This window comes from Dama dama, chromosome 4, assembly GCF_033118175.1.
Source record: "Dama dama isolate Ldn47 chromosome 4, ASM3311817v1, whole genome shotgun sequence".
NCBI classification, from domain to species: Eukaryota; Metazoa; Chordata; class Mammalia; order Artiodactyla; family Cervidae; genus Dama; species Dama dama.
In genome coordinates, this window is record NC_083684.1 from 59,156,875 (window position 1) to 59,268,248 (window position 111,374).

General features: G+C 50.6%; 3 protein-coding genes across 9 annotated transcripts; all 3 read left to right on the plus strand.

The window, feature by feature from the left end:
* Positions 1 to 16,128: 16,128 nt before the first annotated feature.
* Positions 16,129 to 46,552, plus strand: HIF3A (hypoxia inducible factor 3 subunit alpha). Of its 7 annotated transcripts, XM_061139650.1 has the most exons (15): positions 16,129 to 16,189; positions 22,343 to 22,533; positions 23,956 to 24,101; positions 25,999 to 26,083; positions 26,521 to 26,633; positions 27,141 to 27,349; positions 28,930 to 29,036; positions 29,202 to 29,349; positions 35,130 to 35,248; positions 36,268 to 36,458; positions 37,538 to 37,642; positions 39,820 to 40,091; positions 41,454 to 41,571; positions 43,125 to 43,206; positions 44,642 to 46,552. In XM_061139650.1, the coding sequence occupies exons 1-15, from the start codon at positions 16,164 to 16,166 to the stop codon at positions 44,737 to 44,739; spliced, it is 2,010 nt and encodes a 669-aa protein (XP_060995633.1). In that variant the 5' UTR covers positions 16,129 to 16,163; the 3' UTR covers positions 44,740 to 46,552. The 7 variants fall into 7 exon arrangements, with proteins under 7 accessions (XP_060995633.1, XP_060995636.1, XP_060995637.1 ...); XM_061139653.1 differs by lacking the exon at positions 23,956 to 24,101; XM_061139654.1 differs by lacking the exons at positions 16,129 to 16,189; positions 23,956 to 24,101 and adding an exon at positions 21,166 to 21,267.
* Positions 46,553 to 49,411: 2,859 nt separating this feature from the next.
* On the plus strand, positions 49,412 to 71,078 carry PPP5C (protein phosphatase 5 catalytic subunit). The gene is made up of 13 exons (XM_061139658.1): positions 49,412 to 49,679; positions 55,612 to 55,853; positions 61,573 to 61,720; positions 62,336 to 62,457; positions 64,440 to 64,505; positions 64,811 to 64,909; positions 65,754 to 65,859; positions 68,314 to 68,456; positions 68,559 to 68,646; positions 69,133 to 69,173; positions 69,269 to 69,447; positions 70,304 to 70,385; positions 70,558 to 71,078. Exons 1-13 carry the CDS (start codon positions 49,559 to 49,561, stop codon positions 70,618 to 70,620), a joined length of 1,500 nt encoding a protein of 499 aa, XP_060995641.1. The 5' UTR covers positions 49,412 to 49,558; the 3' UTR covers positions 70,621 to 71,078.
* A 33,660-nt stretch (positions 71,079 to 104,738) lies between these two features.
* On the plus strand, positions 104,739 to 108,653 carry PNMA8A (PNMA family member 8A). Its single transcript, XM_061139659.1, has 2 exons — positions 104,739 to 104,990; positions 105,136 to 108,653. Exon 2 carries the CDS (start codon positions 105,224 to 105,226, stop codon positions 106,691 to 106,693), a length of 1,470 nt encoding a protein of 489 aa, XP_060995642.1. The 5' UTR covers positions 104,739 to 104,990; positions 105,136 to 105,223; the 3' UTR covers positions 106,694 to 108,653.
* The last annotated feature ends 2,721 nt before the right edge of the window (positions 108,654 to 111,374 follow it).

Consider the following 111,374-nt stretch of genomic DNA (forward strand, 5'->3'; position numbering starts at 1 on the left):
TTCTCATTGCAGTGTCTTCTCTTGTTTCGGAGCCCAGACTCTAACCTGGGAGGGCTTCTGTAGTTGTGGTTCCCGGGCTCCAGAGCACTGGCTTAATAATTGCGGCACCTGGGCTTAATTGCTCTGTGGCCTATGGGATCTTCGTGACCCAGGGATCGAACTTGCGTCTCCTGCATTGGCAGGCAGATTCTTTCCGACTGAGTCACCAGGGAAGTCCAAGCAGCTTTTTATTTTTATTTTATTTTGTTGAAGTATAGTTGATTTACAATGTTGTGTTCATTTCTGCTGTAGAGCCAAGTGATTCATTGTACATATACATACATTCTTTTTCATATTTTTTCATTATGATTTATCACAGGATATTGGATATAGTTCCCTGTGCCATACGGCAGGACCTTGTTGCTTATCCATCCCGTATATGCGACTTTGCATCTGGTAACCCCAAACCCCCAAGTCTGTTCTCTATGTTTGTGTGACTCTGACAGCTTTTGAGCTTCACCTCACTCACCTCCAAGGCATTTCTGGGGAGACCGTGCTCTCCTTCTCTTGGGGTCAGAAGGAAAGTCACACCCTCAACCCCAGTCCACATTCAAGAACCTCACTCTGGAGCTTCCCTGGTGGTTCAGTGGTAAAGAATCCACCTGCTAATGCAGTGGACACAGGTTCCATCTCTGATCCGGGAAGGTTCCACATGCCTGGGAGCAACTAAGTCCGTGGGCCACAACTATTGAGCCTCTGCTCTGGGGCCAGCGAGTTGCAACTCCTGAACCCACGTGCCCTGGAGCTCATGCTCTGCAACAAGAGAAACGCTGGTGCAGGAACAGAGACCCAGCACAACCAGAAATAAATAAAAATTAAAAAAACAAACCTCACTCTGACCCCAGGCCCTGGAGCCAAGAACGAGATCAAAGTCACCGTTCATATTTGCTTCACATGGCGCTGAACCCCCTTGGGGGAGGCCTGTTGCTGTTGTCTAGGGGAAACATAAGCAATATTTTACATACAGCGGTGACTGAGTGTTGTTCTGCCATCCAGGACCATTCCTGGACAGTCATCGGCCCAGTGGGCAGCAGAAGCAACTGAAAGCCCACATCAGCAGTCCCCAAACACAGAGACTTCCCTGGTGGTCCAGTGGCTAAGAATTCACCTGCCAATGCAGGGGACACAGGTTTGATCTCTGGTCTGGAATCTGAGATCCCACATGCCCCAAGGCAGCTGAGCCCGGGCGCCACATCCGCTGAGCCTGCAAGCCCTAGAGCTCGTGCTCCACAAGAGAAGCCCCTGCAATGAGAAGTGCATGCACTGAAACTGCAGAGTAGCCCCCACGCATTGCAACTAGAGGAAAGTCCAGGCAGCAACGAAGACCCAGTGCAATCAAAACTAAAATGAATTAAATTAAAAAAAAATAGCAACAGTCCCCAAACAAGTTGCCTGTCATCTGGGGATGAGTCTGGGATCTCCACTGGACCTGGAGCTCCGTGAAGACAGGGACCACGGCTGCCTCATCACCACCATGGTCTTAGATGCTCCCACTGGCAAAGGATGCTCAGAAAACCATGGGAGACAAGAGATGCTGGAAGCCTCATTGGTTGTAATCTCTCACCTCAGTTCCCTGGAAGTAAGGAAGACCCTGGCGTGAGGCCCCACTGCAGGTCAGAGACACAGTCCTGACTGGTCCCAGACACCCTAAATCCCAACCAGGGAAACTCCATCAGGCTCAAGCCCAGCCCCTGGGAAAGTGCAAGGAGGCCCTGCACTTTTTTTCAGGGACTCCTGAACAAACCCCAGCAATGCTTCTGGAATGTACTGCTCATCTGCGGAGTCAGGGACTTCCCCTCAGCACCAGGGTGTAAAAAGACTGAACTTCCTCCTGGGCTGTAGGAAGTTTTATCGCCATCTGGCCTCAGGGATCCCCTACTAGGGAGCAGGCAGGAACTTGGTGGAACTTCATATTTTCTGAAGCGATGTCAGGTATGCAGCTTGCCCATTAGGAGGCAAGACCAGGACTCGCCAGGGCCAGAGGGCCCCAGCCTCTGATGTCTGATCACGCTATTTATTCTCCCTGCAGACGTCAATGTCACAGGCTGGTCCCTGCTCCATGTAGCACAGGCGAGCATTTGCCACACCTGATGGTCAGGCCACATCCCTTCCTGCTTCAGATATTGTGAATCAGCAGAAGCAGCAGTCACAACAGCAGAAAAAAGAAGCTACTCAAATGACAAATGACGACAAATAGAAGGACTTTTACAGTGAATGGGATCTGATCCATCTCTGGCACGGCTGCAAGTGTTGAATCCATATCAGAAGCCCTAGAGATGACCTGTAACAATACCTTTGAACTAGAAACTTTAAATTTTTTTAAATTTAATTTTAAAATTTTAATTAAAAAATGTTAATTGAAGTGTCATTGATTTACGATGTGGTGTTAGTTTCAGGTGTAATTAGTTCATTTCAAAGTCAACAGGGAACTCTATTTCCCAAGGAAGAGATTGGGGCAGGGACTTCCCTGGTGGGGCAGAGGTAAAGAATCCACCTGCCAATGTAGGATGGAGAAGGAAATGGCAACTCACTCCAGTGTTCCTGCCTGGAGAATCCCAGGGATGGAGGAGCCTGGTGGGCTGCTGTCTATGGGGTCGCACAGAGTTGGACATGACCCAGCACAGCCAAAAATAAATAAATAAAATTATTTTTTTAAAAAAGAATCCACTTTGCAAGGTAGGGAATCAGGTTTGATCCCTGGTTGGGGGAATTAAGATCCCACATACTTGGGAGCAGCTAAGCCTGAGCGCCACAACTCCTGAGCCCACACGTCACAACTAGAGAGTCTGTGTGTGCTGCAATGGAAGATCTCATGGGGCACAACGAAGATCCTATGTACTGCAACCGAGACCTGACGGACCCAAGTGAGTAGATTTAAAAAAAAAATTGGGACATTTTTGGGTAGGATGTAAAACCAATTCACTTGGGCATAAACAGTATTATGTTTTACGTGAATAAGAATAGACTAGAATACCAGAGAAAGTGCTCTGAGCAGAATCCTCGGCTATGGTGTTTCATGTACTTTTCTCTGTGAGCCGCATAATGATGTAATATCTATTTCCCTCGGTGAGTCACTAAACCCAGTGGTTAGTACACTTGGGACTAGAGAAGGTTTGGGGGAATCACCTTCTCTTTTCCGGAGAAACCCTAACTTAACCTGCCCCATCACGTCGTGTTCCCATGAAGGGGTTCCTCTCTTTGGTCCTCAGTGTTACCAGGAGTGTCCTGGAGGAATACAAACCTGGTTAGCGCCATCAGGAAGGGACGTGAGGCCAGACCCGGATCCCGGCCGGGGTGAGGGAGAGGAGCATGGTGCGGAGGCCAGCACGGGGAGTAGCATCACTGAGGAGGGAGGAGCACAGTCCCCCACTCCCCCACCTGGAGTCTAGTGTCTCAGGGCCTCTGAGTCAGGCCCTGCGGTGGGACAGAGGAGGGGGAACCCCGACACCGCAGGGGAGACTCAGAGGCTGTGCTGTTGGGAGGACAGCGGGGGGCCGGGCCAGGGCTCGATGGACTCTGAGAGCCCTGACTCAACAGCGATGAGGCTTTGGGCTGCCATCCTGCTTCTGTTCCTTCTCAAGTGTCACAAAAACCATTACACGTGGCGCTATCCAATGCCACTGCCAGCTCCTTCAGAGACCTCCCCACTCCCCTTCTGCCTGATCTCAGCTGGCCTCAGCCTGCAGCAGCTTGAGGCAGGATTTCAGTTCCCTGCTGGAGACTGGAGTCAGTTCAGTTCAGTTTAGTCCCTCAGTCGTGTCCGACTCTTTGCGACCCCATGGACTGCAGCACGCCAGGCCTCCCTGTCCACCACCAACTCCCGGAGTTTACTCAGGCCGCTGCAACAAGAGCACCAAATCCTAACCACTAGCCCACGAGGGACCAGGGGTCAGTGACAAGGCCCAGGCCCATCAGCTGTGTAGAAATAAATGTCCACATTGAGAGAGAGAGAGAGAGAGATGTGATGCAAGGCAAGTGTTTACTGAGAGGAGTGAGTGTGTGTGGATAGACACGTGGGAGGGCTCACCGAAAGTTACACCCTCAGGGTGCTTTGAATCAGTTTTCTGGTGCGTTTCTCCCGGGTCTCCTTTGGCCAGTCATCTTGCTCCTGTGTGTTCACGCGCGTCTCTTAGCCAACATGGAATCTAGTGAAAATGGCTGTGGGTGGGAGGACATCATTTACTAATCGGTGACACCTATTGGCATTTCTGTGCATGTGTCATTGACTTTGAGGATGAGGAGCACGTGGTCTTGTGTCTCCTATCTGGGCAGGGCCCTGCTCCTCCCTTGCTCCTGCTGCCCTGGGGTTTCTCTTCACTGGGAAGCATTCCAGATGTTCACCCTGGGGCCCCTCTGTCTCCTGCCTCTTGCCCTCCTGGGTCCTCTCTCTGTGCGGATGGCTCTGACTTCCGCTCCTGAGCCCAGCTTTGTGAGGATGCTGAACGGAAGCTATCTCAGCTGTGGGGACTCTGCCTCTACTGTGTGTAAAAGATGCTGGGTTTCTGGATGGTAAGTATGAAATCAGTTGGCCATTTATTGAATTCTCTCAACCTGATCCCTGGATTCAAGCGAGACACTAGGCTGAGGTCTCATGCTCGTCGGTGATACAGGCTGGAACAACCCCCAGGCCCCCTGAATCCCTCCAAGAGCCTCCAACCCCGCTGGCCCAGCCCATGTGGGAAAGGCAGGCCGGCCCTGGTCACAGACACCCCTGAATAAGACCCACCATGTCCTTCCCCCAGCTCCAAGTCCGGGATGGCAGGGCCGGGCTCCTGGATGTGAAAGCCAGGATGATGCTGTAAGTTCCCGTTTTCACCTGCTTCATTGCTGGATTTCCCTTTGTCCCAAGAATAAATGGACTAAATCTTCCTCCTGGCAGCATCTAGTGTTGTTTTTATCCGGCCAGAGAGAACCTCTCCCAGGAAACTTACAGGAGGTGGGCTTACAGGAGGGCAGAGAGAGTGTTAGGTATGCAGAAGGAGGTGGGGGTAGGAGCACGACCCAGAGAAAGGCACCTGGTTTTTAGGACTTACAGAGGCCTCCAACACTTTTGTTTGCATGTCAATGCACGACCCAGGAATTTCTTTTTTTTTTTTTGTTCTGCTGTATAATTTCTATTTTTAACCATTTTTATTGGAGTAGAGTTGATTTACAATGTTGTGTTAATTTCTACTGTACAGCAAAGTGATTCACACACATATATACTTTTCCACGATGGTTTATTACAGGATTTTGAATTTATTTCCCTGTGATTTACAGTAGGACTCTGTTGTTTGTCCAGGCTATATATACCAGTTCATCACAAACTCCATTCCATCCCTCCCCAGCCCCCTCTCCCTCTTAGCAACCACAAGTCAGAGTCTGTTTCTGTTTTGAAGATAGGTTCATTTGTGTTGTATTTTAGATTCCATGTGTAAGTGATATCACATGGTATTTGTGTTTCTCTTTCTGATTTATTTCACTTTGTATGATAATCTCTAGGTGCATCCATGTTACTGCAAGTGGCATTATTTCATTCTATTTTATGGCTGAGTAGTATCCCGTTGTATATATATACCACATCTTTATCCATTCACCCACTGATGGACATTTAGATAGTTTCCATTTCTTGGCTATCACGAATAGTGCTGCTATGAACATAGGGTTGCATGTATCTTTTTGAATTGTAGTCTTCTCTGAATATATACGACCAGAAGTGGGATTGCTGGATCACACGGTAGTTCTATTTTTAATTTTCTGAGGAAGCTCCATGCTGTTTTCCATAGTAGCTGCACCAACTTACATTCCTACCAACAGTGTAGAAGGCTTCCCCTTTTTTCCACACCCTCTCCAGGATTTATTATTTTTAGACTTTAAATCATGGCCATTCTATAATGAACTGATACCTCATTATAGTTGCGTTTCCTGAGTGATTCGTGATGTCAACCAGTTCATATTTTTACAAGCAGAATGAGTGATTCTGAGGGAGGGATTCCTGTCCTTGAGCGCATGCCCCTCAGGTGCTGTGTGTGCGACTCCCAAACTTCTGTGCCATCTATGATTTGGTTTTGAGTCCCTCAGGCTGTGAAGACCGATCGTTTAATGAGAACAGACAGAACCTCTTGTGTCTCTACAGACCTACTGTCCGCCTCTCACATCACCACACACCCCTGTCGAAACCTTAACCCTGATGCCCCGCTTCCTTTACCCCCTGATCGGACATCCCAAAATGGTGTCCCCAGTATCAGATTATTATCTTGTCCTAGATTAGATTTATCAGAAATCCCTCTTCTCCAAGTTGCTGCTGCTGCTAAGTCACTTCAATCACGTCCGACTCTGTGCGACCCCATAGACGGCAGCCCCCAAGGCTCCCCCATCCCTGGGATTCTCCAGGCAAGAACACTGGAGTGGGCTGCCATTTCCTTCTCCAGGGGATCTTCCCAATGCAGGGATCAAACAAGTGTCTCCTGCACTAGCCAGTGGATCCTTCACTACTGTGCCACCGGGGAAACCCCATAGTAGTCCTGCTAAGTGAGTTCAGAAAGGTGAATGAATGGCTTTCATTCAAATTGGCGTAAGGGCGGAGGAATGAAGGTTAACATCTGTACTGACAGCCCTTATGCCTTTGGGCTGTAAAGGGCTTGTGTCTGTTATGGGAACAGACAGGAGTAGTGACAGCACCTGGTACCCCTCTCCATCTGCTAAACTGGATACTACCCAACTCATGAGTATTTGAATAAAACCAATAAGATCTTTAAAATGAATTCAGCTGAATTTTGTTTTCTAACACTTTTCCCCTCCACAGACTGGAAAGAAAAAGACAAGCCCTCTTCCTGTTATAGGATCAGGGAACCAGGTCAGTATTATGAGAATTGGTCCAAAAAAAAAAAAATCAAGTATTTATTTTGCCTTTCACGTAAGACCTGGACCTCAGGACATACAGTTAGTGGAGAAATAATTTTTTTCTTCATAGAAGTAATCCAAGCGAAAAAAGGTTGGGATAAAGGGCAGGATTACATGATTACTATTTTTGTGACTTGTGAATGAATGGGTCTAAGCAGTAACCAGAGATGAATGGCTGTGGACATTGTAACTTGAAGGAATGCTATGCGCCACCTGGTGGAAGCACAGAACACGGGCAACACAGTACCAACGTTAAACTCAAGTATTCTTCCCTGGTGGGTTTCCCTGGTGGCTCAGCGGTAAAGAATCTGCCTGTCAACGCAGAAGACACAGCTTCCATCCCCTGGTCAGGAAGATGCCCTGGAGAAGGAAGTGGCAACCCACTCAAGTATTCTTGCCTGGGAAATCCCATGGACAGAAGAGCCTGGTGAGCTACAGCCCATGGGGTCACAAAAGAGTCGGACACAACTTAGCGACTAAACAATATGAGAACAAGAGATATTGACAGGCTCAAATCATTAAAAGTAATCAAAGTTAATTTCATGGGTAATGATATAAATCAGAATCATGTGTCCCAGGAAAGGATGCAATAAGAAAACTGAATCCCTTCTGATGTGTTCCTACCAGAGATACATATCCTGGAGTGAATGATGAGCAAACATCAGACAACCCCAAATCGAGGGATGTTCTACAAAATAATTGGCCTGTAAGCTTCAAAAGACTGAAGACTGAATTTCCCTGGTGGTCCAGTGATTAAGAATCTGTCTGCCAACACAGGGACCATGAGTTGGATCCCTGGTCCCGGAAGATCCCACATACCACTGGGCAACTAAGCCGATGGGCCGCAACTACTGAGCCTGGAAGCTGAAACTACTAAGCTCACGAGCTGCAACTACTGAAGCCCTGGTACCTCACAGCGCGTGCTCTGCAACAAGAAGCACCACAAGGAGGACCCAGAGCACCCAAAAAATAAATAAAGTTAGAGTGTTAAAATACGTAATCAGTGTGATCTTTACCTGTACATTGCTATTTCACAACAAAGCGGACACACACACACTCACTTTTTAGGTGTGTATGTTTGAGTGTATATATCATCACATCCACCAGGGGGCGCGTCAGGCTTAGATTAGGGTTTGATTGCTTTTTCGTTTAGGTAGAGGACTGGTTCTCATATGATTTGGTCTTAGAACGCCTTTATATTCTTAAAAATTATTGAGGAAAGAAGAATCATTTTTATAACATCTCTTTATTTGTTTATTTTAGCCACACTGGGCAGCATGCAGGATTTTAGTTCCCTGGCCAGGGATCGAACGGGTGCCCCCTGCATTGTGAGCATGGGAATTGTAACCACTGGATTGCCTGGGAAATCTCCAGGATCCTGAGTCTTTGTGTGGGTAACATACAATATGGTGTGATGTTCATCCAGCTCTCTGAAAAAGAAAAAACTATGATATAATGTCTCTGTGGTGTATATCCTCCAAACCAGGCCCATTTCATGCTACCAAAGATTTAACAATTGGCACATATGATCAGAAATTAAACAATTCACTCTCCCGAGCCAGTAAGAGCTGGCACCAGCACACCACAGGACAGCTCTTCCTATTTACCTTATATGAATCTAAACTGATCATTCTTAAAAATTCTTATTTATTTATTTGGCTGCACTGGGTCTCAGTTGTGGCAAGTGGGATCTAGTTCCCCAACCAGGGTTTGAACCTGGGCCCCCTGTACTGCACTGGGAGCACGGAGTCCCAGTCACTGGATGACCACGGAAGCCCCTAGACTGATAATTTTTTAAAGATTTATTTTTTGATTGGAAAGTAACAGTGATAAATACACTGCATGCTAATATCAGAGCAATGACATACTCAAATATCACATGGCCTCTGGAAAACTTTACCTTATAGTGGGAAGTAGCATGAGGCCAGGGGACTTCCCTGGTGATTCAGTGGCTAAGACTCCACACTCCCAATACAGGGGACCGGGGTTTGAACTCTGGTCAGGCAACTAGACTCCCACATGCTGCTAAGACCTGGCACAGCCAAATAAATTTTTAAAAGAGTAGCACCAATAACGTCTTAGTATTCTGATCCTACAGAGCTCATGAAAGGAACTCAGAGACTCCCAAGGGTCTGCAGACCATACTTTGGGAATCACTGGCTTAGTGATATAATAATATCAATTGACCGTAATAACAGATATAAAATCTATTCAATCCAGTACCCCCTTTAAAAATAGTAGATCTCTAAAAAAAATTACTTTTATTACCAGGAAATGAAATTCATGCACAGACTAACTCATCTGTACCTATAATCTTTAATTAAAAATTATGGTAGGACTTCCCTGGTGGTGCACTGGGTAAGAATCTGCCTGCCACTGTCAGGGACCTGGGTTCAGTCCCTGGTCCAGGAAGATCCCACGTGTCGTGGAGCAATTAAGCCCATGCACCACAACTACAAAGCCATCCTCTAGAGCCTGAAAGCTGAAACTGCTGAGCTCACATGCTGCAACTACTGAAACCCGTCCACCTGTGCTCCGCAACTAGAGACTAGCCCTTGCTCTCTGCAACTAGAGAAAGCCCACCCACAAACAAAGACCCCAGCGCAACCAAACATAAAATTAATTTAAAAATTATGACAAGGTATTATCTGTGGTATAGAAAAGAACCAAAAGAAAAATAAGCTCAACAGTCCTTTACTAAACATGTGTGTTTAAGAATGAAGGAGGTGTTTGATTTTTAGAAAGGTGGTTTGTGTACATGATATGTATGAGGTCAGCCCAGCTGGGTTCAGGGTGACTCATGGAAGCAAACAGATCAATATTCCCACAGTGAAATGTGGGCTGTTTACACCACAGTAGGATAAATATAGATCACCAAAGTAGCCCATGTGGGGTCAGCCTTTGCCATCAAGTACACTCGATGACACTGTCTCCTTTTAGGAGCTCTTTGGATCTCCAAATTGTGGATGACTGATGGTGAGTCTGTAATTTATGATAAATAGGAAGTGCTCCATTAGGTCAACATTCTTAGACATTACAGGGCCGGATGTCCCTGCTTTTGATGACTAATAAGTTTAGATTTAAAGTGAATAAGACAAGATCCAGTCAAATGTCTATCTTTCTTGATAGATGACATTTTGATATAAGGACTAAATGAAAAAATTAAGAGAGAAGAGAAAACAGAGTGACTGGCTAATTTGTCTGGCACTCAAATACCCTAAAGACGGAGAATGTCAGTGCTATGATTCTCTAATATGAGAATCAGTTCAGTCCCTCAGTCGTGTCTGACTCTTTGTGACCCCATGGACTGCAGCACTCCAGGCCTCCCTGTCCATCACCAACTCCTGGAGTTTACTCAAACTCATGTCCAGTGGGTCGGTGATGCCATCCAACCATCTCATCCTCTGTCGTCCCCTTCTCCTCCTGCCTTCAATCTTTCCCAGCATCAGGGTCTTTTCAAATGAGTCAGTTCTTCACATCAGGTGGCCAAAGTATTGGAGTTTTAGCTTCAGCATCAGTCCTTCCAATGAACACCCAGGACTGATTTCCTTTAGGATGGACTGGTTGGATCTCCTTGCAGTCCAAGGGACTCTCAAGAGTCTCCTCCAACTCCACAGTTCAAAAGCATCAATTCTTCAGCACTCAACTTTCTTTATAGTCCAGCTCTCACATCCATATATGATTACTGGAAAAATCATAGCTTTGACTAGACAGACCTTTGTTGACAAAGTAATGTCTCTGCTTTTTAATATGCTGTCCAGGTTGGTCATAACTTTTCTTCCAAGGAGCAAGTGTCTTTTAATTTCATGGCTGCAGTCACCATCTGCAGTGATTTTGGAGCCCCCAAAATAAAACTCCAAATCTCACATATGTACATGACTACTGGGAAAACCATACCTTTGACTATACAAACCATTGTCCACAAAGTGCTGTCTCTGCTTTTTAATATACTGTCTAGGTTTGTCACAGCTTTCCTTCCAAGGAGCAATCGTCTTTTAATTTCATGACTGCAGTCACCGTCCACGGTGTTTTTGGAGCCCAAGAAAAGAGAACTTGTCTCCACTTTCCCCCTTCTATTTACCATGAAGGGATGGGACCGGATGCCATGATCTTTGTTTTCAGAATGTTGAGTTTTAAGCCAGCTTTTTCACTCTCTTCTTTCACCCTCATCAAGAGGCTCTTCAGTTCCTCTTTGCTTTCTTCCATTAGAGTGGCATCATCTACATATCTGAGGTTGATATATTAAAATAACGCAAAATTCTTGCTGGCTATAGGTAAACATGGGAGCCTCTGTAGCCTAAGATGGTCGTTAAGAGATTCTTCTTGCACCCCATTTGAGCAGGAACCCAGGAAGCCGCTTCTGGTCCAGGCTGCACAGTGCATCGCAACAATCTGGATTCCCGGGCCACCAAATGTCAGAGGACTTACAGATTTACACACATCTCCTAGGATGGCTCCAAGGGCTGAGACTTGCTCACTGAACTTCAAAGGAGGGATGTACCAGGGAGCAGGGGGATTTCGAGAACTGGGGAGGAGCGTCCAGGCCTCCAGAGTCTAAGGAGAGGTTTCACTGCAGGGGGTGCCAAAGCCCTGAGCACTCGTGCAGGGGGACTTGGGTCACTGTATCTATCATTCAGGGGTGGTTTCCTGCATTTACACCAACATACACATCAGAGTCTTCACGGAGAACCATGTGATGCAAGAGATTTTTAGATCCATGTGCTTATAGTCGTGCGTGTGAGTTTCGCGTGTCTTATGGATGACAGGTGCCGTTGTTACAGAACCCAGATACCTACATGCATCACTTATCTGTGTATGCATCAGCATGCATCCACGTGCCAACAGTAACAAGCAGGCTAACATCAAGGTATGCCTAAGGCCAAGACGGGCTTCCCTGGTGGCTCAGCTGTAAAGAATCCGCCTGCCAACGCAAGAGACTCGGTTTCCATCCCAGGGTTGGGGAGATCCCCTGGGGAAGGAAATGGCAACCCACTCCAACATTCTTGCCTGGGAAATCTCATGGACTGAGGAGTGTGGCTGACTGCAGTCCATGGGGTGCCAAAAGAGTCGTAGGACACAACTTAGCGGCTGAACAACAAGGCCAAGACACAGATCTCGATCATGGTACGTGCCAGCTCGTGCATTTGCCAGAATCCACGTGTTGCTCCTGACTTGTGTGTTAATGGCAGCCTGTTACGTGACACCTATGTGTGTGACATCAAAATGCACATGGACATGTATGCACGTGAACTTGTGGGTAGTGACCGTGTCCGTCTGAGCTATGCCTGTTCACCCTCCAGAATGGACCCCCTTGACTTGCAGGGGAGTGAAGATTTGGAAACAATAGTCTGATCTGCTTCAGGGTTTTTTTTTTTTTTTTTTTTTAAACTCAAAGCGTTTTACAGAAATGACTCAGTCACGGAGAAATTAAGCAACATGCCCAAGCTCCCAAAGCTGGAAAGTGATGGAGTCAAAATTTGAACGCACGCAGGCTGGCTCTAGAACCATGGATCATAACCACTGATCAGCAGGAAAATAATGGTGCCCATGTAATGGAGCTGCGCTGATATTCCAGTAAGAGCAGGGCTTGCTCTTGGCATAGAGCCCGTGCATAACACTTAGGACTCAACCTATTTAATCCATCGTCTGGTTCCAGGTTGGCTTGGCTCGAGTTTGGAGGGATTTTCTGCTCCTGGCAGTGTTCCAGGAATGCCAGCTGACCTTTATAAGCCCATATTATTAGGAGTCAGAGCCAGGGAAGGGGAGAGCTGAGATAAAATCAAATCACAAGATGGGACGTCCCTGGAGGTCCGGCAGTTAAGACTCCGAGCTCCTAATGCAGGGGGCCTGAGTTTGATCCCTGGTCAGGGAACTAGATCACACCTGCCACAACTAAGACCAGGGGCAGCCAAATAAATAAGTATGTTTAAAAATTAAAATAAGAATTAGATCACAAGAGGTGGAGGTTGTAGAGTGGTTAGGAGCTATTCCCCCCAGTCTTCGACAGCAGGGAGAGTGAGTCATATAGAAGTGAACATCAACAAGTAAAACGTCCATGCAGATGTACAGAAAACAGCAGCCAGGAATGCTGACTTGTCAGACTGGGTATGTTCACGGTTCTGGGGCTTTGTTGCTGAACCCTATTTCCCTGTTGATAAAATAAGCATTTTTTTCTCTAATATCCCAAAGCCTAAGACTCCACCTCCATGGCACTGCTTGTAGGCAGAACTCCAAGGTAATGTTCTGTAAAAAGTGTGGCAGATATTTTCCCAAAATAGCTGCAGTAATGTTTCCAGTTCCACATGTTTTTCCCTGTGGAAGCTTGATCTTTCCCATCAAGATGTGGAGTCTCTTTCCCTCCACTGGGCAGGATTTTGTGATTGCCTTGATGAAAGGAATGAGAAGGAAGTGATGCTGCATGACTCCCAAGGCTAGGTCATAAAAGGAGATACAGCTTCTGCATGTGTCCTCATTCACTCTTCCTCTCCATTGGGACTTGGAAGCCATGATGGGAGGAAGCCCAAGCAGCCACATGGAAGGACCACATGTAGATGCTCCAGCCACAGTCCCCAGGTGAGGTTCTAGGTGACAGGCAGCATCAACCACCAAGCAGGTGAGTGAGGAAGCATCAGATCATTCCAGCTTCCCTTGCCAGGGGCCTGGGTTTGATCCCTGATCGGCAAACTAGGTAGGATCGATCCCATAAGCCATGCAGCTCAGGAAAAAAAAATTTAACTCCTTTATAAAAAAATTAATCAATTTATTTGACTACATCATGTCTTAGTTGCAGCATTTGGGATCTTTGATCTAAAATGTGGCATGCAAGATCTTTTTATTGCAGCATGTGAACTCTTATTTGCAGCATGTGGGATTTGGTTCCCTGACCAGGGATTGAACTCAGGACCCCTGCTTTGGGAGCACGGAGTCTTAGCCACCAGACCACCAGGGAAGTCCCCCAAACATATCCTTTTAGCAAAAATTAGAAACTATTTCAACAAACATATTTCCTGTATTGCTTTTGCTGCCAGGAACAGCCAAGTGAAGTTTAATGTTAACCTAGATCATAGATACCTGGCACATCTGTGTATATAAGTTTTAGTCCTGTTTTCATTTTTGTTTAACATATGCTAGTTTTCCTTGGACACCATAAATCCTCAGATTGGCTATCTGCTGTGAGTTGGATAACCTCTGCTTCCTTGAATAGGACACTGCTTCTCCTGCAGCCCTTTCTAAATTTGGCCTCTCATTCACACATCTCTCTCCTGAGGTTCAGGACATAGTCTCTCAGTTTATCAAGATTCTTTTGAGGGTAAGCAGCTGACATCAACTCAACTAATCTAAGCACAGAGTAAATAAATAAAATAATATTTAATAACAACAGCAACCACCAAAAGCTCCATAATGGTTCCATGATTAAAATGGTGTTCAGGTATGGCCGAATCCAGGCACCTAAATGCTAGTGTCAAGACTAGACTAGCTTTCACAAACTTTCATTTCTGCTTTCCTCTGTATTGACATTCATCTCATAAAGCCTTTCTCAGCAACAGAGCCCCATAAGCTCCAGGCTCACATCCCACCAGCTTGGCAACTCCAGTAGAAAGAACATCTTTCATGATAGTTGCAGGAAATGTCTCTGGGCTGGTTGTCACTAGACTAGGTTAGGTCACACACCTTCCCTGAACTAATCACTGTGATCTGAGAAACAGAATAAACTGGCTAGGTCTAGTCCCTGGTGGCTAAGTGGTAGAGAATCCAACTGCCAATGCAGGAGACCTGGGTTCCATTCCTGGGTGGAGATGATCCCTTAGAGGAGGAAACGGCAACCCTCTTCAGTATTCTTGCCTGGGAAATCCCATGGACAGAGGAGTCTGGTGGGCTACAGTCCATGGGGTTGCAAGAGTCTGACATGACTTAGTTATTAAACCAACCCATCACCAGTCCCTGGAGCTGGTGTTGGTAGGGCTATGGCCAGTCCCGCTCAAATTAAATAGACTGAGGGACTTCCCTGGTCCAATGGCCGAACCTCTGCGCTCCCAATGCATGAGGGCTTGGGTTCCATCTCTGGTCACGGAACTATATTCTACATGCCGCAACTAAGAGTTCATATGTTGAAACTAAAGATCCCATGTGCTGCAACTATGACCCGGTGCAGCCAAATAAATAAGTAAAAGTATTTAAAAAAAAAAAAAAAGATTAAGAGGAAAGAAGTATTTCCCCAAGAGAAAACTGAGTGGGATACTAGGGTGGGCAAAACCCACAGACTTCTGCTATAGTGTCCTTTTCTCTGCCCAAAGCTGCATCCAGAATATTGACCTGCGGTGGATTAACACCCACCTTAGACAATTGTAACACTCCTCGGTGACCTCGCCTCTCTACCTTCTCACTTCACTGGTAGAAAGCTACCACTTCTACGCTCTTCTGAAAAGTGGGTGTGATTGAGTTTTACATATTTACCTGATATAAACTTAATCACTCACCAGTGAGAACCTGAAAAGGGAGTTCGAGAGGCAAGGAGGCGGGGTTGGGGACCTGAGGGGTGCCAGACCAGAGGAGCGGGGACCAGGGGGCGTGGGCGTGAGAGGGAGGGATGGGAGGGTGGAGGGAAGGGGCAGGGGACTGAGGGGGGCGGTGGGGTACAGAAGGGGAGGGAACGCAGAACTGGGGCGGGTGGGGTCGGGAGTTGGGGGCGAAGAGGCAAAGCGGGGGACTCGGGAAGACGAGACAGAGCAGGCGGAGCTGGGCGACTCCGGAGGCGGGGCTGGGCCACTGGAGGGGGTGGGATTGGAAGTCGGAGGGGCCCGTCGGGGGGTAGAAAGTGGAGGGGTGAGCCGCGGGTGGGAGTTAGAGGGTGGGGGCTGGGGTGTAAGGGACAGAGAGAACTAGGTGGATTCAGAAGACTGTCGGTGTCGGAACTTGGCGGGATAGACTGGGCCAGAAGGCGAGGCTCGTCGACTGTGCATGGGGCGGGTGACACTGCCTAGAAGTCCGCGGCAAGGGGTGTGGCGGGGTGTGTGTGTGTATTACCCGCCCCCTGCACACACACACACTCGCCTGGCGTTCTAAGGCTCGGTCTCTGGTCCCGCCTCTTTCTTGGAAGTGACAGACCGATCAACCAATCAGAGCCGCGGGCAGGGCGCGGGGCAGCCAACCGCACGGCGGGAGGAGGAGCTGAGGAGGGGGCTCGCGGGGCAGGGGAGGGGGCTAGGGGCCTCGAAGGGCTCCGGAGCTGCGACTGGCGAGTCATGGCGCTGGGACTACAGCGCGCAAGGTACTGGGCTTCGCGGGCAGGAGTGATGAGAACTGGGGGCTCTTCTTCCAGCGACCCCTGAGCCGGGTGGGGAAGGAGCGGGTGCAAGCCTAGGGCGCCCTCGGACGCGCGGTTGCAGGCACATCCCCGCCGCACCCTCCACCCTAGGGGATCGCAGGGGTGGGGGCATTTCCCCAAGCCCAGGCTGCCACGCCCCTCTAGCCAGGAGCGACTTTGGGGTCTTGGTCCCCGATTTCCTGCTGCTCCGGGTTCGCTTCCCCTTCTGATTAGGGGTGAAACTCGGGGTCCCCACGGAATTGGGGTGGTTGCACTTGAGCAGTTCCCGGGCTTCCGCGGGAGGCATTTTCCTTCTTCAGAGTAACTCTTCTGGCCTCCGAGCCCCCAGAATTGAGGTTGTTCTTTGACACAAGACCCCTGAGGTCCTAGGAGATATGGGACAGCCCCGAATTGAGCCTTCCCAGATAAAGGGAGTCCCTTAGAATTGGGAGTCAGCTATTGACTCAAGAGAGAACCTCTATAACTGGACCCTCCCTGACACTGTTTCCCAAACCTTGGGTTGCCTAGAAATAGGCAGAGGCGGTCACCTTTCAGAAGCCACCTGGGGGACCCTTCCCAAGGGCTTTTTTGTATTCCTGTGAAAGGTAGGGTCATCCCTTCAATAATAGGAAAACAGCCTGACCCACTTCCCAGATTCTAGCCTCTTATCTGACCCTAACCCCACCCAGTCCCTGTGACAGTGGGAAGCGGCACCCAAGCCTTATTTGGGAAGACCCCAGACAGGGTGCTGTGCCTGCTTCAGTGCGAGCTGGGCGCGCCCCCTGCCGCAGCGGCCAGCTAGGTAGTCCTGGGCAGGGAGTGGGTTTCTGTGTTCCCTTCCCAACAGGTGCAGATCTGCTGGGCAGCACAGGGAACTGGTGTTCTGGGTCCACAGCCAGGGGGTCCTGTCTGACCATGTTTTCATGGGACCCCAGAAAGTATCTCAAACCCTTGATTTCTTCCGTCCAATCTGAGGCGTCCAGGAAGCCTCACCCCCTTCCCTCCTCCCTGGCTTCACAGGTCTGATTGGATCCATCTACACCCCCATGTTTTCACATCCCTCCCCCCTTCACCTATACTCTCCCCCCCCCCCCCAATTCTATTCCAGTCTCTGGCTCTGAGCCTGCCAGGGAAACTCTATCCCACCCTTTCTGGGCCAGCCCTGGCCCAGCCCCTCCTGGCTGGGTGGGGGCCCCTCTTGGCTGAGCTGGGGGTGCTCCCCCCTCCCCATCTAAGGACAGCCCTTTCCTTTGGTGTCATCTGAGCCTGCGCACCACCCACTCATAACTTGCACCCGGATCCCGGCCACGCTCCATCCCCTCCTGCACCCCTAGGGTGGCATTTGGGCCAAAGAGGGTCTGGGTGATGGTGAGTGGGCCCCCATACTTCCTTACTGCTTCCCCCTCTTCCAGCTCTGGCTAACTGCCATCCCACTCCAGGCAAGGGTGATTCTCGGGAAGCCCCTGATGGGCACTTGGCCCTGGGTGTCCCTCAGATCAGAGGGTTCCCAGAGAACATAAGACTTGGGGTACAGGCACCCCACTGGATTACCAGGTCTTTGAGAATGAGCAGAGTCAGGAGTAGAGAGACACCCCCGACCCCCTTCCCCAAGTCCCTTCTTCAACCCAAACCCTGCCTCTGGCCTTTTCAGGCCACCTTGGGGCAATGCCAAGAGGATCCTTGCATGATTCAGCCTAAGGCCCCCCAGATCCTCTATACTTTTTGCAAGACCCCAAATACCCAGTCGACTGTCAGGAGAGAGAGGCCCAGGAGCAGCCCCAAATGTGGGGCCGGTGTCCCCACTTTCTCCGTGCCTTTGCTCTCAGGGGCGAGTTCTTCAGAGCAGAGAAGAAGCGGGCTTCTCCCTCTCCTGGTGGGGGGGGGGGGGCACCAGGCCCTACTCCCCATCCCAGGCCTTACCCGGGGGCCTCCCGGCCTGGCTCCACCCCCTGTTCTCTGCTGGAACACAGAGGAAGGGTGGCAGGGCTCCAGCTGCACGTCTCAACCTGGGCAGAATGCCAAGGGGCTGGACCAGGGCTGGGCATGGGGCCAGCTGGGGAGACTGGCCAGCTGGGGAAATCCGGAGGCAGCAGGGGTGGGAGCAGGGGAAAGGACGGGGGTCCCTTGGGTGGCATGCCCACCAAAGCATGGCACTTAAAAGCCCAGGCCCCAAAGTCAGGGTTCAAATCGCAGCTCACCAGCTTCCTGGCTGTGTGGCTTTATGCCAGCAGGCTGCTCTCTGAGCCTCAGTTTCATAGCCTGGAAAATGAGGGTTCTACTTCCCATCTCCTGCACTAGATCTAGATGAGGAGTGGTGAGGGGACAGAACTTTGAGGCAGAATACTTCATAGGAGGGCAATAAACTGTGTTCAAGTCAGACAAGATTCTGGGCAAAAGCAAATGCGTGGTTGGATTAACAGAAGCGTTGAGCACAACTGCACATTGGTCGAGGGTCCTGGGATTACCAGCTTGGTGACTTGGGCTGGTAATGCAATTGCTTGGAGACTCGGTTTCTGACTCTATAAAAGGGAGATCACTTTTCCAGGTGCATAGGGTTGTTGAAGGGAGTTAATGGGGTCTCTAAGCTCATGAGTTTTCAATATACCAGAGCTATCATTATTATTAGTATCACTATGATTTAGTCTTTTTCTCAAGGTATTATGTAAAAGTCACATGTGTGATTGCACACGCATACCACACCACAGGTTTACCACCGAAGCCCGAGGGTTTCTCCAGAGCCTATGAGTCTCCTAAGCCTTCCATCCCTGATGTGGACAAAGAGGGAATAATAAAAGTTGCCTGCAATGCCGGAGACCCAGGTTCGATGCCTGGGTTGGGAAGATCCCCTGGGGAAGGGATAGGCCACCCACTCCAGTATTCTTGGGCTTCCCTCGTGGCTCTGACAGTAAAGAATCTGTGTGCAATGCAGGAGACCTGGGTTTGATCCCTGGGTTGGGAAGATCCCCTGGAGAAGGGCGTGGCAACCCACTCCAGTATTCTTGCCTGAAGAATTCTGCTGCAGTCCATGGGGTCGCAAAGAGTCCACCTATATATAGCATTGACCAATTGCCAGCCTCGATTCTAAGCCCTTGACGTACAGTAACTCCTTTAGTCTTCACAACAGCCCCATGAGTTTGTGCTGTTCTTGGGCACAGGGAGGCCGTGCAACTTGTCCAAAGTCACACAGCTAATAAATCATGGAGTCGAGACTGGAAGGCTGAACCAGAGGAATTAACCCCGAGTCTGTTTAAAGAGAAAGGCCAGGGACTTCCTTGGTGGTTGAGTGGTTAAGGCTTCGCCTTCCAATGCAGCCGGTAGGGGTTCCATCCCTGGTCAGATCAGGGAGCTATGATCCCACATGCCTGGGGGCCAAAGAAAAACCCCAAAACAAGAAAACAGAAGCAACAATGTAACAAATTCAATAAAAACTTTAATAATAATAATAAAATAAAAATATGTAAATAAATACAGGGAAAGGCCAGAGACCAGACAGCTTGTGGAGCAAGTGAGAGACCCACCCACCTTGCTGTCAGGATATCTGGAGAACAGGCTGGGAGCTGGAGGGAGGGTCCCGCCGCAGCCACCAGTTAGCTCCTTCTATGAAGGGAGAAGGAGTCGGCCACAGAGAGGATTATAGAGCCCAGCTGCCCGGGAGGTGGGGGGGCCAGCCCCACCCCTACCCCCGTCCCTGTTCCCATTCCCTGTTCCCTCTGTCTGGGCCCCCAGCTCAGGCCCGCCCACCCCCACCCTCTGGGCAGGAAGACAAACAAGGCTGGAACAGAACGGGACAGGAGGACGGAATGTCCTCTGGGCAGAGTAGGACTGGAGGCCCCTGCCCCCCACCAGCCAGGAGGGAGGGGATGAGGGCAGTTGCTGGCTCCCTCCACCCCTCCACCCAGCCTGTCCCCTTCTGTGCCTCCCTCTCACTTGCATGAGGAGATTTTTCCCATCTGTACAGACAGGAGGTACCACGCGCCTCCCTCCATTGTGCCTGGGGGTGGCGCTGCACAGCTCCTGTTTGGAGGAGCAGTTGATGCCCCAGAAATGGCCTCTAGCTTTTAGGAAGGTCAGCTTCCCCTTCTTGGGTTTTGCTTCCATGGAGGTTGTAGAAGGGGCTGGGGGGAGTGGTTAATAAGACAGGAATTAGAAGAATGAAGGCTTTGAAATCTCATTGCCCGAGTTCAGATCCCAACTCTTCCAGTTAATGGCTTTATGACTCTGGGGGCTAAGGACTTACCTTTTCAGAGTCTCAGTTTCCCCTTTGTGAAATGGAGGTTTCAGAGCCTAGGCTTTCTTTAAAAAAAAAAAAAAATTATTTATTTGGCTGCCTCTGGTCTTATTTGCAGCGCCTGGGCTTAGTTGCCCCATAGCATGTGGGATTTTAGTTCCCCTCCCAGGGATCAAACCCTTGTCTCCTGCATTGGAAGGTGAATTGTTAACCATTGGACCACCAGGGAAGTCCCGGCCTAGGGCTTTCTTAGGATTGAATGAGTACACATAGGCTGAGTCCTTACTTAGTGCAATGCCAGACTCATAAATACTTTGCAAATTATAGCTGCTTATTAGTGGTTTTTCATACTGTCCATGGGGTTCTCCAGGCAAGGATACTGGAGTGGGTTGCCATTTATAGCCAACTCACTGGAGAAGACCTTGATCCTGGGAAAAATTGAAGGTCAAAGGAGAAGGGGTGGAAGAGGATGAGATGGTTAGATAGCATCACCGACTCAGTGAACATGAATTTGAGCAAACTCCGGGAGATAGTGGAGGACAGAGGAGGCTGGTGTGCTATACTCCATGGAGTTGCAAAGAGTTGGACACAACTTAGCAAGGGAACAACAAATTTATGGTTTTTTATCAATAGTAGTGTCTCAATACAGATAAGATTACATATACTATACTATATGTAACATACTCTTATCATTTTTTCCCCCCAAAACTATAGAGTTTGGATTCAGAGAGACCTGGAGTTTGACTTTTAAGACAGTGCAGAAAGAGGAAGAAGTACTAAAACCTGGAGATAATCCAGGGCGATACCACAGGAGGTGAGGGTTCGATCCCTGGGTCAGGAAGATCCCCTGGAGAAGGAAATGGCAAACTACTCCAGTATTCTTGCCTGGAGAGTCCCATGGACAGAGGAGCCTGGTGGGCTATGGTCCATAGGATCGCAAAGAGTTGGACACGACTGAAGCGACTCAGCATGTGCATACAACAGAGGAAACTGAAGAATTCAGGCAGAACAGTGTTCACTCCTTGTGGGCAAGCACTGCACCTCTCTGTGCCTGGGTTTCATCTGTTCAATGGGATGTTATTACCTTCCTCCTAGGGATGTCTGAGCTACATGGGTTAATTTAAGTCACACACATAGCACAGGGTCTGACATGATAGTAAAAGCTGGATAAGTGGCAGATATTTCTGAAAACAATCAAACAAACAAAAAAACACGATAGCTTTCTACTTCCAACCCCACACGCAGAATTCAAGCATTTGAAATGGATTAAAAGGCAGGGGTGAGTGGTTAGCCATTGGCTGAACAGAACCCCCCAAGACCCTAGGGATGGTTTGCTGTATCTCCCTGGCAGGGCCCCCGGAGGTGGGTCGTTGGACTTTGAGATCTGTACTCCAAGATTCTGAGAACTCAGCTCAGCTGAGGAGGGAAAAGGGCAGGAGATGGGGTTCAGGGAGGTTGTAGGGCAGAGGGCCTGGAGGGGGCTGCACCCTCCCCTCTTCTTGCACCCTCCCCTCCCTGGTTCCTGACCATCTCTGCCAGCCTCCTCCCAGCAGGAGGCCTCCCTGTTACCCAGTCGCCCCAAGCCCGGGGAATAATCAGCAGATAAGTCAGGGAGGGGACAGGGCGGCCCTGGGCACGCCTTGGAGAGGAGTGAGGCACCTGGAGGGCAGCATGGGCTGGCGCACCGACAATAAAACCCGAGGCTAGGAGCGACTCCGTAGTATAACCCCCCCAGAGAGCTCCAGGAACTCGCCCGGGCCACACAGCGAGGCCTGCACAGTCGCGGCTCTGACTTCTCTGGGACCCATGTGGCAGCACACCACGTGCTCGCCGCATCCAACTCTTTCCCTTCCCGGAGCGCCCCCAGTGAACGCAGGCCATGCCCGCAGGTCGAGCACGGAGCTGCGCAAGGAGAAGTCCCGGGATGCGGCCCGCAGCCGGCGCAGCCAGGAGACCGAGGTGCTGTACCAGCTGGCGCACACGCTGCCCTTCGCGCGCGGGGTCAGCGCCCACCTGGACAAGGCCTCCATCATGCGCCTCACCATCAGCTACCTGCGCATGCACCGCCTCTGCTCCGCAGGTGAGCCCGGCCCCCGGGAATTCCCACCTGGGCAAGGCTCCGCCCTTGGAAAGATACATCCCGAGGAGACCCCTCCTCCGGGAAGCCGCGTCCCAAGGCCCGGCTCCCAGAAGGCGTCCCTACGGAGCCCCGCCCCTCTGGAATCCAAGTCCCTGGAGAGGCCCCGCCTCTTCGAGTTCTGGCCAATCGGAATCCAGTCCTAGGAATCCCCGTCCTCTTAGAAGTCTGTTATTTGTTAGGCCCCGCCCGTTGGAATGCTCCCTTGCATAGCTCCACCTCCTTAGAATTAGAACTCTAGGGAACAGAAGGCTCAGCCCCTAAAGAATCCGCCTGCAAAGCAAGTGACCCGGATTCCATCCCTGGGTCGGAAGATTCCCCTGGAGAAGGGAATGGCTATCCACTCCAGTATTCTTGCCTGGAGAGTTCCATGGACAGAGGAGCCTGGCAGGCTATAGTCCATGCGGTCACAAAGAGTCAGACAGGACTGCACGGCTACCACTTTCACTTCACTGCTTCCACTAAACTCCCTAAGGCACCTGGACCCTTAGGATTTGGTCCCCTGGGAGATCTTCTCAGCTAGGCTCACTAGTTATATTGTTTGTCCCCTTGAATTCCCACCCTGTTAAGCTAAAATTCAGCAGGAAGCCTTCTCTCTCTCTTTCTCACACACACACCCCTTGGAATCCCAGGACCCTGAAAAGATTTTATTATGGGGAAAGTGGAGTCATCCTCTGGAGACTCTGCCCCTTAGACTTTCCTGTCATGTATTCTGCCCTCCTTAGAATTCTGTCACTTGGGAGTCCCTGCTTCTTTGGAATTCTGCCCATCTGGAAGGTCCTGCCCCAAGAATTCTGAACCCCTGGCAAGTTTGGCCCCCTTGGAATTCTGACTCCCCTTATACCTTGGCCCCTTAGAACTTTGACCCCTGGGAATTTCATCCCGTTAGGATTCTGCCCTCCTCAGGGTTCTATTAGGGGCTTCGCAGATGGCTCAGTGGTAAAGAATCTGCCTGCAATGCCAGAGACTCAGGTTCGATACCTGGGTTTGGAAGATCCCCTGGAGAAGGAAATGGCAACCCGCTCCAGTATTCTTGCCTGGGAAATCCCATGGGCAGAGTCTGGCGGGCTACAGTCCCAAAAGAGTCATAGGACACTACTTATTGACTAAACAACAAGAGTTCTATTCCTGGGAGACCCCTGGCTTTCTAGAATTCTGTACCCCTGGGAGGCCTTGTTCTCTTAGAATTCCAGTCCTTCTTGGTCCTCCCCTCTTCCTTGGGACTCCAAGTCACTGGGAAGGATGTGCCCCACTCACCTGGAGGTTCCTGTAAGTTCCTCTAAGTGAAGGAAAGCAGAGGGAGGCTAGCCAGGGTGGGCTCATGGCTGACTGGACACACCGTATCCATCCTGGCCCTGACACCAGGGGAGTGGAACCAGGTGGGAGCAGGGGGCGAACCACTGGATGCCTGCTACCTGAAGGCCCTGGAGGGCTTTGTTATGGTGCTCACCGCCGAGGGAGACATGGCTTACCTGTCAGAGAATGTCAGCAAACACCTGGGCCTCAGCCAGGTAAGAGGAGCTCCTACTTTGTGCAGGTGATGCTGGGATACAGATGGCACCAGAACCACCTTAGCCCTGCTTTTACAAGGCCCACAGTGCAAAGGGGAGGCAAATATGTCACCAGAAAGGAAAATTTGGAATGGGTAGGGCTGAGGTGGGGCAGCTTAAGGGGCTGTATAAGCCCGGGGTGGAGGCTGGTACCTGACCCAGACTTGGAGGGAATCAAGGGCTTCCTGGAAAAGACATCTGAGCTAAAACCTGAAGGACTTACCTAGTCAAAGGGTATGGCGAATGGTTGGGGCCACCAAAGACTAGGAATGTACATGGCCGAGGAAACAGAATATGCCAAGACACAGATGTGAGATAAAAGCAGAGCCTTTGGGGACATTTCTCCGAGTTAGGTGTAGAGTGCAGTGGGAGAAAGTGAAAGAAAGGCTAGAGGTCAAAATTTAGGACTGAGATAGAAGATTTGCCTCCAGGGCACTGGGGAGTCATGGAAGGATTTTAAGCAGAGGAGAGATTGTGTCAGAAAGGTGCAATCAGATTTTCATTTTAGAAAGATCCCTCTAGCTACTGCACAGAGATAGAACTGGAGAGAGTGAATCTAGAGGCTGGAAACTCTGTAAAACAGTGGATGCAGGGTCCCAAATGGGAGAAAAGGAGTAGGATGAGGGGCCTGGGATGGGAAGACAAGAGACTTAGGGAGCAGAACTAATTTCAGCTCATCTTACGCCTAGTCCCGTGAGAGGGCTAATGTTTTTTTCTTATATCACATCGATGAGCTCCACAGTTGGCATCTATTCCTTTCTCTTGCCTTGTTATCCCACTCTTTAAAAAAGAAAATTCATTTATCTGCGTCAGGCCTTAGTTGCATCACGAGGGATCTTTTGTTGTGGCACATGGACTCTCTAGTCGTGGCTTTCCTGGCTCAGTAGGTGCGGCTCTCAGTCTTAGTTACTCCTTGGCATGTGGGATCTTAGTTCCCCAACGATTCTTAACCACTGGACCACAAGGGAAGTCCCCATCCCACTCTTGATGCCAACTTCTCTGTTAGTTTGAGCTCTTGAGCTCAGAGAGGTGAATGTTCCAAGGTCCCAGAGCTGGGAAATGGCTAGGACTCCAAGATCTCATCACTCCCCTGTTCAGCTTTAGCTCTGACCACTGCTTCTAAGATAGTATTCCATCATTTCACCAGAAGGGCTTCCCTAGTAGCTCAGCTGGTAAAGAATCTGCCTGCAATGCAGGAGACCTGGGTTCAATCCCTGGGTCGGGAAGATCCCCTGGAGGAGGGCATGGCAACCCACTCCAGGATTCTTGTCTGGAGAATCTCCATGGACAGAGGAGCCTGGTGGGCTACAGTCCATAGGGTTGCAAAGAGCTGGACACAACTGAGCAATTAAGCACAATACAGCACAGCTCTGCTTTAGTTTTCTTTGTATGGTTAGTATATTGTTTTATATGGCTCAGACGCTGAAGAATCTACCTGCAATCTGGGAGACTCGGGTTTGATCCCTGGTTTGGGAAGATCCCCAAGAGAAGGAAATGGCAACCCACTCCTGTATTCTTGCCCGGAAAATCCCATGGACAGGGGAGCCTGGTGGGCTAGTCCATGGGGTCGCAAAGTCAGACATGACTAAAGTGACTGAGCTTGCACCCCACTACCCAGTAAGCTCTGAGAGTTAGGGGATTTGTCTTTGTAGTTACTTCTGTGCCCACACCATCTAGAAGAAGGCCTGGCAAATAATATGCTGAAGAAAGCAATGAATGAATGAATAAGGAGACTGGGAAAATAATCCGGGTTCATGAATTGGGGCAGGGTGATGAGGATGGGAAGGGTGAGATGCGTCAGAGGCCCTTGTAAAAATGCTTTTCCTCCAAGGCACCCCTCTGCTTCCCTCCCTCCCAGCTGGAGCTGATCGGACACAATATCTTTGATTTTATCCATCCCTGTGACCAAGAGGAGCTTCAAGATGCCCTGACCCCCTGGCAGAGTAAGTTCCCTGGAGGTCTCTGCCCCTAAATTACAGAAACTGAGGCTCCATCCTGCCCTTAGCATATCCTCTCCCCTCTGGAATCAGTTCAGTCGCTCAGTCGTACCTGACTCTTCGTGACGCCATGGACTGCAGCACGCCAAGCTTCCCTGTCCACTGAGAAAAAAAAAATGGGAAGAGAAGGACACTGTGGCCTTGCCCTGGGGGAATGCAGGGACTCACCCCACTCTGCGGGGGATCATCTTAAAGAGCGTAGCATACCCCTGGGAGATCCTCTCTGGTTTCAGGTCTAGATTTCGAGGATGAGGCTGGGAAGAGTTTAGTAACTGGGGTGCTGGAGGGAACTGGGCCCTGTACCCGATGACCAGCTCCTCCCTTCCCCGCCCCCTCCCTTTCCCTCCTTCCCCCGCCCACCCCCACCCCACGGCCCTCCTCAGGCCTGTCCAAAAAGAAGCCGGAGGCCCCCACCGAGCGGTGCTTCTCCTTGCGCATGAAGAGCACCCTCAGCAGCCGCGGGCGCACCCTCAACCTCAAGGCGGCCACCTGGAAGGTGGGCAGGACCTGGCCTGGAGGGGAGGGGCCCGCCGGGGCTGGACCTGAGCCCTAAAGTTCCCACAACGGGTTGCAGTCCGTGGGTCTCCTGGGCCCGGGATCCCGTGGGGCTTTCTCAGGCTGGGTCTTGGACATCCTCTGGGTACTTAGGAGGTTGGGGATCGGGGGTCCTTGTATCCTTTCTTAATCTGGATCTCTGTGGGCCTAGCGCTGGGAGTCCTCAGTGTCCTGAGTCTGGAGTCTCCATGGGGGTAGGAAAATCTGGGGTCCTCAAAGCTCCCTGTGTCTTAGAATCTGGAGATTGTCAGAACCTTCTTAGGTTGGGGTCTCTATGGGGTCGGGGTCTGGGGGTCCTCAGAGCTCCCTGAGCTGGGGCTCTGGAATCCTCAGGGCTTTCTTCTTCACAGCTCCCTAGGGGAGGGGCCCACAGGAACATACCTCCCAGCCCCTTGGGTAGCCCTAGGTCCAGGTGCATGACCCTTTTGCCCCCAACTACCCCCACCAGGTACTACACTGTTCTGGACACATGAGGGTCTACAAGCCCCCAGCACAGACTTCCCCGGCTGGGAGTCCCAACTTGGAGCCCCCCCTGCAATGCCTGGTGCTAATCTGTGAAGCCATCCCCCACCCTGGCAGCCTGGAGCCCCCGTTGGGCCGAGGGGCCTTCCTCAGCCGCCACAGCCTGGACATGAAGTTCACCTACTGTGATGAGAGGTGGGCAGGAGACAGGAGTCCACCCACCACCTGCCAACCCCAGTTCCTCGTCTTCCTTTCTGCCCAAGTTCACTCACCGTCTCCTCTCCTACCCCCCACCGCCAGCTTCTCCCTCTGGTCTGTTTCCAGCTTTCTGACTCCATCTTTCTCTGTCTTGATGTGTCTGCCTGTCTCTAAATTGTCTGTGGGTCTTTTTTTTTTTTTTTTGGCCATGCCTCTGGTCGTGGGGGATCTTAGTTCTTTGACCTGGGTTCGAACCTGAGCCCCCTGCATTGGAAACATGGACTCTTAACTTCTGGACTGCCAGGGAAGTTCCCCATATGTGGGTCTTCTTATCTGGGTTCAGACTGCTCGAGTTCAAATGCTGGCTGTGCATCCTTGGCCAAAGCACCTCACCTCTCTGTACCCCACTTTCCTCATCTGTCCTGTGAAGTGAGAACAGAGCCTACTTAGAACACGTGTTCTGAGCACTCGGTGAGTTGCCTGATGCCGAGTAGTCTAGACGTGCCTATTTTTTTTAAATCATTATCATCACAATTACTTTTTATTTCTATTCATTCTCTCTTATTTTTCTTTTTGTGATGTTCTTTCTTCCTTTCTCTACCCCTCTCCTATTTCTTTCACGTTCTCTTTTGTCTTCTTTTCATCGCTCTCCCCATTTTTACCTTCTCTTCTCCCCTATTCGGGCTTCCCAGGTGGCTCAGTGGGCAGAGAACCCACCTGCAATGCAGGGCTGCGTGTTCGATCCCTGGGGTCAGGAAGATCCCCTGGAGGAGGGCATGGCAACTCACTCCAGTATTCTTGCCTGAAAAATCCCATGAACAGAGGAGCCTGGCGGGTTACAGTCGACAGGGTTGCAAAGAGTCGGACAGGGCTGAAGCGCCTGAGCACACACGCATGCAAGCTCCTCACGCACGCACGCTGCTCACGCGTGCATGCTCCTCCACTATTAATTTCCTATGGCTGTTGTATCATGTTACCACATACATAGTGGCTCAGAACAACATATATTGTCTATCTCAGAGTTCTGGAGGTGACAAGTCTGAGATGAGTCTTATGAAATGAAAATCAAGGGCTGTGTTCTTTCCAGAGGCTCCAGGGAAGAATCCGTTTCCTTGCCATAGAAGCTTCTGGGGACCCCCTACATCCCTTGGCTTGTGGCCCCTCGCTCCACCTGAAAGCAGGTCACTTCCACCTCCGCCTCCATCATCACATCTTCTGTTCTCTGACCGTGTGCTCCCCCTTCTTGTAAGGACTCCCGTAATTACACTGGGCCCACCCAGGGGATCCAGGATCATCTCTCCATCTCAAGATAATTAACTTCATCACATCTACAAAATCCCTTTTGCCATAGAAGGTAATATGTTCACACGTTCAGGGAATTAGGACGGAGACATCTTCAAGGGCCTTTATTCAGCCTGCCACACTCCTTTCCCTATTCCTTGCTCTCCCTTTCTCTCTGTTACAAGCCTGTCCCTCTCTCTTGCTGGCTTCATCCCCGTGGCCCGCCTCTCCTTCCTTTCACCCACCCTCCACCTTAGCCAGTTGAACTGATGTAGGCTCCACTGCACCCACCTCAGGATCGCGGAGGTTGCCGGCTACAGCCCCGACGACCTGATTGGCTGTTCTGCCTACGAGTACATCCACGCGCTCGACTCGGATGCAGTCGGCCAGAGCATCCATACATGTACGTGTTCAGGTTCCACTTCCGGTGGACAACACCAGCCAACACCAGCTCCGCGCTCCCCAAGCCCCAGGGAACAGTCTCTTCCCTGACCCTTCATACCCCATGCCCTGCCCCCACTGCCTTCTCTCCTCAGATTCCCTAACCCCTCCCCATGCCCCTCCCCAGTGCTGAGCAAGGGCCAGGCAGTAACGGGGCAGTATCGCTTCCTGGCCCGGAGTGGTGGCTACCTGTGGACCCAGACCCAGGCCACAGTGGTGTCAGGGGGCCGGGGTCCCCAATCTGAGAGTATCGTCTGCGTCCACTTCCTGATCAGGTAAGCGGGAAGGAGGTGGGATGTCTGTGTGCATGGGTCTGGTCTGCATATGTATGAACAGGTATGTGTGTATATGTGCAAGTGTGCGTGTGTACGGTGCACACATGTGTGAGAGGAAGTGTGCACATGTATGTAGAACATGTGTGACTGATCACACACAGGCATCTGCATGTAGACACAAATATATGAGCGTGTGCTGGTAATTTAAATGAAAAAGACTATTTTCAAGTTATAATAAGACAGCTGAAGCTTAGGACCTTTTAAAAAACTGACATGTAATTTACATGAGAAGATTCACTCTTTTTTTGTATGTGGTTCTGTGAGTTTCGACAAACGCACGAATTGTGTAACCCCAACCACAGTCAGGATATAGAGTAGGGAATTTCCTGGCAGCCCAGTGGTTAGGACTTGACTTATTTCTTGACTTTTACTGCTGGGGCCAGGGTTCAGTCCCTGGTTGGGGAATTAAAATCCCACAAACTTCACTGTAAGGTAAAAAAAAAAAAAAGCTCTAGAGTAGTTTCATCACCCCCCAAAATGCTTATATAGTGAACCTCAGCCCACCCCTCAGTGATCTAATCTCTGACCCTAGAATTTTGCCTTTCTAGAATGTCATGTACATGAAATTCTATAGTATGTAGTCTTGGAGCCTGGCTTCTTTCACTTAGTCTAATAGATTTTTAATTTATGTCGTGGTGTGTATCTATCAGTTCCTTTTTGATGCTAGGTAATCTATGCTATGACTATGTATGGACCGCTGTTTAACCATTCATTAGTTGGAGGACATTTGAACTGTGGACTATTTGGGGTGATTACGAGAAAAGTAAACATTCTCATCCATGATTTTGTGAGGTCATATGTTTTCATTCTTCTTGGATCAACACCTTGAAATGGAATGGATGGGTCCTATGGTCGGTGTATGCTTAACTTCAGAAAAAATTGCCAAACTGCTCTCTAAGGTAGCTGTACCCTTTTGAATTCCCATCAGCATTGTGTGAGGGTTCTAGTTCCTCCGCATCCTTGCCAGCATTTTATTTTATATTGTCTGTTTTTGTCTTCATTGTTGTTCAGTCGCTGTGTCCGACTCTGCAACCATGTGGACTGCAGCAAGCCAGGCTCCTCTGTCCTTCACTATTTTCCAGAGTTTGCTCGGATTCATGTCCATTGAGTTGGTGATGCTGTCTAACCATCTCACCCTCTGCCACCCCCTTCTCTTGCCTTCAATCTTTTCCTTTTCCAGTGAGTCGGCTCTTCGCATCAGGTGGCCAGAGTATTGGAGCTTCGGCGTCAGTCCTTCCAGTGAATATTCAGGGTTGACTTCCTCTGTCTTCATCCGAACTATTCTAATGAGCGTGTAGTGGTAAAGCATAGGCTCCTCCCCGCTTTCATCACGCATCTTAGAAGTTTTTCACCATGACAACGTGTGACAAGGGCAGCTAATTATCACCCAAGACAGAGAATTACAGCTTTTCTTTGAAGTCTGTCTCCCAGGACATGGCATTCATTTCTAAAGCCAGAGGAGTTTCCTTGGGTCTTTTTTTTTTTTTTTTATTTACTTGGCTGAGCCACTTAGTTGTGGCATATGAACTCTTAGTTGCAGCATGCAGGATCTAGTTCCCTGACCAGGATCAAACCAGGGCCCCCTGCTTGGGGAGCATGGAGTCTTAGCCCCTGGACCACCAAGGAAGTCCCTCCCAGGGTCTTTTTGATCAAGAAGAGATTGTATTAGAAAACAGAGGTTGGTAACAGGAATATTTATGCAAGTCTTCATATACAGGAAAACAAGCCTGGTCTTTGAAATGCTCTCCCATCAACCTCCTTTCAAATCAGAATCTTTGAATAACTTGCAGCCTTGAGAAGAATCAGAGCAAAGGAGAGGGGACCTGCCCTCCTGTCTCTTCTGGAAGCTCCTTTTATTCATTATGAAGACTTGCCTTTGGGTGGCCAGGCCCTGGAATTTCAATCTTTCGCCCTCTAAGCAAAGAGCAGGCCTGGGGAGTTCAGTTTTACTGGCAGAAAATGGATGAAGCATGAATAGGAGGTTACTCAGTAACAGGTTCCCTCTCCTTTGCTCTGATTCTTCTCAAGGCTGCAAGTTATTCAAAGATTCTGATTTGAAAGGGGGTTAACTGTGAGATGAGAAGCACTGAGTATGAATATTGTGTGGCATGCAGCTGTGTGGCTCTCTGTGCCTGCTTGAGTGCTGACACTTTGTAGACCCCATCCCTCCTCTTCCACACCTGAGCCTCCTTCCGTTGCCGGTAGCACCTGCGCCATAAAAATAAAACTCACTTGCTCGGGACACTTACACCATTCTACACCATGGGCTTTGTGCTCACAAGAAGCCCATGGGGCACAGCCGTTATTTCGATCCCCATTTTAACAGATCATTTATTTATTTGTTTTTGGCTGCATCAGATCTTAGTTCATATGCAGGGTCTTCATTTCGGCGTGTGAGTTTCTCTCTAGTTGTGGCAGATGGGCTCCAGAGCACGTGGGCTCAGTCATTTGCTGCAAGCAGGCTCTCTAGTTGTGGCAGTGTGGGCTTAGTTGCCCTGAGGCATGGGGGATCTTAGTTCCCTGACTACGGATTGAACCCATATCCTCTACATTGGAAAGCAGATTCTTAACCACTGGACTACCAAGGAGGTTCCTTGATCCCTATTTTTGAGGAGGGAAAACTGAAGACCAGAGAGGGGAAGTCCTTTGCCCGATGTCACACAGTTAGCTAAGTTTTGACCCAAGGCAGGTCTGGAGGACCCTTCTCCTTTTGTCTTCAGTCTTTCCCAACATCAGGGTCTTTTCCAGTGAGTCAGCTCTTCACATCAGGTGTCCAAAGTATTGGAGCTTCAGCTTCAGCATCAGTCCTTCCAAGGAAGATTCAGGGTTGATTTCCTTTAGGACTGACTGGTTTGATTTTGCTGTCCAAGGGACTCTCAACAGTCTTCTACAACACCACAGTTCAAAAGCATCAGTTCTTTGGCACTCAGCCTTCTTTATGGTCCAACTGTCACATCCATACACGAATACTGGAAAAACCATAGCTTTGACTATATGGATTAATGTAATTAATAATAGACTATTAAATTATTGTACATTATGTTATAGGTACATGTGTACATATTCTAATGCATACAATATCATTTCAACATATAATTGATATTAAAAATTATTATTTAAAAAGTTTTAAAGATTTTTTTGGCCATGCTGAGTGGGATGTGGGATCTTAGTTCCTGCATTAGGGATCAAACCCGAGGTCCCTACAGCGAAAGGTCTGGAAGTTTGGAGTCTTAACCACTGGACTGTCAGGGAAGTCCCCTAAAAATTATTGGGACTTTTAGATTCTTTTTTCATACTCAAAGTTTCAATCTACTGTGTATTCTGTTTTATTATTTTTAGTATTTTATTTATTTATTTGGCTGCTCCCAGGTGGCATGAGAGTTCTTCCATCTTCACTGGGGCATGTGGGATCTTTAGTTGCAGTATGTGGGATCTAGTCCCCTTACCAGGGATCGAACTCAGGCTCCCTGCGTTGGGAATATGGACTCTTAGCTGCTGGACCACCAGGAAAGTCTCTGGGGTGTGTTTCACACTGACATGCTCTGCGTGCTCAGGCACGTCAGTCATGTCTGACTCTTTGCCATCCCATGGACTGTAGCCTGCCAGGTTCTTCTGTCCATGGGATTCTCCAGGCAAGAAGACTGGAGTGGGTTGCCATTTCCTTATCCAGGGAATCTTCCCAACCCAGGGATTGCATTGCATGCAGATTCTTTGCCGCTGAGCCACTGGGAAAGCCGTTTACATGACAGTACATCTCAGGTCCAACCAGCCATGTTTCAAGTGCTTTGTTTACTGAAAAGATGTATAATACATTTTGTAATTACATAGAAAGGGCTTCCCTGGTGACTCAGTGGTCAAGAATCCGCTTGCCAATGCAGGAGATGCAGGTTTGATCCCTGGGTCGGGAAAATCCCCTGGAGAAGGAAATAGCAGACCTCTCCAGTATACTTGCCTGGGAAATCCTATCGACAGAGGAGGCTGGCAAGCTACAGTCAGTCCATGGGGTCACAAAGAGTCAGACATGACTTAGCAACTAAACAACAACGACGACGTAAATACATTTACTAACAAATAATGTCTTTTACTTAAGGTCTGTCTTCTCCCACTAGCATTTCCCACTACGAGAGCTGAAGTCTTGTCTGTCTTGTTTACTGTTGAATCTCCAGTGTCTAGAACAGTGCCTGGCACATAGTAATTGCTCAGTAAACAATAATGGCAAATATATAGAGCTCATCCTGTGCCACAGTTCTATGCATTTGACATATACTAACTTATTTAGGCCTCATGACAACCTGGGGAGGAGGTACTCTTCTTATCCCCACTTTACAGAAGAGGAAAATGAGGCCCAGAGAGGTTCAGCCATAGACTAAAGGTCACACAGCTTGTACGTGGCAGAGTTGGAATCTGAATCCCAGGCTGCTGGCTGCAGAGCCCTTGCTCTTCACCACTAAGTATTTCTGGTTGTCTAGGAAAGGGCTTCTGAGGTGGCACAGTGGTAGAGAATCCACCTGCCAATGCCAGGAAGGAGTATAAGAGACGTGGGTCCAATCCCTGGATTGGAAAGAGCCCCTGGAGGAGGAAATGGCAACCCACTCCAGTATTCTTGTCTGGGAAGTCCCATGGACAGAGGAACCTTGTGGGCTCCGGCCCACGGGATCACAAAGGGTTGGACATGACTGAGCGACAGCACGGACAAGGGAAGATCTGGAAGGAATGAATATGTGCATCCCATGCGGCATGTAGGTACGTGTGCTAGCCCCAGTGTAGACAGTATGTGTGCCTACCGGACCAGGAATACACCTGGGGGTATATGAGGGTGCCTGTCTGTGCCTGTGAGTACAGAGTGCATGTACGCACGACTGTATGAGCCTTTGTTTTTCAAGAGGGGTGGGGTAGCTTTGGATCCAGTCTCAACTGGGATGTTTCCAGCCCAGAAGGGGTGGGTAAGGATGGGGCAGGGTCCCAGCTTCTGGAAGAGCTGGTGGAAGGACCACCCACATTCCCGTCCTGGAGAGTGTTATGCAAAGGAGATGCAAATGAGGGTCTGGTCCTCCACTCCGGGCCCCATTCTCCAGTTTGCAGAGGGAACATTTGGACTGCTTCTGCAGCTGGAGACTGGGGAGGGAGGGGGCGGCAGAAGACACGAGGGACAGAAGCATATATTTATAAATTCGTTCCTTTGAATGTGGCAAATGTCTATGAATAGAAGCTTCCTAAATAAAATCTTATTCATAAAAATACAGCCCTATAAATTTTTCATATTTGGTAACATAAGAATATGGTACATATATAGTCTTCATCAATACATTTAAAAGAATGTGTTTATAAGTAAATGTCTATAAAGAGAATATTTAGTTCTCATGCCTTTCAATCTCCCTGTTCTCTGCCCCTCATGGCCCCTTAGTCTCTCTTCTCTTTCTCTCTTCCCAGGCTGTGCTAAATGCCAACTCTTTTTTTCCTGCCTTTCCTTCCACAGAGGGAATTTGGGAAGACACCCTTGACTTTCTTTTCAATGCTATTCTTAATAAAAAAAAAAAAAGCAGTCAACAAAATTTAAATCTTTAAAACAAGTCAGCATGGCAAATTATTTTCCGCACAATGCCCTCCCACCCCTGGATGAGATGGCCTCCTGTAACAGGACATCACTAGGGGGGGACTGCCTAGGGGTGGGGCCAGACACCCTCTCTGACTCCCATTCCCCTTTCTGCCCTGTACCCCAGCCGGGTGGAAGAGACCGAAGTGGTGCTGTCCCTGGAGCAAACGGAGCGACACTCTCGCAGACACATCCAGCAGGGCAGCCCCTCTCAGAAGGATGCCCCTAATCCTGGAGACAGACTTGGTATGGGGCCGGGCTGGGGCTGGGTGGGGTTGTGTCCCCAGGATGCTTGAGAGAAAGCCCAAGTGCCTTCGTTTGACCCACTTGGCCCCGTGTGACCCGCCTCCTGCCTCCTTCCCCTTCTTACTCACTCTCTGAACCACACCAGCTTCCTTAGTGCTCTGGGAACGTAATACTCTTTTCCTGCCTCAGGGCCTTTGCACGTGCAGTTTCCTTTGCCCAGAATGCTCTTTTCTGTCCTCCCTCTTTTTCCTGTATTGCTTCAGCCTTGTTGTCCTGTGGTCTGGATCCCGCTGTGACCCCCAACTATCCCCACTTTCAGTTTGTTCCCTGCTCCCACTTCACTGTACTTTGGCTTCCAATAGTCTTGACCCTTCCACATCTGGCTTCTTTTTACCTCTTCCTTCTCTCCTCCTTAATAGCATCGCCCTCCCCCTCTAATCCTGGATAAATGAGTTTCCCTCCTTGATTGTTCTTTAGGGCTTCATCTGCAAAGGGTTGCTAGCAACCCATGCTCCTGGGTGTGGTATGAAGTCACCCACACCCTTTCCGTTTCTGACTTAGAACTGGATCGGGACCACATCTTGACTTCTAGGGTCCTTAGAACTTCCTTGAGGGTCTTGGGCCAGCTTCCTCCCCCAACATGCCCACTCACCCTCCCTCCCCCACAGCCAAATGGCCAAAGGCTGTTCTGTGCTACTGGAGAATCAGCTTAGTTGTGTGCCCCCGTCCAGCTGTGTCAATCTGAAATATGAAAACATGTCCCCACCACTGGGCAGTTGCTACTGTCCCTATCTACTGTATGCCCCCACTGCATGTTGGCCCCTCCCCTAGGACCCTTCAGGGCCGCTGAAGGGATGGCACCTGGCCCAACAGGTCTTCTCCAGCACTCAGCTCCCAACGCTGTGAACGGGGTCCATGCTGATTATAACATCAGTTCTGCTCCCTGAGGTGGGCAGAGAGCTCTTCCCTCAACTCTGAGGGACCCTCCTGTGTCCTTTGCTTCTTGATGTGTCCTGCAGACACCTCTGGTCCCCGGATCCTGGCTTTCCTGCACCCCCCTGCCCTGAGTGAGGCTGCCCTGGCTGCTGACCCCCGTCGGTTCTGTAGCCCTGACCTCCGTCGCCTCTTGGCACCAATCCTGGATGGGACTTCAGTAGCCGCTACCCCCAGTGCACCCCCAGCCACACGGCGCCCCCAAAGTCCTCTTCCGGTAAGCATTCCCTCCACTTCAGCCCTCAGGATCCAGGCTTTTGGGTTTTTGGCTTGAACCTTGCTATTCTCTGAGCGTCAGTTTCTCCCTCTGTGGAGTGGAAAGGTTGGGGATGAGATGGAGTTGGGGTTCCTTCAAGATCTAGATTCTAGATTCTTTCAACTGTTGTCTGGATCAAAATGTAGGATGTTTGGGACTGGCAAGGGTAACCCCTCATTGCTTGTGACTAAGCATCTGAATTTTGTTTTTTTAATTTTTACTTTGTGGCCGCACCACACAGCATGTGGGATCTTAGTTCCCTGACCAGGGATCGAACCTGCACCCACTGTAGTGGAAGCATGGAGTCTTAACCACTGCACTGCTAGGGAAGTCCCGGGTTCTCTGAATTTTGACCTCACAGAGACAAGAATGCCTGATGTTTTAGATTACTCAAGCCTGGATTCAAACCCTGATTCTGCCATGTAGAGCTGCGTTACCCTGGAAAAGTGGGGCCTCGGTTTCCTCACCTGTAAAATTAGGATAGTAGCATGTAGCCACCTCATTGGTTATGGCAAGGGTTCAGTAATATCATTCATGACAAGCACTTGGTAAAGACTTCAATAGACCATAATGGTTACTGTTTTTACTTAAGAGTCCAGAAAGCTGACCTTTGACTCAGGGGTCCATATTATCTAGTCTTGACTTTCCTTATCCCCAAATTCACGACCCCCCAAAATATCTTCTCTCCACCAGAGAAACAGACTGCGACCTTTGACCTCACCTTTACCCTTAGGACAACTGGATTCTGCATTGTTTTCCCCCAGACTCCAAGATCTTTAACCCGTCAGGGCCTGAGTATCTTGGCCTCAGACTTCAGTCTTTTGAACCTCTGATGTGTGCTCTGTCAGTCTACACCCAGGCACTCAGACTTTTGCACACCCAGGTTCAGAAGCTCACATTTGCTATTTCACTCGCTTGGTGTCCCAGCTGTCTGACAACTGACCCTCACTTCTAACCCAAGCTGAAATGTTTAGACTGCCTTACTGCCAACATCTCCCAGGCCCAAGATTTCCTTGAGTCTCTACTCTCTGTCCCCATAGGCTGATCTCCCAGATGAACTACTTGTGGATGTGGAGAATGCACACAAAGTCTTGGCCTCTGGGAAAGACCTGCAGGCAGTGGAAACAGATCTAGATATTGCTCAGGTAAGGGCGAGCATGAAAGGAATGGTCTTTACCTCTGGGTTCTGGGTGACATATCTAAGCTTTAGAGAAGGATGGTGGAGTGGTTAAGGGGATGAATGGATGGATAGATGGGTCACTGAATTCACTAGGTGGGTGATAGTAGCGAGATGGATGGGTAATGCTTAGGTATCCAGATGGATGGATGGATGGGTCACTGGATAGATAGACTATTGGATGGATGATAGATGGAAAGTGTTTGGATGATTGATGGTCTGGAGAGATAAATGACAGTGGCCTGATGTATCAGCTATCTATCACTGTGTAACAAATTACCCCAAAACTCAGTACCTTAAAGCAAACATTTATTATGTCACACAGTTTCTGAGAATTAGAAATCTGGAAGCAGCTTAGCCAGATGGTTTCATCTGAGTCTTTCATGAGGTTGAAGTCAAGTTCTCAGTCAGGGCCATAGTCGCCTGGAGCTAGAGGATCCACTTCCAAATTCATGCACATGGTTGCTGGCAGGCTGCAGTCCATCATGGCTTTGGCTGGAGATCTCAGTTCCTCACCACGTGGGCCTGTACAGAGGCTGCCTAAGCATCCTCACAGCACGGCAGCTGGCCTCCCCCAAGGCAAGTAATCAGAGAGAGAGAGAGCACCCGAGACTGAAGATGCGGTCGTTTATATCCTAATCTCAGAAGTGACATCCCACCACTTCTGCTATATTGTATTGGTCAGACAGACCAACCTCGGCACAGTGTGGAAGGCAGGCACAAACAAGTGGGAATGCCAGAAGGCAATGATCCTTGGGACCCCCAGTGATTCATGTCTCTCCCTCAAACAAGGTACACTCACCCCTCCCAAGGCCCCCCAAAGTCTGTTCCCATTACAACTTCAAGTCCAGAATCTCATCACCTCAGTCAGGTCTGGGTGTGGCTGAGCACCTTAAATACAGTTCCTCTCAATCTGCTGGCCTCTGAACTAAAGAGACAAGTTGTCTGCCATCTACATTCCCAATACCCAGTGATGGGACAGGCATAGAATAACTGCCAAAATATTCCTATTCAAAAAAATGGGAGGAAGAGCACGTGGATCACTGATCCATAGCAGTTTTGAAATCCATTTGGGCAAATGTCAAAAGTTGCTTGTCATGTCGGCAGAAACCAACACAGTATTGTAAAGCAATTATCCTTCAATTAAAACAAACAAACAGTTCCTTGATCAGAACTCATTCCTAGTATTTCCCAGTAGTTTTTCTACACGGTTCTTGGCTCTACCCTCTGGGCTCTTCATAATTCAGTCATCCTTCCTTTTTCAGAAAAAGGTAGCATGTTTTGCAGCTGAGTGGTCTTTGTAACCTGCTTTCTTCTTAGAGAGTTTTGATGGTCCAAAGGTCCCTTTTCATTTTATACCATCTCTTTCCCTTTCAGTCCAAGCTGCCAGTGCTTCTGTTTATGTGTCTTTGGAGTTCACTCCACTAGACAAAAGCCATACCCACTAATCTCTGAGATAAACCCTTCTCTACTTCAGGCTTCTGTTGAGATGGCTGAGTGACAGAGGTCTGAAGTTTAATAGAAGCTCTAAGGTTTGGTTGTACCTATGAGGTATATCCTTAAACTCGAGAGTACCTTTTGTCGGACTGAGGGTATTCTAGACACCACCTTTTGTCTTTCCAAGGTCTTTGTCGTTGTTGTTCAGTTGCTAAGTTGTGTCCGACTCTTTGCGATCCCATGGACTGCAGTACGCCAGGCTTCCTATTTCCTGGAGTTTGCTCAAACTCATGTCCATTGAATCGGTGATGCCATCCAACCATTTCATCCTCTGTCGTCCCCTTCTCCTGCCTTCAATCTTTCCCAGCATCAGGGTCTTTTCCAATAAGTCGGCTCTTCACATCGGGTGGCCAAAGTATTGGAGCTTCAGCATCTGTCTTTCCAGTGGATATTCAGGGTTGATGTCTTTTAGGATTGACTGGACACTGGGGACTAAACTAGGGCCTAAATATCAAGAGGTGAGGATCCTTGGGGGCCATCTTGGCAACTGGCTACCACAGAGTCCTTCTGCCCATTTTACAGATGAGGAAACTGAGGCTCAGACTCTTGATGGCAGGCACACAACTCAGAAGTGGAGGAGCTGGGACTCCAGCCCAGGTCCACCTAGGGCCAAAGCTCATGCTCTTAACTCCCTCCTGCCCTCTGCAGGACGTCGATGCTCTGGATTTGGAGATGCTGGCCCCCTACATCTCCATGGATGATGATTTTCAGCTCAACTCCAGCGAGCAGCTACCCAGGGCCTACCACAGACCTCCAGGGGCTGTCCCCCGGCCCCGTGCTCGGAGCTTCCACGGCATGTCGCCCCCAACCCCTGAGACCTCCCTGCTGCCCCGCTGGGGGAGTGACCCCCGGCTGAGTTGCTCCAGCCCTTCCAGAGGGGACCCCTCAGCATCCTCCCCCATGGTTGGGGCTCGGAAGAGGTGAGCTGCAGTCGAGCGGGGATAGGAAGGAAGAGGAGGGAATTCACTGGCAGCCCAGTGGTTAGGATCTGTGCTTTCACTGCCGAGGGCATGGGTTCAATCCCTGGTTGGGGAACTAAGATAAAAGGGAGGTGGAGAGAAGGTCCCTGACCCCACCTTTCTCCTGCCCGCTACTTTCAGCCTCATCCCTCCTCGTTCCTCCCACCCTGACCTCTGCTCCAGCCAGGCCCTTGGTGTCCCCAGCACTTGCCTGTTTGTTTCAATCTTTGTGTCTTTGTCTGGGCTGTGCCCTCCTTCTGGAGTTCCCTCCACTGTTATTATTTATTCAAATCCCACCAGCCAACCTCTGCTTTAGGACATATTTCTGGCCTAGTGACAGTTTTTGTCACAGTGAAGAGGACACTGCCATGGTGTCAGAGAAACTGTCCAGAACCAAATTTCCTAACACCTCTGAGAATCTGTTGAAAGCCACAAACTCTCCCTAAGAAATTTGACACATACATATATTGACACACAGTGTCGCATATAATTTCAGAGGATCCATGTCCTCCTTTCAAAGATGTTAGATCATTATTTAACAATTTTATTTATTTTGGGCTGTGCTGGGTCTTCGTTGCTGCATGGGCTTTTCTCTAGTTGCAGGGAGCAGGGGCTACTCTTCATTGAGGTGCTTGGTCTCCTCACTGGGGTGGCCTCTCTTGTTGTGGAGCCTGGACTCTAGGCATTTGGGCTTCAGTCGTTGCCGTTCCCGAGCCCTGGAGTGCAGGCTCAATAGCTGTGGTGCACAGGCTTAGCTGCACTGCAGCATGTGGGATCTTCCCGGACCAGGGATCGAACCCATGTCTCCTGCACTGGCCGGCGGATTCTTAACCACTGAGCCACCACGGAAGCCCCCTAGATCACTATTATTAATACTCAAGTTTCTGCTCTCCAGGTTGCAGGCATGAGCCAATTAATCTCCAGGGTGGTCTCATAACTATCCTTACGAGGCTTTCATGGATACATCTCATTATTTTCCAAGGCTCTCAGCCTGGAGCTGGATACAGTGGGTACCTAACAAAGATTTGTGAAACAAGAGAGGGAGGAAATTAGTGAGTATAGTAGGTGGATGGATGGATAGGTGGATGAATGGAAGGTCAGATGGATGGAGGCTGTATAGGTATGTGGGTGAGTGATGGGTCATTGGCTAGATGAATAGGAAGATGTATTGATAGACAGACGAATGAATGGATTGGTGGGTGGATGAGTAAAGTAATAAACGGGTGCTTGGGGGAGTGAACGGATGCTCCTCACCTGTGCACACTGGGGCCCACACCTGCCCAGGTTTGCTGGGCCCTGAGATTCTTGCCTGTCTCCCTCCAGGGCCCTGGTCCCGAGCTCAGAAGACGAGGCAGAGAAGGTGGAGCTCCTGGGCATAAGACCCCCCAAACGATCCCCCAGCCCAGAACCCGAAAACTTCCTGTTGCCTCCCCTCAGCCAGGTATGTATGGGATTGCATGGTGTGGGATTCTCTGACCCTCAGAACCTAGCAGGCTTAAACCTATTGTTTTTAGAGATGGAAAAACAAGGAGGGCAGGGGCTGGCTGAAGGTCAAATGGATGGTCAGTCATCCAGTCAAGGGTAGGACCTTGATCTGCTGGCTCAGGCAATAAGTATGAAAGGGCTTTGCAAATAGATCTAAGTTGGTGGTAAGTGCTAAGAAGAAAAAAAATAAGCAGAGTAAGGGGAGAAACGACAAGGGTGAGTATCTATAGGAAACCTCAGCTCCCATGGCAACCACTCCCCGCCCCCCCCAACCCCTGGTAAATCTAGTACTGTCCTGGCCTTGGATTATTCATGTAGCTTTAAGAGTACAGACACTAGAGTCAGACTGAGTTGGGTTCAAATCCCAGGTCTGTCACCTAGTAACTCTGATACCTTGGGTGTGTGGGTGATGTCACCGCTCTGAGCCTCAGTCTCCTCATCTGGAGAGTGGGGATAGTTACATTACATAGGACTGGCATGAGATGCAATGAAATCAGGCCCTCAGCTGCTCCTTAGTGGGCTGTTGATAAATGGTCATATAAAAACCAACCAAACAAAAGCCTGAATTCTCAGTCTGAACAGAGCTGTTTGAACATGAGGGTATAATATCAGGTTGATAATACCAACAGTTTCTTACTTATTGAGTGTCTACCACGTGCCAGACGCTGACTGCACTAAATGCCTAGTATGATTAAATTATTCAATCCCTACAGCCATTCTTGAATAATAATTATTTTACATTTTTTTCTTTAAATTTATTTGTTTGTTTTTGGCCAGGCCAGGCAGCTTGTGGGATCTGAGTTCCCTGACCGGGGACTGAACCTGGGCCCTCAGCAGTGAAGGCACACTGGACCACCAGGGAATTCCCAAGTATTATTATTCACATTTACATTCAAGAGGTTAAGCAACTCTATCAGTCAGAGTCTGGACAGGACACAGAGAGCATGTTCAAATGGGATATTAAGGAGAATTTAGTAACAGGACTGTCTGTAAAGGTGTGGGCAAGACCCTGGGATTAGCAACACCACCTCTAGCCTGAAGGCACAGGGCAAGGGGGTGGTGACCGGATCCTCGAGAGAGTAGGGTCCACCTGGTAAGAGCTGACACCTTCGGTGGAGGGACACAGCCAACCCATGATGAGCCTGCAGGGAAGCAGCTAGAAGATCAGATATCCCTGGTCTTCCTCCTCCCGCCTGCTGGTATCTCCCATCATCGTGGGATGATATCACCATCTGCTGGTATCACTATCATCGTGAACCCCAAGGGAAAACACGGAGCAGCAAGGCTGCACCTAGATGGAGTCCATGGGAGCAGGTCAGCTTGCTGGGGCCCAGGAGAAGGGAAGAACAAGGCTCTGGAAGGAGCTGCAGAGCATGTCTGGGACAGCGACTCACCCAAGGTCACAGAGCTGATAAGTGGCCACTGACCCCCCCGGTGCCCTTAAGCATTGCACCATCCTGCCTCCTTGGATATGATGGTAATGATGGCGGCTTTGTCTCTGTCTCCTAGAGCTTCCTTTTGACAGGAGGACCAGCCCCAGGGAGCCGGCAGGATCCCAGCACCCACCTCCTGGAACTGAATGAGCCCCTGGGTGAGTAGCAACCTGGGTAGACGGGCCCTGGGTCCCTGTCTCCCATGAGAGGTGCCTTAGATGGTTGAGAGAAGGTGGGGTGAACCTGAGGGTGGTGGGGGGCTGTCAGTGCCTGCCCATGACCTTAGTGGAAACAGGCAGCCCCTCCTGCTTTCTCAGGGGTTGGGGGGGGGGCACTGTGGGAGGAAAGAAGAGGCCCTGAGGGAGGCAGGGGCTGGCCAAACCTGCCCCCTGAGGTGGAAGTGGAGCCCAGGTCTCCCAAAGCCCTTGTTTGATTGTGCCTTGGTCATTCCCAGCTTGTGGCCCTGGGAAAAAGTTTCTGCCTCTGGAGTCCCGGTTTCCTGCCTCTGTTAGTGACAGTATGCTCAGTCGCTCGGTTGTGTCCGACTCTGCGACCCCCGGGGCTGTAGCCCACCAGGCTCCTTTGTCCATGGGATTTCCCAGGCAAGAATACTGGAGTGGGTCACCCATTTCCTCCTCCAGGGCATCTTCCGGACCCAGGGATCAGACCTACGTCTCCTGCTTTGGCAGGCGGGTTCTTAACCAGTAGCGTCACCTGGGAAGCCCCTCTGTGAGGGCCTACTGTAAGAGTTCACACTTTAAGGAGATGTTTTGAGGACTTGTAGAGATGCTGCCGAGACCGGTTTCATAAGAAACACTCAAAAAGCTTGCCCTTGCGGTGATGCTGGTTCCAGAGCCCCCCTGCAGTGCTGTGTCTGTGTGGCTCCCAGCATCACTGTCAACAACCATGGCTCCCCTGAAACCTCTAGGCATCAGCCAGAGGGAGCTTTCTCAAGCATGAATCTGACCCTGGTCTTCCCCTGCTCAAAGCTCTTCCGTGGCTCCCTAGTGCCCTTCAGAAAGAGGCAGCCCCTCAGCTTGGACTCTAGTCTCCGTGGGGTCTGACCACTGCCTCATCTCAGATGACACTCTGCATCACATCCTCCATTTCAGCCACGGTCACTGTCCCTTGATTCATTCTTTTCCTTTATATGTGTAACAAATATTCACTGAACACACAGTAAATGCCAGGTACTGTCTGAGGAGCTGGAGACACACCTAGGAACGAAACAGGCAGAACTCCCTGCCCTCACAGAGCTGACATTCTAGTGAGGGAGCTGGTCCAGAACAAAGAAACAAATACAGTAATGAAAAACAGTGCTACTGGGGGAAAGCAGTGCATGCAGTGGGGAAAGGAGTTTGGCAGTGGAGGGGGGGGGGTTCACCATTTTACTTTTTTTGGCTGCACCAAGCGGCATGCGGGATCTTAGTTCCCCGACCAGGGGTGGAACCCGTGTCCTCTACACTGGAAGGCGGATTCTTAACCATAGGACCACCAGGGAAGTCCCAGCAGTCAGGCTTTTAACTGTCTGGAAGGGAAGACGGGGTTGGGGTGATACCTCCCCATTGGTTTTCCTTCCATCTTCCCCCACAGGCCCGGGCCTCTCCCTGCTCTCTCTCTACCCGGACGAGGACACGGCCCAGCCCAGGAGCCACTTTCAGCTAGCGGCAGGCTTGGCCCAGGCCATCTGAGTCAGCTGCTCTTCTCCTCAAGAAAGGATGTCAACCATACTCCAAGCCGGCAGCCAACGCACAGGATGGCGGTGCCCGGAGAAGGGTTCCCTCTCTCCTCTCGGTGACCCCCACCCGCGTCGGGCCTACCTCAGCCCCCACCCTTCTGCCCCCCACCATTTGGGGGCACTCGGGGGTGGTCTCAGCTCAGTGACCTCTGGGAGGGGGTCCCTGGCCCCCTCCTGCTTCACTCAGGACTTCCTTTGAGGTTCTCAATCCTGGTTACCTCATCCTTTTCTTCAATTCTCTTGGCTTTATTTTCGGTAATTGGGGGGTGGGGGAAGTTGGGGTTCAGATCTGTATTTCTGGGCTCTGGGGTGTATTGATAATCATATTCACGTTTCTTTCTATCCATCTTTCTCTCATTCTTATTTTTGTTGTTTTCATGGTATGTTTTTAATTGCTACAAGTTGCCCGGGGTTTATAAGTATGTGGGACTCTGATCTCCCCCTCTCATCATAGGTGTCAGTGGGGAAGGGGGACCCCTGGGCCAGACCAACCGCCCCCTCCTCCACACCCTATGACTTCTCATTGAGCCTCCCAAGCAGCCACCTAGCTCTGCCCACACCTCCACTCTGGACTTCCAGCTGGTTCCAGCCTGACCTGGACACCAACTCCATCGCTGGTTTTTCTATCATAGGTGTAGCCTCCTGGCCCTGCTTCCAGACCATACAACCTCCAACCCTTTCTGGTTCTAGTCCACACTCAGCTTTTGACCCTCTGTGGTTCTAGACCGTGCCACTCCCAGCCTCCTCTGGTTCTAGACTGTACAACCGTCAACATTCTCTGGTTTTAGATGGTGAGCCACCATCCCCATCCATCTCTGGTTCCAGACTGCACGATGCCTAATGTGGTCTGCTTTAGCTCTCCCATCCTCCAAACCACTGGGATTCTAGATCTCACAGTCTTCAGCTTTTTCTCATTTTCAAGTTCACACTTTCCTACTTTCTTCTTCACAGTCTCCAAAGCTGTCTGGTTCTAAGGCTCACAACTTCCAACCCCCTCTGGCGCAGGACCACCAGAATCCTCTGCTTCCAGAACTAACTCTGCCTTCCTCTGGTTCTAGAGCTCTTCCCACACTTCTCCCTTGTTCCCAATGGCACATGCTCCCACTCCTGCTGATTCCAGCTCTTAAGACCAAAGATTTCCTCTGATGTTGGACCTCACAACCCCAAGCTCTCAATTGGTGCTAGTTTTCCTGACCTTTGATGCATTTCTTTCCAAATCCAGACTTTGTAAGGTCTAGATCATTTTTGATTCATGATGCCCAGCTTTTTCCTTTTCAACTCCTAGACTTGCTTTTCCCATCCAAAGGAAGATATGAGTTTTATGTTTTGAGCTTATAATTAGTACTTTTTGAACTAGATACCACATTCCAGTTCTCCTTCACTCTAGTCCTCATGACCTCTACCATTTACTGGTTCTGGACTATACATAAACCTCTATGTCTTGCAACTTACAAGATTCTCTGATTTCAGATCTGATTATCTTGCTCTTCTCTGGTCCTAGAAACTGGCTTTAAATGTCTTCTGATTTCAGGCCTCATCCTAGAAATTCCCTTGGTTTTAGACCTTACAATCTCCAATTCCTTCTTATTCCACATTTTATGACTCCAAATTACCCTCTACCTGGAACTCAGCCCTCAAACATCTTCTGATTACAGACCTTGCTTTATCAACTTTTCTGGTTCTAGACCTTACAGCTCTAAGCTTTTAGGGTTAAGCTCGCCCAAATCCCTCTGGTTCTAGAACTTGGTCTTCCGACTTTTTCAAATTCTAGTCTTTATTTTTTATCTCTGGTTCTAGACCTCACAGCCTCCCAACTGCCTCTGATTTCAGATCCACATTCTTGTGGTTCTAGAACTCAGCAGATTTTAGAATTTGGACCTTGCCCTGTAGATTCCTCTGGTTCCAAATCTTAAAACCTGTGACTCTGATTTCAGACCCCACCCTCCCAATTCTATTCTGGGCTTCCCACCCAACTCAACTTGCTCCAGTTACTACTCTCTGTCTTAAGTCTTCCCATTCCAGACCCTGACCCCCCAGGTCCTTGGGCTAATGGTCTTCCTGCTCAAGCCTCTCATATCTCAGTCTCATATCCCTAAAAATTCTCTGTCCCCTCCACTCCCCACCTTAGTCCACCAGACATATACTTACCTTTACTTAACTCCAAGTATTTGGGGAACCCAGGGCTCCCTCACAATCCAGGAAACTTCCCCAGCCGCATAGGCTCACGCACAGCCCAATAGACATATCGCGGGGTGGGGAGGAGGCCCGGACTCCTCAGGACTCTGCCACCCCGTGTCCCCGCCCCTCTCCAAACTTCTTTCTACGATGGTGCTCTTCTTGATCTCCCACAGGAGAAAGCCTCACTCTCTCCACCCAGTTCACTCCCTTTTTGGAAGGCACTTCTCATCATTTTGTCAAGAGATGGCCTGTCCAGATCGGTGCTATGTTGGAGGGGGAGAAGGATCTGACCCCTCTCTCCCTCAGGGGGTGACCTAGGCTGGGCTGGGGAGGGGTGAGGGACCAGACCAGCCATGCTGGCTCTGAAACCCAATAATCTCTAAACCTCCATAAAGATCTCGCCTTGGTAGGCACCGGAGCTCTGTGTGTTGACTCATCTCTAGGGTTGCTTCAGGGGGTGTGAATGTACTGGGTGTCCATTTGTGACTCTGCGTGTGACACTGTGTTCCTACATGGGTCTATGTAACATTGTGTGTCTGGTGATGTTTTCGTTCTGTGTGGGTCGCTGTGACACAATTCTGTGAACCTGTGTATGGGGAGGGTTGTAATTCCTCCTACGTGTATTAGTGTCTGGGCGAAATGATTCAGCCTTCTGTATCTTTCTCATTACTTTGGATTTCTGTGTTCCTGAGTGTAGGAGGCATTGTGATTTTTTTTTTTTGTACCTGTGTGTTGTCTGTGTGGTGTTTGTGATTCTGGCTGCATGTATAGGAATGTTTGACACTACAGTTCTGTGTACTGGTGTTTATCTGTGTGACATGATTCTCTGTACTTGACTGTGCATGTGTGTATATCCATGAAAGAGAGATTGTATGTCTAGAGACTCATGCATACATGGGTGTGCCTGACCTGCCGTGTCACTGTCATAACTCCTCTCCTGTGTTCCACAAAAGAATCTTTTCAAAGGAAGAAAACCACTTTTAAGCCTTGACACTTGCTGTGCCCTCTGCCTTTCTCCCTTCCCTCCCTCCTCACATGGTTATCTCCTACTTCTACTTTAGCTCTTCGTTCAGATATCCCCTCCTCCAAGAAGTCTTCCTTGCCTACTCCTGCTGGTTAAAGTCCTCCCATAACCTCCTCAGAGTTGCCCACTACCCCCCACCCCGCCCCAACCATCAACTCCACATACTCTGTCCCACTTTGAGCACTTATAATGGAAAGGATATAAAAAGTACTGTGTGTCAGGCCCCCTGTCACTTTACTTATATGATCTTATCAAACTCTCCTCTAATCCTATACAACATGCAGTTATCACCTCCATTTTGCAGAGAATGAAACTGAGGTTCAAAGAAGATGATCACCTGGCCAAGGTCACACAGCAGGAAAGGGCTGAGCTGTATTCGAATTCAGAATTCAGATCCATTACAGCATCCCTCTCCCTCAAAACAATGAAAAATCTAACCCACAAGGTAGGCTCTGAAGCATACCGAGAGAGTAGAGTAGGAATGAAAAGCACAGGAATAAGGCGCGACAGGTTCATATTCTGGCTCTGTGACTTTCTTACTGTATGACCTTGCGCAAGTGCATTGACCTCTACCAATCTCAGTGTCCTTATCTGGAAAATGGAGGTGATACTAGCACTTACCTTCTTGGGTGACTGTTGGCTGTGCTAGGGTCTGATTGCCAGGACAAGAAGGTCTGAGGGTGGGATAGCTCGTGCTACCCCCAGGAGGGGAGCCGGAGCAGAGCCTTAAACAATTTAGTGTTATACTTCAGCACAGAGTAGTGGCTGTGGGCTTGGGAAAGGTGGCCCCCGGAAGGGTGTACAATGAATGCAGCATCTGGAAATGTTGTCTAAAGCTAGACTATTCAGGGTCTTCTAACTCATCAGATTTTCTCTTAAGTCTCGATTTTCTCCTAACGGCACTGACGAGCCATGAAAGGCTGCTGAGTGAGGGGTGAAGAAAGAGAAAGGAGATGGTGCAACAAACTTCTGAGTCTAGGGGATCCAGGGTACCTTTAGTTTACAAATTAGAAACTCTGACCCTCTCTTCTGTCGGTTTGAGAAACTGCCCGTTTTCCACAGGGGGATAAGTGAGGCCCTAAAGAGGATGAGATTTGTTCAAGGTCACACAGGTACTTGACAATAGGGCTAGACACCCCCGGCTCGGGTTCCGCGTTAGGGACAGTGCTGCCACAAAGAAAAGCCACACCCACCAGCAGAGTTGGCAAACCACCTACCATCCGGAGATGACGGCAGGAAGAGCCCACTCTAAGACCCCGAGAAACTTCTGCGGCACGGAACACGGAACTTTGGCACCCGGGGCCACGCCGGGCCTTTTTTGCCCGCGCGCCCCTTTTCGCCTTCCTCATTGGCTCATTGTAGGAAGGGCGCCGTCAGGAGGCCCTCTGGTCACCTTGTCCTCCGCGCGCTCTATGGCGAAAGGGCCCTGCGCAGGCGCGCGAAGGGAGTCTTCGGGGCCCGCGCTTTACGACACTTGTGCAGCAGCGGCAGCGGCAAGTCGGCACTCCTTCGCGACGATTCGGCCGGGTGCCGCTGGCGGCCGTTGCCAGGGTGGGGGTCGCTTTGCGGCATGGCGATGGCGGAGGGCGAGCGGACTGAGTGTGCTGAGCCCCCCCGGGACGAGCCCCCGGCTGATGGCGCTCTGAAGAGGGCAGAGGAGCTCAAGACGGAGGCCAACGACTACTTCAAAGGTGCGCCCGCCCTGGAGGGAGCGAGGGAGGGTGGAGAGCAGCCCCAAGTCAAGGGGTGCCGGGCCCGCGCGGAACCATGGCAACGCGGAGCGGCAGCCTGGGCGCGGGGCAGGCACTACCAAGTGACCGGGCGTGGGGAGGGCGAGGATGGCGCTACTAAGGGGCGACAGAGGAGGCTGCGGAGAGAAGGGGTGATACCTGGAAGTGGCGAGCGGAGCGGGTGCTAAGTGGGGAGACTGAGGAGGGCGCTTCCAAGTGTGAAACGGGAGGGGGACCGGAATGGGAGCACCACCAATGTGAGACCCCAGAGGTGTCAGCCTGTGGCGCGACCTGAAGAGGGCGCTACCAAGTCGTGACATGGGGCGGAGGAGTGATGGCGCTACCAAGTGGGGAGACTTCAAGTGGAGAGGCACCAAGTTGGGGGAAGGGGGAGAACTGTCCCGGTAGAGCAGGCGATCATGGGAATGGGAAATAGATCATTAGATGGGAGGGCCAGGAAGGAGGAGATTTGAGGTTACTCCTGGAGAGGTAATGTTCCGGGGGTAGAGGTGAGGCAATCCAAGACTAGTATGACATAGGATCTTAGGAAAGTAGGATGTGGGCGCACCCATTCATTCATTGATTCGGTCCGTTTATTGAGCATCCGCTGCGTGCTAAGGACTGTGCTTGACTTTAGGTACACAGCAGCAGGTGACACATGTGGCCCTGCCTTAGGTAGTTTGTCGTTTAGCAGGAGAATCAGACATTGAGCAAACACACAGAGAAATAATAAAATACTTAGAAGCTGTAATGAGTCCTTTGCAAAAACCCCAACAGAGAAGTAGAGAATAAGGGTTGGAGGCCACGACCTTAGAGAGCTTGGTCAGGGAAGGCCTTACTGAGGAAAAGGCATTTCAGTTTCAGAGGAGAATTGGGAAGGAGTGTCCCATGTGGGTGGTGCTGCCTGTGCTAAGGCCCTGAGGTCGGAAATGAAAGGAGACTGACTGGCTGGCTTGGCTGGAGCTTTAACAAGTTAGCAGGGAAACAGATAAAAGATAAGCTTAGGACAGGGACCAGATAGCTTAGGGTTTCATAAGTCACTGTATAGACCAGTTCAGATTTGACTTGGCTCTCCCAGAGGAGCCCTTGAGTGGAGAGATGGACCAGCCTGGAACTCTCTGGTGAGGAATTTGGGCAGGATCAGCCTCTGGGTGGACTGGAACAGCCTGTGGGAATGGATGAGGTCACCTCGGAAGAGAAGGGGCTTAGGGTAGAAACTCAAGGAATTCTAGTGGTTAGAACTGAAGAGGCTGCGTTGAAGTGGTCCTTGAGGTGGAAGGAAAACCAGGAAAGCTGAGAGAAAGGAGTGCTTCTAGAAGGAGGGGATGTGCCTGAGATGGGATGCTGCAAAAGCCAGCACCGAGCATTGATCGTTGGATTTGGTTCTGTAACTTGTTGGTAGTAGCCTTGACCCAAGCCATTTCTAGGGGATGATGGGGCTGGTAGCCAGAGGGGAGGGCGCTGAAGAGTGAGTGGGAAATGAGGAAGTGGAGACAGCCGGTGTTGACAGGGGTGTTGAGAATTTTGGTTCTGAGGGTGAGTGGAGAAATTGGGGGGTGGGAGGATGCTGCTTTTTTCTTTTTTAAGAGCAGAAGAGACTAAGAGTATAGAGCAATAGAGCTGATCCTGCAGGAGAGAGAGGAGGCCCACAGCAGAGGGCCCTGGAGGTGGGGTGTGGCGTGGGAGGGATCTCGAGCCTTAGCAGAGAGCTAGCCTCTGGTGGGAAGATCAGGTCAGACCAGAGCAATGAGAAGGAGGTGGGACTGGTAAGAGGTGAGGCTGGAGGTAGATCCTGGAGGCGGGTCAGGGAGTGTGGATGTCGTCATGAGGGTGGCAGGAAGCCATGGGACATGTGAAGAGAGGAGCAATACAGGCTGCTTAGTGATGGAAGGGGAAACCCCCAGTGGCCTTGCAGAGACCGGACCCAAGGACGAGGCTGGAGACCCAGAAAAAGACTAGGATGGTGGACAGGTGAGTGGGGGTGCTGCCCACCTGGCCGGAGAGACAGAAACCGACTCAAGAAGTGTTTCAGAGGGAGAAACACTTGGAGAGAGGGAACCCCAGGAAGGAAGAGCAGGATGCCAAAGGCCCAGAGGTGAACCCAGCACCAAGGAAGTGAGTGGGGCTGGAGTGGGAGAGGCCAGAGTTGATGGTGAGGCTGCAGGGGGAACCTGAGCGTCCCGCCTGGGGACTCTGAGGAGCCAGGGATGGTTCTGGGTGGGGAAAGGACGGGATGGGGTTTGTGCTTTAGGAAGACCTCCCCTGGAGGGGCAAGACCAGGGGCTGGGAGAGCTTGGGGGAGGCTGAGACAGGACCCTGGACAGGAGAGGATGAAGGCCAGACTGGGACAGAGATGGGTATTCGGGATGGATGTGAAAGAAGAGATTTGAGAGACTTTCTGGAGGTTGACCTGACAGAACAAGGTGAATGCCTGGCTTTGAGGGTTGATGGATCAGGTGTCCCGGCCAGGGCCCAGTCTCCAGCCTGGGGCGGTGTAGAAGGTGAGACTGCCCCTGAAATGGGGCTTGAGAAGAGCGGCAAGCCTGGGGGCATATGCTGAGATGAGGGGAGAATTCTGAGAAACAGTGGGCCCTCCAGGGGGCTCCTTGCCCCCTCCCAGGACCTGGGTTCTGAGCTCTGGGAGGCCTGAGACTGGGCAGGTAGCCAGCGGCGCTGGCACAGAGCTGGAATGGAGGGGGATGCCCCTCCTGGTCCAAGCCCCTTGCTGTCTGGCAGGCCGCTGTAGGCACCGAGGCCCAGTCCCCGGGGCTAGGGGAATAACAATAAAAAGATTAATTACAGCTCAGCTTAATTGAGCCCCCGCCGTGGCCAGGTACACCACTTTGTCTAATCTTCCCCCGGGCGCTGGGAGGCAGGCAGGCCCTGTTTGTTTTATAGAGGAAGCTGAGGCTCTGAGAAGTGAAACCGCTTGCTCAAGGTCAGAGTGTGTGAGCAGCACCGCCCGGATATCCCCCTTCCTCAACACGTGCTCGGCTCCCACATTCAGAGTCTTTACCCGCAGCCCTGCCTGGAGCCGTGCTGGCCCCGGGGCGGTGATGGGGCAGACGAGGGCCCCCAGGGGCTCGCAGGACCCTGGCTGGTTGACCCCTAGGAACTCAGGCCTGATCCAGAGGCCCCAGGAGGGAAGAGCCTGGTCCCCCGTGTCATTCACCCCTCTTCCCCTCTCTCTGAGCCTCATTGCCCCCCACCGCATTCTGTATAAAGAGAGGGGTTCCATTTAACCCCCAAGGAGGCCTCTGAGTCCAAGACTTCACATGGTTAAGAGCTCAGGCTGCCTGGGTTCAAATCTTGTGTCTTTGTCTTACCTGCGGTGTGACCCCTGGGAAGACCGAGCTTCTCTGTGCCTCACTTGTCTCCTCTCTAAAACGGGGCCTCTCTTGAGGGATATGTGCACGCATGTAGAGCGGGGCCGGGATCTGGTGTCGGGCAGCTGTGTGACGCCCAGGCCCCTCCGGCTTCCTCTCTTCTAGTCTCTTCCCTTCAGTGAGTCGCTCAGTCAGTTCTTTCACGAGCATCTGCTGATCGCTTTCTCGGCTGTAGCCACATGTCATCTGAGAGTTCCTTTAACCCTCACAGTCAGCCCGTGAGGTGGGACCGGTTGTGCTTCCCACATTTCAGATGAGCAAGCTGAGGTTCAGAGAGGGGAGGCTGTCTGTCCAGGCTGTCCAGGGTCTCGTGGTCAGGATCCTCAGAGCCTGATGTCAGGCTCCCCACCCCATGCCCAAAGGTATGGCAGGCACGCTGGCCGCCGGCCTCTGGAACCTGGCCAGGAGGCTGGAAGGAGTCCTCGAAGGTGTTGGCATTCCAGGGAGGGTCGGTCAGACTCCGGCTGCCTCGTTCCAGCCCGGCGTGTTGCTGGGAAGTCCTGGGCCTGCCCTCCAGGGCTCACCATCCTCAGGGAGACACACCCATCACCTTACAGCGACTGCCCAAAAGGGGCAGGCCTGGGAGAGCAGAGTCCAGGGGCAGGGGCCGCCTGGAGAGGTCCCTGACCCCGCCTGGGTGTCAAGGAAGGCCTCTCAAAGGAGGTGACATCCGAGCCATTTGAAAGATTGCCAAATGTTAGCCTGGGGAAGGAATCGTTACACTGTTCCTGGTGCCTCCCAGCACCTGGCTTCCTTCTCTACTGTTGGTGTGTCCTGTCTTTCTCTTTCTTTCCTATCTTCCTTCTTTCATTCATTCAGGAACCACTCATGGAGCCGGGAATCCTCTTCTTCCGTGCTTTTCTTCCAACTCACTCCTCCTCCTCCTCCTCCGAGTCTCAGCCCCAGCATCCCCTCTGGGTGGCCCCAGCCACAGACACTGCGGGCATCACTGTCTGCGGACGGTGATCTGTGTGCAATGTGTCCCTCCCACCCTCCAGATGGACCATGAGCCCCTGGACAGCAGGGCGGGGGGCTGCTGTGTCCTCAGACAGGGCCAGGCTTCAGAGTAAGACAGACAGCGCCCCTGCCCTTACAGGACTTAAGTTCACATTAGGAGGATGGGCCATAAGCAAACACAGCAAAGGAAAGTCCTGTTTTCTCAGATGCCTCTGGAGAAAAGAACAGTGGGAGGTAAGGCAGGAGTTCTCGTTTTAGGTTGAGGGACGGGAGGACTCTCTGAAACTTTAGCCCAGAGTGGGTCCGTAAGTTGACCTGGGACACGCAGCTAGCTAGGAGTAGAGCGGGGATGGGCCCAGGCTGCCTGCCCCTCTGTCTGTGTCTGCTCCATGCCGGTCTCCCCCAGAGGCCACTGGTATGGAGGATGAACATGGGAGTCCATGGCGCTTGGCCTGACTCAGAATCCCTGTCTGCCACTTTCCGGGTGATGTTGTTTTCCTCTTAGAGCCTCATCTGGAAAGTGGGGCTAACGCAGCTGTCCTGGGGGTGCCATGAGGGTTCAATGTGGGGACCCGTGTGCCAAGAGCCCCCCAAGGCACTTGGCACATCACGTCCCCCCAGGTCGGGCACTCCCTCTGGCTTCAGTCTCCTGCCTGTTGGACGGCCACGTGGGCCAAGACAGCTCTGCAGATAGAGACTGGGCGTCTGACCTTGAACGAGACCTCTGTGGCTTGCTGTAGAAGGAGCACCAGACGGTGCCTGTGCCGTGGGGACGTGTGGATGCCCAGGGTCAAGATGTAACGTGCAGGGCACGGCCGTGGCTCATTTCAAATAAAATGGACTTTTCCCCTTGGCCAGATGTCACGTCCTGTCGCTGCACCCTGCTCTGGCTGTGGACTTTGGGATGCGTCCTGCCAGCCCCCCTGCTCTCACCTCCCGCTCTCCCCAGGTTCAGCCTGCCCCAGACACACCACCCGCTCGCTGGTCCTAGAACATAGTGCTCTCCTCCCCAGTACCTTTGCACCTGCCGTTCCTTCTGTGGGGAAGCTCTTCCTGTGGTCTGGTTTATCGCTTCCTTTGAGTCTCTTTGATGTGTCGCCTTCCTGAGACCTAAGTAGGTCCCTTTTCCGTCCCCACTTCCTCTACTTCTACTGGAACCCCTCTTTGGGCTTGTGTGCTTGCTCTGGGGCTCAGGGCAGACTCAGAGTTGCTGATTCCCATCTCAGGGCTGGCACTCACTAACATACCCTCTCCGGGGCACATTCAGAAGACCCTCTGGAAGTCCCAGAGGAAGTGTTGCCCAGCTGGGGCCTTGGGGCCGATGTTTGGGTGGGCAGGTATGTGGAAGTGATTTAGGGAGTTAGGGATTTGGGCTTGGGCTCGGGTGGGACAAGTCAGGAAGGGGAGCGGGCTGGAGAGATGTTTCTGAGCCCTGTTCTGGGCCTGAGTTTCTCCATCTGTAAGTGGGGGGACTGGCCAGTACCCAGCCTAGGACCTCTGCTGGCTGGGGGTGGCCCCCTTGCCTCATACCCTCCCTTTCATCTTCACAGCCAAGGACTACGAGAACGCCATCAAGTTCTACAGCCAGGCCATCGAGCTGAACCCCAGCAATGCCATCTATTATGGCAACCGCAGCCTGGCCTACCTGCGCACCGAGTGCTACGGCTACGCGCTGGCCGACGCCACGCGGGCCATCGAGATGGACAAGAAGTACATCAAGGGCTACTACCGCCGGGCCGCCAGCAACATGGCGCTGGGCAAGTTCCGGGCCGCCCTGCGCGACTACGAGACGGTGAGCGGGCCTGAGCCGGGCTGGTGTTGAGGGCCAGGCGGGGCGGGCTGGTGCCGCCTCGTGCTTGGCCAGACCTGACGGGCAAGGTGTGAGGAGGCTGTGCGCACGTTTACTCACCGCTCGCTCATCCAGCACACGCCGGCTGGGTTCACAGCCCAGCTCTGCCCTCGCTGCCTGGAGACCTTGGGCAAGTCACCTGGCCTCTCTCTGCCTTCTTCCCCACATCCCTGAAATGGGAGGGCAAAGACCTGCCTCTCGGGGTTGCTGTGAAGAGTAAATGAGCCTCTGCTTTTCAGGCATTTAGAACAGCACCTAGCATGTGGTCAGCGCATGCAGTTAACTCTTCTGATTGTTGTTGTCACTACTGTTGGTGAACAAGAAGCACACAGCCCTCTGGTGGGGCTTATAATTTGGAGGAGGGCAAAAAATGAACCTGTCATTGGGAGGGCAAACAGTCATTGCAGGTGAGGATGTGGGCCTGGGAGAGAGAATAGGGCAGGATGCTGTAAGGGACCGCACACGGGGGTGTGTTTGGATGAGGAGACGAGAGAGGGGACCCGGGGGACGGCAAGGACTGGCCAGGCCACTCGCTCATCCACCGCTCCCGCCACTGTCACTGCTCTGGTCGTGATGGGGGAAGGCCTCACAGAGCACGCCTGCGTGCCAGGCTAGTCCTCTCCCCTTCACGTCAGCCGGCTGAGTGACTCGTGTGGCAGTCCTGTGAGGTGAGAACTGTGGCTACCCCCATTGTACAGATGGGGAGACTCAGGCCCAGGAGGCTCAAGTCACCCACCCACCTGCATGCAGTGGGTAAGCAGTGGAGCTGGGGTCTCAACGCAGGCAGCCCAGCTTCCAACCGGCATCTTCCCCCATCCAGAGAGTCGCTCCTTGAGAGCAGGGGTTCTCTTTGTTCTGGGACTCTCCCTGGGACGGTGGTTGGCACCCAGCAGGGGCTTAGCGTTTGTTGAATGAATGATTGTCATGCCTCCCTTACACACACACACACCCTCACTCCCTCCTTCATTTCCTCCGTCCCACGCTCTGAGCAGCTTCTGTTGCATCAGGCGGGACGACATGGGAGGCTGAGAGCCGTGGGCTGCGGTTGGAGGGGGCAGGTCAGACAGCCGGGGCGTACCGCTGGCTGCCAGCCCAGAGAGGAGGGCGGCCTTCAGTGCAGGTTCGCGCTGAGCCCCAGGCCAGGGCACCCATGGCAGGGTAGAGCAGAGGCAGGAAGGAGATGATTTAGAGCCCGAAAGGCGGAGTGGAGGTGGGGGCTGGGGTGACCCCCCGGGAGGATGGAGGAGGGAGCTGCAGAGCGGGATCCTGACAAGCTTGGGCTCCCCATCCGTTCTCTACCGGTCTTCGGCCTGGGCCTGGGGTGTCCTCATTTGGCGATGGTGCTGAGAGGCGTGGCCACCTCCTGGGTGGCTCTGCTGAAGTGGTGTGAGAGCAGGTCACGGGGCCTGGAGGGCTCAGTAATGAGTAACTCAGGAGGGCAGTTGGGCTGGGTGGGGGCAGGTCTCCAAAGCGGGGGCGGGGCTGGGAAGAGAAGGGAGGGGGGCAGAAGATGAGAGGAGCCCCAGGTGCAGATCTGCACGGGGTCTTCCCTCCCAGGTTGCAGGGCCGTCTCCCCAGGGCCCGGAATGGAGGTTTTCTCACTGCTCTGACCCAGCCTGGGGCCTCGCAGCGCATACTCCTGGAGTCTGAGATGGTCACTTCCAGCCATCTCGCGGGCATACACAGCTTTATCCCAGGCCTTGCTGGATTCGTGAGGGCCAGGTCACGGCTCCTGTCCCTGTCAGGGCTCACCTGGGGACCCCCTGCATGAGCCTGAGGTCCTTGCCTGCCTGGACCACCCGCCTGCCTGCAGGCTGTCCTTCCTGACACGTTTCATCAGACTCTGGTTGCAGGGCAGAGGGGCCAGCCTGGGGTGGCTCCCCATGCAGTCTCTACCTCCGGAGCTATTGTGTGGTGACACGCTGGGGATTTGCGGAGGATGGGCTCAGACCCCTCTTCAGTCGTGGCACCGCTGGAGGCGGAACAAGACTCGACCTTGGTTAGAGCATCACGCAGCCTGGCCCTCAGGTGAAGGGCCTTTGCTCTCTCAGCCTCAGTTTCCCCCTCTGCACGCTCGCTGCGGGCCCAGCTCTGTCGCGAGCTCTTTATGTGCTTTGTACATGAAGGAAAACGGATTCACCATTTTACAGCACGGAAACTGAGGTCTAGAGAGACGATGTCCCTCCTCCAAGGTCGCCCAGCAGAGACGAGAGACTTGAACCCAGAGTCCATGCTTGTAATGCTCAGTGGGCTGTTTGAGACTAGCACTTCTGTCTTCATCAGATGGACTAGAGAAGACAGCAGTTCAGTTTGGAGGAAGTACACACATGTGTGTGTGTGTAAGAATATTTTTCGTTTATGTGAATATGGGTGTGTATGAGGTGTGAATTCTTACCTTGAGTCATGGCCTCCAGTTCTGCAGGTCACTCGTGCAGGGCCCGGATGCACCAGCTCCACGGTCAGGTTGCCAGGCTGTGAGCTGTGTAGCTCTGAATGCTTTGGATCTCCTGCCTCAGAGGCCTTGTGAGGATTCAGTGAGAATAGGGCCCCCACTCAGGGGCACTTTCTGGGTGCGCTTTCTCCTGGGGGTGTCTGGGAAGAGCCCACAGCCCCCCAGGAAGGGCTGTGTGCAGGCACGGGGCCTTGTTAGGGGCTGGGGGCTCGGGGATGTCTCCACTCTGCTCCGCCTCCAGGGCAGGGGCTGATCGCCCCTCTCCAGGTCCGTGTTGAATCCCCCCACCAACGCCTCTCTTTCATCTCCAAGTTCATTCTTTCATGGGGCCCCTGGCTCCAGGATTCCCCACCACTTTACTGGGTCCTCTTCTCAGAAGATTCCACCTGTGTTCTCTCCTGTCTGCGGCTGGAGCTCAGACAGTCATGAGGGCCCAGGCTCCCCACCTCCTCCCGGGACTTCCTGGGTTTGGAGGGTTTGCAGTCCCATGTGCCACTGGAGGTTTTACTGCAGAAACAGGAGTGAGCGTGGTTACCAGGCACCACCCAGACCTGCTGGGGACGTCCCGTTGCATGGTGCGTGTGCTCTGGGTCACCTTCCTGAACTCATAGAGTTCCTGTTTCCCAGACACACGCCGGCCCTGTGGCATTACGTGGGGGTCAAGAGCCCTTGTTACCATTTCATCGGTCTGAGTCCCTGGAGTTACTGCCTGGAAATACTCGCAGCTGAAACCACTTTATAAAAACAGCTGTTTATTCTGAGAGCGTTGTGGTTTCACATGCAGGTATAAGGGGTAATGCAGAGACCCCACCGCCCCACTTTCCCCCAGTGACATGCCTGGCATCACCGTCACAGGATGCTGACCGGATACAACCCAGACCCCACTTGCTGTGAGATCCCTCTTAAAGAGAAGTCCAGCATTCAGTTCTGAGCCAACAGGCCTTGGGGCCTCCCCTGGCTGCAAGGCCTGGAGGCAGACCGGGAGGCTTGGCCCCAGGGCCTGCTCTTAAGACCCCAGTCCACAGCATGTCCCTGGAAGGCGTGTTGGGCGCTGTGGGGACAGTGGCAGTAGGTGGGGAGGGGGACCCGTCCCAGCGTATGCGGTGGGAGCAGGATCTTCAGCGGGGAGAGAACGGAATCCTGGCTTCCTGGGTCAGTGACTTCACCTCTCCGGGCCTCAGTTTCCTTGTCTGTCCATGAAGTGGAGCTGTGATGACATCACAGAGAGCGGCTCTGAGGAGAAAGTGAGGCGGTCATCGCGTACAGCGTCAGGCACAGAGAAAGCTTAGCTGTGCGCTGTTCCATTCCTTTGTTCCCGGGCTCGTCAGTGTTTGCTTCCGGCCCGCACCCCGACCCACGAGCTCTCTGAAAAGAGGGTGCTGGCTCAGAGGAAATGCTTAGTGGGGCATCCATCCACTCGGGGCGCTCCTTACGCCTGGGACACAGCCTCAGCCCTGCCCTTGTGGCCACGACCACCTTCCACTGGGGAGGTAGAGCCGTCTCCTGCGGTGCTCAGGGCTGGGGTGGGGCGGTGGGGGGTAGCCCAGGGCGCTGTAGGAGCCCAGAGCGGGTGCCTGACTCAGCCTGGGAGATGGGAGAGGGCTGGGGCGTGTTGCTGAGACCTGGAGGAGGAGGAGGCAGGGCTGGAGAGCCACTGAGGGTGGACGTGAGGTGTTCTGGGCCAGGGGTGTGCCAGCCTGCAGGTGAGAGGGGGCCGGCACGTTTGGGGACTTGTGGCTTTGGTCTGGCTGGTTTGCACTGGGCAAGTAGGGAACGCAGAGGGCTTAGGTGGGCCCTCGTGGGCCAGGCAGAGTGGCGGTTTGGACTTCATCCTGGGCCGTGGACTCCTAACCTCTGCTTGTTGGGAGGGACTCCAGGCACTGTCTGGGGCCGCCTCTCTCCCAGGCCTTGCGCCACACCCCACCGCAGGTGGAGCCACCTGGCAGGGCGCCTTGGCCCGAGCCTGCCCCGACCGGCTTCCTCCCACCCGGCCTGGTCTGCACGCCCGTTCTCGGGGGTGAGCCACATTGCCCCTCGGGGCCCATCAGCAGACACCTTTGCCCCGGCTTCTGACACACTCAGCCAGGCTTTCCACCAGGGCGCATTCGCCGCCGGGCACCCCCGTTTTCTGCACCCTGGCACAGGGCTGTGGGAGCCCACTCCTGGGGAGGCCAAAAGGAGGGGCAGGTCAGGCAGGGTCCACTGATAATTACAGGAAGGTAATTAAGGTAACTGAGGCTCAGAGGGGTGAATTCATTTGCCCAAGGTCACCCAGCATGTTAAGTGGCAGAGCTGGGGTCTGAATGCAGCCCCCGCTCCCTCTGGACTTGGGGGATCAGAGTCTGTAGGAAGCGAGACAGAAAGTAGTGGGAGGGGAGGGGATGGGCTCCTCTTCATGGGACCTGAGTGTGTCCCACGGCCAAGCGCCCAGTGCTTCCTGCATGCGATCCCATGTCATGGACGCAGCAGCCCGTGCAAGGGGCCGTGGGTGACTCACACTGCTGCACGCCCTTCACAAGTGTTTGCTCGTTCCGTCCTCCTGTCCTCCGTCCTCCCGGCGCCCCTCGGGGTTGATGCTCTGTCGCCTCAACCTCCTCAGGAGGGAACCAAGGGAACACACTGGTCCTGGGTCTCCCCAGGGCCCAAGGTTGACCCCGGGCGCGTGACCACCAGGTGCTGGTGGCTGCCCGCAGAGCTCGGGCTGCATGCCAGGCCCGTGCTGGTTCCTTATCCTCCCCAACAGCCTGTCACCTCCCCCACCTCATAGATGAGAAAACTGAGACTCTGGGTTATCCAGCCGGGCCTTGCCTCTTCGGTTGAGTCGGGCTGTAAATCATGACTTCGCATCCAGCCCACGGGGTCCTCTCAGCCCCTCAGGTTCCAGCGAGGAAGCTGGAGCAGGGCCAGTTTTATTTTGACGATGGTCAGAGTGGTGGTGTGTTAAGAGCATCTGAATGGGTTAATACGTTTTCCCTCCCGGCAGCCCCGTGTGGGCAGCCTGTCGCACCCAGTTTGGGGACTCAGAAACCAAGACCTAGAGAGGGAGCGAGTCCAGGCTTGCACCCCTCGTGCACGGGGCCGGGTGCTCTGCTCAGCATCTGTGGAGCCCCGGGCCAGGCCAGCCAAGGGCAGTCATGGTGCCCCCGCCTCGCCTGGGTGCTGAAGCCTCTTTCCTTCCTTCTGTCCTCTCTTGCCTGCCTTGCGTACCAGGTGGTGAAGGTGAAGCCCCACGACAAGGATGCCAAGATGAAGTACCAGGAGTGCAACAAGATCGTGAAGCAGAAGGCCTTCGAGCGGGCCATCGCAGGCGACGAGCACAAGCGCTCCGTCGTGGACTCGCTCGACATCGAGAGCATGAGTGAGTCGGGCCCGGGCGCCCCCTGTGCCCTGCGTGCCGGGGCGCCTCTGGTCCCCGTGCCCACGCGCCGTCTGTGCTCCTGGAGCCCCCGCAGTCCAGAGCAGGGGCTGGAGGCCTGGTGCGGGCGGGCTGCCTTGCTGTATCCGTCCCGCAGTCGCACCCACCCGTCATGGGCCTGATTTGCCCATAGGTCCTCTGGTACTCAGAGGCATCTGTCATTCTTTCCACGGATGATTATTGGGTCCCTATTGTGCCGCTGTTGTGGGCACTGGGGATACAGCTGTGACCCAAACAGCCCCTGCCCCCTTAAGCGGGTGTCCTAGTGGGGAGAGAGGACTGATAGTTCACGTGTTAAATGCTAGCAGATCAAGTCGGGGGGAGAGGCTGCCAGAGAGGGGGTGCCCTGTAGGCGGGAGGTCAGGGAGAGGGCCTGTGAGCCTGCATGAGCAGGAGGAGCCAGCCGTGAGAGGCCCCGGCCGGGGAGCAGAGTCTTCACCCCATCCCCTCAACCTGTGTGTCCAGCGCTGAGCCTGCCGCGTGCCTGGGGGCCAGGCTCCACTTCCCACCCTGACAGTGACCGCGGCCCCTGACTCTCCTCCCCCCTTCACACGCCAGCCATCGAGGATGAGTACAGTGGGCCCAAGCTGGAGGAAGGCAGGGTGACAATCGCCTTCATGAAGGAGCTCATGCAGTGGTACAAGGACCAGAAGAAGCTGCACCGGAAGTGCGCCTACCAGGTAGGCGCCAGAACTCGGGACCTGGGGTAGCGTCAGGGCGCTGGCCCGGCCTGAGCCCCACCACCGCAGGGCCGCGGGGAGCAGGGCGGTCCCGCCAGCTGATGCTTGCTGAGCCCACGGTATGCTGGGCAGCCTGCAGATGAAGTCTTCATCTCCAGCATTTCCATCGGTTACTTTTTTAATAGCTTTCGTCTCTCAGCCCCATATGTTCATGCATGTCATTTACCTTTTCTGTGAGATCCTTCAACACATTTTCCACACAGTTATTTTAAAGTCTCTGTCTAGATCTCCCACCATCTGGGTCAGCCCTGGGTCTGCTTCCGTTTATCTGCTCTTCCCGCCTTACTGCGTTTTTCTTGTGGGCCAGACATTTTGTGTAGAAGCGCAGTAGCGATGGAGGCGGATACCTCTCCTGCAGACACGGGCAGGCCCTGCTTCTGTTGGGCTGCCAGAGTGAGGGGCTGTGTCTGTCCCCCTTGCAGTTCAGGGGCAGCTCAAGTTGGAGCTGGTTTCAGATGTGTTCAGAGGGGAGTCAAGACTCTGGGCGCGGGGCTCGGGATCTTCGCCCTGGAGGCATCCCAGGGACGCCTGTACGCCGTCAGGCCTCCAGCTCATGGAGCTGTAGGAAAGCACTCTGATGTTCAGCCCTGCTGCCAGAGGCTGGGGTGTCTGAGGGGCGCTCTGCTCTCAGTCTCGCCCCCACTTTTGTGCCTCAGGTGGCCCCGGTCCACCACATCGCCTCTGTGTGGCCATGGGAAAGAACACGCGGCTCGGGCAGAGGCGCTCTGTCGCGCCCGCTCCCCTCTCGGCCTTGCCCTCCTGCTGCACCGACGGGGGTGGGGGGCGGCACAGTCACCGTCTCTCCCCGGGAAGAGCTTGTCGCTCACTCTCTTGCAGTTTGACTCATTTAGGTTTCTTTGAGTCCTCACTCTGAGATGTTTCAGGGTGTTCTTTTTTTCTTTTTTCTTCTTGTTTCTTGGCTTGTTTCCATCATTAAGGCAAGAGTGACAACCTTTTATAACGTTCTACATTCTGGCCGGAAATGGATACCTCCTACTTTTCTTTGTTAGCACTGTTTTCCCAACTTTTTACTTAGCAAATTGATAAACCCACAGAAGTCAAAAGCCCAGCACAGTTAACATCCATAGCCCCTTCACTTAGTCACCAGTTATTAAGATATTGACACTTTCGCTCTATCTTTCTATGTATATGCATGTGTACACACACACAGTATTTTCTTTTTTTCCTTCTTCCTGAACCATTTGAGAATAAGTTGCGCCATAACCTGTGTCCCCTAAAAACAGGACATTCTCCTGCAGTCTATAGTCATTCCCATCTTGGAAATTTGGTGGTGATACAATGATACTGACTGAAGCAGGCAGTCCACAGGCCGGCCATTATTGCAAACACTGTCGGGTACACGATGTTGTCAGGTCCGTCTTCAGTCCGTAAGGACTAATACTGTCTGTATTTTCAGGCTGATATTTTAGTTTTCCCCAGTTTTTTCCTTCAAACATTCTTTTTAGCTGTGCTTTTTTTTTTTAAATCCGGAATCCATTGAGGGATCAGTGATTGCATATGGTCTGCCGTTTTACTTTTTTGTTCATTTAGAGCAGCCTCATGCCTTTTGGGGAGATTTTTGTGACTTTGACACTTCGATGTTTGCAAGCCAGCTAGTCTGTTAAACTTTCCGTATCTGGATTCATCCCACGTGGCTCTGCCTGATGCTGATCGTTTTAAGAGAAATGGAGAATCTGGGTTTTCCCATGAAATAGTCCTGATGTTTTAATGCCGCATAGCCCACTCGGGTCACAGGCTCTGTTCCCAGCAGGCCCGCGCTTGGCCAGGCCTCTCGTGCCCCCTCCTCCCCTCTCCCCCGCCCTCTACCCAGCAGCATCTCCTGGCCAGTCTGGTCTCCCCGGGGCCGGGGTGGACGGCTGGCCCTCCAGCTGGCCCCACTCACAGCCTGCCCTGCCTTCCAGATTCTAGTACAGGTCAAAGAGGTCCTCTCCAAGCTGAGCACGCTCGTGGAGACCACGCTCAAAGAGGTGCGCGCTGGGGGCGGTGTGCGGGCGGGCGGGCAGCTCCCTGGCTGGGAAGGGGCCACGGAGCTCAGAAACTCACAGACCCCCCCCCCCCAACCCCCTCCCCACCCCCCGGCTTGGTCTCCCTTCTTCCCCACCCTGTGTCTCTCCTATCCCTCTCCTCCCCTCTGCATTTCTGTGCTCCCCACCTGTGTCTCTTGCATGGTTCTTCTCCATCCACTGTGACCTCTCACCCCTCCTCTCCCCTCTGCCCCCTCCCCACATCTCTCTCTGGGCCCCTCCCTCTCCGGCGGCCTCTTTTCTTCCAGACAGAGAAGATTACAGTGTGCGGGGACACCCACGGCCAGTTCTATGACCTCCTCAACATATTTGAGCTGAACGGTTTACCCTCGGAGACCAACCCCTATGTATCCTTCCTCAGAAGGGCCAACCCCTCCTCCCCGGCCTCTCCTCCCGAGTGTGGGGTGCAGGAGGGAGAGGACTCCCTGCCTGAACCTGAGAAGGGAGGGGCCTGATGAGCGCCCTGGCCCCGAGCCGGGGTGGAGCAGCCGGCGGCCTTGCTCTCTGGGCTCCGGGGCCAGACAGGCCCGGGCTGGTGCCCACCTGCTGTGACCTGGGCACGAGGCCAGCGCTTCCGAGCCCCAGATTCTCGTCTTGAAACGGGGCTGGATGTATGTGCTGCTGCTGAGCGCGTATGTGAGGGTGGGGCAGCCCTGCCCACGCCTGGCTTTCCTCCTGGCCGTGCCCTTTTCCGACTGTGTGACTTGGGCAGGTCTCTTTACCTCTCAGTTCCTCAGGTTTACCTCTCAGTTCCTCAGGTTTGTCGTTTGTAAAATGGATCTGCCTCATTGGGCTACTGAGAAGGGGTAGCGTGTTCATACCTGTGACGGGCTCGGGGGGCCCCGGTCCTCGTTGTATGAGTGTTTGCTCACGTTAGGATAATTGCTTGATGAATGACCACTGGGCGGGGCTACCAGGCCCATGTCCCGTTTGCTCTGTGGCTTTGGGCCTGTATTTGGGGGAGAGCTCAAGCAGGCTAACCGCCCAGGGTCTCTCTGCCGTCAGTTTCCCTGAGAAGCAGGCGAGATTGGGGACCTTGGTACCTCCTAAGGCTCAGAGAGGCCAAACTACTGAGCCAGACCCAAAAAGTGAGGAGGGCCCAGGTGCCCTGACCCCAGGGTGGTGCCAACAGGAGCGGGGTTGGAGGGGTTGGGGAGGGAGCACTCCCCCTTCTTTTCCTTAGCAGGGCAGATATTTAATGGCGACTTTGTGGACCGTGGCTCCTTCTCCGTAGAAGTGATCCTCACCCTTTTTGGCTTTAAGCTCCTGTACCCAGATCACTTTCACTTACTTCGAGGTGAGCTGGGGGGTCACTGTGGGGTCTGGGGTCAGTGTGGGGTCTGGGGGATCAGTGTGGGGTCTGGGGTCAGTGTGGGGTCTGGGGTCACTGTGGGGTCTAAGGTCAGTGTGGGGCCCTGGGGGATCAGTGTGGGGTCTGGGGGATCAGTGTGGGGTCTGGGGTCACTGTGGAGTCTGAGGTCAGTGTGGGGTCTGGGGGATCAATGTGGGGTCTGGGGGATCAGTGTGGGGTCTGGGGTCACTGTGGGGTCTGGGGGATCAGTGTGGGGTCTGGGGTCACTGTGGGATCTGAGGTCAGTGTGGGGCCCTGGGGGATCAGTGTGGGGTCTGAGGTCATTGTGGGGTCTGGGGTCACTGGGGTCTGAGGTCAGTGTGGGGCCCTGGGGGATTAGTGTGGGGTCTGGGGGATCAGTGTGGGGTCTGGGGTCACTGTGGGGTCTGGGGGATCAGTGTGGGGTCTGGGGGATCAGTGTGGGGTCTGGGGTCACTGGGGTCTGGGGGTCACTATGGGGTCTGAGGTCAATGTGGGGTCTGGGGGATCAGTGTGGGGTCTGGGGTCAGTGTGGGGTCTGGGGTCAGTGTGGGGTCTGGGGGATCAGTGTGGGGTCTGGGGTCAGTGTGGGGTCTGGGGGTCACTATGGGGTCTGAGGTCAGTGTGGGGTCTGGGGGATCAGTGTGGGGTCTGGGGGTCACTGTGGGGTCTGGGGTCAGTGTGGGGTCTGGGGGATCAGTGTGGGGTCTGGGGTCAGTGTGGGGTCTGGGGGATCAGTGTGGGGTCTGGGGTCAGTGTGGGGTCTGGGGGATCAGTGTGGGGTCTGGGGTCAGTGTGGGGTCTGGGGGATCAGTGTGGGGTCTGGGGTCAATGTGGGGTCTGGGGGATCAACGTGGGGTTTGGGGTCAGTGTGGGGTCTGGAGGATCAATGTGGGGTCTGGGGTCAGTGTGGGGTCTGGGGGATCAGCGTGGGTTCTGGGGTCAGCGTGGGGCCCTGGGCAGGGCATGTGCAGGGTGGTGACTGCAGGTGGGTTTGCCGTGCCTTCACTGAGATCGTGCACGGGGCTGCCCTGTGAGGTTGGGCAGGTTGTGCGCTGTGCGTCAGCACTGCATCACTGGGACTCTGTGGGCCCCAGTGAGGACTTTGGTCATGGGAGGCCTCTGAGCGGAGGATGGTCAGGGCCCGTCTCTGGTATTAATAGAACCTGTGGGCCTCCATGTGGGGAACAGACCAAGAGCTCAGAGAGGGAGCAGGGAGACTGGTGGTAGCTCGGCCCAGGTGGGAACAGTGGTTGGATGGGGGCTTGCTTTTCAAGTAGAGCGTCAGTGTCTGCTGGTGGGCTGGATGCACATGTGAGAGAAAGAAGGGGTCGGAGGGGGGCACTCCCGGGTTTTGGCTGGAGCATCTGGAGAGCCGTGGCTGTCACTGAGAAACTTGGGGGGTGACGGAAAGAGCAGCGTATGGGCTGGAAGGTGGGGAGCTTGGATCTGGATGTGGCTGTGAGGCGGAGAGGAGATATCTAGGAGGCCCCTGGGGGCTATAAAGTGGGGGTTCCTCAACGTACGTGTGGCGTTGGGCTGGGTCAGCTCACTGGGGAGTGAGGACCGAGGGGGAGCCCCTGCCTGCTGACGGGGGGGCGGTGCACAGGAGAGGCAGCCAGGAGTGGAGGAGAAGCAAGACGGAGTGAGGACAGTGGGCTGGGTTGGGCTCTGAGACGCATGAGCTGGTCCAGTGGCGGAGACTCCGCACTCGCAGTGCAGAGGGCCCAGGTTCAATCCCTGGTCAGGGGACAGGAGTGCTGATGTCCCCCACGTTCACACCCAGGTTCAAGGAGTTCTCGCAGTGCGCCTAGCACGTGATGCAGATCCCATGAGTTCCTTCTGCAGGCCTCCTTGTAGGAGGAGGCGAAGAGCTGGACTCAACAGTCCAGCCTCGGCTGCCGTGGGGGGCCTGGCCTCCCCCAGCCCCAGAGGGAGGGACTCTTTCTGGTGGGAAGGTAGAAGCCCAGGCATGGGACTGGCCCACGGCAGGCACTCTGCAGGGGGCTCCTTTCTTCTTCTCCAAGACCGACCCCTTGCTTGATGCTTCTAGCATAAGTGTGGCTGGTCCTTTAAGAAGGAATCCGAGTCTCATGGGGATAAGGGACGTGCCTCTGGCCACTTAGGGTCAGGACCAGGGCTGAACCTAGGCCTCTGCCACTCCATGGTGATCAGGGCCGGCCTGGGCCTTGTGACCATGCACCCATGGATCTTCTCAGCCTGCTCGCCCCTCTGGACAGAGGGCTGAGAACAGCGTCTCCACCTCGCGGGCTTTCTGGGAAGGACCTGCAGGGTGCTGCGTGGATGGCGCTGGCTGGGGCTGCTGCGCGGTCCTCCTCAGCCTCGGCTGGGGTGTGAGCTGGAGGGCGCCCTGCCCAGCGGCGGGGTGCTGAGGTTTCTCTTCATCCTGCTGTCGGCCAGGCAACCATGAGACGGACAACATGAACCAGATATATGGCTTTGAGGGGGAAGTGAAGGCCAAGTACACAGCCCAGATGTACGAGCTCTTCAGCGAGGTGTTCGAGTGGCTCCCGCTGGCCCAGTGCATCAACGGCAAAGTGCTGGTGAGGCGGGCTCCCCCACCGGCCGCCCCAGGAGGCTGCGAGGCAGAGGGTGGGGGTGTGGCCGGCCCCTCCCTTCACACTGCTGTCCCCGCCTGACTCCAGATCATGCACGGGGGCTTGTTCAGTGAAGATGGCGTCACCCTGGACGACATCAGGAAGATCGAGCGGAGTCGGCAGCCCCCAGATTCAGGTGACTGGGTGGCCAGGGGCAGCCCCTCCCTCTCAGGGCTCGCAGGCCCCGGCCCTGCCCGCACGGATGAAGGACAGCGAGGCCAAGCCTCACCTTCCTCTCCTGCATGTTGGGTCCGTGCACCTCCCTCCTGGGGTGGCACTGGCCAGGAAGCAGGAGTGTCTGCAGTAGTCATTTATTTAACTCCCTCCAGGGGCCTCCCTGGCGGTCCAGTGGTTCGGACTCCACGCTTCCACTGCAGGGGGCCGGTTCCATCCCTGGTCAGGGAATTACAATCCGGCGTGCTGCAAGGTGCAGCCGGAAAAAAAAAACAAACTTAAAAACATACTCCTTCCAGCTTTGGGGGTCATACAGATTGAACGGGATCTGGCGGGAGGTCGGCAGGGAGGCCTGTGGTGACCCAGAACCTCGCCTCATGGGCCCCGTGCCCTCCATGGAGGGCAGCACCCTCGCCCAGCCCCCGACGCTCGTCTCTCTCCCCTCCAGGTCCCATGTGTGACCTGCTCTGGTCAGACCCGCAGCCTCAGGTCAGTCTGCCCGGGGCCGTGGTCGGCGGGTGTGAGCTGTGGGCAGGGCTGGCGGGGTGGGGGGAGTAGACACTCTGAGCTGCGTGTCTCCCCAGAATGGGCGCTCGGTCAGCAAGCGGGGCGTGAGTTGCCAGTTCGGGCCCGACGTCACCAAGGCCTTCCTGGAGGAGAACAAGCTGGACTACATCATCCGCAGCCACGAGGTCAAGGCTGAGGGCTACGAGGTGGCGCACGGCGGCCGCTGCGTCACCGTCTTCTCTGCCCCCAACTACTGGTGCGTCCCCACCTCCCGCCCGCCGGGCCGCTCTTCCCAGCCCACTGGTTTTCTTTTCTTTTCTTTTTTTTTAACTTTTCATGATAGAAAATTCCAGAGATACATCAGATACTGTAATGAACGCCCACATACCCATCACCCAGGTTCAACAGTTACCGACTCTCCCTTCCCCCACCTGCGCCATGGGCTCTTAGGGAGCTAACCCCAGGCATCCTGTCTTCCACCCAGTGATGGCCCAGGGTGTTTCTGAAGGAAGGAACTCTTCTGTACGGAACCGTGATAACCACTGCCAGTCCTTCAGGTCACCTGAACCCCGCCAGAGTTCCCTTTCCCCATGTCCCTCCTCAGTGTCTCTTTGTAGTTGATTGCTTCCAAGCAGGACCCAGACGCGGACCACGTTTTCAGTCTCCTGGTCTTTGAGTTACCAGTCCGTCTTGCCCTCCGCTTTGTTAGTGTTTGGTCGAAGAAACCAGAGTCTCCCATGCTCTGGATGAGACTAAGTCCATCCCAGCTGGCCGGTCACCATGCCGCTCTGTGCCCCGTGTTGCCTGGTGGTTAGAGCCAGGGCGTGGTCAGATTGGGGACCGTGTTTTGGCCTGAGCCCTGCCTCCACCCTCTGCCCATCCTGTCACTGCTTCCCGGGCCTGCTCGTCCCAGCCCCCGGCCCCCACGAGGCTCTCCCCTCCATCCCTGCTCCTCTGTCTGGGCTCCCAGGGCCCCTCTCCACCTCGCTTCCTCTCGCCTGGCATCTGTGCCCGTCTCTCTGTCTGGGATCCTTCTCCCTGCTCCTTCTTCATCCCCCAGCCCCTCCCAGCCTCTGACTGACCACACGGCCCCTCTGCCCTTGTCCCCCCAGCGACCAGATGGGGAACAAAGCCGCCTACATCCACCTCCGGGGCTCCGACCTGCGGCCGCAGTTCCACCAGTTCACAGCAGTGGTGAGTCCGCCCCCCGCCCTGGGTCCTCAGCTCTCTCCAGCCTGGGCCAGAGGGGAGAGCCGTTATCAGGGGAGGGCTGGTTTCTGCCTCTGGAGCTCCGAAGACCCTCCTTCCGCCCCACCCTCGCTGCCCGCCCGTTTCTGTGTATGACTGTGTGCCTCTGGTTTTGCAGCCTCACCCCGACGTCAAGCCCATGGCCTACGCCAGCACGCTGCTGCAGTTAGGGATGATGTGAGGCCCGCGTGGCACGGCCCCGCTCCCCATCAACCCCAGGCCCGGCCCAGGGCAATGTTGGACCCCCTTTTACTTTGTAAAGTTTGTATTTATTCCCCTTTAGGTTTGCAGAGGGGGGTGGGGGGCTGGCCAGACGGTCTGCTCCCCCGGCAAAGAAGGAGGAGGTGGAGAGGCTGAGGGTGGGGCTCCGACCGGGCATTCTGGAGGAAGGCCAGCGCAGCCGTGGGGGGCGGGGCCCAGAGGCTTCCCCGCCCCCCTTTCTTGCATGGCCCCTCCCCTGCTAAAGCAATAGGGCCCCGCCATAGGAAGACCCCCTGGAAGGAGGGTCGTCAGGGAGGCCTCACCTGCACCCCCCCTCCTGGCAGCCCCAGGGTGGGGCTCGGCTGGGGCGCACCCCCTTCCCCAGCTATTTTATGTCTGTAATTAAATATGTTAAAATAAAGTCATTATTGTAAGTCAGCTCGTCTCGGACGGTGGGGCCTCGGGAGCTGCCGGCATTGGGGTGACCATTTCATTAGGGGACCTGGAGGGGTGCAGGGGGGCCATGAAGTCCTACCACCTCTGTGCCTCTCATCTCCCTGGAGCTGGACAGGCCCGTCCTGGGGCCAACCGGCCAAGCAGCCCCTGTGTCTGCCATCCTAGCAGGCTCCTGGGGCGAGTTCTGCCCCCTGGGACACAGAACCCCATCCACAGTTCACGTGCAGGCGGGAGCCCCGACCCCTCACCCCTCGTCAGTGAGTGTTCACTGAAGCTGCGCAGGTCAGCCTTGCCCTCGCCCAACCCCTCTCGGTGAAGGCCAGCCTCGGTTCTCACCTCACACAACGAAGCAGATGCCTTCCCCCGCCAAAGCAGACTGGAGGTGTTTTCTGCCCCTTTCGCTTTTATTCTCCGTTGGTGGTTAATAGCGAATCCCATCTATATTTCAGTTTTTAAGTCTGAACTCTAAATGAAGCGACTTCAGTCCTGATTCTGTGGGGCATTCAGAATAGCCTTGCAGGCCGGTCTGCTTCTCCAAAGCCAGCCGGGTGGCTGTGAACCACCTCCCTGGGGGAGTGTGCGCTGTCTTGAGGAAAATAAGCACAAAGCCCCCGTGTGCCGATTGCGTTTGCTTCTCATAAGAAATGAGTTCTGAGGAGCCCTGTGGATCTGCAGGTGGAATTCCAGCAGGTGACACCCCACAGGGGGACCCTCTTGCCACTGCAGTGCAGGCGTCCCCAGTCCCACCTTTGTGTCCAACCATTTGCTAGAACTCAGGCAGAACTCAGAAGAGCTGTTCTATGCATGGTTACAGTTTATCACAGCAAGAAAAAAAAATCAGCAAAGAGAAGAGACACGAGAGCAGAGAGAGAGCGGGCGTGGGCTTCTGGTCTCTGCCAGGGGAGTCGGAGAGCGCTGACTTCTCCCAGCAAAAAGGTGACGACAGGGAAGGCCACCCAGGCCTTGGTTCTCAGAGTCTTGACTGCAGTTGGTCATGTTGGCTGCCCAGCCCACATGGCTGACCTTAATCTCCAGAGAGACTAACTGATGCCGTGTGGCCCAGGGTCCCCAGCATAGATCTCGGGAAAGTATCGGCCACTCAGAGGGGAAAAAAAAAGACCTTCATCAGGGAGGATGTTCCTCGGACTTAGAGGGCCCCCTTGACCAGACCTTTCTTTGAGCGAGATGAATCCTTTATTGCACTGCAAACCCTGAAGCTCACTGGCCCTAAACGCACACAGGGATATATCCACCTTTCTCTTTTCCACGGGTTGACAAGGCTGGGCCACACAGTTCTCCCTCGGGCTCTTCCGGCAGCTGTGGTCAGTGGCCTAGGGCTGGCCTCGCTGGAAGACTGGCCTGGCTGATGATCCAGATGGGCTCACTCCTGTGCCTGGTGGCTGGGAACTGTCACCAGAGCACCCACACCCAGCTTCCCTGTGGCTTGGGCTGCTCCCCATGCAGCAGCCAGGGCCCACCAAGGAGCTCCCTGAAACTCATGACCTGGTCTCGGAAGTCCCCACGCGTCCCTTCCCCCACATGGTGTCCCTGGAGCAAGTCACTTAGGCTAACCCAGATGTAAGGGCCTGGGCAACAGTTGACAGACACTAGTAGTCACCTCCCCAGGGTACTGCCTGCCGCCCAAGGCTTCAGCAAGACCCATGCTGATGGCACTTTCAGAGGAAGCTTTTTATTTTTTGTTGCTTTTTTATTTTTTAAAACATCTTAAAGTTTATTCATTTTTATTTTTTGGCTGTGCTTCATTACTGCACACGGGCCTTCTCTAGTTGCGGCGATCCAGGGCTCCTCTCTAGTTGCGGTGCGGGAGCTTCTCACTGTGGTAGCTTCCAGAGCATGGGCTCTCGGGCGCCCAGGCTTCCGTAGTTGCGGCTCCCAGACTCAGTACTTGTGACACCTGGGCTTAGTTGCTCTGGGCCATGTAGGATTTTCCAGGATCAGGGATTGAACTCCTGTCTCCTGCATTGGCGGGCCGACTCTTTACCACTGTGCTGCTAGGGGAGCCCTAGAGGAAGTTTTTAAATCATTCACTTAAATTTCTTTTTTTTTTTTTTTTATGCAGACCATTTTTTTAAGTCCTTATTGAATTTGTTACAATGTTTCTGTTTTATGTTTTCCTTTTCTGGCCTTGAGCCATGTGGGATCTTAGTTCCCCAACTGGAAATCAGACCCACACCCCCTGCTTGGTGAAGTTTTAACCACTGGACCTCCAGGGAAGTCTCCTTAAATTTCTTTTTTTTCCCCCCTTAAATTTCTGATTAAAAGTAAATTTATTGGTTGGTCCCAAGATGCTTAGCATTAACTTGAAGCCCAGAGATGCCATTATTCCTATAGGAAGAGGCCCGTAGCTAGCATTTAACTTGTCATCTGTTGGGTTTGGCCTTTTAGGGAAATCAGTTCTGGATTGCATCCTGCTGTCAGTGTCCTCTTAAGATATTGATGGTTTCTCTTTTTTAACTTAGTTTTTGGAGACAACTTTAAATAGAGATAGTATTTGGAAACAACTTTAAATAGAGAAAGTTGCCAGAAAGGTCCAAAGAACTCCAGGTCCAAAGAACTCCCCGTGTATGGGTCAGCTGGATTCATGTATTACAAAACATTTTGTTCCATTTGCTTGCACTGCACTGGGGTGTGTGTGTGTGTGTGTGTGTGTCTGTGCACGCACACACACTTTTTTCCTGAATCCTTTGAGAGTAACTTGCATGGCATACATCATGATACTTTATCTTTACATTGTCAGTGTGTTTTTCCTAAGATTCAGGCTGCTTTCACATAAGGACCCTATGGTTACCCACTAGTAAATTTAACATTACTACACTATTTGTATTTAAACCTACTGACTTGTATTCCAGTTGTATCCGTTGGCCCGATCAATAATGCCCTGGGTTAGGGACTTCCCTGTTGGTCCAGTCGTTAATAATGCGCCTTCCAATACAAGGTATGTGGATTTGATCACTGGTCCGGGAACTAAGATCACATGTGCCTTGGGGCAACTGAGCCCTACTAAAGAGAAGCCTGCCTGCCTCGGCAAGGATTCCGGGTGCCACAACTAAGACCCGACAGAACTAAATAAATAAAATTTTTTTGAATCCCCTAGGTTACCTTTAGTTCAGTCTCTTTGGTCTTTAATCAGGAACATTTCCTCAGCCTCTTTGTCTTTTATGATATTGGCATTTGTGAAGAAGACCATCCTTCTCCCATCCTCTTTGTTTAAAGAATGTTTATTTGGGATCCGTCTGATGTTTCTTCCTGATCAGACTCTGTCGTGGATCTCCAGCCGAAACAGGACACAGTTCAGTTCAGTCTCTCAGTCGTGTCCCACTCTTTGCGACCCCATGGACTGCAGCACGCCAGGCTTCCCTGTCTATCACCAACTCCCGGAGTTTGCTCAAACTCATGTCCACCGAGTTGGTGATGCCATCCAACCATCTCAGCTTCTGTCATCCCCTTCTCTTCCTGCCTTCAATCTTTCCCATCATCACGGTCTTTTCCAATGAGTCGACTCTTTGCATTAGGTGGCCAAAGTACTGGAACTTCAGCTTCAGCATCAGTCCTTCCAATGAATATTCAGGACTGATTTCCTTTAGGATGGACTGATTTGATCCCCTTGCTGTCCAAGGGACTCTCAGGAGTCTTCTCCAACACAACAGTTCAAAAGCATCAATTCTTCGGCGCTCAGCTTTTTTAAGGTCCAACTCTCACATCCATACATGACCACTGGAAAAACCGTAACTTTGACTAGACGGACCTTTGTTGGCAAAGTAATGTCTCTGCTTTTTAATATGCTGTCTAGGTTTGTCATAGTTTCTCTTCCAAGGAGCAAGCATCTTTTATATTGGAGCCCAAGAAAATGGTCTGTCACTGTTTCCATTGTTTCCCCATCTATTTGCCATGAAGTGATGGGACCGAATGCCAGGATCTTAGATTTTTGAATGTTGAGTTTTAAGCCAGCTTTTTCACTGTCCTCTTTCACTTTCATCAAGAAACTCTTTTGTTCCTCTTCGTCTTCTGCCATAAGGGTGGTATCATCTGCATATCTGAGGTTATTGATATTTCTCCCAGCAATCTTGCTTCCAGCTTGTGCTTCATCCAGCCTGGCATTTCTCATGAGGTACTCTGCATATACGTTAAATAAGCAGGGTGACAATATACAGTCTTGACGTACTGCTTTCCCAATTGGAACCAGTCTGTTGTTCCATGTCTGATTCTAACTGTTGCTTCGTGACCTGCATACAGGTTTCTCAGGAGGCAGGTAAGGTGATCTGGAATTCCCATGTCCTGAAGAGTTTTCCAGTTTGTTGTGATCCACACAGTCAAAGGCTTTGGCATAGTCAATAAAGCAGATGTTTTTCTGGAACTCTCTTGCTTTTTCTATGATCCAACGGGTGTTGACAATTTGATCTCTGGTCCTCTGCCTTTTCTAAATCCAGCTTGAATAGCTTGAATATCAAGTTCTCGGTTCACGTACTGTTGAAGCCTCGCTTGGAGAATTTTGAGCATTACTTTGCTAGCGTGTGAGGTGAGTGACCCTGTATTTGTGATGATGATGGTGAGGGCTCAGTTGTGTCCAACTCTTTGTGACTCCACAGACTGTAGCCCACGAGACTCCTCTATCCATGGGATTTCTCCGGCAAGAATAAGTGGGTTGCCATTTCCTCCTCCAGGGGATCTTCCCAACCCAGGGATCGAACCCGAGTCTCCTACGTCTCCTGCATTGTAGACAGATTCTTTACCGCTGAGCCACCAGAGAAGCCCTGTATTTGTGATATATATTGGAAATAATCTTCTCTCAGTTTTTTTTTAATATATATATATACTAGTATTGTGGTTAAAAAAAAATGGAATGGCATTACAAAGTTTTCTGTGTTCCAACTTGTCATTTTTATCTTTAGATTTTGGTTGTGGTGTTGTTGCCACGCAACATAAATAATTTTTGGCTGCGAGCCTTGCAGTATCTTAGTTCCCCTACCAGGGATTGAACCCAGGCCCCTGACAGTGAAAGCGCTGAATCCTAACCACTGGACCACCAGGGAACTCCCTATTTTTAAGAAATCAAACAGATTGGTTTTTCTTTTATTGCCTCTGGCTTGTGAGTCAGACTTAGAATGCTTTTCCCTGCACCCAGGGAAATTCCCTCTGGCTTCCTTCTGGTGTTTGCACAGTGAGGGTGAGGAAACAGACCACTGGCCCGGCGCACCCGGAGAGCAAAAAGTCAGGATCTGGTCCCCCAGATCTGCTTACATCCAGAGTTAACATGACCATGGGGCTAGGGGCCCAAAGATTGGGGGAGCCAGCTTGAGGAGCTGGAAAGTGAACATGATGGGAGTGGTTGAAGCCTGAGGGTGACAGGAGGGCTGAATGTCCATCTCAGGGTGACTAACGGGCAGCTTCAAGGGGGCCTCGTGCTTTTCAGCCTGTATTTTAGAAACCAGCAGTCAGGGACTCCCCTGGTGGCCCAGGGGCTAAGACTCCACACGCCCTTGGTTCAGGGAACTACATTCTACATGCCATAACTAAAGATCCCAAGTGTCGTGAGACCCGCACAGCCAAATAAGTAAATATTTAAGGAAAAAACAAAAAATAAACAGCAGCCACAGGGACGTAGGAACCCTCCTTTGGTGGTAGGAATGGGAAAAGACACAGCCACCGTGATACACCGTTTAATAAAGGTTAAGCAATCCCTTATGACTATACAGTGGAAGTGAGAAATAGATTTAAGGGACTAGATCTGATAGACAGAGAGCCTGATGAACTATGGACAGAGGTTCATGACATTGTACAGGAGACAGGGATCAAGACTATCCCCATGGAAAAGAAATGCAAAAAGGCAAAATGGTTGTCTGAGAAGGTCTTACAAATAGCTGTGAAAAGAAGAGAAGCGAAAAGCAAAGGAGAAAAGGAAAGATATTCCCATTTGAATGCAGAGTTCCAAAGAACAGCAAGGAGAGATAAGAAAGCCTTCCTCAGCGATCAATGCAAAGAAATAGAGGAAAACAACAGAATGGGAAAGACTAGAGATCACTTCAAGAAAATTAGAGATACCAAGGGAACATTTCACGCAAAGGTGGGTTCGATAAAGGACAGAAATGGTATGGACCTAACAGAAGCAGAAGATATTAAGAAGAGGTGGCAAGAATACACAAGAACTGTACAAAAAAGATCTTCATGACCCAGATAATCACAATGGTGTGATCACTGACCTAGAGCCAGACATCCTGGAATGTGAAGTCAGGTAGGCCTTAGAAAGCATCACTATGAACAAAGCTAGTGGATGTGATGGAATTCCAGTTAAGCTATTTCAAATCCTGAAAGATGATGCTGTGAAAGTGCTGCTGCACTCAATATGCCAGCAAATTTGGAAAACTCAGCAGTGGCCACAGGACTGGAAAAGGTCCGTTTTCATTCCAATCCCTAAGAAAGGCAATCCCAAAGAATGCTCAAACTACCACACAATTGCACTCATCTCACACGCTAGTAAAGTAATGCTCAAAATTCTCCAAGCCAGGCTTCAGCAATACGTGAACCGTGAACTTCCAGATGTTCAAGCTGGACTTAGAAAAGGCAGAGGAACCAGAGATTAAATTGCCAACATCTGCTGGATCATCGAAAAAGCAAGAGAGTTCCAGAAAAACATCTATTTCTGCTTTATTGACTACACCAAAGCCTTCGACTGTGTGGATCACAATAAACTGTGGAAAATTCTGAAAGAGATGGGAATACCAGACCACCTGACCTCCCTCTTGTGAAACCTGTATGCAGGTCAGGAAGCAACAGTTAGAACTGGACATGGAACAACAGACTGGTTCCAAATAGGAAAAGGAGTACATCAAGGCTGTATATTGTCACCCTGCTTATTTAACATATATGCAGAGTACATCATGAGAAACGCTGGGCTGGAAGAAGCACAAGCTGGAATCAAGATTGCTGGGAGAAATATCAATAACCTCAGATATGCAGATGACACCACCCTTATGGCAGAAAGTGAAGAGGAACTAAAAAGCCTCTTGATGAAGGTGAAAGAGGAGACTGAAAAAATTGGCTTAAAGCTCAACATTCAGAAAACTAAGATCATGGCATCTGGTCCCATCACTTTATGGGAAATAGATGGGGAGACAGTTGAAACTGTCAGACTTTATTCTTTTGGGCTCCAAAATCACTGCAGATGGTGACTGCAGCCATGAAATTAAAAGACGCTTACTCTTTGGAAGGAAAGTTATGACCAACCTAGTTAGCATATTAAAAGGCAGAGACATTACTTTGCCAGCAAAGGTCCATCTGGTCAAGGCTATGGTTTTTCCAGTGGTCATGTATGGATGTAAGAGTTGGACTGTGAAGAAAGCTGAGTGCCGAAAAATTGATGCTTTTGAACTATGGTATTGGAGAAGACTCTTGAGAGTCCCTTGGACTGCAAGGAGATCCAACCAGTCCATCCTAAAGGAGATCAGTCCTAGGTGTTCATTGAAAGGACTGATGCTGAAGCTGAAACTCCAATACTTTGGCCCCCTTATGCGAAGAGTTGACTCATTGGAAAAGACCCTGATGCTGGGAGGGATTGGGGGCAGGAGGAGAAGGGGACGACAGAGGATGAGATGGCTGGATGGCATCACCGACTCGATGGGCATGAGTTTGAGTAAACTCCGGGAGTTTGTGATGGACAGGGAGGCCTGGCGTGCTGCGATTCATGGGGTCGCAAAGAGTCGGACACGACTGAACGTCTGAACTGGACTGAACGACTGGACTTAACTGATCTGAAGCAGAATTACCATCCCTAGGTACAGTCCCGACACACAGCAATTCTACCTCTAGGTGTATACCTAATAGAAGCGAAAACAGGTTGTTCAAACAAAAACTAGTACACAAATGATCATAGTAGCATTATTCACTATAGCCAAAAGGCACAAACAACCCAAAGGCTCGTCAAACGGATGAATGGATAAAAAAATGTGGTCTATTCATAGAATAGAATATTAACTCAACCTTTAAAAGGAGTGAAGTTTTGGGACTTACCTGGTGATCCAGTGGTTAAGAATCCGCCTTCCAATGCAGGGTACTCGGGTTTTTTTCTTGGTCAGGAAATAGATCCCACATGCCCCAGGGCATCTAAGCCCGCGGCTACTAGGAAGCCTGTGCACCACAAGGAAAGAACCACATCCCAGAACTAAGACCTGACACAGCCAAATAAATATCTGAAAAAAAGGGGGGAGGGATGAAGTTCTGATCCATGCTACAACAGAACCCTTGAAAACATGATGCTAACTGAAGAAGCTGAATACAAAATGCCACATATTGTATGAGTCCATTGGTCAGAAATGTCCAGAAGAGGCAAATCCATAGAGATAGAAATTGGATTAGTGGTTGCCAGGAGCTGGAGGGAAGGGAGAAGAGGAAGTGACTGCTTAACGGGTCCGAGGGTTTTTTAAGAGTGATGGAAATGTTTTGGAACCAGACAGACGTGAGAGTTGCACAACGTAGTGAAGGTAATAAATGCACTTGAGTCATCCATTTTACAACGTGGTAAATTAATTGGTAAATTGCATGTTATGTGGTTTTTTGCCACAACAACAACAACAAAAAAACACACGGGACCAGCATTTAGAAAAACGAAAATGTATTCCCTTTAAAAACAGGGAAGCAGGGTGCAGACGTAGCGAGAAGTCAGCCAGAGTAGGAATGCTGGAGGACCATTGCCCAGCCTGGCCTGCAGAGACCCTGGGCTGGAAAGCGGTCTGCCCAGACCTGTAGGGTTCTCTCCCACCAGCATTGCAGAAGGCCTTCAAGGGAAACATGCGGATCCGTGCAAACTTCAGTTTCCTTGTCTATAAAGTGAAGACCTTTTCAGGCAACTCATAAGGAACATGGCTGGCTCTAAGTACTTTACATGTATTAACATTTAATTCTTATGCCAACACTATGAATAGACACACTTTTTAAAAGTGGATTGAAGAATATATAATTGATTTACAATGTGTTAATTCTGCTCTACAGCAAAATGATTCAGACATATATATGTAGACATATATATACACATTTCTTTTCATATTCTTTTTCATTATGATTTATCACAAGAATTGAATACAATTCCCTGCGCTATACAGTAGGACCTTGTTATCCGTTCTATATATAATAGTGTGCATCAACTAACCCCAAACTCCAGTCCTCCCGTCCCCGCCCTTCCTCCTCTCCAGCAACCACGTGCCTGTTCTCTAGATCTGTGAGTCTGTTTCTGTTACATAGAGAAGTTCATTTGTATGAACAGACACATGTTTTGATGCCCATTTTGCAGAGAAGCAAATCGAAGGGCAGAGAGACTAAGTTCTGTGTCCTGGCTCACACGGCTGTCAAGCGGCAGAGCTGGAATTTGAACACAAAGCTGGTTCAGGTCTGTGCCGTTAACCATTTTGCAGTAATCCTGAGCACTCCCTGCATCAGGCAGTTTGCAGGCATGAACGCATTCAGTTCAGTTCAGTTCAGGTGCTCAGTCGTGTCCGACTCTTTGTGACCCCATGAATTGCAGCACGCCAGGCCTCCCTGTCCATCACCAACTCCCGGAGTTTACTCAAACTCATGCCCATCGAGTCGGTGATGCCATCCAACCATCTCATCCTCTGTCGTCCCCTTCTCCTCCTGCCCCCAATCCCTCCCAGCATCAGGGTCTTTTCCAATGAGTCAACTCTTCGCATGAAGTGGCCAAAGTATTGGAGTTTCAGCTTCAGCATCAGTCCTTCCAATGAACACCCAGGACTTATCTCCTTCAAGATGGACTGGTTGGATCTCCTTGCAGTCCAAGGGATTCTCAAGAGTCTTCTCCAACACCATAGTTCAAAAGCATCAATTTTTCAGCACTCAGCTTTCTTCACAGTCCAACTCTCACATCCATACATGACCACTGGAAAAACCATAGCCTTGACCATATGGACCTTTGCTGGCAAAGTAATGTCTCTGCCTTTTAATATGCTAACTAGGTTGGTCATAACTTTCCTTCCAAAGAGTAAACGTCTCTTAATTTCATGGCTGCAGTCACCATCTGCAGTGATTTTGGAGTCCAAAAAAATAAAGTCTGACAGTTTCAACTGTCTCCCCATCTATTTCCCATGAGGTGATGGGACCAGATGCCATGATCTTAGTTTTCTGAATGTTGAGCTTTAAGCCAACTTTTTCACTCTCTTCTTTCACTTTCATCAAGAGGCTTTTTAGTTCCTCTTCACTTTCTGCCATAAGGGTGGTGTCATCTGCATATCTGAGGTTATTGATATTTCTCCCAGCAATCTTGATTCCAGCTTGTGCTTCTTCCAGCCCAGCGTTTCTCATGATGTACTCTGCATATACGTTAAATAAGCAGGGTGACAATATACAGCCTTGATGTACTCCTTTTCCTATTTGGAACCAGTCTGTTGTTCCATGTCCAGTTCTAACTGTTGCTTCCTGACCTGCATACAGGTTTCACAAGAGGGAGGTCAGGTGGTCTGGTATTCCCATCTCTTTCAGAATTTTCCACAGTTTATTGTGATCCACACAGTCGAAGGCTTTGGCGTAGTCAATAAAGCAGAAATAGATGTTTTTCTGGAACTCTCTTGCTTTTTCGGTGATCCAGCGGACATTGGCAATTTGATCTCTGGTTCCTCTGCCTTTTCTAAATCCAGCTTGAACATCTGGAAGTTCACGGTTCACGTATTGCTGAAGCCTGGCTTGGAGAATTTTGAGCATTACTTTACTAGCGTGTGAGATGAGTGCAATTGTGTGGTAGTTTGAGCATTCTTTGGGATTGCCTTTCTTAGGGATTGGAATGAAAACGGACCTTTTCCAGTCCTGTGGCCACTGCTGAGTTTTCCAAATTTGCTGGCATATTGAGTGCAGCAGCACTTTCACAGCATCATCTTTCAGGATGTGAAACAGCTTAACTGGAATTCCATCACATCCACTAGCTTTGTTCATAGTGGTGTTTTCTAAGGCCTCCTCACAATAAGAATCACCATTTTACAGATGAGGAAACCGAGGCACAGAGTCAGGCAAGCAGTCTGCCTGAGGACACAGCGAGGAAGGGGCAGAGCTTCTTGAACAGATGATAAGAACTTCGACACTAATGCTAAAAGTAGTACGTGTGGGGGAAAGCTTTTGACCCTTTGCAGCAAACAAAATAGACAAACTGAATTTTCATGATGATCAGACACAGAATACATAAAGATTTAAGTTAAATAAGAATTCATCCCACCTGGATAATCTTTTTTTCCTCCATTCAGGACAGATGGTTTGCAATCTTACCCCGGATAATAAAGGCTCCTAAATCCCTCAGGGTTTTGCAATTCTCAAAGCATTTTTGCTAACCATCTGTCCTTTCAAGATTTCTCATTGGATAACTTTTGTGACTGGGAAAAGACCCTGTTGCTGAGAAAGATTGAAGGCAGAAGGAGAAGAGGGTGACAGAAGATGAGGTGGCTGGATGGCATCACTGAGGCAATGGACACGAACTTGGGCAAACTCCGGGAGATGATGAGGGACAGGGAGGCCTGGCATGCTGCAGTCCATGGGGTTGAGACGAGTCGAACACAACTGGGCAACTGAACAACTTCTGTGACTGTCAACTCTTACAGGTCTGGGGGGTGCTGTTAAGATCATGTGTGTGATGTTAAGTCACTCGTGTCCGACTCTTTGGGACCCCGTGGACTGTAGTCCGCCAGGATCCTCTGTTCATGGGATTTCCAAGGCAAATGCTGGAGTGGGTTTCCATTTCCTTCTCCAGGGGATCTTCCCGACCCAGGAATCGAAGCTGGGTCTTCTGCGTTGGTAGGCAGATTCTTTACCTTTTGAGCCACCAGGGTCATAGTGTTCTGTATTTTAACAACGTTGTTCCAGCAGATGGCAGTAAAGCACCAGGGTAAAGCGAGTGCCTTTTCTATTTATTTATTTAATTTGGCTGCACGCAGGCTTTCTCTAGCTGTGGAGCTTAGGCCTCTCACTGCGGTGGCTCCTCTTGTTTCGGAGCACAGGCTCCAGGGCGGGCTTCAGTAGTTGTGTCCTGTGGGCTCAGCTGCTCCCAGCCACATGGAATCTTCCCAGACCGGGGCTCGAACCCATGTCCCCTGCATTGACAGGAGGATTCTTAACCACTGGACCACCAGGAAGTCCAAGGGAGTCTATTTCACATTTTTTTTTTCCCCTAATCCTCATCATTTGTATAAGATACACATATTTCTAATTTGCATCATTTGATTTCAACCACCAATTTTAACTGAGCTGGAATCAGAGAATTTGACATTTACCCTTCTTTATGTCCCCTCCTATCTGGACCTCAGTCTTCCTGTCATTAACACAGGGATTTTTTTTTTTTTTTTGGTAAATTCATTTATTATTTATTTATTTGGCTGCACCTAATCTTAGTTGCAGCCTGTGGAATCTTTTGGCTGCAGCATGCGGTCTCTTATTGCGGCTTGTGGGATCTAGTTCCCTGACCAGGGACAAACCCCAGCCCCCTGCATGGGAAGCGAGGAGTCTTAGCAACCAGACCACCAGGAAGTCCCAAAAGGGACGTTTAAAGGAGTTTTCTTAACCTCTTTTCCAGATCTGCCCCATGACTCATTTGGGGCAGTCTCTCTCTCTTTGGGTCTGGTTTAAAGTCCTTGGCTGCTGGATCCTCAAATGGTATCATGGACACTCCTCTCCCCACTCTCCCTAGTGGCCCTGCCCACCCCTCCTCCCCCAGCCCTATTTCCCTCCTCTTTCCTGGGCTCCAAAGCCCTGTGTCTAACTTGAAGATAGTTATCAGCATTGAAAGGAGAGGCATACAGGCGTAAAGACAAAGCAGGATTTATACAAGAAAGAAAAGACAGAAAGCTTCCAGCCATCTGGGAACAAGTTTTGTTTTCACACTTGAGGTGGGAGGGCAAAAACGATTATCCAGAAACTTTCCAACAGAAAAGAGCAAGCTTGGGATTTCCCTGGTGGTCCAGTGGTTGAGAATCTGCCTTCCAGTGCAGGGGACTCAGGTTTAATCCCTGCTGGGGGAACTAACATCCCACACGCCACGGAGCAACTAAGCCTGCACACCGCCACACCGCACAACGAAGACCAGCACAGCCAAAAATAAAAACAATAAATAACTCATCTCTGTGTGTGTTCTCAGACACTCAGTTGTATCCAGCTCTTTGTGACCCCGTGGACAGTAGCCCACCAGGCTCCTGTCTGTCCATGGGATTTCCCAAACAAGATTGCTGGAGCGAGTTGCTGTTTTCTTCTCCAGGGCGATCTTCCCGACCCAGAGATTGAACCTGCGTCTCCTGCATTGGCAGGCGGATTCTTTCCCACTGCACCATCAGGGAAGCCTATAACTCATCTCTAGGTTACTTACTTAAAAAAAAAAAAAAAAAAGAGCAAACTTGCTGGAGCCACTAAAGAAAGCCATTTCAGATACTGGGGATTCTCCAGAAAACCTTGAGAGTTTGGTGGTGGAGTGTCTGCGGGAGGCTGTGTCTGTGCCTCCAGGGCAGCTTCCCTTTGGCCGTGAGTGCCCCGTGCTTGGCCCAGGCTGGCTCCACTCCTATGTCAGGGTTTCCTCAAGATCTGTGTTATCTTTGTCTATAGGTCTCAATCTAAGTACATGCGTCCATGTCTACACTGACAGCTATATCCGTATTTAGAGCTACAGCCGTGTCTACAGCCTAGTCCTTGTCTGTGTATCTACAGTGATATCTGGGTCCCATCTAGATCCACCTCTGTGTTAGTTTCCTAAGGCTGTGTAACAGATCCCCAGAAATTGGGTGGCTTAAAGCAACGCAAGTGTGTTCTCATGATTCTGGAGGCTGGAAGTTCGAAATTAAGATGTCATCAGGGCTTTAGGGGAGATTTCTTCCTCTCCTCTTTCAGCTTCACTCTCTTGACATTTCTTATGTCCGATCTTGACATTTCAATCTCCAATCTTATATCCAATCTCCCTCCAACTTTACAAGGGCTTCTCCTCTTCTCTCTCCCACGACACTTGTCATTGGATTTAGGGCCCACTTGGCTAATTCAGAGCTTCCCTGGTGGCTCAGAGGTTAAAGTGTTTGCCTGCAATGCGGGAGACCCGGGTTCGATCCCTGGGTCCCTGGGTCGGGAAGATCCCCTGGAGAAGGAAATGGCAACCCACTCCAGTATTCTTGCCTGGAGAATCCCACGGAGGGAGGAGCCTGGTAGGCTACAGTCCACAGGGTCGCAAAGAGTCAGACACAACTGAGTGACTTCACTCATTTGGCTAATTCAGGATGATCTCATCTTTTCTTAAAGATATTAAATATGTATTTATTTTTTTGATGTATAGTTGATTTAGGGGCTTCCCTAGTGGTTCAGATGATAAAGGATCTGCCCGGAATGTGGGAGGCCCAGGTTCAATCCCTGGGTTGGGACAATCTCCCGGAGACGAAAAATGGCATCCCATTCCAGTATTCTTTCCTGGAGAATCCCATGGACAGAGGAGCCTGGCGGGCTACAGTCCATGCAGTCGCAAAGAATTGGACATGACTGAGCTACTAAGCAGACACATATAGCTGATTTACAGTGTTGTATGAGGTTAGGTGTATAGCAAAGGTAGCAAGAGCGGCCCACCATTACTGATCTGAAATATCTGTAAAAAGTCAAATTAGTGTTTGGAGATTCAAGTAACAAACCATCTGCTTTCATTTAGTCTGACTTCCCAGAATCCTTGCTGAATTTCAGCCCACAAGGCAGCAATAACACAGTAACTTGTAAATCCCCTTCCACGCTCAGGCAGGTCTTCATGTGAACTCTGAAAAGACTGCCCTCTGAAAAGGCACTTGCAGAGCTTTTGGTGTGTGGGTTGGGGGGCGGGGGGCGGGGTGCAAAAGATTCCACAGTCACTGCCATTTTTGCTGTTGGAACACACTCAGTAACACCAGCCTGCCAAGCCTGAAGAAATTCAGGCCTGTTTTTTCCTCTGGCTTCGGAAAGCAAATACTTCCTCATGCTCCCTACACAAAACTTAAAATGAATGCCTCAGAGATCATAAAATGAAATAATTTGATTAGAAAGTGTCAGAGGAATGAAAGATCACGGACTTCTAGGTGAATGGAATCAACAGAGGACATGTTTTAAACAAATCCACCTTTTCAGTCCATCTTTTTACTCCATAATACCCTTTCGCCAATCAGCTGTCAATGAAGGAAAAAAAAAAAACAAACAAAAGTTGAAGAAGTGACCACGGTTCCCAGAAGGTTCTGGTCCAAATTTTTATTAGAATGACCTTACAGCTGTGACCTGTAGTTAGAACTCTTCTCGCTACAGTTTCCTATTCAAGCCAGTATTTCCCCACAGTTTATTATCTGCCCTTGGCGGATGCTCACACGGGTCAGGAAGGTGGGTCTGGAGCGGGACACACAGAATCTGAGCGCGTCTCTGCCATCCGCCGCCAGAGGGCGCACTGCAGAGACTCGTCTCCCAAATGGCTAGTGTTGATTCTTCCCCTCCCTATATATGCCTGGTACTTCCCCCATCAAGAAGGGAAGTCTGGGGGTTTCCCTGGTGGTCCAGTGGCTAAGACTCCATGTTCCGCACGCAGGGGCCCCAGGTTCTATCCCTGATCAGGGAGCTAGATACCACATGCTGCAATTAAGAGTTCTCATGTGGCAAAACAATGTTGCTACAGCTAAGACCCAGGGCAGTCAAATAATTTTTCTTTTTTTTAAAAGAGGTGGAGCCTGTTTCTTCTCTGTTTGATTCTGGCCTGGCTTATGACTTTGTTTGACTAAGAAATCAAATCCCAGTCAATCACTTCCCCAAACCCTTCCTATAATAAGGTCAAGGCCAAAGTCCTTATGGAGCTCTAGACCGGCTCTGTTCAATAGGGCAACCAATGGCCACAGGGACAGGGGAGATTGAAATTTAGATGTAATTAAAATTAAGTAAAATTGAACATTTATTTCAGCCACATGACAGGGGCTCAAAGCTACACGTGACCCATGGCTACCATACCAGGCAAGTACAGGACGTTTTCATCACCACAGAAAGTTCTCTTGGATAGCACTGATGACAGGATTCCCCGCTTGCGGAGGTCCCTAGGGTCGGGTGTGGGTCTTGGCCTGCAGACAGGCCGGGAGGGTGCCCCAGGCTCAGACCTCAAGGAGGAACTGTCCCCCCTCCCCGAACTGAACCAAACCCACGGGGGCTGACTCCCAAGGATGTGACCTGGTCCTAGACGTGCCCGAGGAAGAAACCAGGGCTCCAGGACTAGAAAAGTGACCCCTACCTTTCCCTCCATCGGGTTCTCTGAAGCCTGATGCCCACAGGCCCTGCCCTCCTTATTGCAAGGCCCGCCCTTCACACAGGAGGCCCCGCCCCTCCAACACACAGGCCTGCAGTGTGCGTGTGTTAGTTGCTCAGAAGTGTCCGACTCTTTGCAACAACATGGACTGATTAGACTGCCAGGCTCCTCTGTCCATGGAATTGTCCAGGGAAGAATACTGGAGTGGGTTGGCATCTTCTCCTCCAGGGGATGTTCCCGACCCAGCGATCGAATCTGGATCTCCTGCATTGCAGGCAGATTCGTTACCGTCTGCCCTCCAGGGAAGCCCAGGCTTACGAAGATGGTGTCAACTCAGCCAAGTTGCCGTGGCCCATTTGTCCACCAGGTGGCGCTCCAAGCCCACTGGTTAAAATAGCTCCCCGGTGGCTACGGGTGTGCCCACGGTCCCCACCAGGAGGCGCTCTGGGACTGACGGTTAAATTCAGGAGGTTAAATGGGAAAAAGTATTTTACAAGAATGTGTATATGTGTGCAACGGAGTCACTTCGTTGTACAGCAAAGATTGGCATGGCATTGTAAATCAACTAGTGTTCAAAAAAAAAAATCATGTAATTGACATGAGTTTCCTGAGTGCTCATGATGTGCAGGGCACTGGCCCGCCGTCTTAAGCTTCACAGCTCTGCCTGTGTTTTGAACGTCTGTGGAAGGTGGACTTTACAGTAGGCCAGCAGTTCTCCAATACTTTGGCCACATGATGCGAAGAACTGACTCACTGGAAAAGACCTTGATGCTGGGAAAGAGTGAAGGCAGGAGGAGAAGGGGACGACAGAGGATGAGATGGTTGGATGGCATCACCAACTTGATGGACATGAGTTTAAGTAAACTCCAGGAGTTGGTGATGGACAGGGAGGCCTGGCGTGCTGCAGTCCATGGGGTCACAAAGAGTCGGACACAACTGAGCAACTGAACTGAACTGAGTGGTTCTCCAAGTAAGGTCCTAAGACTGTTAGGGGAAGCACACTAATTGAAACCGCCCACCCTGGCCAGGCACCATAGTAACCATTTGCATGAGTTGTTTTATGACAGGAGATCCTGATAAGGAATACGGAACTAATAAGCCACCACCAACCGCAAGAGTTTGGGAAAGGTTGAGAGGAGACACTGCCTGTCCATCCACTTCCCAGGATCCCTCTTGCTAGCATCCATTTGGGCTGAGCGATGCGTGCGCCACCAGGAAAGACTCTGAATTAGAATGATTGGCCAAAGACCACCCGGAAACTAATCCCATCACCATAAAACCCAAGACTGCGAGCCACATGGCAGAGCAGTTCTCCTGGGTTCCCTTACCCTCCTGCTCTCCACCCGGGTGCCCTTTCCAATAAAATCTCTTGCTTTGTCAGCACATGTGTCTCCTCGGACAATTCATTTCCGAGTGTTAGCCAAGAGCCCAGTTTCGGGCCCTGGAAGGGGTCCCCTCTCCTGCAACAAGACCATCTGGATCAACTTAGAAATGCATATTGTCAGGCCCACCTGGATTCTTATCTGAAAGGCAGATCACAATAGAGCTTTCCTCCCAGTGTAGATGTAAGGATTGAAGATATTGTGACCGTGTACCAGGGACTGGGGATCACTACCCTAAGTCTCCAGGCTGTGGCCAGCCTGCCCCTCCCTCTAACCCCAGCACTCAAGCCTCCTCTTCCTAAGCTCCAGTGATGTTCTCTGTGCTTGTTGTTTAGCTGATAAACTGTGTCCCACTCTTTTTGAGACCCCATGGACTGGGGCCCACCAGGCTCCTCTGTCCATGCATGGGATTCTCCAGGCAAGAATACTAGAGTGGGTTGCTATTTCTTTCTCCAGGAGAACTTCCTGACTCAGGAATCGAATCCACGTCTCCTGCACTGGCAGGCGGATTCTTCGCCACTGAGCCACCTCAGAACCCCATGTTCCCTGTGGAGTAAAGGGTTAACTTAGTGGGCTTGATCCCTGCATGTTCAAAAAAAAAGAACTGGCCTCCTGGGAGGGAACCTCTAAGCCCTTGGAATGTCCTGCCTGATAAGAGCGTCTTTGTTTACCTGGAGCCTTGGGCCAGAGAGTCTAAGCTAACAGTGTGATTTATGCCAAACAGCTGTTTTTATTCAGGGAGGAGTGGGGTCTTAAGTCAGGCTGCTTGGGTTTGCTCTCTGGAGGGGCTGGAGGCTGAATAACCAGGCTTAGGTGACCAAGGCTCAGGCAAACTCTCCAGGGTCCCTCTAACTCCCCACAAAAGTCAGAATCACATCCCAATTTTTCAGAAATCCCCTAGCTCATTAAAAAATGAAGGTGTGTTGGGGTGTTCCCTGGTGGTCTAACGGTTAGGATATGATGCTTTCACTGCTTTCAGCTTTAATCCCTGGTGGGGGAACGAAGATCCCACAAGACACGTGGCCAATAAAAAAGAAGTGTCAAAACATTCTGAGCACACCACTAATTAGTGGTCTAATTTGACCTGTTACATCTAAGGAAGAAAGGCTTGAGTACATACTACAAATTAAGACAATCACTGCTGCCCACGAGACAATTAGCGGGTTGCGGGGGGGGGAGTGGGAGTGAGGATTTCTAGTGCAATGCTGGGCTGGGGCTTGGGTTTCAAGAATCAGGATGGCCTACCTGTGTGGGTAGAACATCAGAGACCCTGGGACATGCCCTTGCTGAAAGATTGGCTGAAAACAATGGTGCAACAGCACCCTGGGGCCTTACGTACTCACAGTGCATGGACTGGGATCCTTTTGTAAGCACAGCAAGAGCCATGAAAGGCCGGATATCACAGGGTCTCCCCCTTTTAATTGTGAAAAAATAAAATACCTCAAATAACCTCTGTATCTCTCTGGGTGTCCATGAACAATGGGAATGTGTGGACGGCTGTGTCAGGCGATAGAGGTGTGTCGGGCTATGTCAGATTCGAGCATAGCCAAATCTTGACTCTGTGACCTCAGGTGGCCTCTCTGGGCCTCAGTTTCTTCATCTGTAAAATGGGGATAATAGTATCTGCCTTGCAGGGTGACTGGGAGACGTGTAAAGGGCTTCTAAAAGCTCTTGGCACACATGAAGTATGCGGTAATTACAAAAGTTATTAGTTAACCTGGTTATAAAGGGAAAAGGGAGAATTTATAGGGGAAACGGGGTGGGGGATGGAACCAAATCACAAAGAGCACAAAAATCACCACCTATGTGATCATGTTTATCCAGTCACGTGAAGTGATGCATATGTAGAGGAAATTAAACAGAACTACTGTTTCTGTTAAACAGAAAAATTGCAAGATGAGTCTCTTCTTTTTAAGCTGTCAGAATCTGTCTGAGCCCACTTCTGCACCTTCCAAAAAAGCCTTTTCTGCTAAAGGCAGTGTATTGGGTTGAAGAGTGTGTTTTAAAAATTCAAATCCGAGGAATTCCCAGGTGGTCTAGTGGTTAGGGCTCTGCGTTCTCACTGCTGAGAGCCCGGTTCGATCCCTGCTCAGAGAACTAAGATCTTGCAAGCTGAGCCTTAACAAAAAAAAAAAAAAAGCAAAAATGATGCAAATGAACTTATTTACAAAACAGAAACAGACTCACAGGCACAGAAAACAAATTTATCTGGGGTCCTACTCTTGCTTAAAACCACTGACTCGGAACCCTAGATAAAGGATGGTGATTCTCAACCTTAGATACTCATTGGGATTCCTTGGGGAACATTTAAGAAATTGGGATGCCCTAGTCTCACCTTCAGAGAGTTTGAAGCTGTTGTTCTGGGGTGGAGTGCAGGCATCAATGATTGTAAAAGCTCTCCGGATGACTCTACCATGCGGCCAGGGTTGTGAACCATTTCTATAATTTCTCCAATCCTCCCATTTCATGGGCAACATGCTGAAGCCAGGTAAGAGGAGGAACTTGCTAAGGTCACAGAGTCCTGACTCCCACACAAAGCTTCCTTTCTTACATACGGCGGCCCTGGACCCTGATGGTGACGGTGTTGTTTTTACTATTATTGTTATTATTATTGGTGGCGTCTCTGGTGGCTCAGCTGGTAAAGAATCCACCTGCAATGCAGCAGACCTGGGTTCGATCCCTGGGTCAGGAAGATCCCCTGGAGAAGGGAATGGCAGCCCACTCTAGTATTCTTGCCTTGAGAATTCCATGAACAGAGGAGCGTGGTGGGTTACAGTCCATGAGGTCTCAAAGAATCGGACATGACTGACTTTCACTTTCATCATTATTATTATTATACAGCACGAGAAGACTGATATGGCTTATTTTAAAGTCCTCTGTAGAACTGAGTAACTCAAAGACTTAAAACCAGTATTCTTACACCTGAAACTAACATAGTATTGTACATCAATTATATTTCAATTAAAAAATAAATATAAATGAATAAAAATTGAGAGAGATTAATTATAAAAACCAGTATTCCAACTTTAATTAGTGAAATTTTCTACAGTAAAATGTTAAAATTGTGTATGGTGCCAAAATGAGGGATAGTTTTTCCATGTTTATTGAGGTTTTTCCATAGCAATCATACATTATTTTTAATTTTCTTTTTTGGCTGCATAGCATGTGGGATCTTAATTCCTCAACCAGGAATCGAACCTGGTTCACCTGCATTGAAAATGTGGCATCTTAACCACTGGACCACCAAGGAAGTTCCATACATGAATTTTATAGTCAGATAGAGAAAGTCTATATAATTGGCACTGGGGGAAAAAAAACAAGTGGGCTAAGTAGGGTGAGATGGTCATGGAGCATTTTAATGGAAATGCCACCTCCAGCCAGGAAAGAAGAAGAAAATGTACAACGGATTCATTTTTCCCTTCAGCCTCTAAGCTCAAAACCTTCCTGGTGTGTGAGTGGGTGGCCTTGGAGGTGGCCTCGTTTCTGAATAAATCTTAGTTCAGTTGGAATAAAATCTCTCTAGTCGTGGGTCAGATGTGTGTTCCTCATTCCCATGACCCCTCTGTCATTTTTTTTTTTGTCTTAATGTCTTCCACCGCCCATTTCTTTGGCATTTAGGACTTAAATATGTCATTAAAAAAAACAATTGAAATATAATTAATTTATAATGTTTATTAGTTTCAGGTGTACCCCAAAGTGATTCAGTTTTAAATGTATTAAATATACATTTTATGTATGTTTAAAATTATATATATAATTTTTTCAGATTCTTTTACATTATAGCTATTACAAAACATTAAATATAGTTCCCTATGCTATACATTTGTTGTTTAGTCGCTTCAGCCATGTTCGACTCTTTGTGGCCCTACAGACTGTAATCCTTGGTCCATAAGATTTCCCAGGCAAGAATACTGGAGTGGGCTGCCATTTCCTTCTCCAAGTGATCTTCCCAAGCCAGCGATTGAACCTGTTTCTCCTGCATTGGCAAGCAGATTCTTTACCACTGAGCCACTTGGGAAGCCATGTTATACAGTAGGTCCTTGTTGTTTATCTTTTTATATATGGTCGTGTGTGTACTGGAGAAGGCAATGGCAACCCACTCCAGTGCTCTTGCCTGGAGAATCCCAGGGACGGCGGAGCCTGTGGGCTGCCGTCTGTGGGGTCTCACAGAGTCGGACACGACTGAAGTGACTTAGCAGCAGCAGCAGCAGTGTGTAATGTATGTGTTGTATGTGTGTGTGTTAATTTCAAACTTCTCATTTCTCTCCTCCCCCCACTTCCTCGCTCTCCCCTCTGGTAAACATAAGTTTGTTTTCTGTCTGTAAATCTATTTCTATTTTGTCAATAAGTTTATTTGCATCATTGTTTTAGATTCCACATATAAGTGCTATCACATATTTGTCTTTGTCCGATTTACTTCACTTAATGTGATAATCTCTAGTTCAATCCATGTCGCTACAAATGGCATTATTCCATTCTTTTTTGTGGCTGAGTACTATTCCATTGTACATACCACATCTTCTTGATCCATTCATTCATCTTCCAAGTGATTTCCACATCTTGGCTATTGTAAATAGTGCTGCTATGGACATGGGGTGCATGTGTCTTTCCGAATTAGAGTTTTCTCCAGAGGTATGCCCAGAGTAGGCTTGCAGGATCATATGTTAGCTCTATTTTTAGTTTTTTTAAAGGAAACTCCATATTGTTATTCACAGTGGCTGTACCAATTTGCATTCCCACCAACAGTGTAGGAGGGTCCCTTTTTTCCACACCGAAATATATGTGGTTTTCCCCTCCACGTGGTATCTTTCAAGCCCAAGAGAGAATATGATCTACTTCTCTTCATGCTGTTTCTTAAGCTTGGTTTACCAGTTGTCTTTCTGCCATGTTGTTATCTTCAAGTAGATATTTATAACCTTTGGCAAATGTAAACACAATTTAGTATTCAAAGACTTCAAAGACAACAAAACACATCATCTTTTAGAAAATAAATAAAATAGTTTATTCTCTCTCTTTTTTCCTTTAGTTAAGGGTTTCCTGTACTTAAGGATTAGTCACTGGCCAAGACTCTTCTCACCATGTGACATTTTCCAGACACCAGGAAGAAATGCGATCAGCCTCCACAACACAAACAGGAGAAGCTGCACCTGACTGTTTTGTGCATTTGGTTTATGAGTGCTTTCAAACTGTGTGCTTGTGCTGCTGGGTTCAGATTTTCATTTGTGGAGTATTCTAGAAGACAGACATAACAGGCATTTCACTACTGTACCCTGAATGAGTGACTACTTGTAAAAAAAAATGGTTTTAAAAGTCATGGAAAAAAAAAAAAAGTCATGGAATATGTAACATGCATACAGACATGTGCCCCAATCATAGTTTAACAAATAAACATAACAAACTCCATGATACAATGACTCATCTAGAAATGGTCAGGGGCTTCCTGGTGGCTCAGTGGTGAAGAATCCGCCTGCCAATGCAGGAGACCCGAGTTCAACCTCTGGTCTGGGAAGATCCCACATGCTTCAGGGCAGCCAAGCCTTGCACCACAATTGCTGAGCCTGTACTCTAGAGGCTGGGAGCTGCAACTACTGAAGCCCCTGCACCCTAGAGCCCGCCTCCTCAACAAGAGAAGCCACTGCAATGAGAAGCCTGCACGTCGCAACTAGAGAGTAGTCCCCAATCCCCAACTAGAGATAAAGCCCGTGCAGCAAGCAAGACCCAGAACAGCCAAAAAAAAAAAAAAAGGTGTCACTTAAATACAAAAAAGAAAAGAAAAAAGAAAGAAATGATCAGCCCAGAAGCCCCAGGTGTCCTGTTCATCACCAACTCCTCCCCCCCCAGGGTAATTCATACTCTGCTTTGTGATAAACAATTCCTTGCTTTTCTGTAGATGTGTATGTTTATTACAAAACCATGCATCTCTCAACACGATAGATTTGACTATCTTTGAGCATTAGATTCATACAGTTTTACCATATGGATTATTTTGCCGCGTGGCTGTTTTTTTTTAGGAAAAATAAATCATGCAAAGAAAGAGAACATGGGGCCTCCCAGTTTCCTGGCCACGTCTCCTCCCTTGAAAGCTTGTTTCTTCGCTTTCGAGAGTGGAGAGAGCTGCCGGAGAAAGTTCAGGGCCTGCAGCTGGCGGTTGTAACCTGAGCCCCAGCTCAGATGAACACACATTTCTCCCCACAACACTAATCCCAAGGTTTTGTTGGTTATTTCCAGAGAAGGGGAGAGAGAGAGAGAGAGCTCAGAACGGCCCTGGGAGGGGATAGAGTTGCCAGGTCTGTGTTATTGAACTGTGGGGGTGTATTTCAGATTCTTGTTCTGTGCAATGAAAATGTGGAAGCCAGACAGCGTGTCTCTGAAAAAGCATAATCATTTCAAACAAGTGGAGAAGTCCCATCTGATTCCAAGCAACGCTCAAACCAAACCTCCTCGCCGACACTGCTCAGCTCTTCGTCTGAAATAGCAAAAAAAAACCAAACAGCAAAACAACCCCCAAGTTCATCCATAGGGGAGTAGTTAATTAGGTTGTATTTAATAGGACTCCAGTGTTCTTGCCTGGAAAATTGCATGGACAGAGGAGCCTGGTGGGCTATAGTCCAGGGGGTTGCAATACACACACACACACACACACACACACACACAGTGGCTTTCACACAACAATGACCATGGTCCATGGTAAGAAATATATTTTATTGTGACCCAGAACACAGACACACCCCATAGAGAATAAAGCTTCCTAAAACATAATAGGTGAGATGAATTTGGATATTTTGTATTCTGTTGTTTCTGATAGGAAAAATTGTGAAAGACCTTGACGTGTATTAAAAAGCTGACAGGCGGCTTTGCTGGAAAATTCGACATTATCTGCCACCCCTTTTCAGGTTTTCTGATTCTATGGGGTCTCTGAATCTTTGAATTCTTCACTTCTCTGTAAATTGCAAATAACAAAACAATGCAAATGATCACTGTCCCCAGACACGTGAATGAATTTTGTCTTGGTGGACAAATAATTTTCCTCTCCTGATGTGGGGAGAAGCCAGTTTTCTATGTATGAAGGAAATTCATTTTAGCTTTCTTGATGTTTGGTGTGTGTCCATTTTATGATTGTAGGAGAGTCGAGATTTTACCTCTAAAAAGATGGTAAAGAGATTCTCCAGGCAACATGAATTTGTGGGAAAAGAGTACTGAATACTCTTTTCAGTGTTTTCTTTCATAATAGCTATAGATCGCTCTTTTTAAGTGTTCTATAATCAGATTAAAAAGTTTATTGCTTAGGAATTCCCTGGCAGGCCAGAGGTTAAGACTCTGTGCTTCCACTGCAGGGGATACAGGTTTGATCCCTGATAGGGGAACTAAGATCCCATATGCCACTTGGCAAAAAAACAAATAAACAACAACAACCAAAAAAACCCACTGCTTATTGCTTGCCCCCCACCCTCCCCAAGTTAGGAAAAGACAAAACAAGTGTCTGTCAGGAAAATCATTCATTTCCCCATCTTGGATGATGATAGTAAAGGAAGCTGACATGCGCTGAGTGAGTTGTGTGTGCCAGACCCCATTATGCGTATATCATCTCCCGGAATCTCCCAGCACCCCATTTTGCAGGCAGAGAACCTGAGGCTCAGAGAAATGGAGCAGTGTGTTTAACATTTTCCGACTCTGATGTCATAGAGTCTGGGTTTGAGCCTGAGCTTGATCTAAGTTGTCTTAACCATCACCTTAAAACTCCTCCCTCTTGCATTAGTGCCTCTGGGGAATTTACGGCAAATTTTTTCAATAAAAGTATTCCCCTAGCCCTTCCTCTGTGTCTGACCTGTGTTGGGGAGACAGTGGTGACCAGCGACAGCCCCAGCTCGGCCTTCCCAGGGCTCAAAGTCCAGTGGGGGAGACAGACCCATCTCCAGAGTGGGCAGAGTTGGGCCGAAGGAGACTTAAGGGGGTGCTGGACCCAGTTTGAGCAGTCAAGGAGGGCTTCCTGGAGGAAGCTGAGTCCTGAAGGACAAAGAGTTGTGATCCAGGTTATGTGTGATCAAGGTCTTGCATAGAGAAGCCCAAGGGGCTCTGAGAGTCCAGAAAACCTTACAATGATTGGAAGAATCCAAGCTGAACAAGAAAGGTCAAGTCCAGATCCTCCTCAGAGTGGCTCTTGGATAATCACATCTCTTAGGACTGGCCATGAGGTTTGTTCTCTGGTTGGCATGAGATGGGACAGAGGAGGGTCTCTGATGAGAGCAGCTGGCCGTCTCTGCCAGACACAGCCCTGCTCAGGGAACTCTGTGGATCTTTGTTTTCCCCAGTCTGCTCTGCTCAGTTCCGGAGCCGGGATCACCAGACTGCCTCCCTTATCCTCTCTGCTTGAGGTCCAGGTTCCCAGTCAGAGGCACAGCAAGTCAGACAGATGTAAGTTCAAATTCTGGCTCCCCTACAAACTGGATGTGTGGTCTCTGAGCCTCAGTGTCCTCATCTTCATAATGGGTTGATAATCTCTAGTCCATGTGCCTGTCGTGAGGGTTAAATTCGGATCAGATCACACCTCTGCTCCAAACTCCCATGTTCCTCTGGGAAAAAGCCAAGTCCTCCCAAGAGGACTCTCTGATCACCACTCCCACCTCTGATCACAGCTCTGATCACAGCTCACACCTTCTCCCCTGCCTCCCTCTGCCCCAGCCACACTAGCCTCCTTGAGCTGTGCTTGGTCACACAACTGTGTCTGACTTTTTGTGACGCCATGGACTGTAGCCCTCCAGGCTCCTCAGAACATGGGGATTCTTGAGGCAAGAATACCGGAATGGGTTGCCATGTCCTCCTCCAGGGGATCTTCCTGACCCAGGGATTGAACCCAGGTCTCCAGCACTGGAGGCAGATTCTTCACTGTCTGAGCCGCCTGTGAAGGCCACTAGCCTCCTTGGTGTTCCTCAAACATCTCATGCTCTCCAGCGCCTGGGCCTTTGCATTGGCTGTTTTCCTTGTCTGGAAAGACTTTACTCCACTTATTTGTCAGGCTCATGGATTTTGTCTGCCTTGTTCACTGCTGTATAAACAGTACTAGAACTGTACTTTAATAATAATGGTAATTTTATATATTAATATAATAATGATAGTAGTAATGATGATAATGATTACAAGAGCCTGTAGGCATATTCAGGGGCTCACACCCATCCTTTAATTCATCCTGTTACAAGTCTAAGCTTGTACTTCTTACCACATGACAGGCTAATAAACTGAGAGAAGAATCACTGGGGCAAGGAATAGCAACTTCATTTGGAAAGCCAGCAGGCTGAGAAGATGGCAGACTAGTGTCCCAAAGAACCATCTTCCCTGGGGCAGATGCTAGTTTATTCTATAGAACAAAGAGGGGGAGGTAAGGAAGCAAAGTAAAAAAGGTGATGTTGTTTAGTCCGTCATGACTGACTCTTCTGAGAGCCAATGGACGGTAGGCAGCCAGAATTCCAGCTCCATGGGATTTCCCAGGCAAGAATACTGGAGTAGGTTGCCATTTCCTCCTCTAAGGAATCATCCTGACCTAGGGATTGAACCCAGGTTTCCTGCATTGCAGGCAGATTCTTTACCACTGAGCCAGGAAAGCCTCCCCAAAAGGTGATAAGTTATTTTAACTATTTCCTGGTTCTAGCCAGACTCCAGAGATGTGTTCATTTCCTCCTGCAGCCATTCACAGGTGAGCCTGATCAGGAAGTTTCCTGTGAGCTAAACAAAGGTATTTTATTTTATTTATTTATTTTTGGCCACACATCACAGCATGTGGTATCTTAGTTCCTTGACCAGGGATCAAACCCTCTCCCCTTGCATTGGAAACACAGAGTTTTAACCACTGAACCACCAGGGAATTCCCTAAACAAAGGTATTTTAGCTTAATGTTCAGGCATAGGAAACAATGTTCCTGGAGACTGGCCATTACACATACTTTAAACCATAGGCAACGTTCCTTTAGAAGCAATAAGACAAGAAGGTTAAAGTAAAAGAAACAGATCCAATATGGAGTCAGATTTGTTCTTCCCAATTACAGGTCCCCTACTGGGCCTCCTATCTCTGGGTCCCAGCATGCACTGCAGCCAGACCAACAGGGGTTGGGGTTGTCCTAGAAGACGGCTCTCATTGACTCTATGTGGCAATTCTTTTAGCTGGGCCAATAGGGAGAGGGAACTCAAGAAATCCATGGGAAAGCTTGCCAGGATAAAAAGTAAATTTTTGTGGTAAGATCTGTTACAAGCAGTGGAGATTTTTGACAACATACGTATGTGGGGTGATGGTGGGGAAGGGGGTGAGGAGAGGACGTGAGCTGTGAATATTCATTCCAACCTTGATTTGGCTACAGGGACCTGAATTTAGAGAGAGGAGGCAGAGAAATTGCAGATCGGAAAGTTTCCCGGGAGTGGCCACCCACAGTATTTATGGCTATGTGGAGTGACTGGCCTCATTGACTGTCATCAGGGGAAAAAAAGCTCCCTCTAGGGCAGGGGAGGGCGGGCGTCTCTCATGTGGAGTTTACCATTTACCTGTCTATACTGAAGAATAAGGACTCCTTTGTTCCAGCTTCCTTCCCAGCACTGCAGACAGAGGCAACCCTCTCTCTTACTTCTTGTTTATTTATTTTTAGAGAGAGTGTCTCATTCTCTGGCTTCAGAGTTCCAGCGGTTGTCCAAGTGGCTGGCTTGATTTCCAACCCAGGACAGTCAATGGACACAGTCATTTATTCATTCAACAGAGAACGATTAAATGTCCCTCTGCGGCAAACACAGCTTAGATTCTGGGAATCTGATGGTGAAAAAGACAGGCAAGGTGTCTACCCTTAGAGGGCTTCCACTGTCATGGGCATTACAACTTTAGATGGTGTATGTACTACCTTTGAACCACTTTGGGAATTGTTTGTTACGCAGTGATGTTAATTTATATGCTAATAAGTCAATGTGGTACGATAGTGATTTTTATGAAGGTATGTGAGGAGGAGAGGGCTTCTCAGGTGATTCAGTGGTAAAGAATCTTCCTGCCAATGCAGGAGACGCGGGTTCGATATCTGGGTTGGGAAGATCTTCTGGAGGAGGAAATGGCAACCGGCTCCAGTATTCTTACCGGGAAAACCCCATGGACAGAGGATCCTGGAGGGCTACAGTCCATGGGATTGCAAAGAGTTGGACACAACTGAGCAACTGAGCGTGCGCGCGTGCACACACACACACACACACACACATGTGAGGGGGACGCTTCTGTAAATTAGGTGAAGTCTGGTAAGGCTTCTCAGAAGTGACATTTGGACCAAAGTTTGAATGACAAGGAGGAAATCACACAAGGAACAGCAAGTACAAACATCTTAAGGTGAGGACTGTGGAACAGCATGGCTGAAAAGGGCTTCCCAGGGGCGCTAGTGGTAAAGAACCTGCCTGCCAATGCAGGAGATGCAAGAGACACGGGTTTGATCCCTGGGTTGGGAAGATCCTCTGGAGGAGGAAATGGTAACCCACTCCAGTATTCTTGCCTGGGAAATCACATGGACAGAGGAGCCTGGTGGGCTGTAGTCCACAGGGTCAAAAAAGAGTTGGACACGACTGAATCAACTTAGCTCAGCACAGCATATGGCTGAAAGAGACCCAAATGAACACAGAAATGCTTCAGTTCTTAAGCTAGGGGTGGGGTGGCAGATAAATCGGCAAGCAGGCATTCGTTCTATTATTACGTATACTTTTTTCTTATATCTAAGTACTTAATAATGACAGTTCTCTAGAATCATGAGACTGATTATTTAAATAAAGAACATGACATACATTTATTTGGTTAAATATTTCAACAAAACAAGGAGAGGTAGGGTGTCTCTTTCTAACCAGTTAACAATATGAATTTTACTTTTAAAAGCTGTCATACTGGAGCTTCCCTGATGGCCCAGTGGTTAGGAATCCACCTTGCAACGCAAGGGACACCAGTTGATGCCTAGGCTGGAAAGATCCCACATGTCTCAGGACAACTAAGCCAGTGAGCCGCAACTACTGAGCCCTCACACCTAGAACCTCTGCTCCGAAACGAGGGAAGCCTCTGCAATGAGAAGCACTCTGCAACCACACACTGCAACTAGAGAGTAGCCCTCACTTGATGCAACTAGAGAAAGCCCAAGAGCAGCACTGAATACCCATTGCAGCCAAAAATAAAAATAAACAAGTCTTTAAAATAGAAAGAAAGAAAGAAAGAAAGTTGTAGTGCTGAAGTAGGAAACAGATGGGCCTCCAGGCTGGACACTGTGCTTGTCGAGTGGAGTAAAATTGAAGCTTTGCTGTCACCCAGACACTCCAAGGACAAAGCTAGTGACACAAGCTGAGCTCTGCTGAAGCAAAGAGACGAGATGACCACTCCTGAGGTCAAGGAAGACTTCCCCGTCTAGGCAGGAAGTCTCCTTGGGGGGTCACAAAGCGAAGGGGCTCCAACCTAAATCAAGTGTGGATGTGCACCCACAGGACATGCATGACCTTCAGTCACGTCCACCTCTTTGGATCTGTGGTGGGATTCATCTTTGAGAAAAGTTGCACATGCATCTTGGGGAGGGTCCTGAGACCACACAGGTGTGAAGAGAGAAACAAGATAATTGGCCAAATGTAAACAAAGACCAGGAAGGATTGTCCTGTGTGAGGGATTTAAATCACCTCTTTACTGCACTTCTCCTCATTCAGGACGCCCCCACACCTCTCTGGGTGTGTATTTCTGCCCTGCTTCTGACTTAAATAAATAAACTGCTTCCTCTGTGCTCTCCTATAAGTTGTGCTGTGTTGCTATGTCTGTAATAGGAAACTTCGTACCTGTTTGCAATTTTTGCCTCCTTGAAACATTTTTGCTTTCAACAGGGTAAGAATTGGGGAACTTTGCTTCTAGCCTCTAGCCCCTGATGGACTGGCGGCTAGGTTCTATCCCTGGATAGGGAAATAAGATCCTGCTTCAAGACTACTGTCTCTCTGATAAACAGTACAAGATATTTTATGATATTTTATTCTCTATTTTATGAGTCAGGATCAAAACAATAAAATCCTGTGGGGATGCCTTTTACTCTTTCTGTAAACCATTTTAGCAAAAAAAAGAAAGAAAATACCAAAGACAGAAGACATTTTCTTTCTTTCATTAGCATTTTTTTTTTTTTTTTTTTTTGGAAACTTTAAAATGAAAACAACAGCAGAAAGAATAGTGTAATGACCTCCATCTATAACAAAGGTTTTCAAGGTCAATTCTCAGCCAATTTGTTCCATCTATCCCCCTACCCTCCTGCTTTTTTTCTGGAGTACTTTAACAATACTTTAAAAAATATATAAATAAATGATTGGTATTTGAAAATAGCCTGTGGGTTTTGTTTGTTTGTTTGTTTTGGCCATGCTGTGAGGCTTGTGGGATCCCACCCAGCCCTCTGCAGTGGAAGCACAGAGTCTTAACCACTGGACCACCAGGGAATTCCCTCTGATACATGTGTATTTTACATGAGCTGGAGAAATATGTGTAGAGACTCACATCAGATGCTGAGGCTGGCAGTCTGGAGGTTAGCGGTGAGGGGGAACGCCATATCATGGGACATTTAGAAAGTACAAAGTGAAGAAACTCTGGAGCAAGAAGGAGCTCTCACAGCACAAACTGGCTAGAACCAGTCAGATGAGTCACAGAACCACCAGGAGGTGGTTCTTACAACTCACTTGGGAGGGGAAATCTGGGTGAAAGCCCAGAGCCCCCGGGACCTTAGTATTTATGGAAATTCTGTGGGTTCTCATCCAAAATACACAGGAAGACAAAATAAAAACCTAAAGGTGAAAAGGAGAAGAGGATGCCAAGGTAACTCTAAAGTGCAGAGGTGGGTGAAAGGGTTGGAGCTGCCAGGACCCATCGTCATGGAAACTGCAGTTGGAAGTGTTGTCATGGAAACCACAGCTAGGACTCCTACCAAGGGTGCTTCAGAACTATTTTTAGATCCACTGGCAATTTTAGGTGGTTCACTGATGGGAGAAGGGCCAGGCAGCTGACTTCTCTTACACACACACACACACACACACACACATACACATGTGTATATACATACATACAAATATGCATTTATAATTACATGTAATTGTATACTATATATGTTGGAGAAGGAAATGGCAACCCACTCCAGTGTTCTTGCCTGGAGAATCGCAGGGACGGCAGAGCCTGCTGGGCTGCTGTCTATGGGGTCACACAGAGTCGGACACGACTGAAGAGACTTAGCAGTATATTATATATGTAATTACAAATAAATATTTGTAAGTTCATACATATATATATATATATATATATATATATATAAACAAATTTAAAATTGTCTCTCAAATATTTTGAAATGCTTAACTCAGAATCTTCTTCTCTGACTGAACCCTGATTGAAACATTCATAGGCATCCATGCAGTGAGGACTTAACAGATCTGGGTCATCCAAACTCTGTACCTTTTATTTTTTTATTTTTTGTGTTTGCCCACACTGCATGCCATGTGGGATCATAGTTCCCCTACCAGGGACTGAACCTATGCCCCCTGCAGTGGCAGCATGGAGTCCTAATGACAGGACCACTAGAGAAGTCCCCAAACCCTGTGCATTTTAAATAACCAACTAGCCCTTCTGTGACTCCTGGGTAACTGCTAAGCCTTACAGGATCCTGTACTAAAATGAAAGTGATGGTCGTGGCCTTGGGCCTTGTAGCATCTCTTAGATTTCTGAAGATACTGAAGGCTGAGTAACTAAGGTCAACCACAAGTGTGCTCCATGCAAATGGACTCAGGAAAAAAACAAAAACCCTGGACACTAAGGCACAGGTGACCTTCCCTGGTTAATACTCCATACGTGTTGTCACATGTTGTTGCTGGGGAAAGTAAGCCCGTATAACTTAACGTATGGGGTAACTTAAAAGTAACTCATATAACTCTCTCCCGGACTCTGCCCTTTTCTTTTTCCTTTGCTGACCTTAAGCAGTATCCTTTTCTTGTAATAAACTATAATTGAGAATAAAGAATCCGCCTGCCAAGGAGGACATGCTGGTTCAATCCCTGGGTGTGGAAGATCCCCTGGAGGAGGGCATGGCAACCCACTTCAGTATTCTTGCCTGGAAAATGCCATGGACAGAGGAGCCTGGCAGGCTACAGTCCATAGGGTCTCAACAGTGTCAGACACGACTTGGCGACTAAACAACACTGTAACTGTGAACACCGTAATTTTTCTGAGTCCCAGGAAAACTCTCAGCAAATCATTGAACCTGGAATCAATGATATTCCTACTGTGAAGAAGAGCAAGGAACTCAGAGAGCTCAAATGATTAGTCTAATATCGCAGTTAGGAAGGCTCATTGCTAGATGTATCAGCGAGGGCCGACAGGAAACATGGCAACCCAAACTGAGTCACTGAGGAGCGTTTAATGATTAATAAAGGTGTTCAAAACAAAGCAAAAGGTGTTGCCTGAAGGCAGGGGGGTTGAAGAAACCGGCAAGGAAATACGAAGCACTATCCCCAGGCTTGGAGGGGAAGGGGGAACTCAAGGCATTTCTAGAAACTTCTGGATATTGCAAGAACAAGAAAATATAGCTGAGACGGCTCTCAGCAAAAACTGTGGCTTTTGTTAGGGAAAGTCAGGGGGCTTGAAGGCACTCTCTCCTCTCGCCTTACGCTTTCTGACGTCTCCTAGGGGTCCTGTTGGCTGAACCCAACAGGAAGAAGGAGAATAAGAGGGGTAATTGGCGCAGCCAGGGAAGTCAGCGCCCCCAACCCCCATCCTGGAGGCCCACATGAGTAGAGAAGGGTTGAAAGACTGGGTCAGGAGGGGCAATCGGAGAACATGCAAATCCCTGGCTCAGTCAATAGGTCAAGAGTAGCGTTCCCAGCCCGATCCCCAGGCCCAAATGCGTAAACCCACGCGCTCCGAAGCAACCACCGGTTGCCTTGGAGACCGCGGGCAGCGCGGGAGCAAGTGCGCAAGCGCGCACTGAGGTGCCTGACTCGGCTCAGCGCGGTTGCTGGGGCCCAGCCCAGGCGCCCGGAGTCCTAGCGGGGGCGGACGCTGGCGTCCCGGGCCTTTCCTCCAGAGCATCCGTGCCGAAGCGGCCCGAGCTGGCACCTGGCCAGCGGTTGCATCCCGGCGGCCTCTCCGTGGCTCGTCTGGCCGTTCAGAGGCGGGGCTGCCGTATCCCTGCCAGGCGGGCCGAGACGCAGGCCCCGGGGGAGGGGCTGAGCGCGGTTTTCGGCAGATTCCAGGACACGTGTGAGCACCCGGGGCCCGGTTTGGGGAGGAAGGCCCTGGGAAAGCGCGAGGCCTCTTGCAGGCCCACCGTGGAGGGGGCAGCTGAGAGCTCTGAGCCTGGCGGTGTTTATCGGCTCTCTGACCGCCCTCTCCTGTCACCTTTCAGGATTGCTGCTTAGGGTCCGCTGCAGGCGCGGTCCGCCTCGTAGACGCTTCAGCACACCTGGGAATCGAGCCCCGCGGTGTCCACGACCATGGCGGCGAACCTTCTGGAGGACTGGTGCCGGGGGATGGAAGCGGACATCCACAGGTCCCTGTTGGTCACTGGCATCCCAGAGGACTGTGGCCAAGCGGAAATCGAGGAGACCTTGAATGGGGTCCTCTCCCCGCTGGGTCCGTACTCCGTGCTCAACAAGATTTTTTTGAGGGAAGAAAATGCCAAAGCTGCCCTCGTTGAGGTCGGGGAAGGTGTGAATCTGAGGGCCATACCCCGGGAGTTCCCAGGAAGGGGGGGCATCTGGAGAGTGGTCTGTAGGGACCCCACCCAGGATGCTGAATTCTTAAAAAACCTGAATGAATTCCTGGACTCGGAGGAGCGCACCTTGGAGGATGTGGTGCGCTTGCTTGAACTCAGCAGGGCCCCACCACCCCAGTCCCAGAATCGGCCCCCCGAGAACTGGGCAGAAGCTTTGGGGGTGCTTCTGGGGTCTGTGGTGCAAATCATCTACTATTTGGATGCCGAAATGCGCAGCCAAGAGGAAGCTAGGGCGCAAGAGCTTGCCGAGGCCCAAGCGGTAGCATCCTTGGCTTCAGCAGCAGGGAGGAAGGTCAAGAAGGAGCCAGGGAGGGCTGCAGAGAGGGGCTCTGCCTTGAAGATGGAGGACCCGGATGGCTGGAATGATCTGGCAGATGGGGCTGACGCTCCTAAACCTTTGGTTCGAAAGGCTGGAGCTCTGACTCGCTCCAGGAGAAAGAAGCAGAAAAAAACTCCCAAGCAGGAACCAGTGCCTTGGAAGAAATCCCAAGGCAGCCATTGCCACAGCTCAGCCTCCTTGAAGCATCCTGAAGCTGATGATGGTAAAAATATGGAGATGTTAGAACCTGTCAGGAACAGCAAAAAGCCATGTGCGAAGCAGGAGCGGTCGGCTTTGAAGAAGCCCCCAGTAAAATGTGCCTGGAAGTTTCCCAGCAACCCGCCTCCTGTAGCTGCAAGCTGGGGAGTTGCCTCTGAGTCAGACCAAGATGGTGGCCTGGAGGGCCCCCCGAAGAAGAAGGCCATGGGCTGGGCCTCAGCAAAGAGCCCTGCCCCCATGAGGAAGAAAAAGAAGGTGAGCTTGGGCCCTGTCTCCTATGTCCTTGTTGATTTGGAAGACCCCAGGAAGAAGCCAGAGGTTTCAAAGAAAGGGCCAGGCTCCGGCCGGGGTGCACCAGACCAGAAGGCCCCTGGGGACCCCCAGCCCCATGAGTCACCAACCTCAACCTCACAGGGTCCAGAGGCCAAGCCACAAGGCCCTCCGCATGCCTCTAGTGAGAATGACAACAAAAGTCATTTGGGTTGTGTCAACAAGTGGATGGAGGGGGAGGAGCAGCGGGGGCAGGTGGGGGCACAGGAACCCAAGGGGGCAGAGAGTCAGGTGGTGGGTGAGGACCCCAGTGCAGTGGAGGAAGCAGGTGACCCACCAGTTGAGGCCTCAGAGGCCGAGAGCCCTGACCCCGCCTCCTAGGAGCCCCTGAAGGCCCACACTTGGGGATACCTGTGGAGACAGGAGGTCAGAGCAAACCCACTCACCCATCCCTTGTTGATGAGTGTGTCTCCGTGGTATTCTCCAGTCATCTCTCCCTTCATCTGACCCATCTCCCTCAATGAGGATGTCGTGTTTGGGGTCGTGTTGTTCATCAGAGTGGGTGGCCTTGAGGCTGAAGTTTTCTGGAGGCCTGGTTGGGAGATCAACATGTTCAAAGACTTAGGAAGTCTCAGGAAGTGAAAAATCTGTCCCGACACAGCCTGCTTCTCCTCTTGGGCTGTTCTGACTTATCCACAGAACATGGGGGGACCATCTGCACCTGAGCAGTTGAAAGAAGACCAAGAAAGAGGCTCCAAGTTGGGAACAGAGCGCTCTTGTTGACCTTTGATTGTTTTAGGAACTCACTTTGTAGAGATCCAACTTTCAGCGGTGAATGGTGTGTAAGGTCTTAGGTGGAAGGAGTTAGGGAGGGAAGTGTAGCCCTGTGCCTTTTTTCCTTGGCTGGGCCTGCTTTTTCACCTCCTCCTAGACACAGTCTCAGAGGATGGAGAGTCACGAGGTAGATTGGAAAAGTTCTAGAACATTCACTGTGACTCACTCACAGGCTGGTTCACTGTTATGGTCACCTGTGTTTGGCCTTTCTCCCCCATTCCCTGCTTCCTTTTCTGGATGGTGAGCCAACCTCTCTCTGCAGGGCCTGGCGAGGTAAATAGGTCCCTTATATCCTCTCTCTGCTTCAACCTTTGGGTAGGTTAAGTCAAGATCTTCCCTGCAGACTTCACTTCCTCACTCTTACTAGTTTTCAGTGTCCATCCTCCAGTTCTCTATCCAGAAGGTGGTAAGATCCCTATGCACTTAAGCCTTGAAGTGTTTGGTTTAAGGTTCTGTTAATAAAACTGGTACTTGGATTCCCATTTGGGTGAAACCCTTGCAGGAAACCTACAGCCAAAAAAGAATGATGGGGAGGGAAGGACTCTGCCATTCCTGGGTCCCCTGGCTCTTCTTCCATCCTGTGCCCGCCCCCCCCCCCCCCAAACTCTCTTTGAGGCTGAAGACCAAATCTCCCATTATAGGAAGAGACAGGAAAATATTCTTTAAAAATTGGCTGATCATTTGCACCCTCTGAATAGACCAGAATGCCTTGTCTCCTATGTGTGCAGGAGGAGAGGGAGGGCCAGGTTACCCGAGCTCAATGATTTCCAGACTGTATCCTGGGGAAGCCAAGCTGTGCTCAAAGAAGTTATCCAAATCTACTTTTTCATGTATTTATTTTTTTAAAGTGACTATTTGAATGTATCATAAACCCAACAAGTCACACCAGAGACTATCAAAATATTACCTTGTGTTCATCAGTGTTTTGGTACAAGTATCCATTTTGTTGATTTCATCATCTATTTGCATATGATCTAATTTTCTTGTAAATGCAGCAGATAGGAAAGGTTCCGAGTAGAAGTTGGTCCCGCGAATGCCCTGTCATGAAACAAACACTCTGAAAGAAGTTTCCCTTTGTGATCCACATGTTATTGTCCTACTGTGATGCTGCGTTGTTTGATAGCAAAACGTATCAACACGGCGCACAGTAATTCATATTCTGTTAAGAGTTTCGTGGTCTGTCTTATGACTTAACATTTTTGTGATAAAGGATGTGAATCGTTGTTAGATGTTAGTGATTCAGCAGGTTTCTCATGACAATTCATTTCAAAATTCTGGATGAGTCTGAGAAGGCAGGAAAAAAGGAAACAGTTTCCGTTTGCAGCTCTTCATCTGTGTGTATCACGGTTATCCTCGGGTCTGAGCAAAACAAAACATGGGAGTGAATTGGCCTTTCAAGCTGTGGCTCTCCAGCTCCAGATTTCAAAATCAGGTCCACTAGGGCTTCATTGTATTAACAAATTGACACCATGATTAGTAAATGTAAATGTATGTTATCAAATAAAGTTTAGCAAACTAATTGATTGTTGAGTCTCTTATAGATGCCAGTGGCATGAACTGTTAAATTTGAAGAAAGGGTTCCCCCCACACTGAAGGATACACAGTGTCCTAAACTCCCAGCCTGGGGCCTGTGTGTGCTAAGTTGCTTCAGTTGTATTTGACTCTTCGCATCCCTATGGACTGTAGCCCTCCAGACTCCTCTGTCCATGGGATTCTCCAGGTAAGAATACTAGAATGGGTTGCCATGCCCTCCTCCAGGGGATCTTCCCAACCCAGGGACTGAACCCCCATCTCTCACGTCTCCTGCATTGCAGGCCAGTTCTTGACCACTAGTGCCACCTGGGAAACCCCAGCGGGAGCTCTTGTCAAACCTGGGTTCAAGCTGGAAGAATCGTCAATTTTCCATGAGAGCAAGCCATCAAGATATCTGTCCTCATTGCTATATGATCTGCCACCAATGTGAACTCCCCCTCACCCGCCCCCAGATCCTGGGGTTTCTAGAAGTTTCTAGAACAGGTAACTGGTGGTGTGGATTACCTGAAAGGGCGAGTTTACTTTTAAAAGCAGCTAGAAGATGAAAACCCTTTCTTCCCCTCAGACAGAAATTGAGGTTTTTCAGTGAAAAATCAAGTTAAATTTCCTTCCGCCCAAGCCCCTCCCCTGTTAGGGACCCTTGAACCATGGTGACCACTGTACCAGAGTCACATGATGTCCTGGAGACCAAAGGGAAGCTGGACTCTGAGGACCGGGGAGCTAATTACACCCTGGAGTGCAAGTACAGAGACCCCGGTCAGAGGTTAATTGGGTCCTCGCCTCCGCCCCCAGGGGGAAGCCGGATTTGGTCACGATCTTTAAGTACCTCCCAGGAGCAGTCACTCCCTCCAGTTAGACCCAATCCACCAGGAAAGACTGGTAGTGGGGGGGATGTGACCTGAGGTGGGGGAAGACCCAGGGATGGGGCTCCGTGGGGTACAGGGGAAGTCAGGTCTGCAAGGAAGCCTCTCAGACAGCCTCTTGGATGGGGCGGTGTTCTGTTTGTGGTGTACCTTGGAGCAAGGCCCGGCCAGAGGTGCCTCCAGGGCAAGGGGAGTGGGGGGTGGGCGATGCTGAGGAGCAGCTTGCATGCAGCCAGGAGGGACAGAAGGTACAGCTTGGTCATCCATCCATGATTCTGTTTAGCCAAAATTTACTGGTCATCTACCTTGAGACAGCCAGGAACAAGACAGACCCCATGGACTGCAGCACACCAGCCTTTCCTGTCCTTCGCTATCTCCTGGAGTTTGCTTAAACTCGTGTCCATTGAATCAGTGATGCCATCCAACCATCTCATCCTCTGTTGCCCCCTTCTCCTCCTGCCTTCAATCTTTCCCAGCATCGGGGTCTTTTCCAATGAGTGGGCTCTTCACATGAGGTGACCAAAGTATTGGAGCTTCAGCTTCAGCATCAGTCCTTCCAATGAATATTCAGGACTGATTTCCTCTAGGATAGACTGCTTTGATCTCTTTGGTGTCCAAGGGACTCTCAAGAGTCTCTTCCTGCACCACAGTTCAAAACCATCAGTTCTTCAGCACTCAGCCTTCTTTATGGTCCAACTCTCACATCCGTACATGACTACTGGAAAACTGAAACTAACACAATATTGTGAATCCACTATGCTCTTTAATTAAAAAAAAAAAAAGAAATCGACCAACAAAACAGTGGGACAGAATAATGAGTCCAGAAGTAGACATTTATTTTGAGTTAGCAGGAGAGAAAGAAGATTTTCCAAGCATAGCTAGTGTTAGGAAAACTGGACAGCCATTTGGAATAAAGGACTAAATTTATTTACTAAAGTAGGGTTCTCTACCTCCTGCCATTACCTTCCAGAAGGATCACAGTCATACATTTAAAAAGTAATAAATGTTTAGATAAAAAGAGAAGTAATTGTTCTTTAGTCGCTCAGTTGTGTCTGACTCTTTTGCACAACCCCTTGAACTGTGGCCCACCAGGCTCCTCTGTCCATGGGATTTCCCAGGTAAGAATACTGGAGTGGGTTGCCAGTCTCTTCTCCAGGGGATCTTCCCGACCCAGGGATCAAACCTACATCTCCTGCATTGTAAGCGGATTCTTTACTGCTGAGCCACCAGGGAAGCCACAATATCTACTTATTTAAACCTAAAAAAAAATGGGGAGGGAGGTGCTGTTATGCTCCTCCCCATTTTTATAGACGAGGGAACATCATCTAGAGGTCAATAACCAGGCTAAGTTCACTCCACTGGCAAATGACACAGCCCAGGTTTGGAGCCTGGGCTTCCAAGATAGGCTGTTACCCAAGATACCACCCTGCTTCCCCACCTCTCCCATGCATGATTAAAATAAGTGCAAAGTCAAGCAGTCATGCAAGCTCATCATTCACATAGCAACTGGGCAATAATGCAAAAGTTTAGGGGTGCCCAGTGCTGGAGAGAGTTTGGGGGAGCAGGCTACCAACTATTCCTTGTTTGTTTTTTAAGAGAGTGGCACGATGCATTTCAAAGTGCTGAAAGGGAAAAACCTGCAACTTAGCAGACTTTACCCAAGTGTTCTTAATAGGCATGGAAATCGGTACATCCTCCTGAGAGTGACATGGTTCTGGCCATCAAAGTTTAAAATACACTCATCAAACTGTGCTGAGGGATGCCAGGACTGCTGATTATAGCGCTCTTGTAAAAGGGAGGTGGAAACTGGAAATAGTTTTCCAAAGATTTAT

Excerpts from the sequence above, each read along its gene's own strand:
- PPP5C (XM_061139658.1), top strand. The coding sequence starts at position 49,559 with ATGGCGATGGCGGAGGGCGAGCGGACTGAGTGTGCTGAGCCCCCCCGG. Across the intron at positions 64,506-64,810 it reads TGGAGACCACGCTCAAAGAG|ACAGAGAAGATTACAGTGTG; the intron begins GTGCGCGCTGGG and ends CTTTTCTTCCAG. Across the intron at positions 65,860-68,313 it reads TCACTTTCACTTACTTCGAG|GCAACCATGAGACGGACAAC; the intron begins GTGAGCTGGGGG and ends GCTGTCGGCCAG.
- HIF3A (XM_061139649.1), top strand. The coding sequence starts at position 22,260 with ATGTGGCAGCACACCACGTGCTCGCCGCATCCAACTCTTTCCCTTCCC. Across the intron at positions 26,084-26,520 it reads TGCCCTGACCCCCTGGCAGA|GCCTGTCCAAAAAGAAGCCG; the intron begins GTAAGTTCCCTG and ends GGCCCTCCTCAG. Across the intron at positions 43,207-44,641 it reads GGAACTGAATGAGCCCCTGG|GCCCGGGCCTCTCCCTGCTC; the intron begins GTGAGTAGCAAC and ends CTTCCCCCACAG.
- PNMA8A (XM_061139659.1), top strand. The coding sequence starts at position 105,224 with ATGGCGGCGAACCTTCTGGAGGACTGGTGCCGGGGGATGGAAGCGGAC.